Here is a 144,179-nt window from a genome sequence, read left to right as displayed (position 1 = left end):
GTTAATTATCTCGGTTTGCTGTAAATGAACAAGTGATTCAGCCTGTAAATAAAACCTGTGTTTTATTCCAGCAAGGGGAACTTTATCAGTCTACAAGACATCAATAGACACATCCTTAACCAAAGCAACTAAATCACCAAATATGAAGTACTTGTTTGAAAGGCTGGGCACACTACAGCTTCAAAGAAATATTTGGAAAATGCTTAACAGAGTAAAGTCTACAATTTTTCCTTCTTGAGCAATTGATTGTTGCTATTTTATCCATACGGACACACACACAAAAATACCTTAGGGCAGAGACCCAGCATGAAAATTTACAGTCCAAATAATCTGCTGGCAAACTAATAAGCAACAGAAAACCAGATTTTATCTTTGGAAATGTAAAGTGGGCATGGTTATCTACACCACTTGGATGTATAGTGTACATTATGTGCCATGTTCTCAGACAGCTTTAAAATCTAGCTTACTGCCTTTATATGCTTCACGTAACTCCATTTATTATTCTGTACTTTTTCTTTTGGTTGTATGTAGCCATAAATGTTTCACAGAAGTCAGCTAAGTTTTTGTTAACAGAGTTGTCTAATACAACCCAGGTGTCTCCACATGCATTTTCACTACGGTCAGCAGCAAGTGCTGGCCAGACTGGCACTGAGAACGCTTTAAGTGAGTGCACAGACTGCAGTGTGCTATCAAAAGTCTTTTGTTATTGGATGGTCATAGAAACGTTAGTAATTCAAGATCTGCAGCACTCAGTAATGTTCATTGACCTCTACGCTAACCCTGCCGCCTTTACCTGTTCCTGTATTTTAGGCCCACATAGCCAGTATACCGGAGTTGGGACTAGCCCTCCGAAGATCCAGGTCACAACTCACTTTTGCTGCTTTCTGAAGTCATTAACTAAAGTAGCAGCAGAGTTCGTTTTGTACGGTGTCGTTTATTTTTTGCCTTATTTTAAAGAATGATTGCTGGAGCAAGTTGAGTGTGTTGCATCTTGAGTATTATTGAGGCTGGAAAGCAGCCAGAACAACCAAGGAGCAAAACTTCTAGGCAGTTTTCCATATCTACAGCAAAACTCAAGTCTCTAGCAAAGTTATCTAAGGAATCCAGGCTGAGAACAACAAATGAAAAAGGAATGACACAGACAGGGCTGTGCTATAAGGAAAAAAAAAAAAAGTTAAACATTTTATGATTTTGGACAAAGTTTCCTGCACAGTTGTATCATTGCTTTTTATTGCTTTTATTCCTCAGAAAAATCTGAGTCAACATATTGCCACTTCAGCAGCTACGTTCAGATTCTCATTCTCCAGCAACATGGGTCAATATAAATGACCTTGGAGACACAGATCAAAAGTTATTACCCATCCCTGCCCATGCATATGTGAAATAAACCATGTCCTCTAGCCAAGGCCCAAAATGGTGTGTATACTTCCACACAGCATTTTAATTATTTGGTGCCTCAGCTATGGTACAATTTGTCAAGTATGGTTCCATGCTTCTTTAAGAACAAGAAGACTGTGCTTATTGTGTTTTGAATGTTAGAGCACATTGCAAGAAAAAACCCAACATTGCTCTATGAGCAACACAACCAAAGCAGCTTCACTACAGATTTATATGGTCTCATCCGTAAAGCACCTTTGCTCCCTACTATAATAAATAAGGATACGTTAACTGTGTTTTTCATTTCAGTGTCACTCCCATAGGGCAAAAACCTCACATACTGTGGCCAATTCAGCTTTAGGTAAATTGTGACTGCCTGCTATAGTAAACAGTACGATGTACAATGCTTGGTTTCTGAGTTCTTTTGTTCCTTCAGCTGGGGAATGAATATGGTTCCTTTTTCTGTCTTCAGTTGCTGATTTCCAAGAAACTTGTAGAAATTTAATTATTTTTGAGACCTTGGCTCATCTGTCAAATATGTTTGAAATTTGGAGCAAGAGATAGACTGAACCATTACATAAGCTTCCTCTCCTTAGGAAAGCAAGCTAATCAAGATTGTTCCATGAAAAGCCCCACACCCAAATGACTGGAAGTGCATTTTTGTTACAAACACAGACCTATGCCAAACAATAGCCATCAGAACCTCTTTGCCCAGTGTCCTTTTTCTTGGCAGTGACACATGCTTGTGTTTGACAATGAAGCACATATTGTTTGTCATCTGCTTTGAAGAAGGAGTTTACAAGTTAATAGTAATGTCTAGTTATATTCCTAACTCCAATTCAGTTGAATCCAAATCATTAATCAATTACCATTAATCAGGCTGTAGGAGAAAGAATAACAAAATGAAAATGTAGTAAGATTTTTTTCCCCAGAATGTTAGGTTACCGTACTTTTCCCCTCTAAGCTCCAAAGCTATACTGTATTTCATTTCATTGGCAGATATCCCATACTTCTTCAAAATCCAAAGCAAAAAGATTGGGATGAGTATTCTGGGCATTCACAGTATGTTAGATTAATACTGTTGGCTATCTACTCTGCATACCATGATTAAGTCAGCACTCCCTCAGCTGCTAGCTAGTCTGGATTCTGTTGTTGTAGTTGATGCGGTTGCTACCTACTGCATTTCTGAAACCTGAACGCTATCTTTTTTCTGGTTTTTGCATGTTCCTGTAGTAGTGCCATGTGCTGGGGTGCTCTGTTCTCCTTCCAGTACCTCTCTCTAGGTGGGGGAACATGAGAATATTGACTTTACTTTTCCTCCTAAGCACAAAGATACTCTATCACTCCTACTGGGAAAGCCAAATGAGGGTAGTGGTGCCATACCTATAAATAAGAGCAGTAGCTGCATGCAAAGCCAAAGGATGGACCAGCATTTGCAAGAAAACGAACTCTGTTCCCTTTGCCACTGAACTGATCCTTGCAAGTCTCTTGTATTTGTACAGCTCTCCCACAAAAGATGGGCTTGGTTTTATTTCATTTTTAATCATACTGCACTGGAAGTTTAATTGAATACCTGTTCATTTTGATACTCAGAACTACATTAACCTTTACAGTCAACTGAATACAAGTAGATTCACTTTGATACTCAAATTTAGTATTTGCCTATTTTGATTCCAGCAGGTGTGCAGAAATCCCCGCTTCAAGAACCTCATGTCTGAGGATCCTTAGCTTGTTCCCTCCTTTGAATATTTCCAACCAGAGATCGCTCTTTCCCCCTGCCTCACATTTGGTGAGAATCAGCTTTTGTGACCCTGGAAGGTATCAGGTAGCAGTAAGTGTCAGGGGGTTAAGACAGAAACCTTTTTACTTTGGAGGCAGCAGAGGGAGATTCCAGAATTTTGTCACAAGGTTTTATTCCATTCTATCTTGTGCCTTTATTCATTTGCAGCACAAGAAGAAAGCATAAGTAGTTCCATGAGGAATGTGGGCTACTATTGAAATGGAAGAACACATCCCTCTGGTGCCCAAACACTCTGGTATGTGAAATGATTGTTTGGTTAAGAAAAAAGGAAAAAAAAAAAAAAAAAAAAATCAAAGTTTTGGCAAGCCCTGGTTTTGCATGCCCCAAACACCTGATAGACACCTGGACAAATACTGTTTGCATACAAATAAAACTGTGTACACAGAAGTCTGGGAAAAAAATCTAAAAGCTGAACCACACTATAAAAGCCAAGCCCCAAATCTCCATCTTTTACAGTATGTCATTATTGACATAGCGATAGTTTAAAGTAATTGTATTAAAGGAAAAAACAGAATAAATAGTTTTGCTAAATGATGACAGATTCACACCCTCTGACACTGCGACTTTACTAGCATTTGTAACTAACTGACTGAATGTTACACAGAGGTACTTTTAGCTGCACCTGTAGGTTGTTTTTGCTTTTGTAAAATGTCTACACACATAGCTACAATCTTTTACTTTCCCGCTGCATCCACGTGCCGATCAAAGCAGCACCACACACATAAAGAATCATCTCATAGAGACCCTTGCCAACAAGCTGTCTAAAAACAGATGATTCTGGATCGACAATGTCCTTTGTTCTTTCTAAAAACAGGGAACCTGCAGGTGGACAATGCAGGACTTAAAACTGTTCCTAAGCAGAGGTCCCAAACATGTCAACTCGTGTTGAAAGCTCTTCCAAGCCGGGCATGTTATGTCAGAGGCTGTTCCTGAATCACAGCCTGCTTCCCACTGTTCACGTGTGGTGTATCATTTATAATCCAAGTGTGAACTCCCAATAGAGAAAAATTGCTTGAACTAAAACCATGAATTTAAGGATACCAGGACAGTATTTTCTTAAGCTGAACCAAAATTAAGTTTTCCCAACCACCAGCTTATTTTTTCTCACTTTTACTTGAGTTACTTCTTATCACATACATGGGAATAAATTTACAATTTTTACTAGGAAACTAGAATTTAATCTGTTTGTCTACCAATTCAGTGGTACCTAAAATGCTGGCTAAAACTGAGCATCTTTCCCCAACTTTCATATGGAAAATTACTCGACCTTTTTTGTTAGGAAATCTGTAGTGGATTTGAAACAAACCTTGTAGTTATCAGAACTAAATGACATGAAAGAGTTTTGGATACCAAAGCTTGAAACTTCAGGCAGAGAAAGCAGTGCTGCTATCTAGAGTAAAGGCTATCCCAGACTTTCTATTATAAATCCTGTACTCTCTGTGCCTTCCAAAAGCCAAAATTCCTGTCCTTGGGACTGATTTTTCTGGTGTCTAGTTCAGACTTTTTCTTTAAAAAATACACTTGAAGATATAAGTAAAAGTCGTTGATCTCTTGATGAGAAGCATAGTTTAGGAAGGTGAACGTTTTACCAGAAATATGAAAGAAGAATTTCATTAAGTTTACCTGTGTGCTGAAATGGCTTCATGCTTTAGAGAAAGGCAATTTCTGAATCTAGTTTCTCCACTACAGGATTTTACATTTGGCTTACATGCAACGTGTAATTTTTAATTTGAATCTGCATGGATAAACGCCTGCATTGGTAAGTGGAGGCTTGCTAGCAGTACAAAAAAAGGATTGTCCAGAAGCCAAACAACACTACACCAGGGCCTAATGACTGACTACAAATAAAAGGAAACGGTTTACTGGGGGAGGGCTGTGTATTTCTAGTGCAATATTAACTTGCCCAGTACACCAGATGAGTAACATTTTAGGGAAACAGTTCATCTCCCCACAAGAGAATTGACTGACTTTCTACTCAAAGCTCACGGGTATTGAGTGAAAAGCCTGGTCTGTCTTTATCCTATACTCTTCTCAGGATTCTTGTCTACTTTTCCACACGTGGAACAAGGCAGAGGCCACAATGAAAGAATGGGCATGATAAAAAATAAAAAGAAAGACAGCAACCTCTCTGCCTCCCTTTTGCTTTTGCAGAAAGGAGAAGTCCATGAGATTTCTGCACTGCAGAACATAGATTTTCGAGAGAGAAAACAGCTGAAGAAAGAATACGATAGCAGTTCCACTCTCTCATGTTTACCCTCTAATGTGAGGGCAGACTTTTGTCCACTGACAGACAAGTAGGCCACCCAGCAACCACTATCTTAAGCTGGAGAAAAGAGACAGCTGGTAAGGACAGTAAGTCTCTTATCTGCTATTCAGGATGCCAAGCAGGAGGAAGACACTACAGGAACAGCTGAAGGAACATGAGGCAGGGCAAAATTCAGTATTTCTCAAAATGAGGAAAGGGAAGAGGAGCCAGTGTTTTAGTTTAAGCCCTTTTTTTTTTCTGCTGTAGACCCATTATCACTGCATGCTAATTTGCATTTAATTCTGCAGCCTCACTTTTACATATGCATTGACTATTAACAGCTAAACCTATTAATAGCAGAATCTCTTCAAAGTGTGACAGTGGGAGATGCTTTATTGTAATGCATTTCCCTAAGCGCAAAGTGCCAAATGCAAAATAACAAGAATAACCCAGATTTTTCAAAATGGGGAAGAAAAAGTGGGTCAAGCTTTAGCGTACTCACTGCTGATCTGCTGAATTGCTAAGAACCTGAAGCTAGTGTGTAGCAGCAGCAATTGCAATTGCTTGTTGAGGTTCTTCTTGCCTTATTAAATCAAGTCAATACTTGCTCAATGATTGGAATCTCTCTCAGCTTCAACCTTGTGTTGGAGCTCAGGGGAGGAGACTTGCATGCAGGCTTCACTGTTCTTCTTATAAGAACTAACAAATGGTATAAAAATGGAAGCATGAGCGATCTGTCTTGCCTGGGGATATTACTGAAACCTGGTTACATGTAGATGCATTCTTATTTGGTGATGGCAACTCCCAATCTGAAGTCACCTGTAGCAGATGAGGAATTCCTTGGGTGTATCAGATACCTCATTTAGCTTTGGGCAGACACCAAGAAAAATTACAGGTTAGTTAGCTAGTTCAAAAGGGAAAAAAATGCATTGCAATTAGAAAGCCTATTATAAGGAGGAGACTATTACCTGCCAAGCTGCATTCTGGGATGTTGGGATCTGTTCCCAATGCCATCAGATGACATGCAGAAGAAGATGCAGTATATACAAGGCTTTGATTTTGAAATTATATACATAAATATATACACACACATATATTATTTTTTTATCTGAGGGAAGATTGTAATCACTATTTAATCAAAGATAATGTTTTCAAGGTGCAGAAGCAGCTCTGGTCTTCTTCAGATTATATATTAAAGTTGGCCATACCTTTACAAATCTTGTTTTGTCATGAGCAAGGGTTTCAAATTGTGGATATGGTTTTACTTTGAACAGTATATGATGTATTGCTCACTAAGTACAAAAATATATGGTCACTATCCTGAGAGAGCTAAGCATTTAATGTATGATAAATTGGTACTACGTTAGTTGTGAAAAGTGTTTAAATACCACAACTAATTTTACACATGGGCTGGAGACAGCTCTAATTCTTTGCTTCCACGAGGTATGTCAGAGACCCTTGTGACAGTTTGTGCCCCATTCTAATGTCTTCAGCTAATACATAAAATAAATACTGTTTAGAAATACTTTATAAGGATGCAGATCTTGAAGCCTGTGTGGCTGACTCCAGCAACCAGAACTCAGGAATTTACACAATGTCTGCAGTTAGTTTGCAGACTAGTGGAGGTGCAGCCTAACTGGCTATTTTATCTTCCTCTGCTCAGATTAAGTCTTTCCCATTAAAGTTTCCACCCCTATACTGTGAATGGTGGGTGATGGTTTGAGAGCGTACGGGCATGTACAGGAGGGGATTCATGTAGCAATCTTATTCCTGAGAAAATACTACTAGATTTCATTACAGAAGTTGATGATCCTATGTGCTGAGATTAAAAAAAAATACAGATTTGATAATCATTCCTTCCTCCTAACGTAATTGAAGGAACCCGTATCTGAAAGACTGGTAAGAATGCTCAAATTAATGATACACTACTTCATTATTATTAAATTATTATGTTTAGATTTACACAAGATTAAATTCTTTAAGAGGTGTTCAAATCTGTCTAGAATACACAAAACTACACACATCTGGGTATGTGAGTGAATGCAAGGGAAATCGCTTCTCCAGTCTATCAATAGAAAAATCTTTCTCTGAGCACTTTCTAGTACACAGGTCTCTCAGATCGCATTAGGATAGTTAAAAGTGTCCTGCTCCTATGCTGTTTTTCCACATTGTTGCTACTTTCTACTGCACAGAAGGAAATAGTAGCCAAGGGATATAAGAGAGTAACTGAACCAGATGCAGCTTGAGCATCTATTGTAGAAAGTGGCTGCCGTGCAAAGGAACCGTCTCCTCTGGCTACAAAAGTGAGGGATGATAATAGCCACCTTTTTGCAGATAGGCAGCCCTCAATTTCAAAATGAAGTTTATAGTATCCTGTCTTGCTGATTAATGACATATCCATTCACCAGAATGAAGCTGTAAGAACTAGCTCTGTGTAGCGCTGTGAAAAACCCCACCAAAACCGGATTCAGTTCCACCTAACCCACCCACCCCAGTCTCCCTGCCAGCTTCCTGGATTTAATTGCTCTCTCCGATCTTGCGAGTGAATGCCTCCCACAAAGTGTTATCCAGCACCTTTCTGAATCTGGTTTCTTTCACAGGCTTTGCATTTGGATTCCTTCACATATCTGCCAAAAGCTCCCAGGCCTTTCCTCAAAGTCTCAAAACCCAAAATACATGCTTTGCCTACCTTTTTCTGGTTCTTTCTTTGACCCAGTTCTCCCTACAGACACAAAGCTGAAAGAATACCACGACAGCCTGTTTCCTTCAGGAGAATGCAAGCAACTGATATTGTTTAAAGAGCTGATGAATCTGAATTTCTAACTCACATGAGCGTATGCTACTTCTATTCAAAGTTCATTTGCTAACAAGGGCTTGTGGAAAATTTATTATTTCACCAAAGAATTACTCAAATTCTTGCTTAACAGAAGAACTGTTACATAAACCAGAGCCAAGTTTTACACATTTAGGTCTTAATCAGAAACTTGTGCAATATTGTTTATATAATTGTCTGGATTTAAATTTGGTCGTTACACCACTTTTATTAAGTCTAAATAGATGCCATGGCACATAATAAGCACTCATTCTGATCAGGATCACTGTAAAGGAAACAGATTACTGGCTATAGTGTTTTTCTATGGACAAAGATACTAGAGATGAACCGTGGAGTCAGTAGGACCATCATTCTTTGACACAGAGTTTGGTGAAATGAATGCTTTGTGCTTGAAGTACCAGTGTAGCCTTCACACTAATACTTCTCATCTAGTGTTCATCTCTCGTCCTATTTTCCACACCCACCACGCCTTTATATTATTAACTACCAATTTATATGAAAAATGTCACTTATGCTGCTGCATCCTACCCCTTTGATTATGACAAACTGCACTAAGTCCCACCTTTCTGTATCCTGTATCTCCAAATGGGAGTTGAAGCGTACTCAAAAGAGACATTTTGTCTTCAAAGACAGTTGGGTTTTTTTGTTCTCCTGGTTTGAATTACACACTAAATTCTGAGATTATAAAAAGATATGATCTCATTGCTTAAGTGTGTCCAACTATTAGCGGATTAAAATTATTTTTCTTATTCAACACGCAAAATGCAGTATTTCACAGCTCTCTTCAACACAGTTGTGGAAATTTTAATGCAGTACTGGTAGCTTTTACATCCATGTTGTGCTGTTGTTTAAAAAAGGCCAGATGGGAAACAAAAAAGTACTGGCCATGGTAACGGAGCTTTGGTGGTCCCTCTTCTATACTGTAGCAATAAGATATAGAATATTCAAGTCAGTCTTCCACTAGAGGAGGTAAAAATTATTGAGAAACTGGGTATTTACAGTGATGCTTATCTTGTTTACAGTAACTTCTGTGCAAATGGTGACCAGAGACTATCCACGAAAAATGTATTTCAGAAATCTTAGTGCCAGTAACTATGCCCAGAGATTGAAATAGCCAGTAAAATCTATTAGCAGTAGCTTCTCGAACAGTTCCTACACCATAAACATCAAACCTCTTCAAATGTTGTACTTGAGTGACGTACAGAGGGTATATCAACACTCTCAGTGAAGGTTGTGTTAGAGGACCGGTAGACGTAGCTTTCTTTGACATTGTTACATGCCTAAAGGTCAATAAAACTGACTGGAGTCATCTTAAGCATAAACACTTACAGTAGCCCCCAGGGAATATGTATATATTAAAGTTGCTTTCTAGGTTGACACCCATAATAACTTACTTCCGCTGTTATTTTCACTTGTTCTACCTATACTAAAGCTGGCATGGATATATCGTGATCACATCTTCTCTTGCAATGTAGCATGTATTGTAAGTACTTGAATGAAAAAAAACTTATGTATCTGGTTTGAAGTAAGCACAAAGATAATTCAAAACATTCAGATTCTCTTGTGTTCATATAATTTAACTGCTTAGGGTACCATAAATTATCACTTGATGCGCCTTAAGATTCTGCTGTAATGGAATTTCTTGGGTAGTATCAAAAGCAACGGAACAAGTTAAGAATGAAATACAGCTTCCAATCTGTAGTGTTCAATATTGACAAATGCAGTATTTTCTTCAAGCGGGGGAAAAAAAGAAGACAATTGCCCAAACAAATTGTAATTGCTTTCTAACAGGAAGCAAAAAATGTTTAATCTGTTTCAGGAGAAGTAGAAATTAGTCATACACAGATCAAAATCTATTCATATGCAAAGATTACTCATCTATAAATTGCAGCTGCTTTCAGATGCAGTGTTAGATTACTCGCTATCCCCTGAAAATAACTGCAAACCAGTAGAGAACGCTTATGTGTATTTCTTTCAAGTTAATTACTTATGCAAAAATGCATCTGTTGGATGACACTGATGAAGCTCATGATTTTCAAGTATTTCCTTGTCCTCCACAGTGATTACTCAAAATGTATCTGTTCAGAAAAAGAACTCATCAAGAATCTTTCAACAAAATCCTTTTTCATTGGAAAATTAGATTCGAAGCCAAAAATTTTGCACGGAAACAGAATTTATTTTGGTGCAGCTTTTGTCAGGAAAGGTTTCAGTGTTCCAAGACAAAGTTTCTGGTTTAGAGGAGAGACATCCCTTCATTCCAAATTATCAAATAATGCAGGCCAACTGCTTGGAACAAAATAAGTTCCAGGATTTTGCTCCTATTCATGTGTATTTATACAAAGTAAACCAGTTCCATCAGGAGAGACTGAAAGACCTATTGTAAACCAGCCACCAGAGCTGGGTTTGGGTGTCCAACTTGGTTATGGCAGAACTTGAGGACCTGTAGATAAGAGACTTTACCCGTAATGTTTGTTCTGTTTTATTGACAAGCTGCAAAAATGGTCTTGGCTTTACCCTCTAAAGCCTCCTTAGGGGGGTCTTCTCAAAACACGTCCACCCCATGATTGAGTAACTTCTAATCTAGAAAGAATTGTTTTGCAGTTTCCAAATACAGTTGCACTGTTACGGGACCCAAGCTAGGAAACAGGAGATGAGCAATCATTACAGCTTAAGTAAGCCTGGATTCCTCCCTTGAGATAAAAGTAGTAAAAAAAGTAAAACCTGAAGAAAGCTAATATACATGTATGTCGAACTTGCGGCTCGCTCTGTGAATAGGTTTATGTAGTTGAATTATTCAGTAAGCTTTAGTAGCAGAGGACTAACTTTCTTTAAAGCAGAAGCATCCAACTTAAGCCTTTTGTATACAGCAGCACAGCAACCCTCACTTTTTCAAGGGTTTTCAGTGAACTTTCTCCCCTAGCACCATCCACTTTCATACGAAGTAGAATCTAAAAGACCAGATTCCTCCCTCTCCAGTATGCTTTGTGATGGGAAAACGAACGGATCATAATTCATTCTCTCTTTTCCCCTCATGGTCTTGTCTTGGAGGCATCACTACAAAGGAGAGATGAAACCTTTCTTTTTTGGGGGGAGGAGGGAAAGAAAAAAACCCAAACCAAATATGTATATTGTTTCCTGAATTATTTTCCTATATCTTAGCGACTGAATTTTATGTCTATGACTTCATGCCACTTTCTGTATTTCAATTACTTAACCTTCAGCTAGCACTCTTTATACTAGCTATGCATAGGCTCCCAGTGTTGAACAGCTGGAGAGTATCTTTGACTATAAATTTGATGCTGGTATTGCAGAATTAACCTCAAAAAGCACAGGTTGGATCCCAAAATACCTGAGGAAGAAAACTCCCACAACAGCAACAACAAAACCAAGAAAAGCATATGGAGTTGTGTGTATGTATTGATTGATTTGATTATCCCGAGCACTCTGAACTTCAGTCTGTAACGTTGCCAGTTCTCCTGAATGTATAGAAGGTGATTTGCCTTCGGGGTACAGGAACTTTTGAAACTGCCTGATAATAAAGGCTTCCAGTAACGCCCGACATTCTGTTCCACCACCCTACCTGCTTACATCAGTTAGTGATCCACCTGATGACAACGACCTTCATCAATACTTATGGTAGCCAGCTTTCATTTAATCATAGTTTTGATGCCCTTATTTTACATTTCTGTTCCTCGTGGGTAGCAGTGTGCATCTGCTTGTACCACAGGCTTGTGACAGCTTCTAGACTCGAGTCCTCCAGTCAAAGAGAGGAAATCCCAAGCATTCTTCAGCCCACCTCCACACTGAGAGAGAGAGCAAAGCCCAGGCGACCCACCATTTGCAGGAAGGGTAGGGAGAAGGAATGAGGGCTGGCCTGGACTTCTGGACACTTTCTGCTTCTTCTCTCCCTACAAGGGCTGCATTAATGATTCTGCTTCCCATTTAACCTCAGCTGAAAAAAATCATATTGGGTACTGAAGGAGAGAAAGAAAGGTCCATCTGCCTTGTGAAGCGATGACCTAGATGCTGCACCCTGGGAGATGGGAGTAGCTGATAGTCAAAGGATCAGTCAGGTCTGAAAATGATGTGAGAGCTGGAGCTGCTGGATTTCCAAAAGACTGGCTAGGTTACAGGAGAGAATCATTCTACTCTTGGTAGAATCATGAGAATTAATAACACTGTACTGTCAAAGTTCAAAGGAGTTGGTCAGGGACTATAGTCTGTTCCTCAAGCCAGCCCAAGATTATATCGTGGATGAACCATACCACTAATGACATGTGGAAGAATTTCCCTTTGCAGGATTAAACACTGAGTAGTTGCTATACGACTGGCTTCAGGAGATCGGAGATTAATGCAAACAAAAACTTGTATGTGGCCAGAGAACTCAAGATCAGTTTTTGTCACGTAACTTTTTATTTTAAACCTCCCACTGGAAGTCTGCACACGTTTTCAAAACAGATTTGTAAGGAATACTACTTGCTATTCTCCAGAACTCCTGGAATGTTATATCTTGAGAGTGTTTAATTGTCCTCCTCATTAAAGATTAGATGAGTCAAAATAAGAGAAAACTGCATGTCAGAGGACGGCTTGGAAAGAAAGTGGTCATCAGCTTTATGCTTTAGGGAACTTGCTGATTTGTGACGGCATTTGCATTTGATACTTCTCAGGCACAATTTTGGACCAAATAGCCTCTATAAAGTAATGTCAGAGGGGTGATTGAGGATCTCTGCAACTACTGCAACATGAGCTGAGTGTTAATTTTTTTCCTTCTTTTACAGGCCATGGGGAAAAGGGGGTTGCTAGCTAGAAAAGTGCAATATTCATCATATTATAATGTCATCTCAGTATGCTGAGAAATGAGTAACTCTTAATTTTGATTCTGTTTATTTTGGACAGCAAAAGCAGGCTGTTTATGCTGCAAGCATGCTAGCAAAAGTCTTCCTAGGTAGACATGTGAGATTTTACAGATGCCTAGAACAAACATAAAAATGCTATGAGTGGTAAGAATGCAAAAAAAAAAAAAAAAAAAAATTAAACTTAAATCAGAACCAGTTTTTCCTAGTGGGAAAGGATATGCATGTATATGCTTTTGGAGAGCATGCCCTTCTATGATGAGTTTCTCCACTGGTTACTGAGAGTCTTTTTTCCTCTTCGTTCTCCATGCCCCATAGCAAAGGGAGGCAGATGCCTCAGATGAAGCAGCAGCATGTTATTTGCAGGTGGGACTTTCTCTTACAGGTGTGAAGTTTACTGTGCATGGACACCTACATCTGCTTGGCCCAGGAATGTCAGCAAGGCTTACTCCTGCCTGACTTCCATGGTACACTTTGCCTCTCATCCACCAGAAGTGGAATCGCACTTACAGAGCTGATTCGTGGCTGAAGTGGGAACTTTATGTAGTAAATAGTGCTGTTATGTACTAAATAGCTCTGTTTTCTATTCTAGTATGCTCTTTAATCCTTCTTCCTCTTCAAAGTGTTAGAGGGGCTTTTTGTTGTTTTTTTCCAGTTTCTCACTCTTCATCAATACAGTTTGGTTCGGGTTTTTTGGGGTTTTTGTACCTTTCCAGTGTTAGTAGGCATTAGAGATATTTTTCTTGTCAGTACTCCATTTATGTCCAAGGCTAACAGGAATTCTGGCTTATGAATGAATATGTCCCTCATATAACCAACGTTGATGCCTCATAAACAGTTGAAAGCGTTGAAAGAAGAAGGAGGGAAGTATGCCTGTTTCCATTTCAAGGATAGAAAATTGAGGCATCAGGAGACTACAGACCTTTACTGAACAAAAGAATTTCTAAATATGTTCCAAAATATTAGAACCGAGTCCTCACTACACTTATACACAGGAGTCTTGTGATGTTTAGCTTGTTTTGCTCCATCTTTCCTCACTGAGGTTTGGAAGTGTAAAGTTAGAACAAAGTGGAGGACTGAAAATTGAAGACTAAAGTGGTCTCTAATGTCTTGCACAGACAACCTCTGAGATTGCCCTTGCAGCATGACCTATCTTCCAGAGGCTTCGAACCTCTTTGTACTGCTTCAGGCACAGCTGGAACATATCCTGGTAAACATGCTGTGAGCTAGCAGCCTGCACAAGGGCAGAAGTGCTCAGGTGCTTATAGCTGCTCTGGAGCTGGCTCTTTCGGAGCCCTTTAGACATAGCCCAAGTACACGGACACATGCAAAACTCACAGCAGAGCTGACTATTTCACCTCAGTCTTTCTCGTTCAGTGTCTCCAAGCCCTGTGACTTCCTTGAATCATGTGAGTCTGGTGAGGACTGGTATCAATCTTGTGAGGATATGAGAAGTTCCAGCCTCAGTCTGGATTTCAGCCCTCCACAGGACAGAACTCTTCTGAAAAGCTGCTTTCCTTCTTTCTGTACTGCTAGAAGCAGCGGACAGAAGCAGAACTAACCCCCATTAGAGGACAGAGTGAAACGTGGGGTGTGAAAGACCTCTTGAATTCGAGGTCAAGCAAACTTGAGAATGGTGGTAATAATATGGCATATGCTATCCCCTTACCTTTTGGGGATAGCTGAGTAGGGAGAAACAACCTTCCTCAAGGGACACATCTAATCCTTAAACAGTGTTGGTTTTTTTTTGGTGTAATACCACAGTTTTGATTCAATGATTTTGAAGCTACAAGAGTGGCTGTCAATGGATATTCCCTGTTACTGCCTTGCTACTTCACAATTTTTTCGAACTGAGGCACTTTCACTAACAAAGTAATTTTGGCATTCTTGAAAATCTCTCTCTTGTGTTTACTTCGTCTCAGAGCCAGTAAAGCATTTAACGTCTGCTTAAGCGTATTTCAGTTACTCACCTAAGTGACTTGACTAAGTAGTTTCTGGTAGAGGCACAATTTGAGCCCTTCACTGCTTTAAATCCAATGCCTTTGTAGTTGTTGCTCATTATAATCTAGATTTGCTATAACATTGTTGTATATATTTTTGTTGTGCATTTTATCTTAAAACCACATTATTTCCTTATTAACACCTAGTTCTATGAAGAGAATTAAATGGCATACAGCATCACATTTGAATATTCAAGTACTCTAGGAGAAAAGAAAACTGGAATTAATGGAGCTGGGTAATAAGAGTAACTTCAACAACCAGAAGCTATGACAGGCTCCAAGGCCAAATGAGTCTGTTGCTGACCTCCTCAATGGTGTCATGATGTGGTAGAAAGGGAAGATAACACACAATCTATTTATGGGCTAACTTAAACTTGAGACCAGTTCTAAAAGACAGACCTGGCAAGTCACATGCAGCTCATAGCAGGGCCACTTTTTTGTTTTGTTTTTTCTTAGAGGAGATTCTAACACTTTTTTTTTTTTTTTTTTCTGGCCGTATTCCATGCTGGAAGGAGCAATGCTCCTCTCATGTGGTTTGAAATATCCAGCCACTTGGCCAATGATCTCATGCACCAGGGCATATGGAATGACGCTCTCTGCTTGCATTAGTGTATTAGCACACTGCATACAGCTATTAATTTTCTTTAACCATTCACAGCTCAGCACTGTGGTGTGTGTTTTCTAATAGATTCTAATGAAAATCTTGAAACTTGTTCTATTTTCTCTTTCTGGCTTCCCTAGAAATGTTTTAGGATTACATTTTTAAGAAGGTCTTTTTGCTCAGACTTCAAACTTTGGTAAACCTTTTCCTGGAGCATATTACTATAGGAGTGGGAGTGCAGGCTAGCAAAACTGCAATGCAATCCACTGCCCTCTGCTGCATCTCAGATTTCCTGGATACCTTTATTTATGAGAACATATGGTAGAAGAGCAACAGACCAAAAATCCTTCATATTGGAGAAGTTATGAACCTCCTCCATAAGGACAGAATCTCATAATGGGGTTGCTCAACACTCCCATATCTATTTCTGTCCTTGAACGGAAGAAATTAAGTGGCTATATGGTGATGCATTTAATGCAGAGTAACTTTTCCAGAAATGTTATCCATTATGGTCTTATCCATTACTTCTGTGCCGTGCTTTGCACTGTTATGCCAAGGTTCTCTAAGCTTTTTCTACCATGGGATAACGATGCAAGCATCAAATGCATACAGATGAATCCTGCCCTTGACCTGACTCAGTGCACTAGGGCTAACCTTTTTGTCGGTTTGTGTTTTTCCTAGACTTCCACTGAATATAAATTTTTCAGTTTAAAAAAAGCAAGGATTTATTCCATGTTCACATTACATCACTCCATGTGACTCCTTCTGTGGCTATTTTTGTAGCCTGTGGTCATATCACTTAGTTCCTAGAATCAGGATGATAAATTTTAACACTGAACATTTATTTAGTTAGTGAACTTCTGTATTTTTTGACTGCAGAGTTCCTCATGTTACTTCTCTTTTTAGCTGGCTTTTCTGTAAACTGTCTGTTTACTATGTTGGGTGGAGTCTGCTATACCTTCCAGAATACCTGCATGGGAAAATGTTATTTCTCTTTCTTCTCCCTGCCCCCAGCTATTGTCTTTTTTTTTCTTTTTTCTTTTTTTTTTTTGGTGAGCAATCTGGGATGACAATCCTGTATGCTTTAATCTTGCTTTTTTAAAACATGCCGCACACTTTAATGCTGCTTTGTGTTGCCAAGAAAAGTGCTACGTATGAACAAAAACTCTGAGACCACCATCTTTTTATATACTCTATGTATCTTTACTGCAGAAGCTAACACCACAGATGTTTCTTTAGGATACACCTGTCAAGGATTTTCAGAGTATTTGCAAAATTTTTGTAAATACAGAACCATTTTTTAACCCTTCAAATTAAACCAGATGGTATTTCTGCTTCACTGTAGAAACTTTTCTAAATATTTTTATGTCGTATTGTTATTTTTTTCCTCCAGTTTCTGGGTGTTGGAGAAACAATCATGTGTTTATCCAACTTAATTAAGCAAGGCTCAAGCAAGGCAAAACATGCACTCTCCAGACTTTTGTGAGGATTTTGTGAAGGAACAAGAGCATCACTAAATGTGAACCATAATTTTTCTAAAAAGCCTAGGCAGTCCTGGATTAGTAGATCAAGATTTTGACAACTATGGAGGATTCAGAGAATAGAGCTGGATCTAAATCTTGTGTCCTAAATCCTTTCCAAATTAGGAGATGTGCATGATTTAAACTGTAAGTAATGTGTATCAACAGACAGATTACTTATTCCTGTTGGTCAAACTGGAATTAGTCAGGACCCTGCATTTTAGGCACATTTTTGGGACAAAGAAAATCTGCCCATTTGGTATTTCAGTAACTGGACTAAGAGGAAGGTAACTGAACAGCCATTCAGGATAGAAATCGAGCAAAATCAGATCAGCACAGATCAGAAATAGGAAAGGAATGAAAATGTCTTGAAATTCCTTAACTGAGATGCTGTCACTTAAAAGGGACAAACTGTGATAAATATCATTGTAATATTGGCTGTATTTTGTAAAAGTAGAATTAATTTCAAAGCAACTGTATATACACCTTTTTGGTGGGAATTTGTTGTGTAACTCTACCATACTTCATCTACTTGCTCCATACAGTGAAACATTAAGATTTGTATTTCAAGACTCCAGAGATGCATGTTAAGTTGAAATCTGGTAATTTGGTTCACAGATGTCTCTGAATATGGTAGTCAAATTGTGAGAAGTCCCATTACACAAACGGAAGGCACCTGCTTTGTAAATTAGTTCTAGAACTGTCCAGTTGTACCCTGTCGATAGGGTACGCATTCTGCTTTAAATGTGGTCTGTACTGAGATAATACAAAACCAAAATCTTGATGTGTAAGAATATTTCAATGTTCAACTCTAGCATATCTCATGTAGCTGTAAATGTTTGGCAGTATAGTGAAACTGCAGGATAACCGTTGCCAAGAAGTGAAGATTATTTTTTTAATACAATAAGAATTACAGGGGGAAGTTGTATAGTTGGATATTGAAACAACAGATTGCCAGCCTTTGGTTCTCAGTTTTGTTCTACCCCCCTCATTAATTCACCATGTGCTCTTAGGCACATCAAGCTCTGTTTTTATTTTGAAGTAACAGCTAAAAGAATAAAATGCTTGCAGGTGGTTTAGAGTTTAAAGATGCTATTCTAGAGACTCAACATAATCTACCAACTAATTAAAAAAAAAGAAGAGATGAAAGTATCTTTCTCTCCAAACCAAAGAAGGATAAACTGCAGAACAGAAGAGCACTATTAGCTGCAAGAAATCAATTTGTTGAAAACGTGTAAGTTGTTTCTAAATGAGAATTTAAAAACCCTTGGCTCTGGTATCTTAAATATAAAATCGTAGTAAGGTAAGCACAAAACCCAAAAGGCAACTTGCGGAAAGCATGAAACTATAAAAGACTTTCAAATGCACAGAAATAAAAAATCAGCCTCTAATTCAGGAAAACCTCATACTGATTACTATAACATGGGAGGACAGAGCAGGGGAAAAATACTTTTTTTGTTTGATTAGGAAAAGTGCTGTAAACATCTATCACTGGATTCATTGTGGTTTGTGAAGTGCTGTGAGAACCTAGGATAGGAAATGCCTACAAATACATACCAGAGTACCTACTTTCTGAGTTTGCCTAATTCTTATTCAAATCTATCTTTTAGTCCCTATGAGATGACTACATAGGCATGTGAGAGGTACTTGTCATGTAAAAATAACTTGATTTTTCTCTGTCATCCTTTTATTTTCTCAGATGAAGAGTCTTAATCTAATTAGTTGCTTATCATGGAGAAGCTGTTTTATATCTCTAAAAATCCCTGCTGCCCTTTTCTGTTCCTCATTTAATTTTATTAAACATATATTCTGGCACAGGAACAGATCTCCATGCTGTATTCAAAATGTGGGTACATCCTTGATTTATACAATGCAGTAAGTACTCTCTTCTGTTTTGTTCCCAGCTATCATCCCAAATTCCTAACATTGTTTCTTGTCTTAACCATTGCTGAGCACTGAGCTGGCATTTTTAGGGAGCTATTCACAGTAAATCCCACATCTCTTTATCTGGTTGATGAGAGCTAAACCAGAACCCCTTACTGTTTACATATGATGTAGGCTGTCTTTTCCTAGACTGTGACTTTGCATTCATTTGCATAAGATTTAATCTACTATTTCATAACGTAATATTGTGCTCTTTCAGTGTATGTGTTTTAGTCTCAACTACCTTGAAAAACAGTGTTTATCAGCAAACTTTCTTGCCTTCCTATTGTTGGTTATTTTTTTAGTATTTTGAAGAAATCATATGGGCTTTTTACAAACCAGACAATACCTATAGCGTAAGAGGTAAATTAATTGTAACATATGGAATTCATGAACAATAGGCAAAAAACCTAATTTAGCAACTTCAGCTCTGATTGTATATAATAATATGGCTGCTTATGTCAGTGTGATAAACAGATGAATAAGAAAGTATAGCCTTTGAGATACACTTTGCATATGCAAAAAGACACTCTTTCTGGGATCACAGAGTTTCTAACTACTTAGGCTGCAGTTTCACAAGCCAAATAATTGGATCTGTAGGCTGTTGCCAAATGGGGAGATTCCAGTCTCTGCACACCTCAGCCACTAGTTGGGCCTTCCTGCTCCTTCCCTTGCATTGATCAAGAAGTGCTGGGATTGTGAGATCAGTCATGAAAACACAGAAATCTGACTCACCATGCAGTGTCGTGACTGCTAGATCTAGTGTGAGAGAAGGGGCAGAAACATGCAGCTGGGGCTGGGAGGGGGGAAAAAGGGACTGTCCCTTTGGTAGAAGTGTGTAATTAGACTGTGTTACATGTTTTGTGAAATTGTACCTAAGCCTTATTAAAGCATAGCAGTGCTCCTGCTTTTTCTTTACAGAGAAGAAACCTGAGGTACAGAGAGCTTAACCAAATCCAGTTTTTCTCCATGTCAGGAATGTAGCCCAAATGTTCTGACACAGTGTGAAGCTTTAATCCTAGACAAAAACCATGAACCGCTGTCCACATTATCAGACCTGTGACTTGCTTTGAGCACATCATCTGTGATTGTTATGCAGGTTAGTACTCATACTGCTTATGCTAGAAGGCAAAGCTTGTGTTGGGAAACTATGCCAAAAAATGAAAAGTTCTCTAACGAAATATAAACACTGACTCAGTTAAATCTGTCTGATAGTGTCTAATTCTAGTAAGAATAACTTGCAAAACTTTTTCAGCCTAATTCTGTAATTCCTACGAATCGAAAAGCCCCCTGTAGTCTTTTAATTATAAATAGATAAATGCAGTTGGCATTCTCAGTGGGAAAGCATACGGGGTGGCATACCTCTAATGCAGTGTAGGTGATGCAACAACTTTGGATCTGATGGCAGTAGTGAGGGCGGGGGAAGAGAGAAATGTGTGAAGGCAGATAGGGATTAAGGCTGCCTGATAACAGTAGCCTTTTTGCTGTTTGTTTACTCTTGTAATATCAGTGGGAAATCAGAATAACAAGTTCAGGTTAAGCTTAAAAATAAAGCAGTTTAGACTGCTTTCAGTTATATTAGCATCTATCTTCAAACAACTGTATAGCAGATCAACAGCTGCTTCAGTATGACATACGGATATTCATAATGACATTCGTTTATTCTAAAATGCTAATGAAGACCAAGGGTGTTATGCCTTGTAGTAAATAACTTGTGGTAAGAACAGTGTTTATATGGCTTATTGCTTTAAATGTTTTCTACTGCATTAAGTTATCATGAAAGAATAATCCTATATGCTTTCCTTCTATGATAAAAGTTTTCTTGAAACTGCTCTTCTTTCTTTTCCTTGAATGAGGACTGCAGTACTCAATGTGAAAACTACCTAGGTTCATAGAAAATATTTGTTATTTTTCATTACCTACTTAAATGATTATTTTTAATACTGCTCAACTTTGTCTACCTAGCATTTTATATCTTTGTCTTCTTTTACAAAATACTATTTTCAGTATGTTCTTGTGTGTGGTTTTGGGTTGTTTTTTTTTTAAAGACTGCTTGGGTTTCTGGCCCAGCAGAACAATTGAATTTACTCAGGATTATCAAATTCTACAGCACTAGCTACTTCCAAGTAGTGCTTTCTTACCAAGAACTTGAACTGCAAAGTAAAGGCAATTAGAATATACTGGCTTTTTGCCAAATTCCAAGGTAGGCTTCCTTGGCAAGCATCATCTCAAAATGTTTCATGTAAGTTTTTCTACAGCAGTTCACTTTCCTCTAGGAAAAGCTATTTTATAGAAAGGGAGCCTTAGTGATCCTTACTTCTTGACTATTTTATTATTTATTGTGATATATATATCACTACGCAGCGATACCATATTTTGTTGTAAATTTTTTCCATTACTCACAAAGCCACACAAACATCTTGGAGCTTTCCTTAGAGAATTCTTGACTTCCTACAAAAACAAGCAACAAAAAGCTACCAGGAAAAGTAACCAGAAGATTTTTAATCACTTGAGTTTATTGCCTATCCCTAAGAGAAATTAGGATTTTCCACATGTTTAAGTTCAATACTCAAGTGAATTACATGGCCTGTATTAAACTAAATAAATCTATGACCTGTTATTCTATATGAACTATATTGTGTCAAATATGAGAACAGATCCTATTTCATAGCCATACCCAGAGATTTCCTAAGATTGCTACAGAAATGGAAATTCTTCTTGAATAGGCCTGTTTTATCTTTTGGCCACTTAGATGTGAGATTTCATTGTGTTTTTCAAACGTATAAACTAGCTGCCATCTCCCACTCCTTTTGATAAATGGAAGCTGCTTAAATCTCATGTTTTGAATATAAAATACTGGCTAACACATGTGTACAATAACTCAACATCTTTAACTTAGAGGTTACTGTGGTAACACTGCTCTCTTCCAGATACCAGAGGAATTGGGATATATTGTAATATCAGATTTCACCACTTTGAATATTGCAAGGACAAATTGTTACACTTATGCTAGTGCATGATGCTAAAGTTTTGCATTGATAATGTTTAAATACTCTAGACTGCTCTAAGGTGTGTTCAAATAAAAACATAATTGCACTAACGCTTAGCACATATTGTTAGATATTTGTGCATTTAAAAGTAATAGCCCACCTTGAAGAGAATCTGGAAGCAAAGTGCAATGCCAGGTGCATCTGGAAGAGATGATTTTCCTTTCTTATAGTCAATTTACTAATAGAGCATTTACTAAATTTAGTAAATCCTGTCCTCTGATGCTCACAGGTAAGGACTTTTTTTTTTTTAATCCTTATGTGTTCTAAGGTTGTATTTGGTTTGCTTTTGTTTGTATGTTTTATGCCCCATCTCAAAATTCTATGCTAAATCTTGGCTTCTCACATCTCTGAGCTATATGAAGATGGGTAGAAAAGTACAATTGTAGAAGTTAAAGGGCGAAGTGTTGTGATGATACCGAAAGTTATAAAAGTAAATAATCTCAGTAATATGCTTTAGTATGGCAGCACTAAAAATCTGAGGTTAGACCTTTGGTTTCAATGCAAATCTCCTGAACTGTCCTAGATACAAACAAAGCAGGTGTGAAATATTAATTTATAATAATACATATACATTATCCTATATTTCAAATATTGTGGAAACTCGCTTATAAAAATATGCACCCTTTAATTTGAATAAAACTGTGTCTATAATCACCAATACATATTTAAGAATAAGCATAGTTGATTGTATGTCAATAAATGCTAAATGAAGCCAGGGAGGGGGGGAAAAGGCAAATCGTTCTGCTTGCATTCTTGTCAGCTAAGAGCGTGATCCCACTTGAAAACTTGATAAATCAAAATCTATCACTTGGGGAAATAACTCTGTTGCTTTGTACTGAAGGTTTCACCCAAATACTTAGTTAAAATAGCTAATTTTGAAGTCTGTGATCCTGAAAGCTACAGAAAGTCAGAGAATTTACCCAGAGAGTGTTGGGTCAAGTGTAAGCATATGAAGCATATAAGCATATGAAGACTGCATGCACCCGTGTAAGGTATCTTTGGTCATACTGTTTCTTATTCACTGTATGGCCTTCACAAGAGAAGGAAAAAAATCCACCTTAGTTTATTTTCAAAAGACAGTCTTAAAAGAGGTGTATCTGTCAAGTATGTCCTGGGGAGATGTCTCAGCAATTGATGCTCCTCAGATAACAATAATGCTTCTGGGTTTCACCCTACTTGCCTCAGGAAAGGTTTAACTTTAATTACAGTACCATCATAAAGCACCACTGACCCTTATAATACTCCAAGTAATATTCTGTTTAGAATTAAGGTAATAGCACGGCATATATAAAAGAATTAAAATGGTGGTACATTGAAGTCCTCAAACCCCAGGTTGGAACTATAAATGAATATATATTATATACTGGCAACAAGAATTTGCTATTCCTTTCCCTCCATTCAACTTTATATGTTAGGGAAAAAACCACCCTTTTAAAATTTCCTGTCTGAAACTTAGTGTGTGAACATGGAATCAGCTTACTCTAACCCACAAAGATGTTAGCAACGCTTACTTTATGAAAAACAAGGATTTAATCCCCAAAGATTTTGCCTTTTTTTTTTAATTCAGTCTTACTATTGAATAAAAATGGTGTCTCAGCAATAACGTTTTAGCAGTTACCTAAGTTCTTATGTCACGCTTCCATTAAGGTGAGATGCAGAAGAAAGGCTTACATAATTTGTTGCTAATAGAGAGCTTCTGTCTCCACCAGAAATAAGTTTGAAGTTAAGGAATGTCTGAATATATTAATCTGAATACATCTGAGTCTTAGATACACATCTTGAAAGTATTAAAAATACTCAGGTACAACCAGACATGTCAATACTCATTTCTCTGCAATTGCTGAAAGATTTAACAAATCTACTAACACAGCATACTAGAGTTTTGCAGTGAGGCATAGCAATAGACTTGTATGTTTGCATTCCTTTGACCTGATGTCTTTGCTAATTACTGTTCAGGTAATTTAGTTGTTTTGCTCATAGCATTGTTTTGGGTTTTTATTATCTCTCAAAAAGAAATTTAAAAAAAGTGCTTACAAAAATAAGACCAAAATGAACATCATCTTGTATTCAAAGCTTTAAAGATGATTAAATTGACTTTTTCCCACTGGAGGAAAAGCATATCCTGATGCATATAATCGATGCAATTACCACCGTCCACTAAGAGAAACGAATTTGTGACAACAACAAAGCCTTAACAGATGACTTGAAACATCTGACAAAAACATCCTCCACCTTTATAATCAGAGACTAAATTAGTCGTATACATATGCTCCTTTTTTTTTAAAATAGCATACCTACACTGGTGTATCATCTTACAGAGCTTCACATGGTGAAATCTTCTGATGCGTTCTGTTGCTGACAAGAATAATGCTGATACCTGTAACAGAGATGTGGTCCCTTAGCATATACAGAAATTTTCACCAATGCACCTTAGTCCAGCTCTGAAATACCACGTACCAGCATGCTTTATACAGATATGTTATGAACTTACACTTGTACAGCTACCAAGCTTTATCAGCTTAACAGTAAAAACCCTTCAGTGTCGTCCCAATTTCATTAGTATACTGATTCTGAAGTTATGTGCTTACAACATAATTTTTAATTGTTGTACCCTTCTAAGCACAATTTGCTATATATGACATCGAGGTACAAAGTATCAAAGGCTAGCTAAAACATGGGTATATCTGCCAAAGGTAATGTATGCCTTTGATCACCTATCTTTGTTTATCTGAATGTTTGAGATGAACTTGAAAGACGATGGATAAATAGGCTTCTGCTGAAAGCCAGATACTTTTTTTCTTTTTCTTACTTTGCGTAGCTTTTTATAACAGAATCCAGTAAATGAGAGTTCCATTTCTCTTAGCACACGAATGTCTGCGCATGGCTAAAATGGACTTTTGTCTTCTTGCCAGACACATTGAACCTTTCAGTGATGCCAGGTATTTATAACCTTATACCTATATTCTAATTAGTCTGGCTTTATCTGGGAATAGCAGTGCTGGAGAGCAGCTTGGATAGATACGCCGGCTAGACTGCTTTTGATTCCCTTGTCTCTTAGAATCTACCTTTGATAAAAGCTGAGTGTGATGTCAAAAAGAACGTAAGTGAGTGTTTCTGTACACAATACAAACACAGGACAAGAAGAATAGGTTCCTCATCACAACTATCAAAAAAAAGTTTGGCTCTTTTACGGAGAATCACAATAAATAGGATTTATGAAAAGATAGTGGGAAGCTTATAACTTTTTCTTTTGTTGCCTATCATTCCTCCATATATTTTGAACACGTACACACACAGTCAGATATAGTCACATACATATGTGCACGAACACACATCTTCCTATTTTACCCTACCGCTACTGATTCAATACTCATGATTCTTCATAGAAAACTGAAATTTTGCTGTCATCCTAATGTACGTTATTACAATGAATAACTTCCAGAGAAACGAAGTGTTGAATGCAGTTCAGTTACCACACACTAGAAATTGTCCATGCATAGGAAAAATAATGTATAGCTTGAGGTCATGCCAAATCAGACGATCAGTCTCTTTATGTACCTCAGTATCAGGTATAATAAGAAGTCTTCTGCAGCTGAGCAATCATATATTCAGGCTAGGTTCTAAAAATGTTTGTCAGGAAAGAGCTATTTATGCTTTGTTATTTTTAAACTGTAGTACCTAGCTCTGAATAGATTGTATTGTGGTTAGTTTCTCAGAAAGTCAAAATAAACCAAATAAACCAGTTTGGTTAGGTTTCAAAAATAGAATACATGTATAAATCAAAGTGCTGTATTTATTGTCTATGAAGTAGGAATGACTGTTCAAATAGCAACAAATTAAAGCCTAGATTTCGCCCCCCCCCCCCCCGCCCCGTGTTGGAGCTCCAGACTGAGTTTATTCAGACTGAGTATTTATTCACTGTGCAGGTGGCACCCATCCGTTCAGCATCTCCATGTTAAATTTATAAAACATTACTCTCAAATGATTTTCATGCTTTGATATTCTCAGAATACAGTGGTATAGTACGTTTGTCTTATGCTCCTCTTCGAAGCTTCCTAAATTCTGTCTGTGACAAAAGGAATGTTACCCAGATTCTCGACCCTTCTACTGGGAATCTAACTGCTATCCCTCCAATACATTTCCAACTACAGGGAAAAACCACAGCTATGGTTACCTAATAAAATACAACTATGCCTGTCAGACACAACTAAACAGAGATGACTTTGTAACCATGTGGCTTTAGTGATATTTTTATTTTTTTTATTTTATTTTTTTTAGCCAGCTTGTACTGCATTTGCAAACAAACAGGTAGCCAAGGTCCGTAAGAGCAAATGAGTCAATGGACATGGGCTGAGTCATGCAGCAGGGACAATTGTCTGTAAGCAGGACCTGTGCTTTAAATCTCAGGTTTCAAAGTTATGACCGGCATTCTTATGTGTCACAACTTCTTTTCACACTAGAAGAAAATTAAACCTTGGTAATAAGTACTGTAAATGAGCATCTAAAATTCAGGAAAGGAACTTAACTCCTCCTGTCTGGAGAAGAGTCTGAGAGAACTGGATGGGGTAGTGCAGTGCCTCCGAATTTTCCTAGAAGCAAATTGCATTGCACTGAAATTGGAGAAGCAGAAATGCTCTGCTGGACTGCACAGAGCAAGCCCAGAGACACTGGATGTCTATAATACCATAAATTACAGTAGGAGCATATGGAGGACTGAAAACTGGTAGAGAGTTTGTTGAAAATTTTAAGAATGTTTCATTTAAGACTTATCAGTGAAGAAAGGTTAATATAACTTTTTTTTAAATAAGGTATTATTGTTTACTGCTTATAGAGCTGCTCTCTCAGAATAATGTATTTATTACTGCAAGACTTAATGAAAATCTGTTTCAATTTTACTCCAAAGTGATCCCACACAAACTTTTATTGAAAATCTATCGCAATTGACGTTTTAATCAAACATTTTTATTGTTAAGTTTATATAAGGACAACCCAAGAACCATATAAGTATGAATACATAATAAATGGATTATAGGTTTAGAGATGGAATTGATTCTGGAAGAATATACTGTAGATAACAGTACCATATAAGTATGAATACATAATAAATGGATTATAGGTTTAGAGATGGAATTGATTCTGGAAGAATATACTGTAGATAACAGTCCTTGATATTACAAGGAATCATGCATGCTTTTTAGATAAATATGTTTCTTAAATGAAAGTGTTAATGCAGTAAAAAAGAAAAAAGAAAGGAAAAAATCAAGATGCTAACTTAAATTTATATACAGAATGAATTGGTCAACAGATAAGGCAAAACTTGTTTGCAGTATTATGGAGGCAACTATGGCACAACGTATTTACCTCAGGCAGTGTGTCTCACGAGCTGTACAAGTGTGTAAAACGTAACAAAAGAAACTCTGCATTACAGCTTTTGGTAACTATCTTAAAGCACTTAAAATGACTTGACACTGGAAGTAAATTAAAGTTAACTTAAAGACAGATACTGAAGCATGAATTACTAACAGCATATACGAGGTTTGTATCAGACAGTCCGTTCTGTATCATCAAGTCCGTGACTTGACTTTACGCTGAGACGAAGATTTACCAAAGGAAATCCTTGGGGTTTAGAACCTGCAGATACACAAGCCTACGCAACCCCATCTCATAGCCTGACTGATTAGAGTTCTGAGTTCCTGAGTGCAGGAATTGCTCAAATGGATCTGCTTCCAGAATCCAGCCTTTCCAGGGAAGTAATGAAGTCACTACATGCTTAATCTATGACTGATGATAAAGACTGAAGTTTCTGGAAGGAGGTGTCTTTTGTGTTATGCTTGTGGGAAGTCAGGTGTTATTTTAACAAGGAAAAGAAAAACTCCCAAGATTTAGCTTCACTATTTAGCTGAAGAGACGCTGAACAGAGCAGAGAAAGGTATGCACCATAGCCAGCCCAACAGCAACGACATTTAGCTGGATATGGATAAAATAAAATGTTAAGAGTTTGTTCAGGATAAACCAACAAAAATAATTAATGTGAACAGACTGTGCTACGATTTCCATTCCAGCAAAACAAGTTTATTGCTTTGTTAACAGCTTCATATATAAGATGTCCTATTGTTGTAAATAATGTATGCAATTTAAATTCCACAATGCATGAAAAAACCTAACCAAACTATAAATTACACTCCCACCCCTCTTCTTTGATCACTTCAGTGACACTGGGAAATAATAAAGTCTTCCAGCTGAACTATAAAATATAAATAGTTTATGCACCATCATACAAATCAGATATTCCATAGTCGGAGCCCTTCTCTTTTAGGTTGCTATTGCGTGATTTGTTCAAGGCCACTTTCTTCATGGCCTCTGTATGTTGGACTTCTTTTGTATCTAACTTGACTTAAATTTTTCCTAAGCAATATTCTCTTACTCAAAAAAGAATAAAAATTGTATGGGGGAATAAGAGAATAATTTATACCATATATCAAAATAACATGCAGAAGTTCAATGCTTTGAATGTGTCTCAGATTGAATAACCCTAGATAAAATGGCAAAGTTCGTCTATAGTAATCCTTGGCTTGACGAGTAAGGGAGTAAGGTTTGATACCCAACTTTCCACAATAAAGCATGTACATACATTTCTTCTTTTTCCCAGTCAGCATTACACTCCTAATTCTTGCTACTCGTTCTTCTAAGACTTACAGGTATTTTATGTACTAAAGATGCCACTTTAAAACATTTTATACTTTTTGAGACTTCCCCAAGTGATCTCAGTTAAGTAGACTGGGACTACATAAGTACTCCACATAGCAAACTGAACCACAACAAATAAAAATAATAGGCTTAACTTCTACATGCTTCTTTTCAGCAGTCATTAAAACTCTTCTCAACGATGGTCAGATTAAACCATCCCATTTTTAACTATGAGGAAACTGAAGTCTGGGAAGCTGAGATGGCTTTGCCTGTGTGACATACCCACCAGATGAAAGGGAGTTCCCAAGTCTACAAACACTAGACAGATTTGCCTAATATCTCAAGATAATAGTTACTGTCACTACCCGCTCTAAACCCTAGTGGCACTGGTTCTCATTCTCTTTTGAATCACTCCTCAGGCTGCTTTTTATAGAGGTAGAAAACACTTCAGATGGTGAAAATGTAAGATTTGATTATATGCCTGCACAAATGAAAGTCTAATACCTGGACATTCACATGTTAAACATATTGTAAACCCAACCACTAAACACAAACATAAAACAGATCAACCTGAGGAAGAATGCTAATAATTTTCAGTTTATTTTGGAAAGTTTGTTCAAATTCTGCTTCCCTTCTCCTTTAGTGCTGTAATGTTTGAGTTTCTTTGCTTGGTTTCCTTGTTTGCTTTTCTTTTTCTTTCTTGTAGTTGCTGTATTTCTTTGCATGTGCTACATTGTTTCACTATCTGAAATTTGGCTTGCTTTCCTCCTCTGTTCATTTGTTCTAGGACTACAATCCTTGATCCTTGTACTCTTTTAAAAAAGTTTAAAACTTTATGAATGGTTTTCTGTCCAAAAGACCTCTTCTTGAGGTGGTTATCCTTCTTTTCTTTCCCTTTTTCTTTTTAAGCTTCTCATGGCATGTTATTATTCATATTTTACATTACAATCTTTTATGCTCCTTTTGCATATTTTGCCAAAATTTGTATTACTGTCTACCATATTACATGGATATGCTTGGATATTCACATGGATAAGCCATGCGAATATTTATTGTACACACTGCTTTGAGTTTCTTTCTTTCTCCTGGGCCAACTCTCACAGATACATGGCTATGACTCCTGTTAGTCATGCAAACTGTGTATGTGCATCAGAGGAGTTCATGTTAAATGTGGCACTTAAATGAAAAGCTATTCTATAAGAATTTGAAAAGAATGATTCGCATTCATAAATTTTGCCCTTGGTGTATATACCATCTTGGTCTGGATTTGTTTTTCTGGAGGTTTTTGGTAGGTCTGAGCCCATAGCAATGGGAAGAGAAAAAGAAGAGAATAAGCACTCTTCCCAACAGAAGAGTTGAAATCTCCATGTGGTTTGTCTTATAAAAGAGTGCTACAAAAGTTTAGTTAAATCTTTCTTTTAGCAATATCCTCCAAATTGAAGGCATTATTACACTGGAATAAGTGGATAAGTTCTAGAAGATACATGAATAAAGTACTGAATCACAGTATTCTAGAGACATGGAAATTTCTGTTTCGGCCTTTCAGAGCTCCTGGTTGCCATCCCCATTTCAATTGCCTATTACTTGGCGACCACACCTCTTCCTGGAGGGCACCAGTAGCTGAAGACTTTGTATGTTTGGTTTTTTTTCTTATTTGGTGCTTAGGAGAGGCAAGCCCAACAGTGCTGCTTTTTTCTTGCCCTTGCTATGCCTCTATGAGGTTAATGTGACTTTAGCTGAACTCAAGTCTTGGTTTGTATCAGAATAAACCTTCTTCTGTTGAGAAATCCCAAATAAGGCTGAGAGGATTTTGCTGGAGGCTCTTTTGAAGTGCTTATTTAATTAACAACTAATGTAACTTATATGACTGTAAATGCAGACGTGTATGCTCTTTAAATAAAAACAGTTCTAGGAGAAATGTTTTACTTTGCAATGGCTACCCTTAGAAGTTTTGTTTTGAGATGATAAATTAACTGTTTACCGTTTAATGTGCACTGCTGTACATTTTCAAAGCCTGACCTAAAACAGGTTAGTTTGTGGTGCACTGGCAGTACCTTAACAGTAGAGTCCTTCAGTGTCTCTACTCTTCCATGGAGGCTGTGCCGAGTTACACACAGGGGCTTGCTGCCTGACAGCTGTTCCCTGCCTCCTCCAGGAAAAGAGGTTGCACGCTTTTTTTTTTTTTCCTTCTCCCCAGATACCTTTCCTAGCACTTCACACCCCACCCCTCTCAGCCCGTACCGCCCCTGGGGAATTTCTGCCTGTTTCCTTCAGAAACAGGGGTTGAACAGGTAAGACTTACGGGCTGTATCTGGCAGCGCGGCTGGGGCAGGTGCTGGCCCGGGGAGGTTTGGTCAGCCAGCTCACTGCCGGTGCGCCCCACTGAGTTAACTGTCAAACCACCCGGAGATTTAGCTTCGACGGGGCCGAGCGGCGGCCGCCTCTGGAGGACTATGGGGAGGCGGCCCGGTCGCCCCGTCAGGGCCAGCTCCAGCCTCCGCGGCGCAGCGGCAGCGCTCGTTCCCCACCCCCAGACCGGTTCCCCAGAAGAGGTGCGGAAGAGAGCAGCAGCGGGGGCACCCCATCGCCCACCGCCCTCCGCAGCGCCTCAGCCACTGCTGCCGCTCCCAAATGGCGGCCCCCAGAGGGGGCGGAGGCGCGGGCTCTATCGATAGCTCGGCGCTCCGCGGCCAGGCCGAGAGGCGGGGAGGAGGAGGACGGGAAAAGAAGGAGAGACAGGCGAAAGGGAAGGAGCCGAGTGCCGGCAGGTCGATGGGCGGAGGATAAATGTCTCGCTGAGTGTGAGGCCGCCATTTTAGATGAGGAACGAAACGAGCGGCGCCGAGTGGGGCAAGAGCCTAGAGGGAGCCGCCGGGAGGGAGTGACATAGGTAGGAGCGGCGTTGGGCTGGTGAGCGGCAGACGACAAGGCAGGGAACGGGGAGGAGAAGGGCTTCCCCCTCCTCCCCGTTCTCTTCGGCTCTCCCTTCCTCGGTGCTGGCGCCTGGAGCGGCGCCGGCTGCTCGCAGCGGCGGCTCAGCCCCGGGCGCACTGACCCGGCCGCCGCCTCGGCTGTAAGGGGAAACCAGCGCGGGAGAGGGCGGCCGCTCGCCCCCTGATAGGGACCGGAGGAGGAAGGAGGGGGAATTGGCCGTCTCCGTACCTGCGGGTCGCGGCTCATCGCGGAGCCCTTTGCGGTCGGATCGTCCGGTGCGCACCACCTCCCCTTTGCCGCCGGGGCCGGCGTCCCTGCCGCGGGGCCGCCCTGTCCGCCGCCGGGCCCAGGCGGGGGCTCCCGCCTGCAGGGTTGCGCGGCGGCGGCCTGGACCCGGCAACGGGGAAGGTGCCAAAAAGCCCGGGAGGAGTGGGGGGTGCCCGAGGCCCGCGGCGGGTCAGGTGGGAGGGGAGGTGTGTCGTGGCCGCCGCCTGTCAGTGCCAGCGCGGAGCCCCGGGGCCGGAGCCGCCCCCCGGGGTGCTGCGCGGCCGAGGCGGCTGTGCCCCGCGGCTGGGGCCCCGCACCGCCCGGCCCGGCGCTGGGAGCAGCGGGCATCCAGCAGCAAGCGCCTGGAATGGTGCCCTGGCCGGGGGGGCATGCCCAGCGGTGGCTCCGCTTGCCCAGCCTCCTCGGATCTCCGCGTCGCGGCTGGCAGCTTTGTCCCTCCTGTGCTTCCAGCGGGGACTCCCTAACCTTTCTGTTACTTTGATCTACTCTTTTCTGAACCGAGAGTGGAAAATGCGTTTGAGTTGTATTAGCGTAACTGCATGTATTTTGCTTAGGCGTTCTTCGGCTTCAGCTGCTTGCTTGACTTTGTGTCCGTCCCTCCCCCTCCCCCCCCGCCCCGACTTGGACTCAATTTGAAAAAAAGACATTTGAAAACCAGATTAAGGTTCTTTAGTTTTCCAGTTTCTTCTAAACTGTTGTAACTTTGGCATGGTGTTACCCTAGAGCCAGGGTTCGAAGATTGTGCTGTTTCTGGACTCCTTTTATCTACAGTCTAAATGTATATGCAAATAACCTGCCCGTGCTAACAGCAGCACGTCTCTTGTCCATTGTTAGTCTTGCCTGCGTCAGGCTAAATAGTGTGGAATTTTTTTTTCCTGCTTAGCCTTTAAGTGACATCCATAAATACAGAGACCTTACTTGGGACAATGAGACCTCAATACCAGTTGTAGTGGAATTGCTACAGCACAGTGTGCATTCCATATGCAATTGTAGGTTGTTGTAGGTGTGCAAAACAAGAAGAGTCTGTAATAGAGTAAAACTAAGATTCTTCAAAAGCCGAAGCCAACTTAAAATATCTGAAAACAGTTTTGCACAAAAGACTTTTAAAATGTCCTTTATTTTAATGCTTCTGAAAAACTCAGCTCTAAATGTTGCCTAAAGGATCACTGCATTGGATAAAACTAGGATATAATTTGAATGGACATGCTTATCCTTTAGGACATGTCTACAGTGTTGGTGCAGAAGAAAAGATTGAGTTGGTGAACGTGAGAGTTAATTTCAGGCAGTTCAGTTAAATCTGTTCTGTGGACACCCATTCAGAATGGAAGTGTCTTTAATTTGGTTTGTGTTAGTAGTTTCTGTAGGTAAACCCTAGCGCTACAATTAATCATAAAAAAGGTATGGATCTGTATATATATTCATGAAATGGGTGACTGATTAATAGGGTAAGCAATTTAATCTTAGATTATTAAATCAGATGTGAACTAGTTTACTTGGGTTGGAACAGTGGTGCTTTCAGAAATCTGGAATGTGTTTTTCATATGGTTTGTTGCCATACTTAATATCTTCAGGACTGGACAACTTATTGTGCAACACTGCTGACTAACCTGCTTTGAAGGAAAATCTGGAAGTAGCAGAGAAAATATCTGTTTTTTTTCCAAAGAAGATATAAAACTTTATTTTTTTCAGTGGGATGCCTTTGGTGTGTACATGAAATTTAGCATTTTTTATTCTTTGACAATAACAAAGTCTGTTCAAATTGCACATGAAGTTACTGCTGTCTTAGGGCCCGAACTTACTACAACTTATTAAAATAACTCATATTTTATAAGCCACAAACATGACCCACGGAAATCATTGGTCAGCACTTCTCGGCATGCTAAATCAGCACTAATTTCTTCTGGGATATATACTCCCCTCCTCCCCCCCAGTTCGTTTATTTGGCTCCTTCACTGTGGGGAAACCAGGAGTTGAGGAAAAAACAAGTTTTCCTTGTTTTCTGTCTTTGAAAATAAATTAAATTGAGATGATGAGAGCTGTTGGTTCTAAAACTTTTGTAGGAGATGGGAACCAAAGCTGTTAGTTCAAAGTATTATGTATAAGTCTAAAAGTCAATTAGTTTCAAATGCAGTTGTACTGATAAATTCACTTTTGTGTTATGGATACAGAATGTTTAAATTATTGTGATATTTCTATTAAAGTTATGAGAGCAAATGAACTAAGAAAGTCTAGTTCAGTACAGATTTGTATTTGGGTCTCTGATCATTGCTGCTGCAAACATAGTCTTTCTCTTCCATGACACCTTCGGCCATTCCCTTTTTCACACCTCTGTGATGCCTCTAGCACCCCTTGCTTCCCCATCTTTGATATTGCCTTACTTAAACCCCCTCCAGATTTTTTTCCCCTCCTCCTCTTCCTCTATTCTTATCTTGCTTGTCTACCACCTTGGCCTGCCAGCTAGGCAGGAGGGAGGATTTTTTCTTGGTTCGGTTTTGTCACGTGCTGCTGCAGCTGGTACGCCAAAGGTTTGTGCTGTGGCGCCCCAGCTGATGAAGAGGCCGTGAGAGTGAAGGATTCTTCTGTACTCTTGACTTCCTATTTCCATAGCCTGTGGGAATTTTGTATTCTTGATGCCTCTACCTACCTGTTTAGTTGAAGTAAGCTAATATGTCCAAGAGTTCCTGGAGGAGATGCAGGAGGACAGCTGGGTGGCATGACCACAGAAGACCAGTTGCCTAGGAAACAAGGGTAACATGGTTTTGTGCAGTTGCATTTCCAAAACTTCCATGCAAATTCAGCTTGAAACAAATGAATAATTGAAAAGGATGATTGTTTTGTAAGAAATAAGTTCCTGGGCCATCTTCTAACTTAAAAATGCAGAAATCTAAAGACTGCGTAATTGTGTGAAGGGAAATAGCAGTGAGAGTTCCATTTCTTCTAAAAAACATCAAATTGCCTAAGTCAAAATTATCTTTATTTGGGGAAGTAACAAAAATAGTCAGAGCAAGATTAAAGCTTGTGATTTAACTAAAATTTCAAGCACAGTAATTTAAGCACAATTTCAGAAAGTTTCACCTAAGTTTAATTTGTGAATGAGCAGATGTGTTTACCTCTGCATTGTACCTATCGATTTAGACTGATTTTGTGTAATTGCTTATGCAAAAGCCTTTAGTATTTTCTGGTATGAAATACACCCATTGTGTATTGAATAAGGTTGTGGAAACATTTTGTCAGCTCTAGAAATTAGTGGAAAGAGGAGTTGATGTAACACTAGGAAATCAGGTAAAAATGCTAGCTTTATAACAAAATAACAAGGTATTTTAGCAATGAGTGTGCATTAGCTTATGAGTTCAGAGACAGCATGAAGTAGATACAGCTTATTCTGTGTGGGTAATCTAGATACGTATTTAGTGATGTTCCTAGTTTTTCTGAAAAGACAGGCTGTTTTGGACAGAGTTCTGTGAATAATTCTTAGTGCTCTGTTGGCTCTTGCTGCGTACGCTATTTTTTGTAAACAACAATTTTGCTTTGAAAAGCAGCTGGTGCACGTTTATTCTTTTAGTGACTTGAATATTGTGTTTGTACTATAAATGTCATCTGTTTCACACAAAGTTGATTTTATTGCAGCAGTGTGTACTGACCTTTTACAGTTTAATAGAATATGGTCATCTTGTGTACTGAAATGCTGCAATGCATACGGTAGATGAGGATAAACAAAGCGCTGTTCTCAAGTAATTTGTAAACGAGTAAAGCATTTTCTTGGTAGACTTCAGAGCTAAGAATTATGACTGATGATTAATAAATAGAATGTTTAGGTAAATGAGTATCCTTTTTTCAGGGTTTTAAGTGACATAATCGATGAGATTGAGTTACATACTTTCCAGAGGTTTTTGCTTGCTTATGGGGAATGACAAGCTTTTTAGAGCTAAGGATTTTAACGCAGAAAACCTCTGGATTCGTATAGGACAATACGGTGGCAAATGCAGGTCATTGGATTTGTTTGCAGTTGCAGGTGTGTCTTGTGTTCTGCCATTTCTCCTATGCATGTTCCAAACGTATCCCGCACGTTTGCATAAATGAAGCAGAGCAGTAGCACAGTTAAATCAAAGCTGATTGGCTTTCACTTCAGGCAAAAGAGTTTTAGAATTGCCTTGCAAATAATTTGTGCATGTGGTAAGTGACTCTGCCTTGTTTTCTTTGCACTATCTGAAAATCTGCAAATGGGACCTGTATCTCCAGCTCTTCTGATATAAACCCCTTTTAATGTTGTTGTTCTGAGTTTCATTGCTCTGTGGAATCATTTCACTTGCTGTGTTGTGGCTCTCTGCAGATGCTGAGTTGATTATGGTAGTGCTGCCTGTTTTCTCTTGCTGCTGCATTACATTGCTTCATTTGAGATTTCAGCTTGCGTTGCATACTTGCTATTGGTTTGACCCCAGAATATTTGATTTCTGACAAACAGCTGACAAAAGGGTGTTAATTAATATTGCATTCCAATTGAAATACGTAGTATCGGTTAAAAGCAGTTGAGACAACTTGTATATTTTTAGTTCACAAGCTAGAGGGAGGTTGCTTCACTAACTTGCAGCTGGGTGTGGCATGGGGTTAACCATATTAATTAAAGCTGGCTCAGAGGTTCAGGCTTTAAAAAATGGCTCAGAGCCCCCATTGTAGTCTTCTGTTACATAAATTTTTTCACTATAGAACAAGCTAGAGTTTTGAAAAGGAGCATTTTGGGAACACCTAGCTGGAGAGACTAGCAAGAGGGAGACGCAAGGTAGTGCGCAAATAGAAGAAAGATATCTTTAATGCCTTTGTACCTTTGTAGGGCTAACATTTAGGTATATATTGAGAAACTTTAATATATGGCTAATCTTCCTTTTTCTGTAATGTCTTTTGCTTCCAATATGCGTCCCTGTCCACTCTATCAGTAATTTGAGCTAGTTTTTGCGTATTCCACTTTCTTGTTCTATTCTCAGACATTTAACAGTGTTTGCTCAAAGTCTGGTCATGCTTTCAATATTTTTTAGAGTGGTCTTCTTAGTCTAATAGCATACCACAAAAGGCACTGCTCTCTCTTTAGTCTCTTACTATCTGTGGAAGAGATGAAGCGTGTCTCCCCTCCTGTGACGACTTGTTGGACGAACAAGTAAATTATCATCCTTTTTGCTTTATTCTGTAATTTTCCTTGTGTAGATGAAGCGACAGGTGAGATTTTACCTAAGAGTTTTGTGCTGAAACTGAAGGAAGCATAGTGAAACAGGTGAAGATACGTGTACTCCCTTTCGTTTGCACGGAATTGTTACAGAAGTGTAGGAATGCAGAAGGATAGTCCTGCAAAGTAATAGAGCAGATGTAGGGAGGACCATTTGACCGGAAGCTTCAGTGGTGGCAGTGTTGCTGGGAAGAAAAAATACTAGCTACCCATATTTTAAGAATTTTTTTAAATTCCTAGTTTATTGTTACCCCCTAAAAAATTCTAGTTGCATTATTCCCAAGTGATTATCATAGAAAATAAAATATTTTTTACATTTCTTGTAAAAGAAAAAGCAAGGTGGATTTTAACTCCACTTAATGTGGAGATGAACAAGTGTGTAATTACTTCTCAAACTTCCAGTTGAAAAGGTGTATTTGACATGTAGTAACAACTTGATTTTTTTTTTAAATTTTGTTTTAAAAAAATTGTAAGTTTCACTGAAAGTTGATCCTATTAATGATGTAGGATATAACTCCAACTTCAAAGCCTATAAAACCTTTTTTTAGAATTCCAGAAGTTCAGAATTTTGGTTTAATGGGCAAGGTAAATATTAGGTAAATACTTTCCTTATTTTGACAGTTTCTGGTAGAATTTGAATTCCTTCAGGTCTAACCTATTTCATAAGCCCATGAAAATACCATTTATTTTTAATCAGTTCTTTATTTGGACACATCTTTGTCATTTTTTTTTTAAACCTGTATTGTAAAACTCATGCATTAAGCATGGCAAATGTGTCTAAACACTGTCTGCTTTTGAACTTGCATGAGACCTATGTATATGTCTTCATATAGAGACATAGTACCGGGGCCACTGTGTGCAAATAAGAAACATATTTTTGATTATGGCAGCACTTTCAAACTTAAGGAGAGTTAAGTATTTTGATGATCATTCAGTTTTTCTTAGACCGGGGGGGGGGAATGTAATAGTAACCGCAAGCTAAGTGATGCCCTGCTTTTTTATAGCTTGCTTTTCCCTCCCGGTCTGCCCCTCCAATAACTTTTGAAAGCCGTGTCCAATCAATACCAATCTGTAGGCATGAGCAGGCAGAAACCTGTTTGTGGTGTTGGAGATGGGAGGATACTGGTTTCTCTCGTACCTAATTAGAAAGCTAAGCAATTTCAGTCATCTGTAAGTCAAGTTGCTGGCTAAGGAGCATGAATTTCTGCTAGTAAAAACATTTCTGTCTCCGTTTGATCACTGGTCTGATGTTCATATTGTGACAGTGATCACTGGTCTTAAATGTTCATATTGTGAAGGTTGTTATCTTTATGGGGAAACATGGAAAAAAAAAAAAACATCTAGAGTTCAGGTGCTAAGGAGTGGTTGTTCCAGGGTGGTTGGAGTTGAGGGGGTGCATTTGCAGCCAAAACGGGTTCATTGGAGGATGGCACATGCGTGGCTGCGAGAGAATGTAGTAAGTTAAGTAGCTTCCAGAGTGTGTTGCAGCCAAAAGAAACAACAAAGTGTGCAAGTCTCTAATTTTATGCTGACATTTAACAAAAAATAAACCATATTCTGAATTACATCATTCATCTGTGTTAAATGCCTTAGAAGCAAGCATAAAGCTTACACAGGCAATAATAGCATGCTGAAACAAAGTGTTCGTGTCAGAGTGATACAGTGGATTGATTTCAGCTGAAAGTGAGTTCCAGAGCTTACTCTTAGATTTCTCAAACCTTTTAAGTTGACTGTGTAACTTGTTCACTGGCAATCAAGAGGTTATAAAAAGAGAGCCAGCTGATGTTGCAATCTAAGCACTGGCCATATAGTGGAAAGACTCTCCTTTGGCATGTTCACTAGTGCTATTTTTACCTATTCCAGTAAGATCTGCCCTTGTGATGTTAAATTACAGGACAGTACCTGGAGTTACTTTGTTTTACAGAAGTGCTGCATGCTCTGAAGAAGATTTTCAATAAAATTATCAGGCAGATTGAGGCTAAAATTATCTTACATTTGAAAATATTTCTTTCTTCTGTCCCCACAAATAATACTGCTGCTGTAACTGTAAGGTATTCTTTCACTTTTGTTTGCATATTTTATGTCTGGCAGAGTTGGGTTTTTTAACATTTTTGTTTCCTTTGTATATTCAGTGTTTTGTCTTTCTGAGTTTCTCATGTGGAGCCGCTAAATAGGTAATGTGATTTTTTTAAAAACAGGGAATTAAGAGTGTAGCCCAAGAACAAGTGTAGTAGGAGGTTTTTGTCATAACTTCTAAAAAGCCTGGTTGGTTTTGATTAAATCTTAAGTTGATGGTTCCTTCACACAATAGAAAATGAATGTAATAATTTTTCTGGGAATAGATTTTCAGCACTGCCAGTGACAGAGTGCTGTACCTACCAAACTGATTGTAGTGAAAACTGGAGGAAACGGCAAGAATGCTGTAACAGTATAACACTGGGGTTGTAGAAATATAGGATATCACATATGCAGATGCATGACTGAGTCACAGTGCTGAAATGTCTAACGTTAGTGTTTACCTATTCTTAAATACAATATTGTCCAGGTGTATTTTCTAAAACCATCAGCATCTAGTTCAAAAGTGACTTGACAACACTGAAACACAAACCTACCATTTTAAAACTCTGTCTCAAACTCTTGTTCTGGCTATTTGTGCAATTAGGTGCATCTTAGTAGCAGAACTTTCAATTTTTCAAAAGCAATGGTTTGACACTGAAGTATGATCAGTGACTGACTCGCACGAGTTCAGCATTCCCTGTACAGAACACCTGCTTCCCTTGCTCCTGCTCTTGCACTGTGGAGTGTCTCAGGTGGAAATCCTGCAAGTAGGCAAACTTCCTCCAGCATAGAGTCGTTTTCTTCTCCCTTGCCTTTGCCATTGTCTTAGGTGAACAATTCTACTTCTCAGGTTTAATTGAATCTCACATCTGCAATAACACCTGGTATTTTTGTCAACTCACTTGCTTTTGAAACCCTCCTTGTTGCCAGTCCTGTTGGCAAATGTTCTCTCTGATTTTTGTTTTTCATGTATCTCTTACCTGTCAAGAAAAAATACATGATTTTTACTCCCTTACAGCTATTACTTTGATTGCAGGTAGAAATATTGTACCTGCTGCTTCTTTAACCTCTCCCACTTGTTTTATGTTATACCTTCTCTTCTTGACTTGTATATGAGATTCCTTTTTCTTCTGGATGATTTTACAATAAAAAAGCTTTAGGTTTTCAGTCTATAAAACCTCTACCCCTCCCCATCAGTTTTCTCTCCTCTTTTTCATGTAACGTTATCCATGATACTGACTGGATTAATTTTCTCAAGGTTTGTTCCAGACTCTCTTCATCTCAGTTTTAGCTCTTGTTTTCCTCAGTAACCGGTCTTTACAAATCTCTTGACCTCTTAGGTAAATGCGAGGATCATAACTGTATCCTTGTTTTTATGAGCTTGCTGGTTGTCAACCTAGCTACTTTTTAAAGACAAAAACCAACACGTCCTTCTTATGACCCCATGCCTATATTGGTTCCTATGAGGATGTCTTTCTCTGGTCTTCTGCTTATTCTTAGGGTGTTTTTGATCTTCCTTGTTTTTCTCTGCTTCTGGCCCCCAAGTGCTTTCTGGTCACATCACTTTCCACACTGTATTCCTCAGTAATGTAATCTCTTAAAAATAAACACCTCCTCCACATTGATTCAGTGTGGATTATTTCCTAAATATGTCATTGCTGACTGGTTGTCTTCTGTTAGAACTTAAAGATCTCAGCTTTTCCTCTGGTGTGCAAAAGGCAGCATTCCTTCCTCCCTTCTCTCCAGCCTCCCTGCTTATATTTTTCCATGATGGAAACCATATTCACGATATTTTGTATGTCACATTCCTAAATGTTTGCTGTAGAGAGGTAATGCAAGTTGGTAAGCAGGGTAAATGTACAGTTCAGACTGTAAGTAGGTTTTAGTTTTCAAATTACTAGTGGCTCAAGGTGGAGATCCCAAAGTATTCTTCTGGTTTCTGGTTAGACTTCAGTAGTTTGCTGTCTTGGGTAAAATCATTGTAGCTTTTTTTTTTTCTTCCTACCTGCTCTATCCATGAGAGAGGACACTTCTAACCAAAAGCGAGCTAGGAATATAAGGTCTCCTCTGGAATTTTTTTTGTACTTTCTTGTGTTTTGTATAAAGACAGACTTGAGGAAGCTGGGACTCTTCAGCCTGGAGAAGAGAAAGCTTTGCAGGGGATCTTACCGGTGTCTATAAATACACTGATGGGAGGGAATGAAGAGGGGGACACCAGACTTCTCACTAGTGCCCAGTGACAGCACAAGGGGCAATGAGCATAAATTAAAGCCCATCAATCTCCATCTGAACAGGAAAACATTTTCTTTCTTTTTTTTTGTTTTCTTACTGTGAGGGTGGCCAAACATTGGAACAGGCTGCACAGAGAGGCTGTGGATTGTGTATTTGTGGAGATGCTCAAAACCTGACTGATGTGGTTCTGGGCAGCCTGCTGTAGCTGACCCTGCTTGAACAGGGCTTCGAACTAAATGATCTCAAGAGGTCCCTTCCAGCCTCAGTGACTCTGTGACTGTGTTGCATCTCTGCCTTCTGTAATCATCTCTGCATGGGATTGTTTTAGGAATTGCTAATTAGGATGGGAACTCTGGGTAAGAAAGCATTTTACCATTTACTATCTAGTGAATATTTTTGTGTATTTGACTTACACTTCTTTCTTTAACTGGTCTGAGCTTTCAATCTTTTAATCAAGAATTCTTCAGTTTCCCTAGGAATTCTTGCTCTCACGGGTAAAGCTTACATACAAGATACAGATAGCCTTCAGAGGCTTAGCTTCTTGTTGCCTTTTTTTTTGTCTTGGATCTAAGATTTGCCATAACATTTGTGAGTCAGCAGAGTGTTTCTTTTCAGACATCAATCACACAGAAAGTATTCAACTGGTACTTAATTTTTACTTTAGTGAGTTTTTAACTGTAAGAGATTTTTGTGATGTTCTTGAATAAGAATGAGATTATATTGAGCTGGGGTGGTATTTGGTTGTCATGCAGTCTGGCCTTACACAGTGTATCTCATTATACTGAGATGTTGCATAAAATAATGAAAGGCTAGAAGGCCCTGAAAACCTTTAACAGTAGAAGGATGGTAAGTTAATTCAACTATTGATGTAACTCACAAAATCACTTTGTTTATTAATTTGCTATGTTGTGCCTATGTATAAGTTGTCTTTTAAAATAGTAACTATCTTCTGTTTTTGTGTTAACTTCCACAGATGATGTACTTCGTCCTTTTGTCATAGGACTTCATTTGCTTAGAGGAAAACTAAAGGTATAAATAACTTTCTGCGGTTATCTTTCCCTTCCTCCTTACCCTGCCTGCTCCCTTCTTTCTTCCAAGATCCCTGGGCCTTTCCGGGGGGAAGGGAAACTTATCACAGCTGAGCTCTGTGTTTGTATTTCTTCATTGCTACTAAAATTTGCCTTTTTTTTTTTTTTTGAGAAATTCCACAAAATTGATATGATGCCTAGAGTTGTTTCAGTGTTTGCTTTATCAGAAGTGTATGTTTAACTTAAGCTCCTACTTTAGTCAGTCTGCATGGATATTTACTTTGCAGGGGGAAAGCCCTTCCTAGTTTAGAACTTTAGATCTTGATATTTGCCTGTCTTTTCCAAATAGTATTTGTCTTTCCACAGAACTACAGATCTGTTGTGAGTAATCCAGACCTAATGTAAATCGTGTCTGTGACATCATTATCTTACAACTAGTATGGTGGGGTTTTTTTGTTTTCTGAGATTGTACCTCTGAAACAGAAAGTCTTGTTATGGCACTTTGTTAAATAAGTAAAAACCCACCCAAACCAGAACTTAGTTTCATAGATGTAGTTAAAAGGATAATGTGAGATAGTTAAAATGGAGCATAATTTATTTTGGAGGCACTCAAAACAGTAAATGTAAGTAATTTTGCTTGTATACAATCTGTAATTTCTAATTACATTCAGTTTTTATTTGCCATTTTATGCAGGCTTCTCTGCAAATACCAGTGCATAGGAGGCAATAAAATGAAGTTAGTAGTGTTGTCCAGGCAGTTAGTAACTAAAATAGTCAAGTAGTATGTTAGTTTTAGTTTGTATTGCAGAAACATGGGTTCAACTGTTCCCAGGTGCCCTTTATTATAATATATAAGGGAGAATCATTTGTTCTATCTTAAGGCCCCTTCCAAAGCTTTCTTGGTGCTATTGCCCCTATTCCCTGCTGCAACACCCCACCCCACCCTAATCTGTACACTGCTTCCATGCCCAGGCTCTTAGAATTGCAGCATTGACCTCCCAGTGGCACTGCTGGTCCTGGCACAGAGCCCACATTTAATAAACTAAGTTTATTAAAGCTGCCCTGAGTGAATGCAGAGAACACCTAATTCTTGAATTAGCTGGATCACTGCATCCTATTCTGTGTAACTGTACAGATAACCTAGCGTTGTCTGGTATTTTGCAACGGTGTTTTAACAGTAACTGTGATATGTCTGAACTGTACAGTTAGCCGGCATAACTAGCAGCTCCCAGCAGTTACAGCCTGAGATTAGGTTATTCAAGTGTTCCTTCTCAGCAAAACTGAGGTCCGTTTAAAGACTGGTATGTTCTTAGCGATGGTGTCCTCAGTGTTACTTCATTTACTACGTGCAACCGAGGGAGGACAGAGCCAGTAATTATTTGTGCTGAGGTTCTCAGTCACTTTTGTTTAATCCTTGAAAACTTGTGTGGGCATTTGGTGGATTGCTGACATTTGAGTAACTTTTTTATCCTTGCTGTAAAGTGGATGAGTTCCAGGCAACTGTAAACACAGTTTGGGACTTTCATCTGTAGTCGAAACAATTCAAGCATGAGCAAGTTCAGAATGCAAATAGGCACATGTCTGAGAATGTATGTACAGTTGATGGAAAGACTTGGGGGAAAAAATGCTTGTCCAAAATGTCTTGCCTGTGTAATTCCAGTACACACGCAAACTCATAGCCCCACTTCTGCAATGCAGGGTCTGCTTTAAAGATCTATATTTCTCAATCTTCCTTTGGAGTATTCTGCTGTGAAGAATTTAACATTATGGTGAAGAACCAAGAAGTCTAAGCATGACAAGAGTGTCATATCATGTGATTCTGATACAATCAGATACAAGAAAGCAGCGTTCAGTATGCTTTTTATTTCTAGTAGTGCATTTGAATTTACCACATGAAAAACTGACGATGTCTTAAATACCACTTCAGCTTTAATAGTCCTCAAAACGTTATGAGAACACATTTAAAACGTTGAGTTACCACCACTCAATATTTATCAATTTTCATTATAAGATAAAAACTATAAATGATTATACTAAAAAAAGTGGAGGTTTTACTCCATGACATGGAGTTCTGGTGCTTTGGTAGCAAAACTCATGCAAAATTTGTGTACTTTCCTTGCTTACCTGTTCCTTTCATAGCTGTTTCAACAGGAATTTTATAAACTTTTTTGTGAATCTATATAAATTCAGCAGCAGTAATTAACTAAAATTTTAAAAAATTCTGATTGAGTGCTTGGAAACACCTGCTGCATTTTTCTTTATACCTGGGATTGTTTTTTGCTTTGGGAAAGGGAAGGATTTGCATTCTGCATCTCTTTGTGTTCTTTTAGATACAAGCAGAGTGTTCAGTGTTTCTGTTTCTCTAATGAAAGAATTCAGGTTTTGTAGGGAAACTTATAGAGCTCAGTGTTTGAACTTCATAGAAATTCCATGTGGAGAGAAATGGGTGACTGCATGGGAACGATCTGTGTGGAAAGGACAAAACAAACAGATCTTCCTAAAAATTGGAGCCATTCTAATCAACAGAGGTGAGCAGGTGCAGAGCAGCCAAAGGTGCCGATGGTTTTAGTGACAAAGAGCTACTAACCAGAGCCCAAACTACAGCCGAGTAGTATGACTTGGTTTATGCTTACTAGCCAAAGTCTTACTCTGAAAGTTACTCTTGAATACAGAAATGTATTAATCTTGCAAAGGATTAATCAGTCTGAAAGTGTGTCAGACTGAGGCTTGTATTCCTTGTACCCTCCTTACTGTACAGCCCAATTGTTGGAAAACCAATGTTACCTTTTTCCTTAAATACTTTAAAGTTACAGTAGCAGCATAACAGCTGAAGTAGTAACTCAGAAATTAATGGTTCAGAGAAATAGAGAAAAATGTGAAAAAAGATACTTCCAAGATCAGAACAACTGAGGCAGAAATTATATGTAATCTTTCAGTGTTGGTTTTTGTGGTTTGGGTTTTTTTTATTTTCCCCCCCCAAACAATAACATTCCCTCCTGTTAATTTTTTTTTTTCTCAGTTCTATTAAGGGGGAGCTTGCTTTTCGGCATCGATCTCTTCAAATGAAGGACATTTGAAGGAAAAACCCCAACTTTGTAGATGGATGAGAAATCTGCTTGAGTTGTTAGACTGATGCTAACTTATGCCCTGCATTTATGTTTACACGGATTACAGCTTTATTAATATAGGAATGGGTCAGTAATTACCTTCTACTGCTGTGAAAAGATACTTTAAAAAAATACTGCTGTATATCACAATAGATAATTATTTGGTGTGGGTTTCTCCTGGCCCCCCCCCCCCCCCCCCCGACAATCACCCATGCAATATTAAATCAATTGAGAATTACTATATGGGAGGGGAACTGAGAAAAAACCACAGTTAAATGTGCTATTGATCTGTTTGTGTCAGAGAGGAAAACTTTTCTTATAAGCGGCTTTTAAAGCTTCTATTTTCTAACAAAGTGTTAACTTTGAAATGGATTCGGGGTTTTGTTCTGTGGTGTTTTGCCTTTGTATATGTATTTCATTAAACATGAGTGAATATTAGTTGTTCGTGTGGATAAAAATGGTAGCATGTATGTGTGTTAGGAGTGGGAACCGTATTTATATTTTCTTTCAAAGGTTTTGGTGTTTGTTTCAGAACTAAAGGAAAGGGCAAGGCACCTCAACTCTATACTGAAAGGAGTTTAGCTTTGTATGCTGCGAGCTTTCAGGCTTTGTCTTTACCAGTTTCAGCATTCCTTAGGGAGGCAGACTGAAATTTTTAACAGTTCAGACTAAACACTTTTTGCTAGTCATGGAAAAAGTTAAAGTAACTTAAAGTATCTTTCGGATATGAATGAATGATATGAGTGTATGGTCTGAGTGGATATGAGTGAGTGATGTCTAGGAATTTGTTACTGTCAGGTGTGCGCTTTGCATAGATGTTTTAATGCTTGTTCAAATGACTAATTATCAAAATCTGTAATCTATTTAAAAAGTACTAGTTAAAAAGTGCAATCTTGGTCACAGTGTGCAGTATACCTGTGGAAGATGGAGGAATAATACGAGATTTTTTTTTTTTTCTGCTCAAGTTAAATGTTTAGTATGAAACAAATCAGTATCAGTTTCCTAGCAGTACTGGATTTACAAGGGGACTGATATGCTCGTACTTTAATATCTTAAAATATTCTTTGAATGCTGCTGTTGCAGTTTTTCAGTTGTAGACAGGCTGTTTGAAGTAATTTCTATGAAAGTGAAGAGTTGCGGGAAGAAAAATTTCAGAAACGTGCATGAAAACATTCAGTTGGCAATGGATTATTTGAGAATGGCATAAACATAAATCTAGTATCTGGTAATGATTGTGTTTCAGAAACACGCTTGTAAATCATTTAAAGGAAGAAAAACTAAAAATTATGTATTTATGAAGGCATCATTGTAAAATCTTTCCTCCTTTATTCTAAATTAAATTTCTCTTCAGAACATAGCAGACATCTTTTCACTGGAGTGAATTGGTGTGGATCTTGGGAGATTGGAGAAAATGAATTTAGTTTCAGTAAAAATGGCTTTCACCAATTACTGGCTGGAGCAAAAGGCATTAATAATGAATAAACAAATCAATGTTAGGGCACAGGTTTCAGGACGCTGAAAGGTAAGCTATGCTGTGCACATGTCCTATCTGTTAAGCTGGCCAGAAGGTGGACACACTAACCTGTCTCCTGTGAAATAGTATGTCTGTTGTCTTCTGCTGTTGTGCTTGGTTCTGCGTTCAATGTACCAATTGGAAATCGTGTGTGTATGTGCAATATTATGTTGTGTGGTTATGTATTTGGTTTTTCTTGTCAGTTCAAAACTGGTCAAGTAGCTGCCATGCTAATTCTCTTACCTTGTACCTATGTATGCAGTGAGCTGTTTGAGTTCAAAGTGGATGTTTTTATATATGTTCATATAATTTTTTAAGCTAGATTTCTTTACACTGGAGGGCAAGGGAAAGGTGCAATTAATTTGTAAATTACTTCTTAAGCAGCAGCTTTTATGACTGTCTATTCTTCCATGATAAGAATTCGGAATAAGAACAGTGACATGGTTTAGGGGACATGGTGGTGCTGGATTAATGGTTGGACTTGATGATCTTGAAGGTCCTTTCCAACCTAGTGATTCTGTGATTCTGTGACTTGGTTTGAGAAAGGAACGTGTACAGTGGCTGCCCATGCGGTATCAGAATTGAAGCCCTCTTGGTTAGACTCTTTTTGGCCTGAGCGAAGAGGTATTTCTGAGGAGCTGGAGCCTCCTATCATCCCACATGAGGGTTGCCTCTGAATAGTTGTAAAAGTCAGCAGCAGGACAATTGATTACTGCTGTTTCTTCAACAAGCCCCACCTTACCAACTGCATGCCCTTGTACTATGGATGCCAAGAGCATGTTTAGCAATTTTTCGTCATGGATTCCTTGTCTCTCCCCAGGAGACTTCGATATCTTTTAAACTTCCCTTTCTTCTCCCCTACCCCTCTGCCCTCAGGCCACTTGCAGTCATTGTCCACTCCAGATCTGAGCCAAGTTCTCATCTTCTCCCTTCAGTGGTGGCTCCTTCTTGAAGTGTGTAAGTACAACCCATAGCCTCTAGTTTAGGCAGGAAAGTGAGATAAGGATGGCATGTTTTAAATTTGCCTGCTGAGGTGAGGAGGTACTTCCATTTTCTAGAAAAAGAACTCTTAACATCTGTGAGTGAACCCAAGCTGCCAGGGACACAATCACGAGCTGCAGCCAAAAAGATGGCAAAAATGCAGCGATGAAGCATGGTGGCAAGAGAGAGCAGGGCATCTCTGGAAGAGAGGATTATGCCAAACACACACACAATCCTAGAAACATCCAGCACTTACTTGAGGCAAAGATCCTAGGAAAGAGAAGGATGCAAATGCATAATCAAAGATACCGCTGACATTTGTATTGTACAGAAGGCTGTGAGCAGTTGCTGACTTTATGTTTTTCTGACTATGTTTACAACCTCAAAATGTTGTACGTGTGATCTCTGCACTATGCAGTAGGCCTTTCATCTTTGGACAAGAGAGCGCTGTTAAAGAAGGGAAGTACCTTTTGATACGAAATTTAGCTGTTGTCAGGGTGCATGTTTGAATTTTTTGTCATTTCCTGTTTTCTCTTGAATTTTTCAGGAAATGTTGGGAGCACATCAAAGTTTTAAATATAAAGGCTGTAACATTAGGTTGTTCTCAACTTAACCTCAGCAGTGACAAGAAGAAGGTTTTGATGGTTGCCCTGCTATTCCTTACCTCGACTTACTCGGGGAAATCCACTTGAGCTCCTCTTCTTGTTTGACTCATGTATTACTTCGAAGGGTGAAATAATGTAGGGTTCCCTATAGCGGGTAAGAGGAGGAAAGAGAACGAGCTGTCTGGGTTTCATCTTTTCCCTCTTATCTAAGAGTTTATCGCCACTGTTTTTATCGTTACTATCTGACTAGTTACTCTTTTAGCTGTCCATATGCATAATATGGTTGTTGCACCTGTACATGAGTGCTTTTTCACCTTTCTGATTCCTGGCAGTAGGGCGTTGCATATGAATTGCGAGATCGTTGTACTTGTTGCTTGTAGAGGCTGAACTCAGTTGTATTCGTCAATTTTATCTCCCCTCTTCCCTCCTTTTTTCAGAAAGCCTCTGTGTCTTCCCATTCCTTGTTCCCTTTTTACATCAAATGTAAGACTGTTGTCATTTATGTGCCAGAGATTAAAAAAAAAAAAAAAAAAATTGCAAGTCTCTAAATCCAGTTAGGTTTCGATTGGGTATTGAGTTTTAAATCTTACTGTTATTTAAATATTTTGAACTTTTGAACAACTGCACCTGCACAATCGATGGCATTGATGCAGAATGACAATGATTGGCAGGAGGGAAGGAGAGGATATGTATGTTGTCATTGCACATGTTGTCATTGCACATGTTGTCATTGCACATGTTGTCATTGCACATGTTGTCAGTGAAAGACATGTTCATGAACTGACCAAAAGACCCTTTTGTAGTAGAGTGTAAGAGGCCTAGAGTTCTGCTGCTGCAGAGTTTGCACACCATGGTATGTGCTTCATAGGAACCAAACCTTTTTCTTGAAGTTTGTTGTTACGTGTTTCCTTTCTAGCTACTAGTCAGATCTGGGTTTAGGTCTGTAGCAATGTTCAGTGTTTACAAATCTAGCTGGCTTTTTGGAGTTGTGCTGTGAGTGAAAACACTCTGAAATTCAAATTTTATCATTCTGGGCATCTGAAAATGGACACTTAATACTAGTGGAGTTTTTTTTTTTCCCCCATGAATTCCACTACTTTAGCTCTTCAACTGTAACACACACAGACATCTTTTCTCTGACATAAGCATGTGAATGTTTGGGATAAGAGGAGCTCTTTTTTTACTTTTTTGGGTTTTTTTTTTTTGCATGGGTGCTACACAAAACAGCATGAATTAATTGGAGGGTTCAAATAATTTGCAACAAGGAGATACAGGACCACACATGAAATGAGACTTTAGTAGGTACTGATGTAGGTGTTCAGTAAAGGAGCGCTTGGTATTATGTAGGGAATGAAGTTGTTAGTGATTTCAGGGGAACAATGCAGGTCTTTCAATGCAAGTCTTCCCTGTACCTTAAGGGGACGGAATTAGGATTGCTTGGAAGACCTTCATTTTGGCATTTGCTGACTGATTTGCTTTTTGACTGTAGCTTTAATGTGACTTTCTTTACCTTTCCTAAGGAGTATAGGTGGCGTGCACAACCACTGAAGATTAATTTGGAAACAACCTACTAACTTGGCAAAAGATGTGCACTTGCACTGTGTGGTTCTGAACATCAGTTTCTCAAATACTTATAGAAGGATGCAATTTTATGGAGGAAATAAACTACTGTGCTTCTTTTCATTATTCCTTTTTTATTATCTTTTTTTGTTTTGAAAGCTTGGTAATGAATCTGGCTACTTGGAAATTTAGCAAGGATTTTTTCACTGTTCAAAACTGTTTCACACTTTGTTTTTGCTTAGTTTTGAATAAGATGTATTTAGACTATAATTTGGAGTTCAGGCTGCATTGAAGTTGTGAAAGCTGGGGAAAAAAATACACTGTCCCCGAGTGTGCAAAAATAGTCCTGTGTGCTGATTTGGAAGCATGCAGGGAGTTGTTCATGTCCCTGCTCCGGGAGAGGTTTATGCTGAAATGTAACTAAGCGTGGTGTGTGGGGGGGTTTAGAATTTTTTTTGGCTGTTTCATACTACGTAAATTGTGATACTATTAAAATGTTATGTATTTCATTGTATACTAACAGTATTAAACTTGCTGTCCTTTTTTAAAAAAACAACAAACCAGCAACCAACCCACCCACCCCACCCCCCAGAAAAGCCCAGAATCACTGATAAAAATAGAATTTCTTCAATGAATGCTTTTTATTACAATTCCTGCTGGGCCTCTTTTTCTTAACAGTACAGTCTGTGCTAATGGTCAAATATTGGAAGAGGCTGCCCAGGGAGGTGGTTGGAGTCACCATTACTGGAAGTGTTCAAAAAACGTGTGGACATGGCACTTCAGGACATGGTTTAGTGGGCATGGTGGTGTTGGGTTGATGGTTGCACTTGATGATCTTAAAGGTCTTTTCCAGCCTTAATGATTCTGTAATGTTTGCATGCTACCTCTGGCTTCCAAGACTATACTTTTGGCTTGCAGCTTTCTGAAGGCCCCTCAGACGTGACGGTCAACTGCTCCTGTGACAGCAGAGATGCAATGAGAGGAATTACGCATGTATTACTGATGATCTGTTTATGTGCAGAAAGTGAAATGCTTTTGAGATTCAAGCTAGTTTTGCAAATGTGGGTGAACTGTACCATGTATGTGTAGGTTGATCGTGTCACAAGGGAGAAGGCCCTGCAGTTTTCAGACGCTTTTGAGATCTGTTGTCTTGGGAAGAGAGAGTACAACTTCATAGCAAAGGATATTGTAATCTTCCCTAACTCTCTCAATTTTTCTTTCTTAGACCGTATCAATGGAGCACATTCAGGGAGCTTGGAAGACTATCAGTAATGGTTTTGGACTCAAGGATTCTGTCTTTGATGGCCCAAACTGTATTTCACCTACTATCGTCCAGCAGTTTGGTTATCAACGCCGAGCATCCGATGATGGCAAAATATCAGATACTTCTAAAACTAGTAATACTATTCGTGTTTTCTTGCCCAACAAGCAGCGCACGGTGGTAAGTCTACATTAACTTTATGTAAGAAATGTACTGTTCCCATTGCTAACACTGACGTGTACCTGGCAAGAGAAATGCCAAGCTTCATAAAAGATCTTAACTGTGATTAAGTGTGTTGCCATCAGTTTGCTAATATTAGAGGACACATTTTGAAAGCAGTGTATCTGTATTTTGAGAACCTGTATTTCTCTACCTCAGTGCTGTATTTTTCCAGCATACTTGAGCAAGATGCTTTGCTTACATATTTAACATCAGTAGTTGGCTGACCAAAACAGTGATGCCTGTATGAAGTAAAACATGTAATAATTTCTGTCACCATTTCCTTCACTTGGATGCCCACAGTGAAGTATGGTAGTTGCTGAAGTGAAACTTCTTGAGGGAACACTTCTTTTAAATTTCTTGTAGCTGAATATACTAATAATAGTCTTACACAAAGTTCCCTGAAATCTGAATTAAGCATTTTTCTATGCTTAAGGTAACTCCATTTGCCTACATTTCTATTACTTTTATAGGCTACCGACTTGTATGAGTGCTGTATAAAATCCTGTTTCAGAGAAACATAGTAATTGTAAGAAATTGAAACATGATAAAATGGCTTCAGAATTTCCTTTGCATAAGTACACAGTAGTTATGTATATCCAGAAAATGTGCCTGCCTGACAGGTTGGCTTAATGTGCAGCAAGTTAAATTGGAAGGCACAGCAGTTTGTTGTTCCATCATACAAGTAATTTTTATTTATCTATTTATTAACTTCAAAAGTGAACAGTTGTGCAGTTTTACTGTAACCTCTAAAGAAAAGGAAGAAAAAAATTACTTCTCCTCTCCACTCCCCGCAAAGAAAAAACCAAGCTTAAAGAAATTCTGCAATCACTGACTAAAATTTTTGTTCCTTTGGTCACAGGTAAATGTGCGAAATGGGATGACCTTACATGACTGTCTTATGAAGGCACTTAAAGTAAGAGGTCTGCAGCCAGAATGCTGTGCGGTTTTTCGACTTCTTACTGAACCAAAAGGGTAAGAGTCTGGAATGTTATATGTGAAACTTTCAACTAGAGAATGTAAAAATCTTGTTTTTAGAATAGCACCAATAATGCTTTCTTCCTCTCTCTTGCTAGTTTCTTTTAAATGCACGATTGGGTTGTGAACACTTCCATGTTGCTTTCTTAACCCTCCTCTAGGGCAACTCCTTCAGCTTCCTGGGTATTAAAAATTTTATTTTTGTGTTAAAGCTGAATATTAAAATGCTTAAAATTGAAGCACAAAAGCACTCAAGTGCTTGTAGTGTCTTACAGAGGCTTTTGTCATACTCTAGATAAAATGATGTGGTATGCCTTCATATTTGAGGTGCATTTCTCCTCTGCATTTGTAGTTGGTAAACTCCGGTGCTAGTGATTCTTAGGCAACGTAAATGAACATCTCCTCTGTGTGCTCAGTTTTAAGGCTCTACGTTCCTCTACAACTTTTCAATGTTTGATTTAAATCTCACTTCAGATATTCCTTATTTTTTGTAGGACCGGGGATGCTGCTATTAAATACCAAATGATTCTTTTACAAGCTGAGGGAGTGAAGGTATCTCATGGAGTTAATACATTTAACTTCACACCTCGTAAGGCTTGGGCTTAAAGCTCTTTTAAGCCTCAATCATGAGGCAGTCATTTGTGGGTTTACATCTCTATGTAACTGAGTCCATTCTGGGGTCACCAGTAACTTTAGTCCTGAAGCACGCACGTAATACGGTTTTCATGTCACTAAGTCTGCCATTCATAATTTCTTATGTTTTGTTTATAAGGGTATTTCTGTGACTCCATTACAGCTTCTAGGTGCCTTATTGCAAATAATCTATATATCTAAATGACTTAAATGTTAAAAAATAAACGGAAAAAGAGGTGAATTGCTATGTTTTTAAAGTTGCTTCTGAATTTTTAAGTGCAAGACACTGAAATATCGCTCACTGTAAGAGGTTAGCAATGCTTTTTTGTATTTGTTTTCAGTTTACTCGAGAAAGCTCACAAAACTTAGATCATTGATTAGGCGAGACTTCTAATCTCCTATATAACTTTCTTGTTCCTATTTTCTTTTTCTTTCAGAAAAAAAGTGCGTTTGGATTGGAATACAGATGCTGCCTCCTTGATTGGAGAGGAACTGCAAGTGGACTTTCTTGATCATGTTCCACTCACAACACACAATTTTGTAAGCTTTTCCTCTTCTGTATTTTGATGTAAATTGTACATATTCAGTCAAAGAATGTTTTATGTATTAGGGGCCTTTTGGCTTTCTAAACACATGGGGGGGCATTTCAGAAGTGATGACTGGATTCCTTCACCCCTATTTCCCACAAATTAGACTGGCTAAATATCAATTTGCAATGAAACAAGTGCCAGAATTCTGTTTACGTTTAGTGATTCCTAGGTGTCAGAGACTTTAAAAACTCACATTACACATATTCTTCAAAGGTCTGATGATTGCCATTTTTATTTTATATAAATACGTATTTCTGTAACCGTCATATCATGTCTTTAAAACCCAGAACTGGCAGATAACTTGCATTTTCAGTCTCTGTCTCATCAGTCAAAAAAGGCTAGATTCAGTTCAGCAGCTTTATTGGACTGTTGATAATTGTGCTGAATGTACAGTGGTGCTGTTAATTTTGCAAGGTCATGACATTGTTTTGTGAGCCTTGTAATTTTTCAGAGTGTTTTTTGGGGGCATGAAAGACTTCAGATTTGTAGTTGCTTCTCAAAAATTGATTATTTGCTCAGCATAGAGCAAATAGAGTTGGGTTTTGTTTGTTGGTGTTTTTTGTTGTTTGGCTTTGGCTTTTTGGTTTTTTTTGTTTGTTTGTTTTGTTTTTACAAAGTGATAATGCCTAACTATCAGATTTACCTTGTATTATTTCATTCTCCCTGGGAAGGAACTCTATTCCTGTATTCTAGCCTTTTTATTGTTTTGTCCCAGAAATATATTGTGCCGAGTGGCAAAACTAAAAGGAAATTGGAAAGGTTAGGATTGATTTACAAAACCTGAAAGTAGCTTTTTTACTACTTTACATTTTCAGAAAACTACAAATAAAATTGTCTGCTGTTGGTCACCAGAAAACTAGTATTTTTCTCCAGATCTGGAAAAAGGTTGAACTTCGAGCCTTCTTCCACAGTATGTTCTGGAGGAAGAAACACTTTGGTTCATTTTTTTGTATTTCAGAAGCTTTGAAAAAATTCTAGATGCCATTTATAAAAATAGAATTTCCTTAAACAATTTTATTTACTAAGGAATTTATTTCTTATGCAAGCCGTATTGGTTAGTCATAAACACAAAACAAGCATTTTGACTAATAAAAAAAAAGAGGTGGTTCTTACAATTTGATCCTCCTTCACCTCCTTGGTGATATCAAAAACAAACAAAAAACCCTAATTCTTGGCCCACCCAACTCTGTCACCTTACGGAGCAAAAATAGTGCTTTTGAATTTGACAGAACACTTTTCCTTTCTTTTTTTTTTTTTTTAAAATGATCAGGTAAACAAAGCCCTAAATGTTTGTAAGCTTTCCAGGTTTCCAACCAAACAGGAAATGTGTGCAAGAATACTCAAGTGTGGTTTTAAGTTCAGTAGCACTTTGGGGGCACCGATAACGTTTTAACGTGGTATTTATTTATGTTGAGCTCTGAAGATGTTCATCTCTGCTAATGAAGAGAAGATAGTAGCTTGGATTAATAATTTAATGTTCTTTCTAGGCTCGGAAGACATTTCTAAAGCTTGCTTTCTGTGACATCTGCCAGAAGTTCCTGCTAAATGGGTTTCGGTGTCAGACATGTGGTTATAAATTCCATGAACACTGCAGCACTAAAGTTCCAACTATGTGTGTCGACTGGAGCAATATCAGGCAACTCTTGTAAGGACCGTTCCTTTTTAATAGCAGCAGTAGTTTTCTGTGACAGACAAGCATTGTTGTGTTTTGTGGGGTTTTTTTTAAATCTCTTCTAGAGATAAATTTGGATTGCTGGGAAGTGTAGCCACTTTCATCAATACACAGAACTTGGGTATTGATTTCATAAAACAGCCAGCAATGATTGTCTATTCCCAGGTGAAGAAGGCCGTTTACATTAAATGCATTTTATTCTTGCTGTAAATTTTAATATTCTGGGCCAAGCAAACGAAGATCTTGAATGACCAGACAGTTGCTATCATGCCCTCTGTTTCAGCAGAGTAATAGTAATTCCTCTCACATAATGCTTTTGTTAGAAGAAAAGAAGGTCGTGATTCAGTTTTTTTTTTTGCTGTTGGAAGCGTGAGTGTTCAGAACTACCACAACTTTTGACACCTTGTTGAAAGTGCATGGAATGGTGAGAAAACTAATGAAGCACAATACTTTCCTAATATTGATTAGAAGTTGAAAATCATTGCCTTAGAAGTTCTTTTATGCAAAAGTGTCAGAACCTATAATTGATTTTATGTGTTGTACTTAGTGATTGTATTTTTTTTGGTGTCGAATACCCTTCCAGGAACATCTGAAGTCTGATGTAAAAAGATTTGTATCTTAAGTTTAGGAAGAAAACATGGACATTTTCTCTGGGAGTCTGAAGACATAGTTTTTAGTCATACCATACACAGAGGAAAAATACGGTGTAAAGATAGGAATGTGTTCGTGAAGTTAATTGTGCTGGAAAGAAACAGCCCTTTAAATTTTCAGCTTTAAAGAGCATTGTACAGGAGGTAGTGTAGCAGTTGAAATTGTAATTGTTTTTGTTGATATTTCAGATTGTTCCCAAATTCAAATATCAGTGACAGTGGTGTCCCTGCACTACCTCCCTTGACAATGAGACGGATGCGGGAGTCTGTCTCCCGGATACCTGTTAGGTAAGCTAGTATTTCCTGTCATTTCTGTTTTGGGAAATACAGTTGTTTAAAAACAAAACAAAAACAACAAAACCAAAACACCCCCAACTCCTCAAAAATAGAACAATCATATGGAAGGTTGGGATAAATGGGCAAGAAGGCAACGCCACTTCATCATAGATAATCTATAGTGTCCTTTCTTGTCCTTAGATTCAAGCAAAACATTGATTTGGGATTTTATATTTTTAATTTTTAGTCATAAGATTTTAAGGGAGGGTATTAAAGGTTTTCTGGAGACCTTTGTTTTCCTGCCTAAGAAAATTCAAGGCTCCCTTTAGTATTTTTGTGAATTAATTTTATTTCATCTGATCAGGTAGTATACATGTAAGGGTTCATGCCTCGTTGTGCATGACTTGCATACATAAGCTAAAATAATGTTCTAACGTTATGATGACAGATAAGAGTTTAAAGAGAGAACAGTGGAAACTGAAAATGTGCTCCTCTTAAAGAAAACTCTGAGACCTAAAGAGAATGTTCCTGTAGTTTTAAATGCTAGAATAAAATTGCTTTCCTTTCAGAAAGGCCTTCTTCTGATCCTAATTTGTGCCTGTATTCTTTTCCTTGAAATTCTAGAGGCTGAAGAGGGCAGGCCATCTTTTGTTTTTTCTACATCCCTTTGAAAAATCTTGGCCTGCTCAGGAGTGAGGCACAGAGCACGTAGCTGACTTGCAAATGGTTCTATGTATTTATTTATTTATTTTAGTGGGAACTGCATCAGGAATTGATCTTAATGTTCTCTTTGCCATCTCATTCTACTTCCAGTGTTGTTGAACAATGACTCATTAACTTGATAGTTTTTGTGAAGGCTGGCTGATTTCAGTTAAGATACTTGTGTGATTTGGGATAAATAGGGTTTGAGTGACCTTAGCTGTGATGTATAGCTCTTTGTTGAACTGGATTTTAGTGTTGGCCTCCTTGTAACTGGTATTGGGTTTCATGACTTCCTTGCTGGCTGTTCTGTGTGAACCATTGAACAGTCTTGCAAACCTTTACAAATTCAGGGCTTAGCAGTAAAAGTAGCTCTTAAGCTATGCATTACAGGCTTGAAGTGAGCGGTTTGTTTAAATTTCACAGACCCAAATTAATCCCAGAGAGACAGTATTTTATCAGTATATTATGTGATTTGATGGGGACTCAGGTGAATTTTATCACAGTAGAAACAGACTTATGTTAAGCACACTAGATGAGTATGTGAACTGACAAGATCCTGCTTCAAGTTTTTTCAATGTATTTCCTAAGATAAACTGGTAATGATTCAGCTGACCAAACAGTGTAGTTAGCATGTAAGTCCCAGCTTTTTCTCTTTGGAATTCTGCCTACCTTGCATTTGAACAAGTTACATTGAAGAGTATTTTTCAACTGCTAGAGGAGAAAAAATATCCATAACTTTCCCTTTTTCTCTCTTTCCTTCTCAGTTCCCAGCACAGGTATTCTACGCCTCATGCCTTCACGTTCAACACATCAAATCCTTCCTCTGAGGGCTCCCTTTCCCAAAGACAGCGATCTACGTCCACACCAAATGTCCATATGGTTAGCACTACAATGCCTGTAGACAGCCGGATAATTGAGGTAATGTTGGTAGATAGGGAATAGCATAAAGTTAAACTAAAATTGTGACTGGATATCTAATAGTCACTGGTTTGTTTTTCTTTGCTTTCTGTCATTTGCTTACTGTTTGCCTTAGTTGGGGGAGTGATGAAGAATATAGGTGACACATTTGCTTAGAAAGTTAATAGTTCATTCTTGCAGTCTTTTATCAACTTTGCTGAAGTTCTAAGTAGATTTTTGGTGTCTGTAAAGATGTGGGGGAGCTTAACAGTCCAGTTTCACAGGTCTGAAAAGAAGATAAGCTCAGTTTTGCTGAAGAAGTACTTATTAGGCATGTCTAAAAATGTTCTTTTAAATGTATAAATCTTGATTTGTTGTGGAGGGCTGGTGTTTGTTTTAAATCAGACTTCAGGTACTGTAAGTCTGGATGTACTTCTTGGAGTTGGAGTACTCAAGTCAAAGCTTACTGGCAATATCTTTTGTTACACCTGTACAGAATTAACAGCGGTTCTGGGCTTGTGTGTTAAAGCCATCTGTATCTGAGAGTATTTCTGCTTTCAGTATGCAAGTATGCTTTCAAGCACCTTCCCCCCCCCCCCCCTTTAGACTGGCAGTAGTGAGAGACAATTCTTTGAAGTCAGGCCTAAAGTTGGGTTGGTTTTTTTTGTTTGTTTCGTGATAACCTTAACAAAATAAGGGAGTGGTGTGCAGGAAAGACTTGAAGAAAGTGCTGCAGGACTTCAGAGAGAGCACTGTTGGTTTTCTGCTCTGGAATAGTTTAAAAACTCTTTAGGCCAAGCAAAAACCTTTGACTGTCAAGTTTATTTGCATGTTCAGCTGGTAGTTTATAGGCTTCTATGAAATGTGAGAACTCTCTGAAATGTGCTAGAGAAGTCCTCTGGACCTTTGCTGGAACTGAAGAAGAGTGCACTGCAGCCCCGTGAAGCTTTTTTGCTTAGAAGCTGTGTGTCAGCTGGGTTTTCTGGGGAAAAGTACCGTCCCTTTCTCTTCGATTTTCTTAGGCTTACAGCCTTTTTTACTGTTTCAGAAGCCTGGCTGACCATCTTCTATGTCATGAAAAATAACAAAGCACTCAAAGAGAATATTAATTACTTTGTAGTGTGATGAGCCTTTAAGGAGACATTGCTTAATAATATCATAATATAGGGACTGAATAAAAATAGCTGTCATGTCTCAAAGGCAATAGCTGCTTTTCCAGAAGTCTTAAAAAAAAAAGAAGTTTAAACCCCCCCCACACCACTAAAAAAGGTAGTAGAGACCTTCTAGTATGACATGAGAAATGAAGTGGTTTACCAAAGGATAGGTACTAGTGAACTTTTGTGTTTTAATAGGAATACTTACTTAGAAGTCCTACTGCACTTAATTATCATATATCAAACAGGTTACTTTTTCTTTCATTTATCCTAACATTCAATTTAAAAAAAAATTTTTTTTTTATACTTCCTCTGTTCTTTTCTTTTATCTCTTACCGTGTTGGCCTAGAATAACAGCCTGAATGCTTCTCCCAGTTCCTGGTGCAGACGATTTTGTTTGAGGGGAAGAGTAGGTATTTTCTTGGTGCCTTTTGTTTTCTTGTGATTAACAGGATTGCTATAACTTGTAAGCCATGGCAGTGTCCACATGAAATGTTTAATCTGGAGTTGATTTGATGGAAATCTTTATAGCATGTTTATACTTAAATAATGAAGACACTAATTGGAAGAGGCAAGTTAATAGAAGAGCTTCGTTTTTAGTTTAGCTGGATGAATCCATACTACTATGAAATGTGGTGTGAATTTGAATAGGCTTGGATTAGAAATGCATTGGTCACACAGTTTTTAAAGCATAACCTTCTCAAATACATCTGTTGTGTGGCTTTTTTCCCCTGGAAATGATTTTGTTGAATACAACTGTACGAAACCCTTAGATTAAGAACATGATGTACTATTTTTATTTCATATCAAAGCCAAGGTGACAGACTACAGCACTGTGTATGGTATTGTTTGTGTTCTAAGAACAACTCTAACGAATACTGGTTTTGGTTCATTTGCTGTAAGATTCATAAGTAAAAAAGAAAATATTCACATGAGGATTGAAGTTCAAAAATAGTTTTTCCTGAAATAAGAATTATGTATACATAAGTGTGAGAACAATTTTCAATTATTTAGTTATTCTTTGCTGGTTTACTTGGAAGCAGTTACGTTCTCAGGCTGATATCCAAAAAACATCACTTGTTATAAATTCAGGTTCATAAAGGTTTTTATGGTCCTCGAAATGGACAAAAATAGTAACTTGCAAGAGTTCTTCATTGGTAGTTTATGCAGATTTTAATCCACTCAGCCGTAGAGTAGAGGTACTCTGCAAGAATACTCTATATAGAGTCAAGCCTGGGAGAATGCAGCTAACCAGCTAAAATTATGTATTTCATAAATGAATCTTTACTAAGAATAATCTCAGCTAATTTGAAAACTGTATGGTGGAATGTAGGTTTGTTCTGTCCTCCAATGAAATCCTACATTTGTTATTCTACTAATTAGTTAGAAAGTTTGAATTGACTTCTATTAACTTTGACAGTATTTAACATTTCTGTAGTGCATGTTCTTGCTTTGTACTTATACAGTACCTGGATATTTTACCTTTCCTGTATGTACTATGGGATAATACATAGCAGGTGAGAAAAGTTGTAAAGTCATGTTTGTGAGAGCTTAGTTTATCTTGTGCATGGCTGTAGAATTGTGTTGTAAAGTGCCTGTGGCATGAGGTGAGAGTTGTCGCACCATACCAACTAGTGAACTGTGTAAGAACATGCTTTTCAAATATCATCAAACTTTAATCTGTGGAAAAATGTTTTGAAAAGTAGATGGTTTTTTATTGGGGCACAAGACATAGCCTTTCTTGGGTTGAAATAGTACAGTAGAGATGTTTCAAAATGTATATTGACTTGGAATATTTTAGGGACTTGTATTTTCCTACTTGTAACCCCAAAATTTTTGAGAGCTTGTCCCCTAGAGGTACGGGACTATCACAGGAGCTGTGTTCAGTTCTGAAATACAAGCATGTACAAAAATCCAGTGGTGGCAATGCAGACAGTATTTCTGGTGTTTCTTCTTGTTTCGTGTCTTTTTTTTTTCCCTCTTTTTTTTTTTTTTGGTAGTAATACCTTTTAATATGCTGTGAATACTTTTAATGTTTTGTAAGAATTCACAAATTGCATGTTTTTAGTATATACGATTCTTGTAACTAGAAAATAACCAAGCTGTCATCGTTTGGAGGGTGTTGGTCTACTGTATCACGCTTGACCAAAACTGTCAGAAACAATTTCAACACTATTCCTGCTTGTTCCTTCATATGTTCTCATATATTTATTAACTTTATTATCTATTTCCTCTGTTTTAGGATGCAATTCGAAGCCATAGTGAATCAGGTATGATTTCCAAAAATAAAATAATATATAATATTATTTTGTGTTTATTTTCTGGTTCATAAAATTTTTTATGTGTTTATTTTTATATTTAAGCTTCACCTTCTGCTCTGTCTGGAAGTCCTAACAATATGAGCCCCACTGGCTGGTCTCAGCCCAAAACCCCAGTCCCAGCCCAAAGAGAGCGAGCCCCTGGATCCAATACACAAGAAAAAAACAAAATTGTAAGTATGGTAATACTTTTTTAAAAAATATATTAAACTAGGCTGGGAGTAGTGATGTGTTGGGATAAATTTATGTACTTAAAAGGCAATACAAGCTGATGGTCATCTTGGATTGCTCTGCACTGTGTGTATATAATAGCGATATAATTTTGACTAACTTGGGAAAGATAGCAGTATTGCCTTGCATTATAAATACCCAGAACAAAATGTTTTGGATTGAGCATTAATTTCAGACAGTAGTGTGAAATTCTCTTTCAGTATGGATTTGAGGATTACTTTTTTAAATTATTAGGGCTGTGTCTATTTTATTCTGGTTTAATGTGTTTATGGTTAGCCTTGTTATTGCTATTTGAACTGTATTGCCATAGCTTCCATTGAAAATGGATATTGATACTGCCATCATTCTCATACTAAAGTTTAGTCAAAATGTCTCAGGGAAAAACAGATTTAAGAAAAGGCAACTTTTTCCTCAAAGGCTTGACTTAAACTTGGGAGGGGGGAGAAAAGTTAGAATAATATCTGGAATTTTTTGAAGGCTTGTAAGATTTAAAAATGAAAGTGTGGTTGCTTAGTGGGACTCACAGTTGTTAATCAGTTAGACATTTGAGAATTCTGCTCTTATCTTTTTGGTTTATTCCTTTTAAATATGTAAATTAGTTCCTAAATTTCAGTATTGTAATTTTGAGAAAGTCAGTAAGTTTCTTAAGTATTTCAGATGTCTTTAAGTAGTTGATTATAAAATATTTGTTCCTCTTAAGACGTAAGATCGGGGTTTAAGTTTCTAGTGCAGAACGTAATGATTAAGCAATTAAAGCCATCCAAGAAAATGTTTTGTCTTTTTTTAAAAAAACAAACCACCACCACCACTACCCCTCACAAATTGAGGAGGAAAACAGAAGTCCAAACTGTAGGACAAAAACCCTCAAGGTTTCAGTGCATTTGAAACTTGTGTGAAGGAAGTTATTTCATTCGTGGTGTGTAAATATAATACATTTGATTAAAAACTTAGAGTAAAGTCATGTCAATTTTTGTTCCAGAGGCCTCGTGGACAGAGAGATTCCAGTTATTACTGGGAAATAGAAGCAAGTGAAGTCATGCTTTCTACCAGAATAGGGTCAGGTTCTTTTGGAACAGTTTACAAAGGCAAATGGCATGGTAAGTTCTTGACAAGCGTTACTGTCTTCTCGACACGTTGATTCTGTAGAACAGCAATCCAGAAGAAGGTAAAGTCGTTTTAATGGTGCTGCGTGCTCTACCACCGAAGGTACTAGGTGAGAAATATTAATTCCCTAATATTAGCAGTGGGAAAATTAAGGCAAGGAACAGACATCAAAATCTGAATCTCAATCTCACAGCTGTCATCTGCCATGGTTCATTATATTGCAGCCAACATTGTTTTCTTTGTTACCATGTTCCTACAACAGCTTGTTTTCTGAAAAGATTTTGCTTTCAATTAGCAGAATTGAATTAGCAGAATTGGCCAGGAAACTTCACGGCCTGATGTTAAATTACATCTACCTTTTTTTTTTCTTTTTGGTACCTCTGCGGTTTAATTAGCATACTTGTATTCAGGATGGCAGGGAGAGGAAATAAGCATAAATTGCTTTTACTGTGATGTTTTTGTAAAGAAAAAATGGTTGATGTGAGAGTTTATGATATAAAGTTAGCTGGAATTCTTTGAAAAGAGGCACACTGCAGAACTACAGAATTCGTTTCTGAATTCAGGCCTTGTGATTTAAAAAGAAATACACACAAACCCTTCCAGGCCCTAATTCAAATAGTGTTATTGTCATAAAATAAGCTGACACAAAACATCTGGAAACTTATCTTCCACCCTCTATTTTTAAAGAATAAATACTTGCATGTCTTAAAGCCCAAATGTTGTTGGCATCAATGGAAGGACTATTCTTATGCTAAATCTAATATTCATGAACAGTTAAACTGATTTTCATTATATAACTGAAATGGAACACAGAAATCAAGAGGAAAAATATGTTAAGTAAGATTTCACTAAACAAGGTAATAAATGTGAATTTCTTGTTAATATATTTGAATTTAACATTGATAAATACACTTCATGTATCGAAATTTGGTTCTTCCTGTGTTAAACAGCAAATACATTGAGCTACATATTTATGAAGAACCTTCAGTTGTGTGCACAAGATGACTGTATTAACTGTCACCTAACTCAATATCAATCAAATAAGATTGAATTTTTTTTTTGGTAACCATCATTTGTGGAGTGGTCTTAAAGGATTTAAAGGGTTTATATTTCTTGCAAGTCTTTTGTGTTTAGAATTGATGGAAGTGGGAGTTCACAGTGCAGAAATTAGTGTAACTGCAGAGTTTTTTCATAGTAACCTATTCTAATAGTAGAAACGCAGCAATAAAAATGTCTTGGAGAAGCTAAATGAAATCAATTGAATTGGGCAGATTGCTGTGAACGTAAATAGAAATTCTCAAGTTAGAGGTGTCGGGTTTCCTAACATGCCCAACAATGAAGGGCTGTTTGCAGTGAACTTTTGGAGGGCACCCGTGGAAGATGGTGTGCAACTATATGCCAACTGTATTAGGTGTCCAATAAGCTTCCCTGATCTAGTCTTCCAAAATGAAAATGAAGTGTCAAGGACAGTCTTGCTCTGAGGAGTGCGTGTCTTGTTGAACAGGTATCTTGCGCTTCCATATTTTTCCCGATTGTTCTGATGGTTAAGTACTAATTTTCGTATTTGCACCACTTCTGTTACAGACCCCATTTGGATCCTGTAGTGTCCTGTAGCATGCTTCTAAATTTAAAAGGCGGAAAGAGAACCAAGGCAGTTTAAATGGGTTGGAAGACTACCTATCATAAACACTCACATTTCCCCTTTGACCCTGGTAATCAGTTCTAGGGTTTTGGTGGTTGGGGGGTGGCGGAAGCTGATTTGTCTTCAGATTGCTGCTAAACAAAACAAGTGCTGTTGTGTATTTGTTTCTGTAGAGAAAACTGCTTGGGAAATGCCATCAAGCCTAAAAAAAGTGTGGCACCTGATTCAGTAAGAACAGTGTAAAGTTAAAAACATCTTTCTGTGGAGCAAGGATCATAACTGAGAATATATTGAAAAATAATCTGAAAACGTTTGGCCTGTCATCAGTGGATGCTGCATCCTTGCCTTGTCTTGGCATAGCTCATAGCAATGTACTTCAAGTATATCTGTTGGTCTTGTGTGGTACGTCAAAAGGAGTTGCTGTAGGAACGAGCTGCTTCAAAGCTGGTGATTTTGGTAGCCGTATGAAAGTGTAGTCTTTCTACCAGTTATCTTCTGTCCTGGTCCGTAAGCAGAGAGCTCTGTAAGTTATAGAACATCATGCATACTGCAAATGTGAGATGGTTCTCTTCATGAAGATACTGGTGGATGAAATAGGAAGTATATTGCATTTACTGAAGTTAAAGGAAGAAGATATAAAGGTATAATACTGTGTTCAATATTTGTGTGTCTCTGTGACTCCACATTGTATACAGCAAATTAAGCAACTGGTAATGGTAGTGGAAGATACTGCAGTTCACTTGGGGTACTCTGAAACTTTCAAGTACCAGTGTGCATATCCTTCTCGTGCTGTGTTGGCAACTTTTTTTTTTTAATTGAGCAGTTAGTATTCCTAAAGTATTCAGGTGATCATTTTATTCTAGACGTGCTAACGTACTTTTCAAACATATCTTGGAAAAGAGACCACATTAAGAGGATGATAATTGGTGATTGTGGTAGCAGAGAAATCTGTCACTCTAGGGATTTTATTTTTTTTTTAAATGTAGGTGAGTTCTGTAATGCTCAGTGGCAGCAGCCTTTAAACTATGGGATAAGGCTATGGTGGAGTATAGCATCTCTCAAATCTTTGTACTGCGTGTGGACTAAGACTGAAATTTCAGTTTTCCTAAGCTGCGTTTACCTTCTTGTGACAGTGTCAAGGAAGTTCACCCCCCTCTTGAATTCTAAAATGCTGTCCATTTGTAGTTGAAATGAATGTGATGGTTTCTTCTTTCACTGAGGAATCGGTGGGTCTTGCTGTTAGTGCTTTTGCTTTTGTTACAACAGTTGGCTTCATTCCACTGTTGCACCTTTTTTGAATCAGTTCAGTTGTACTGTTTTCTGGATGTACACCGTAAAGGTTTTTAGAGCTCTAATCTCTGGAAATGGTCTCTAAACACCATGCTAAAGGTAGCACTGGATAATCATATATTCCTCTCTGTGTTACCTTTGAACAGATACTGAAATTTAAAGCAAGCACTGACACTGAAAGCAATTCAAATGAAGCTTTTAAGTAAAATTTTATAATGTATCAGCATAAAGAACAGTAAGATATTCTGCTTTCCATAGTCCCCAAATTTGTTATTGAAATATTAAAATCAGCTATTTCGTTCACAATTTTTTTGCTATTCCTGGATAGAAGAATTTCCCTCTCCCATTCTTGAAATTTAGCAATATTTGAATCTATAAAGTTTGGTTTTTAAATACAGCTTGTATTAAAAAGGGGTGTGTGTATATGTATATATAAAAATTATATATATATAAAAAAACACTTTAATATATAAACTGAATTATATAAAAATACAAAAGAGTGTGTGTATATATATGCATTTTATATATATATGCATGCTATATATATATATGCATACGTATATGCTAAAGCTGGATAGAAAAGAGAAAGTGGTGAAACTTTGCATACTGTTTGGAAGCCGAGAGACTCTGATGTGACTGTGCTTGAAATAATGTGCTGAGAATGCAGCTAGAGTAGAATACCTTCCTTTTCAAGAACTATTTGAGATTTTAGTATCTTCATATCCTGCAAAAAGCATATGTGTAATTCTAGCCAGCCGTAGCTGTTAAAAAATAGAAGGGAAGCATGTGAACCATTAATTAATTTTTTAATTAGACTGAAATTCAGGTAAATTAATTGCTTGATACTGTGGAAGATTATATGTCTGCAGGAAAATCTTGACCTATGTACAAATTAGCAGAGGTGTACTGTGCACAAATTAAGAATTTTAAGTGTGCTGTATATTAATGTTATTTTTGGGGGGAAAAAAAAAAGCTGCATTTTTAGTAACTTTTATGGTAAATCTATTTTCAGGGGATGTAGCAGTGAAGATACTAAAGGTTGTAGATCCAACCCCAGAACAGTTCCAGGCTTTCAGAAATGAAGTGGCTGTATTGAGGTGAGTTGGTAGTTATGTTGTGAAATTCTGTTTCTCCAAGGCACTGTAATGTCACTACTATCCCCCTTTAAGCCGTCTTGCCCAATATTCTATGTTTGATAGACACAAAAAGCAGGTCTCCAGAGAACAAGAATAAAAAAGATAGCAGATACTTCAGGATACTGCTGCGGAGCTGAGACTGCAATCATCCTTCAGAGTATTTCAGTGGTTCCTCAGTATTTCTAAAAGTTGTCTTTTCAGATAAATAATACTAACATCCATAATTGTTCAGGTCACATTTGGCATGCAGTGAAAGGTGAGGATTAATAAATTCTGCCATAATTCTCATCACTGGACAGTATACTTGAACTGTACCTTTTAAAATTGTTGCATAATTCCTTTTTTTTTTTTTTAAAAGAAGTATGCTCTGATCTACATAACTGTTTTCTGTTTTCAAATACTGTTTTGTAGTGTCCAATTAACTATCTGTAATGTTAATCCTGAAACTGAACCAGTTAGAGTACGTAAGAACTATCTTCTCATCTGGTAATTCCTTCACAGTTTATGATGACCACTTAGTTTCCTATTGGCATTCAGTCTTCTATCTAAAGCTGTTCTTTTTCACAGCTCTCAGGGTGATTTCTGTTATTCCGATAATTTTTTCTAATACTACTCACAAGCCTGAATGTTCCTTACTAATTTTAAAACCGTTGAATTTTCATGACATCTTTTCTTAAAGATTGATTTTTAAATAACTTCCTTGGAACTAGAATTATTTTGACTAAAAGGCAGAAAATCAGCTGATTTTATTAAAGAACTATAAATTGGCACCTGTAGAATATTTTTATTATTTTTAAAAACAAACTTTACACACACATCCACCTAGTAAAAATTTTGCAGGAAACTCGTGGTTTTGCATTCAAAAGCTGAAATATGTTCCTTTAGCCAGGAGTGCATTTTTAGAAGAACTTGAAAACATTTTTTGTGAAGATAACTAATTTCTCTTTCTGCTACTTTCTGTTAGGAAGACTCGGCACGTTAATATTTTGCTCTTTATGGGCTACATGACTAAAGATAATCTGGCCATTGTTACACAGTGGTGTGAAGGAAGCAGTCTGTATAAACACCTGCACGTTCAAGAGACCAAGTTCCAAATGTTCCAGCTCATTGATATCGCTCGGCAGACAGCACAGGGAATGGAGTGAGTAGGATGAACAATGCTGGCTGTTTTCGTTTGTGGAGTGGTGTTTCCCTTCTTCCCCAAACCCTAATTTGTGGAGTTACTGCACTAGAACAGTAATGGGTGGTCAAAATGGTATATACCAAGCAAAGATTTTGTGCAGCCTTAACTCGGTGCTGTTGTACGCATTCTTACTTTCATTTAGTTGGTTTTTTTCCCCCGTGGATCCTTGCCTGAGTTCATGTTAGACCACTAGTTACTTAGCAGACAGCTTTTCTACATTTTATCTTTTGTAGCTTGAGGTCTTGTAATGCACTAGATGAGTTCCTATTCTAAACATAGAGCGAACTTCTTTTTTAATTCCCTGTGTTACTCACTATAATACTGCAGTGTTTGGCAAACACTAATTTATACTTAAGGTACTTCTGTGACGCGAGAAGATTGTTCTACAGCTACCGGACTCAACGCATGCCGATTATCTTTTGGAAGCATTCTCCAGATGTCCGAGTTGATACAGGAACCACCTCACTTCTCTTTCAGAACACGTTATAACGTTCGTAGCGTAGAATATGCTGACATTGCCTGACGCTGTCAGTGCTCGTCCATTTTGTAGATGAGGACCCAGGTTTCCAATCAGACACCCGGAAAAGTGGAACATACATTGTGACTGCAGAGTAAAGCAGTTTGTAAAAAGTAAACCTTAGCATAGCGTTCAAATTCCATGCATATGAGGACAGAATCCAGTTTTCTAGGGCATTATACAGTTACAAAACAATCATGCCATTCTTTCTCTTCCTGAGTTTTATTTACTGCATTGTGTCCGCTTTCTGTAACGCGTAAGGCAGTTGTCATCAGCCAGTGCTTGCTACGTTTCTCTTTTCCCAAAGCAGACGCATCCTGTAAATCGACTGAAGCAAGAGGTCTGTGAAAGGGTTGAGTGTGTAATAAACTGGCAGAGTGTCTGTCAGTAAACTGAAAAAGGCCAAGTTTATGTCAGCAGCCTTCGTAATGGCACTTTTCTGCTTTTTCTTTCACAGCTATTTGCATGCAAAGAACATCATCCACAGAGACATGAAATCCAATAGTATCCTTTCCTAACCTAATCCTCTTTCCTTTAATGCGAGAGTGATTTGTTGTTAATATGTGGCTTTTTGGGGGGTTGAAATAGCTGCATCAAACCTATATAACTACTGAGGAGTACTTCCTATTGATGAGCAAGAAGTTACTTTTTAGCAAGGACTTTCACAGAACATAGGCGCTTGCTTACCAAACTGGTGAGATAAAGGTGAAAAAAGATGTGCCATGGTTGTACTCTAAAAGTGTCTTACTTTACTTAAATCGTGTTTAGGCCATTTTCTGTTATCCAAATGTTGCATTGGAGAGAAGCTGCGCTCTTTACTTGACGGGAGTTACACGTGCGTGTGCATGCTGACGTGTATGTGCATATGTGGGTTTTGTTACCGTTTCCCATATATTTTTAATAAATTTAAAACACCTTCACATGACTGGCAGAAAGCAAGCCAAAAATCTTACTTTAAACTCAAAAGGCAATCTTTTACCGCTATATTTCTTGCAAAAATAGAAATTTAGTAATGCATATGATATAAAAATGTTGTGAACTGATGTCTTTCGCCTTTTGAAAACGCCTGCTTTTGAAATTGCCAAGAAGGGCATCCATTGAGCTAGCAGCATAAATTGTAACTTCCATTCATAAACTGTGAACGGAATGTTTTGCAAATGTCATCATAAAAAAATATGCCAAATTCAGTAGTTCCATAATGTAAGGGGATTCCTATTTTCAGTTAAACTAGAAAAGTAATCATTTTAGTATATAAGAGGTCAGGAGTTTGTGATTCCTGATAACGATAACCATTTTTGTGAAATAAATTAACTCTGACATGGAAATGAGAACTAGGAGTCTGTCTGGTTTATATTTCTGAATCATCTTTTTGAACTTAAAATAATCTTAAATTAAATTGTAAAATGTTATCTTCTTAAAATAACCCAACAAAAAAAAAGTGCTAGATATCAATCTTAACAGACAAACGTATTAAGTAGCTAGATTACAAACAGTAAAGACGTGCGTATTTCCAGTTGAAATAGTTAAATCACAGTTAAATCCCAGGAGAACTGCCAGAGAGCTTTATGAAACAGATTTTATTTTGATATCTGTTTCTATTTGTAATTGTTTCTTCTTAGTTTTCTGAGTTGTGATGACTTCTATGTTGTTTCTGTATGTGTCTCTTGACACCAGTTATTTAAGTGCTTGTGGACATTGATGTTAATTAACACAGTTGATTTCCGTCCTAACTCACTGTACAGATAAATGTACAAATAATGCTGAAGTGTCTGGTCTTGTTTAGTTGTAAATGTTTACTCTGTAAATATGGGTGCCATAAAATTACTGTTCCTCTGTTTAAGATGCAACTTGTAGCATGTTTTAAAAAAAAAGAAAAAAGAAAAATCAGCAAAACTTTGGATAGTTGGCTTGTGTTTCTGATAACCTAACCAGACACTTTGTAATCATGTCCAAAAAATCAGAATTGTTTACTCAAGTTTTCTGCAGAATTTCTTTGACAAACGTTTAGATATATTTCTTCATGAAGGCCTCACCGTGAAAATCGGAGACTTTGGTCTGGCAACTGTAAAATCCAGGTGGAGTGGATCTCAACAGGTGGAACAGCCCACTGGCTCAATCTTGTGGATGGTGAGCAAAACATTTTGGTGCTTTTAAATAGCTTCCTTTCATTCCCTTAATATATGTTTTGTCAGTTGAACACTGTCAGAGCTTTAAATTGCAACGAATCAACATATGCTGTTAGTGCTGCGTAGACTGCTACAGCTGAGCACGTCTGTTTAGGTACTGAAGTTCTCAAGTTCTACCGGAAAGTTTATGGAGCTTCTCTTGGAAGCGGTACTGCAAAGCCCTGGTCTGAGGGGACGTTCCCAGCAATTCCCTTTATGTTTAACTTCTGCCAGAACTTAAAAGGCAGATCCACAATTTTCCTTCCAAAAATCACCTGGAGAAAATCTATTTAGTAACTTTTCAAATGTGCGACTTCAGTAAAGTAAATGGAGAAAGTGGAACAGTGCCTGTTACCAGGTTAAAAAGCATCATTAAAATTACACAAGAATGTCTCATTTAGCAGTCAGATACGAAGTTTCACTTGGCCTGTTTTTGTTAATACTGTGCAGTTCACTTACATTCAGCATGTAGACTGATGAGCAATATTTTCCAGCTCCCAGGATAGGGCAGGCAGCAACATTTGTGGCAGGTACTTCAGGGAAGTGTAACCAAATAAAAACTTGCTGAACATACATATTAGTACATTTTAAATCTTTCAATATTTAGCACTGAATGAGCTGCAGGCATTACTCAAAACAGGTTTTCCTTTTTAAAAATTATTCTTTATTACTAGGCTTGCAGCCTGCATTGTTCCTCAAGTATTTGTGTTTTGAGAAGTCAGGAAGTGTTCATTAAGAATATCGGGATGCTTGGCCAAGATTTGTTTGTGACCTATAAAATACACAAATCACATGAAACAAAGTTACAAAAGCAGAAACAGTTTTTGCTTAAAAAAAAAAGGCAAGCCAAAGCTTTTTACAGCTTTCCATAAAAGGATTTAAAACTAACTTACCTAATGGTATGCCTATGCACATAAAACAGATCTTGGAAAAAAAACCCAACCAGCTGCATTTTTGCTCTTTGCAGGTTTTTTTCATTTAAACAGTTTATAGACCATCTTTGCTGAGTTGTCATTACCTAGAAGGGAAGGTTGATTGTTTCCTTGAAAGTTGATGTAATCTCTTGCTGGGTTTTTTGTTGTTGTCCTTTAACTAGTACTTTGCTCAGCAATTCTGAGGGATGACTTTGGAGGGGGGGGAATCTTAGTCAACAGGAAAAATATTTTATAGTTTATATCTTGTTTTATTAAATCGTTCAACATTGTTTCTTTTCAGCTTCATATTTTTGCTTTGTTTTGAAAAGATGCAAGAATGCTTTTGCCAGTCTTCTCTGATCTTCAATATATGCTATTTCATATTTGGTTTTCAGATTTCATGCAAATGTTTTGGTATCAATTTTACAAGAGATGAAGTCTGTATTAGAACTTTATATTTTTCCATTTTAACACTGATACTTACGAACTGATAGTGAGAGACTCAGCTGTATGTAAGATGTAACAAAAATGAATATATATTGCAAAAAAGAATAATAGTTATTTTTCTAATGGTGAAATACTTGTTAATTTGGTTACTCTCAATTGTATCATTTTTGTAAAATAAGATGTAGAGTAGCAGTGACTGAACTTCTCTAGAGCCGTAGGTAAAACTCATCAGAAGTCTTGAGGTATCGTTTGTTCACTAATTCTGGGTTGAGCTCGCTCTCTGCTTTCCGTTTCCATTTCAATGATTGCTCTTAATGTGTTTTCTCCTTCTACAGGCACCAGAAGTGATACGGATGCAGGATAGTAACCCGTTTAGTTTCCAGTCAGATGTCTACTCCTATGGAATAGTATTATATGAACTAATGACAGGAGAGTTACCATACTCCCACATCAACAACCGAGATCAGGTAAGAAACATTCTTTAGAACACTGCATTTTATTTCTGGGCAGAGTACATTTTGTTGTCCTCAAGAAGACAAATGCGAAACAAGTACAGAAATGTTGTTTACAACATGATTTGTTTCAGCAGCAAATCTGTGTAATTTAATATTTACTTAAATACTCACAGTGAGAGTTACTCAAGAAAAAAAATAATCTTTTTAATAAACATTTTAAGTGTCCTGTTTATTTAGGGGTTAAAGTTTTTGCTGTATCAGTATAATCTTGGTTTATGTATTTGCGGTTATGTCAGATTTCCCTTTTGATGTTAAATATGCTGTTCTTATATCAGCAAGATTGGATTCTGCGCTTTTTACTAAGCGGAAAAAAAAATAATAGTGGCTATTGTCAAATGTTTTAGTATTGACTCTCAGCTTCTGTGATTTAGTCGTTACTAAGCCGTAATCTTACCAAGTCCGTTAAGCAGTACTTACAAAGCAGCACATTAAGGCCAGAAACCTCAACTGTTTTCCTGACATGAGTGTTTTTTCTGGCTTAGCAAGTGTAGAGCTAACTCATTCTGCAGGGCATGAACTTAAGGCTCTTTGATCTCCGTTTTGCTGACCCTCAGTTGCGGTTTGTGTCTGTTGTTGTTTTGGTTTGTTTTTTTTTTTAATTAAGATCTAATAATGAGCAGTGTTTGTGTATGGGGACAAACTACCAGATTTTAGCCCCTATTATGCTACATGGTCTGTATTCCAAGTCAGAGAGGCCATTTCAAGTTAAGTGAAGGAAGTTTTTCCCTATTTTTAAGGTTGTCTACAAACTGGGATATGGGAATGTGTTTTAACTCATAATATTGAAATTATATGCAAGCTTTAATAATCATTACTGTTGCAAAACATGCAACACTTGCCCCTCAAGTAAGTTTTCTGGGGAGGGATGGAACATTCCCTGGAGAACACCACTGACACCTTATTTTAGCAACATTATATTGACCTTTCCTTAATGATGGCTCCTTCAGCGTGCTAGCTGTACCTCTCCTTTTGAAAGTGTTTTACAGTGATACCTGAAAATACAGTTCTACTGATGGATTAAGCTGTTGTGCCAAATGGGCTGGCTGCTTAGAACTGTTCAAACTGACGCTCGTTTGTCATCGTAGCCTTCAGTTGAAGGACAATTGCCATGTCATGTCTGTATCGTGTAGTATCTCCTGTTCCATTCCAAACGCATTAGTGCCTTCGCTTCTTGAGCATTACAGACCACAGTGTCGCTCTGATTTAATCACATCCTACCTTACACAAAAGCAGCACCATTGTTTGGGTTAACTAATTTGGACAAATCTAGAAGGTTCTTGCTGGTGTGTGTGCCTTTGGTTCTCATGTTTAACCATTTTGGGACACTAAAGCTATCAACCAGTGAAACAACTTTTACAAATTTAGTTTTTTGCTACGTGCTTGTTCTCCTTTTTCAGATTATTTTCATGGTTGGCCGAGGGTATGCTTCTCCAGACCTCAGTAAATTGTACAAGAACTGCCCCAAAGCAATGAAGAGGCTTGTAGCAGATTGTTTGAAGAAAGTTAGGGAAGAACGACCTCTGTTTCCACAAGTAAGTGTGTTTTCTGCATATAAGTTTCAAAGTATTTTGTAAATAGCCATTAGACCAAAACTGCTTCCATGTAGAATGTTCTGTGTGCTATCTAAGGTGTAGCCTGCTTCATGTTCTGCGTTTACTCATACATGCATCTTGCGTAACCCTTAGGCAGTTTGCAATTCTCATTGTACATAGTTCTTGTAAAGGTCATTAAAAAATATTAGGCATGCAGATTGAAGCAGTGTTAGACTAACACTAGAGCAATTTGCTTTCAACAGCTGACCCATTTTAGAGATAAGCAAAAACCCCAACCTACTAACACAATAAAAATCAATTTTGGGTAATTTTACAAAGGATACTTTCCCTCTTCCTGTCACCATGAGGATGATGAAGGTACTTTCTTATACTCATTAAATAGCTGGAATTAAATACCAGCAGATTTTGGAAAAATAACCCCTTGCTGTTCCAATCCAGTATAACTTTTGTTGTTCAGAAAGTTCTTTCTAAGTGTTGTGCAGACTGTTAGGCAGAAGATGCAATTCTTTCCCTGTTACTCTGTTGGAGAATTGCATGGACACTTGTTAATTGATGGTAATGTCTGTGAACTAATGAAAAGTATCCTCCTGTCCTCTGAAACTCAGACTCCTCATAGCAAGGAAGCTGTATGGCGTAGTCCTAGTGTGTTGCTTTCAGTGCCTCCACACAGCATAGCGTTGCTCTTAAAGATATGCCTAAAGCCGTAATAAATGAAGGTTTAAGACTTAAAAAGACAAGCAGCTCTAATGAGCCTTCTTTTCATTTTGTGTGTTTCCCTCAGATACTGTCGTCCATTGAATTGTTGCAACATTCTTTACCCAAAATCAACCGGAGTGCTTCTGAACCGTCCCTGCATCGCGCCGCCCACACAGAGGACATAAATTCATGCACATTAACATCTACGAGACTACCCGTCTTTTAGGATTCTGCTCCCCTTCCCTTGTTCTCTCCAGGGACAGGAAAGGAACAGAAGTAACAGAAGTTGTGCTTTTAATGCCTCAGTGTACAGGATCAGTGCCAGCAGGATTATCCGCGTCCCAGTTTTAAGAACAAGCTGCTAAGGATTTCTGCAGTTTTTATCCTGCAGGGACACAGCTCCACATTGCCTTTTTCTACAGTTTCTTTTACTGGGATAGTTAACAGACTATAAATCAAGAGGTCTATTACTATTTTTTTAATAGATGCACTTGAGCCTTATTTTTCCCATACACAGAAGCGATGGATGTTTCTTTGGCGGTGTTTCTGGATTGATTTGAATCTGTTGATAAATTGGTGTATTTTACAGCAAGGATGGTGTGCCTCGGCGCTGGAGGGAAGATGATGCGTTATGGTGCTCCTCGATTGCCCCGTGCCATATGCCACTTCAAGCTGGGGGCGTTCTGCCTGAAATGGGTATCTGCAGACAAGACTGAGGGAAGAGGAAAAGACTTTCCGGAAATCAGCTCCTGCCTAAGAGCTTTCATCAAGCCAATGAAATAAGTTAAAATGCTAATTCAACACAAAATAGTTTTGCAATAGTTTTGCACATAGAAGAAAAACTCTTGCAAAAGAATGGAATATATTCTGAATTGTACTGCTCAGAGAAGGAAGCTAGCCAGTCTTGCTACGGTCATCTTCAGTAACTTAAGCAGCTTATTTTGGTACTATTGACTTGTTTCTTGCAGCCCAATGAGGTGGTAAGTGCAGAAAGACAGGCTTTTGTGGCTGAGAAAAGGCTAATTAACATTATCCGTATACTTCTGCAAAATGAGCATAGTCTTTGTCCCATCTGAAGCTGTCCAAGAGATGCACTATCAAGAGGAAACTGAGCATATACAGTTTTTCTTGCTGATTTGGGTTTTAATTTTGTTTTTATTGCTCCTGAGAAAATGCATTTATTGTAAGCCAAGGTTCCTCTGATTATCTTATTTTAATAAAATAAATTAAATTTTAGGTTTAAGGTTCAATGTCGTCATTTAATGTAGTAATCCACAGTTCTGACATGTACGTCTAGATTTCAAAAAACTCCAGAAAATGACCTTCTGAAGAATTTTTTTAAAGTTACTAGGATAGGTAATAGCAGTTCAAGTAAAAACACACTGGATATGACAACCTGTAGGTTTCCAACCACATTCTTTACAAGATGTTTTTTATTCTACTGTAATAATCTTTCAGCAGCATCTACTTATTAAGCTACCTACGCTGATGTACTACCAAGCCATTTAACTGCACCATTTTATTTTGGGTGAACCTGTTTCTACTTGGATAGAAGCGAGTGTTTTGTTGTCTTGGCTGAACTTCACAGATGACAAAAAACAGGTGGTTTAGTCTAAGAATTTATTTTTTAAATAGCATTCTGTTTAAATGTGTTCGTAAGGGAAAGAACGGAAGCAAAGTTTCCATTCTTGGAGATGCACGCAGATAGGTGCCGGGCTCAGGTCTAGCGAGCAAAGAGACAAGATGGCTACAGCCACTATTCCCTCAGTCTAGACTGCTGCCTAAAATTTGTTAGGCAAAATACTTTTGCTGTGAATTCTGGCAGCTTACACGTGCAACTCCCAACTGCCTGCGATGCCCAAATAGCCGCTTCTTTTTTGCAGCAAGCAAAAAAGCCACAAAGTGCTTGTGAAAGGGGAGAGAGGAACTTGAAGCACATAAGCCAGACGCATGCTTAAAAGATAGTATCTAGGCTGTTTGTCTTCAGAATATCGTATAACATTATAAGAAGGGTGGAATATTGATCCTTAGGTGATAACTGAGCATGACCTTTGCTTGCTAAAAAGTAAATTGAGAGTTGAAGGAAACTGTTCCATATAGTTCTGCATGATTTTTAAGAATATTCTTGGTATTTTAACTGCATCCCTCTCTAAACATCATTTACTGCTTATTCATTATAATAAGAAAAAGTTTAAGAAGAAAAAAAGGGGAAATGGTAAGCTGCTTTTACTTTAGCTCTGATTTCCAAAAAGAAACAATTAACTCCTAATTTTTAAAACTGGTTATGTATCTCTTGAAAAATTCAAATATTTTTGATAAAGAGGCTTAGTTTGACCAGCACTTGATGTAAATTAGATGAAAGCTGCCAAGTGAAGAATTTGAAAGGTCTGAGTTTCTAAGTCTTACTGCTCTTAAATGAAAACTTCTGTTTATGTTGTGCCTAGGTAACTTTGAAAAACAAGTTCTCTCTTTAATTGCAGACTGCTGTTACCTGGTTTATGTCTTCTTGGGGCAAAGTAAATCAAGAATGTCTTGTTTAAGGTAAAGAAGTTGCATTTCCTCAGTCAGAGCAGAGAGCAGAATTTACATGTTCAATGTGAGGGAACTGTTGGCCCGCAGAGATGGGGGGGGAGTTCTCCCTCATCTGTTGGAACACGTATAGAAATGTAGTATTTTCATCCAGGATGTGTCTCAGCTTCAGTTTTGACCCAGAAATGCCAGCAGTGGAAGCAGATAAGCCTGGCGTCACTAATTTGGTTCCCTTTAAAAACGTTTCAATCCCAGATTAAGGTTCCTGCTGTTTGCCTTATGACAGTGACCCGGATCCTAGTTTTTAACCCCCAAAGCAGCACCCTGTTTGCTGTGCTGACATAAGGTTTTTTTGCACAAGTGTCTCTAAATAATCACACTTTCTGGCATGCTTGAGTCTTTAAGCAGACAAGCAACCTTTCAAGGGTGTCCTCAAGCCCAGGGTTGGAATTGGCCCTCTGCTTACTTGAAGATCATGTGCTGAATGTGCTTGAGAAAACTCTGCTTGTACTCGAGTGTTTTAATGTGTTACTTTTTGTAATAATTGTAATTACATTACAATTTGGTGCATTACCCAGTAGCCACTTCAGTTGTGTCCAGACTGAATTTGTAGTTAATTCTGCTAAGTCATTTGTACTAACTTTGCAGTTAAACTTCTTGTACCAAATTTCAAAATCAAATTGCTTTTGCAAGGCTAGCATGAATTAAATTTTTAACTCGGATGCACCTTAATACCCAACAGCTCCTGGGCCTTTAGCATTGCTGTCCTGCCTGTCTGTGTTACAGCTTCAGCAAGGTGTCTCTCGCTGTGTTTGAGGCACATGGAGAGAGAACAGCAGCAGATAAAACCAATTGTTTCTTTGGTAACTGAAATGATTTATGTTGTAGAGTTGCAAACTATAAGGTCACTGACCTTATGGAGATCAAAAAAACTATTTAGTTGTTACTTCATTTAATTTTGGCTATTTCATTTAACCTGAATCGAGGTTTCCCAGTTAGTTACACACATTCGAACTAGTTAAATTGAAGTAACAGTTGACTGTTACTGTTGCGATGACTACTTGAAAGTACCTTCCTTACTCTCACAATGCCATTTCCAAAATCCAATTTGTGCTCTAAGGGTAATTTAGCTGTAGGTTGCATTGCTCTGCCTGGATATATTAATGGATGGGTACAATTGTATTTATTTGCTTTACAGCGGGTGCTCTGAGAGACACTTCCTGCTGCTGCCCACTTCAATTATTTTAAAACAAGGGCACAGTCTTTGACAGAGCCCTGCTACCGAAACACTTGCTGCAAGAATACAGTAGCTCGATTCTGAACTCTAGGTACTACGTTGAGGTATAAGTGTGTATTAGTTCTTAAATAGTCTTTTTAAGGAAGAAAAAGCTACACTGGCCATTATTCCCAGTGAGTTTTTGTAGATACATGTTTAGTTGGGAGGGAGGAGCCCCCAAAATATTTAGCAAGAGTTTTTAACAGCTTAAGCTTTAAACGGTAAGAGAGGAGCTGTATTTACACTACCACTCAACTCACAAGACAGCATATGCTAGGCCAAAGAGGGAGAAAGCCCTCATGGGATTAAGGTATTTGTTTTTCCATGCAATCAATTTAACCTTTTAAATATATTTTAGTATCTTTGTTGCCATACAAAAACGATCTGAAAACTTTACCAGGACTGCACAAGTAAGCCACAGGGCACGTTCATTCTAACTGTGCTGTAGAAAGTAAAAGCATCGCTAAGTAAATAGCTAGATTGCTACAGAAGACAGCACCTGTAGTCCTCCTCTTCACTGAGAAGTAGCAGAATCCTCATCAGCCCCAGAAAGGGGCATGAAAAGTTCTCCAAGCTCTGTTACTTCATCGTCTGTGCTGGTGACAGTCCTACTTTCTCTGTCTTCAATGAAGTCCCACAGCCGAACGGAATTGAAGAACTGGAAAAGAAGAAAATCGACTGAGCATGAACCACTACGTGTCACGGTTCCATCAGCCTATTTTCCATTATCGGTCTTATTTCTTCATTAAAAAAAAAGCTGAAGTTGAGATTCAAAAGCTGGGTTTGTGCCAGGATTCATAAACATTCTTGGCAACACTTGCTGTTAAGTTCAAAGTGACAGCTGCTCTCTGTAGCGTTGCACTGTGAATATAGTGAGGTCAAACTAGCCCCGTTAACAAGCTGCTTCTAAATTGGGCAAGGCAGGCCTACTGGTTTATTCAGGGTGGCCCTAATGAGTTTTAGAGAAGGCTTTAACCATTTTAAGCCAGTCTTATTGCCAGCTCTACGCCAGCAAGCGAGGTGAGTTTTTCATACTGTGGGTGAAAACCTTAACAGCAGAATTCCTGTGAAGAAAGGTGCCTTCTCCTTTCCTCAACAGCAAACCTTTGCCTCAAGGAAAGTTTGAGGGATGCTTTCTTCACTTCTCCAAGGCCAGGTGTGGTATGAAACCTAGTTAAGAAAAGTAAAGTAGTACACTTTACATTCAAAACGTGGTTTTAATTACACTTGACTGGAGTGTTCCCTTACCCGCACAGTCCCCTCAGAGCTGAGCTGTTTCCGTGGTTTTTCAGGTTCAGCTCGTGTCCCATCTGGATAAGCATGAAGGTAAAGACACTTTCCTCCAAAGGGGCAAGTTCCTTTCCCTTGTTCAAAGTACTTGCAGGGCTTTTTCCTGATTTAATTAGAAGAGAGAGAAAGTTAACAGTTACTGCCTTCAGCTAGTGGGAAATTGATACAGCTGACTCTCTGTGGCTGCTTATCTCCTCCTTAGCCAGTGACACAAAGTACTGCTCCTGTTAGCACCTCAAGAGCCTTGGTTACCCGTTCCCTGATAGCAGTCAAAACAGGTGGCAAAGATTATTAAAAGCAAACAAAGAAACATATAAGAGAACAGCATCATAAGTCAAAAAAATTAAACTATCTATCTTAAGATAGGGAAAGTGAGGGATGTTCAAAGAATGTGATCAGTCCTACACATGGATTTTCATCATCACAAGCAAATCCGTTGCAATTTCTCTAGCAACACTCCGCGCCCGTATTTTCCACCACTACATTTTTATGAACATGTTCCTCTCATCATCTCCTTTGGAAGTTCTATGACAATACTTTGTTAATTTATGTTTCTGGCAGCTTTGTTGTTCGAATAAGCTGTTCCAGCTCTGTAGCAAAGTTTCAGGAAGGTGTTCCTACAAAGGCCACGCAGCAGTACTCGGGGCAGTGGGGACAGGGCTCATGGATTGTTCTACAATGAAAAACAGCTGAAGAGGAAACGATAGAGAAAATGCAATAGACCTTGTAGACTTAATATGCAAGGAGTGATGAAACTGTTTCTAAAGGCATAGATACAATCCATCAAATAGCAACTAAAGGGAGAAGAAAGCACAACAATAATAAAAAAAACCCAAACCAAACCACTAAACCCACCCCCAACCAGAGCAGGGCATTAAAAGCAGAATGAATTTGTCTTGGTTTGGAACTCAAGTCATCTGTGACTTCCAGGTTTCTAGGGATGACTTCTTCCCTCTGGCACTGGCGTATAAATTGGAATGGATTTGTGCTGGCATGACCCCTCCTCTTAGCTTGGATGCCCCTTCAATTAGCATTTTTTTATTCCATGCAAGACTAAATCCTCAAGTTAAACTGACTCCCAAGAGATCTAGCCATAAAAACCTCTTTGGTACAGAAATTCTACCTGCCACACAATGTATTAGTCTTAGCTGAGCACGTAAGCAGAAACCCTTTTTGTATTCTCTTCTATACGACCAGCTGACAAGAGCCAAAACCCAACTTCTGACACCGTCTGACACCACCTGACACCTCTATTCCAGCAACACACACGCTTCCCTGGCTGGGGACGTGCACTAAGCCGAGGCTTCTGAGCGCAGCTTACCACCCTCAATTCAAAGTCCTTATGAATCAAAATGAAAAACCACGACAGCAATAGGGTTTTGAAAACAAACCCTATTCTGAAGAACCTCAAGTTTAAAGTGATTAATTTTATTCAAGTATTTTGCCCGACACTAAAATAAAATGAGACAAGATGCTGGATTCATTTAACGGAGCTTTCAACAAACCCTCTGCTGTGTTAGAAGAGGACTTGAGAGACTTAAAGCTTCCCGAGCGGCTGAAAACCAAGTAGCAACAGCTACACGCAGATTTAAGTTCAGCCGATTTTTTCCTGTACTCCAAAGGGCACATTTAAAAGGTTGGTGCAGAGAAAAGCTGCACAACCTTCAGCAACATCGTCATCGCTCACTCGGGTCAAGCACAGCTAGACGACAGAAGGAATGCAGGCACTAGTAGTTTCCGCTTCCAGCAGACATTACAAAAGCCCTGCGAATTCTTATCCCATACATCAAGAGACTCTTACGTTTTCCTTCCCTACTCATTCTCCTCAGTAACTGACAAACCTTCCAGGGAATGCATGAATCCCATTTTGGCAAGTGAACTGAGATAGCCTTAACATTTCAGAGCACACTGTTTGAATAATTTCTGATCTATAATCATGCAACAGACCCCTTTGTAGCAGTCACAGAGTGAAATAAAAGTGTTAACAGAGATTAAGAGTTCTCTGTAGAATGGTTTGTAATTACATAAGGTTTAAAACTGCAGGCACTGTGATTGACAAACTCTTAGTGTATCTATCTTAAAGGACAATGTAAATAGTATTTATGGTTACTGAACTTACCCCACTCCCTGCTTAAATGCTTCAATCAGCTCATTTTTCTTCTCCTGATCTTCCACCCAATACGCACTGGGAATGACAAACTCGGATATCACACGGCACTCCGGGCAAGACCTTAATGGATCGAGACAAAACAGCAATGCGCTATTACTTCCCAAGAGCGATACTCCTCAATAAATTAGCCAGAAAGAGCAGTCCCCCAGGTGAAAAGGAGATGGTTTGTCACACTGAAGCATCAGCCAACACCTCACAGATCAGTACAGCACACGCGCACTTTTGATATTGGTTTCAATTGAAATAATAACCCAGTTCGGTGCAGTCCAGGTTTGCGCTACCTTGCGTTCGTTTCTAGAATAGAACAAAAGTAACAGGTATTTCCTCGACGCGCAGAAATAAACCATGACTATTCCACGAGTACTGCAGTTCCCATGCAGCAGAAAGCCAAACCAGCTGGGGGCAAAAAGAAAAAAAAAAAAAAAGGCAAAGGAAGGTCTCTAAGCCTTCTGAAACGTGATCTGACTTCTACCAGCAGCGATGAGTTGTTCGCTTAGCGGTTTTACAAGATGGATTTCTACATGAGGGACTAAGATCAAACGTGAAATATGCAACTTCAAATACCACAACAAGCCTAGGAAAGGCTTTATCACCTCCTCCCCGTAAGTCCCATAAAACACCTTGTCTCTCAGCAGGCAATGCTTTTACAACTAAGCCAAGTCCCTCCTTTAGATTAACTCTGCAACGACTGGTATGTTCGCCATTATGGAGAAATGTAAAAAATATGTTTGAAGAATTTGTGTTAGTATTTAATCCATACTCAAACTGGTTTCCAGTGTGCTGTTTCTGAAAAAAACCCCTCACAGTCCCTTCCTACTGTCGGCAGAATCTCTCAGCACCTGGCCACCAGAAGCTCGACTCCAATACAGGTTATGTTCTAATGAGCCAACGTTCGCTTCAATGAGAGTTGTGTGGAAAAGCCTGTTTTGGCAGAAAAGTTGAAATATTTCCCACTTTTTCCTCAGCATGCTTGTGACTTGGGAAAGTTTTCAAAGAGATATTTAAAACCAGAAATTTCCCTAATTGGATGTTTTAAATTCTCTCATCTAAGGAAGAGCATGTTTGGAATGCATTTTTTATAGAGCTAGAGGATGAAGGCATTTACTCAGATAAAGATAAATGTGTGATTAATGGGACACTTAGCTTGAGTAAGCTATCATTAGAAGAAAAATCCAGTAATTAAGCACATATATAGGAAAAAAGGAGCTACTATTCTTGGACAGGGGGTGCTGTGAAGGGCATGGGTTAACAAGGTCTCAGCGGTTCCAGAGTCCACATGCATGCACTCTGCCCCACCATCCACGCGGTGAGAGAGGGCCAAGTTACAAAGGGCCACGCTCTGCCCATTCGGGACCGCAGGATGTAAGTTGGCAAAGGACACCCGATGCCTCCTACGTGCCTTGAAGGTAGTTCTTCTCGTAGTCACACTCCAGCGTCCTGGAATTTGCCAGTGCTTGGACTAGGATTTTCTGAGCTCAGATCTTATTCATGGCTATGTTAATATTTACAGCTATAGAATCCCTCGTCACCAGTTTTATTTCTGTCTCAAGTCAAAGCACACTGGAGAGCCCATCTCACCCACACAGGCCGCAGAGGAGAGACTCTGGTTAACACCAACTTACTTTATGATTGGATTCTCGAACTGCTTGGCACATCTCCACTGCCGGATGCAAGACAAGCAGTAGGTGTGATTGCAGTTGGAAAGGATCCCAAACCTCCTCTCGGAGGCCGATGGTTTCTCATACACCACTTCCATGCAGATACTGCACACTTTGTCCTGACTTGCCTGAAAGGCAAAGGCCTTCTCCATGTCATGCTCGAATGTCGCCATGCACATCTGTCACAAGAGAGGTCACTGGTTATTGCAGGCCATGGATCAGCCATCTCCTTGTAAAACAAAAGTGTCTCTGAAAGAGACCAATTACAAGAAAAACGAGGTAGGCTGATTAACAGCATCATTCCTACCCTTCATCATAATTTCATTTTAAGAACATTAAATTCAATCACATATTTCAGCCCTTCAATGTTCTCTGCAGCTTCAGCAGTATCAGAAGTAAGGCTGCCTGAACGCTCTTAGTTTACACCTTTCTATCTCTCTGTCATGGAACAGGTAGTGCACAAGGAGATGCTTCAAATAACCCCTAAAAGCCACCTAATTCAGGGTCCAGAACAGGTGCCACACTCGAGCTGTTACTCTGCTTATCATTAAGGCCACATTCGTTCACCGGATATCAAGCTTCACCCTAGCTAAGGAATTAGTTCTCTTACTACAGGCTTTCCTACAGCACCTCTCATCACAGTATCCCAGGAGTGACAACCAATAACCAATTTACACTCTCACAGCACTACAAAGTGAGCTGGTCATTATATCTGTATAATTTTACCTCTTACTTTTCAAAATTCTCAGGCCTTGACCAGTAAAATAAATTTAAAAGACTTCAAATAATAATAATAACAATAATAATAATAGACACAAAATAATTCCACATCAGTAGCAGCATTTTGACTACTGCACCTTCTCATCCAACACACACCTCTGCTTCCGGAGTGGAGCACCTGACAGCAGCGGTGACGGGACACCGTGCCAGATACCAACAAGCTCCCAGGAGAAGCCAACCCCTACAGCAGCACATTTTGCCAGGTATATGCTGACTGCACAAAAACTGAGGTTTTTAACTCCTTGGATTCTACTCCAGACTCTGGAGAGATTTATGATTCAGTAACCACTAGCATTGCTGGTCTTTCTCCTCCTCAGCCTTGAGAACTCCTGGCCAGCCCTGACCTAAATCTGGTAGCCAGGCAGAGAAAAGAGCAGGCCCATAAGCCCATCTTTACCCAGCCAATTCGTCACCCGGTACCTCCAGCTCTCCTACTTCAGGTTCCGCTCTAAAACCTTTGTACTCTGTTCAGTCTGTCCCTACTTGGCCCTGCCCTGAAATCAGCCACGACCAAGAAGAGACGTCTGAAGGGGTGACTCGGCAGACTGGCAGGGCGATCTCTCGGAATGCACCAGCAGCCCACAATTCCTCTCCCCCGCCGTACACAACGTACCATTGAGATGGCGTGTAAGCTACAAAAGACATTTTCCTGGTAGAGTTTTTAGGGAGTTCTGGGAGAAGGCTACAGGCAAGTTTCCCATAAGGATGAAATGGGAAAAAAAAAAAAGAAGTTGCTGTTAAAGGCTATCTGCATCATCGTTACCAATTAAGTCCCCGATGCTTGCACAGACCACTCTTAGAATCATTTTAAAACTAGACAAACAATAAAACAAAAGCTCCTCAGAAAAACAGGCTCTTCTACAAAACACATCCTTGGATTTTAGAGCAAACAAACCAAATCTCGCACTGAGCAAACCAAATCTCACTCCGATTTCATGATAATATTACCATCTCGTGAGCCTTCCTCTGCTCTTGGTCGAAAGGGTGAAGTACTTGCAATCCGCATATCTCACACACGTCTCCATGGAGGTAAAGGCAGCGATCTCCGAAGTGGCATGCTCCCGCTGCAGCGTAAGGGCACAGCTGCTCTCCATCAGCACAGGAGCTTCCAGCTACCGGATCTTCCAGTCCGCTGCAAATAGCTTCCAAATATGAATGGGGCTTCATTTCCAGATTATCATTTTGGTCGCTGCAACAGACCACGTCGCTTGTAGCACTGGGCTTCTGCTTTTCTTCATTCAAGCCACACAGATCTTAGGAAAAAGAAACGTAGTATGAGCCATACAAGACACTGCACAAAACCCACACAAGAAGCTCCATATACTTTCTTTCCAATGATTACTGTTTTGTTTTTTGTTTTAAAAAAAGTTTTCTTCTCCATGAAATCTCATCTCTAAGCCCCTAATTTAATCAGCAAGTATTTTTACAAATTACCTACTGAAAAGTCCAATTTCAATGTCTCTGCAGCTGTTTTCTGGTTACAAATAGGATAAAAAAAATCCTCTCATTTCACATGAGGATAACTGGCCCATGCGGTGCGACAGTGAGGACCTGTGGGAACAGCGTGCAGGTGGCGGGGCGCTCGGCGCCCCGGCTGTCAGGCTGTCTCTGTGCTTCTGCTCCAAGGGCTGGTACAATCCTCCAGACAGCACGTGCCAGGTACCCTGGCACAAGCAGCCAGGTTTCTCACCATTTCAGATGCCCTCAGGTTGAGAATAAAATGCATAAAAAGATCCGAGAAGCAGAGAGATTTTAACCAAAAACCCCAAACCAAACCAAAACACACCCCCAAAAAATCCCCCAAAACAAAAAACATCCTTCAGGGAACATCAGGCTAGAAACCAGTCAGCTAGACACGGTCATTGAAAGGTACTGACAGGCACAAGCATTTCCAGGAAAGAGGCCTCAAGCAATAAAAGGAGGAAAATGATCAAACTTCTATGGAGCATCAAGGAGGATGAGCACGGCACCACTTCCACTCACTTCTGTCCCTGAGCACGAGCGTTTTCTTCTCCCGTTTGCCCGTCTCATGCAGTTTGCTCCTGATTATCGGCGCGCTGTGCTCGGGAGGATGGCGAGGGTTGTGCAGCACTGTCGATGAGAGGGGAGGTGGCGCAGGGGCTGCTGCAGCCCCTGACGCAGGAAGTCTGGTGTGATCATACCTGCGAAAGGAAAAACACAGCGCAAGCGTTACAAAGGCACAGCGGAGGGACAGCTCCCCTGATGAATATCTAAACAAAACAAAACTGAATAGCTACTTTTTTTTTTAAAGGATTGTTTTGACAAGTTGGCTGAACTGCTCAGTCTCTCTCAAAGCCAGACTAAAAGGTTTCTCAGTCTCAGAAAATGGAGGCCTCTGAAAGCACACCTCTATTTTCTTCTCCAGAGACACCCGTCACAGCTGAAAGAACATTATTCATGTGCATATTAAATTAGATCTTCGTCATCCCCTCACACAAACAGGTTTGCTGACATTTCTCAGAGAAGCAACATCAAAACGCTGTGCAGGAAGGAGTGACATTTTGTGATCTTGGTTTGCCCTTACTAGCAGCTGCACTTAAGGCTTTATGCTCCCACACCACGGGAGAAGATGCAGTATTTGCATACAGGATAGGAAAGGACTCGAAACATCACTAAAGCTCTTTACCAGCCGCAGTGCAGAAGCAATCAGTGCAGTAAGGAGGCTGGTCCATTAAAGCCATGGACACACCTGAACACTAGAATTTTTTTGATGGGAACAAAAGTATTCTCTGTATCTGTTTCTGGTGCTGTACTTCGTGCCCACAGACGTGCCATAAGCACAAATGGCTTACGTGCATCGAGTGCCCTGAACTCCAGCAAAACAGCTGGAGTAGAACACCAACACTCTTTGCAGCCATCACTACGGTCCAGTCAGCATATGACGTGGTCCCTGTGAATAACGCGGCCGTCAGCAACATTATACGTTACTAATTCAGCGTGAGCAGCTAATAGAAGCTACAGGAATCGCCAATGCTCAGTCTCCTGATCCAAGTTTGGTACCATGAACTAAGCAAAGGAAAGGAAATAATAACTAAGCCGCTGCAACCACAGCAATGCCGTGAGCTCCCCTGCTGGTGTCAGGGGAAGGTACGAACACAGGTGTCTCACCTGTGACCAGAATTTTGCCACAAAGGAGCCACGGGCTTGCCCTGGAGCACATCCCTGATGGAACTTAACAACATTAACTAACGCATAGTTAGTTCACTGGAGCATTTGTCAAGGAGTTTTAACCAGAAGACTTCAGGAAAAGGTGTGGTACTGTTCAGCTTTCCCACCAAACCCAAGGGAGCACGAGAATAACACTTTAAGACAGAACTGAAAGTCCTTGAATTTGTGCATTAGAATCTGCGCGAAGGCGGCTACAAGCTACATCACAAGAACCGTGCGAAGCGCTGCCAAAACACTGCCCGCTTCCAGCCACTTCAGAAACATGGAAAGCAAACCATACCACCAAATGCTATTTCCTGTGAAGTTGCACACCTGAGGCTGTTTTTAGCATTTAATGGGTCTTACTATAGCCAGAACCAGATGAAAAACATATGTGAAAACTAAAGTTTAATTTCTACAGAGTAAAATAATTGTTGGAGCTAAAACAGATTAAAACTGTAAAACTGCATCCAAAAGCTGGTTTTGTTACTGGGAGAAAAAGCTCATATTTAACCCATTATTTCATTCCCTTTGTCTTATCTTCTCTTAAACTCTGATTCCCTGAGGTTTAAAGGCGACTGCACATGATTATTATGCCCAGTTCTTCTGAACTCAGTATTCCAGAGTCGGATCTTTACCTGCACCGGGCTCCATAGGCACACTGTCCCTTCTGGTAATACTTGCAGATGGTGGAGGATTTGCTTGTAGATAAATCATGTGAGAACAGACACTTATTTCCCTCCCGACACACTCCTTGCATATAGTACCTGGGGGAGAAGTAGTTGTGGTCAGAAGAGTCTGTTTTGTACAGATGAGCCTAAGAACGGTTTATACTTCCCAGAGGAAGCTCTGAAAAGCGTTTCCCGTCCAGACCCGGCCTCGCTTCTTTCTCAGAACACAGGTCCCCCATCAGGGGCTGCACGCAAAGGGAGGAACAGCCCCTTGCACCCGCAGCCCCGCCCCCGGCAGCGGCCGGCCCCGGGCAGCATCTGCCGTCGCCTCCCGAGAGACGCACCCGGGCAATTGCCGACTCAGCGGCTGCCGCCGCCGAGCTCTGGCTTCCCCGGGCGGACGAAAACGCTCTCCCGCGGCATGCACCGGGCCGGGCCCAGGGGCGGCACGGAGGCCCCGGCGGGGGAGGCCTCCGCCACCTTGCCCGCGCCACGAGCAGGCCTCAAGCGGCTCCGCGGGACCAGGGCCGCCCCGAGAGGCGAAGCCGGGCCGGGGGAGCGGAGGGGAGGGCTGGCCCGGGGCCGGGGCGGCGGCGCTCACCTGCAGGTCACCTGCTTGGTGCTCATCCTCGCCCCGCGCCGGCCCGGCCGGCGCCCCGCGCCGCGCGCCGGGGTTCCGCTCAGCCGCGGGGAGGAAGGGCGGAGCCAGGCGGGGCCGCAGCACCGCCCCCCGCCGGCGGCCCGCACGGACACTATTCACCGATGCGCCGCGCCACGGAGGCGCGGCGGGGCGGGCTAGAGCGCCGCTCAGGCAGAACATAGAGAGGCGGGCGGCGGAGCGGAGCGCCGCCATGGCGGAGACCGCCATCCTGCGGGTGCGGCACTGCGGCGCCGACATCTTCTGCCGCCAACCGCCGCCGCGCTGCCCCGCCTGCGGCCGCCCCCTGCGCGGCGCCGGGCTGCCCGCCGCCCCCGTCCGCCTCCCCTGCCCCTTCCGGCAGGGCCACCGCCAGCCCCGCGCCTTCCTCCTCCGGCCCACCGCCGGCTCCTTCCTCGGGTAGGGGCCCGCGGCGGGCGGGCAGGGGGAGGCCGCTGAGGGGGAGGCCCGGGGAGAAGGCAGCTCTCGCCCTGTCGTCACAGGTTTTCAGGTTGCGGGACTGGTGGTTGTAGGCCCCGCAGCACCGCTCTGCCGCGGGCCTTTACCCCGCCCTGCCCCGGGCAAGCCGTGACTGGCTGAGCTTTGGGTAAGCCCTGATCAACCCCCCTTCTGGAATTGAAAATGCCTTTTCCAGGTTTTCAGTCGAGTTATGCTTCCAGCTCCACATCTTGGGTCCAAGTAGTGTGACAAGTGGCACCTGCTCTGAGAAAGAGACAGTGCCAGGACGTTTCTAAGGGGGACAAGCCATGCTCACAGCCATCGCCAACACGGCTCTTTTTCTTTCAGAGGCTACGATGGGAAATCTGACCTTCACGTTGGAATAACCAACAGTAATGGTAAAAAGTATTTTGCAGTTGCCTTAGAAACTTCTGCCCGTCTCCCAGACCTTGTATTTAGACTGCACACCCAGTTCAGCTTTGGCCCCTCCACCAAAGGTGACCCAAATTGTGTGACACTTCAGAGCCACCTCTACTGTTGCAGCAAGATCTGGTACCTGTTAAAAATGTGGGCTGCAACGTCCAGATAGCCAGTGCTTTGCTGTTGAAGATTGCATGCTTCCGCTGAGGAAGGTATCCGAAACAGGAACTTAGTTGTTCACCTACAAAAGAGTATCACATAAAGGTCAAAAAAACTTGAGTCCAAGAATTTCTCTCGCCTTGCAGCAGCGAGCACACAGAGCTTGAAATCAAAGCCATAGATCTCTCCTCTCGTGCTGAGGAGCTGCACAGAATGGAATCGACAGGTGAATTCTATTTCCTGACACAGGGAAATGAAAAGCTAGGCAGCCTACTTTTTTAAAGAAGTTTCCAGAAGTTTTGACATAAACAGATTTTTTTTTCTAATTCTAAAAAAAACCCTAATAAAATAATAACATTTTTAAAAGCCACATTAAAAATCATGTCAGGTTCTCCTAGAGTAGGCCCAACCCTGCAAAATCTCACTTGAGATATTTATTTAATATAAAATTGTCTAATTTGTGGGTTTAAAAAAAGAAGCCTGGTTGTCCTTAAGTTGCTTTCATGATCAAGAGACATCTGAAAATTACTTTCTAATATGAGAATAGGTTTTTGATAAAAGCAAGGACTGCATTTTCTACTCTGTAGCCGCAGAAGGCCACTGATGTGAAGCTAGGGTATAGCCTAAGAAGGAATGGCAGTATGGAAAACTAGTAGTAACCTTCATCACTTAAAAAAAAAAAATCAAACACAAAAGCAAAGCTATGAATATGAATCTGATTCTCCAGTGCCACCTGATAATCCGTTACTCTCTATTTTCAGGCGTGGTGTATAATTACAATGAAGAGGGCATTCACAGAGCTGAAACTGGATGGGAACAGTGCGTTAGTATCCCACTAGTACAGCCAGACATGTTTGGGCTTCTTCAGCAGTGGGATACGCTCCTAGAGGAATTTTCTGGGGGAGAGGCCTGGCTTCCTCACAGGTATGTAGTTGAAAAGCTGGGTGCGATAGGAGTTTTTAGTCTGGGGTGATAAATTGGGCTATTCCGGTTTGGATCCTGCGAGGCTTCTGGTTCATTCAGAGCCTTGCTCCTTCAGAACACACATTTCTAACAAGCCAGTCTAAACAATGCTGTCAGGCGGTCTTGAAACTTACGGGCCTTGCTAAACAGAGAGTATTTTAAAGTTGTAAGTAACAAACTCATCCGCTGGAATGTAAAAGCTCTAACATAAGAGATCATTTTGGGAAGTTTTCTTCAGCAACAAAAGAATTCTGCGTGAAACAAAGCAGTTGAATGAAATATTACCTTTAGGAGTGTGCTGCTGAGACCAACAGTACAAAAGTCCAGGCGCAATTCTATAATTATTTCTTCTAGGTTTCAGCGGTTTTAGGTGTATTTGCACTTACAGGCTGAGGACATTGATGGGATTCTTGCCCAGATCTTACATCCAGATGGACGACTTTGTTGTCGGTGATCAGAAACGGGAAACATGGTCAGGCTCATTTCCAGCTCTTCCAGCTGGTTCATAACATTGCTTTGGATAGTGAAATACAGAAAGACTTCCCTATATTTTGAATTAAACCAGTATGTTCCAATGAGAACATTCAGTTCTTTGTAGCTTCCCTTGAAGTTAATGCCTGATGACAGTGTTACAAGTTACACAGCCCAGCTAAAACATGCACTGCCACATCACCAAGCCGGCTGATGACAAAGGAGCCTGCTCTCCAAGAAACACCAGTTCTTGAACTGTTCCTCACTAACAGTACATGTAACAAACAGCTTGTCTGAGCATAGTTCTGTGAAGCGTTTAAGTTAGTGAACGTCAATGTCATTTTATATGAAAGAAAAAAAATCAAAAGCATTTTTTAGCAATTCTGTATGTGCTTCACTATAAAATTTCAGAGATAATATATTATGTCCCTAGCACCAGATGAAAGAATTTGACCTACAATAGAATTTTTAAATGTTTACAGAACTTGTAAAGCCAACAGGATTTCGGTCTCTCTATGATACTTTCACAGCTCCCAGTGCCTTAATGTTATTACTAACATTAACTTGGTGTCAAAAAAGCACGGGTAGAAGGTGGGTAGATGTGTGCATCGCTTCTACGAGCTTTTCTTTGGTTTTCCTCCGTCTGCCACCTCCTGACAAAGCGACCCGCTTTTTCCACAGACAGACCAGTGACCACTAGACTGCTGAAAACATCTTTAAAAAAAGTTCAGTTAACTCCTCTATTTTTCCAATGGACAGGAACTGTGCTAAACTAATCCTGTAACTCCCTTCGGTTCAGGCCAAGCCTAATTCTGATGTTCTTGATTGCTTTTCATTTACTGGAAGGATGGTATATACCAGCAGCAAAGAAGAGCGGCTACAGCCATGACCAACAATACCTTAAATTACTGAGGGATACTGGGTGTGCTTGTTAAATTATAAAGACACGCTTCCCAAAAAGGAGAAACTAACTGGAAGACACAGATGGTAATGAGAAGTGTATTCCAGTCTTTTGCATTATAAGTACAAAGATAGTCTGCAAACAAAATTGAAAAGGGGAATTGATTTAGAAAAGCACTTGTGTACACAGAAGTGGTCCAGACATGCTGTGGCACTCCGCAGACGCAGCCCTGAGCTGGTGAACCCAACATTTTTTCAGTGTAATTTCCAGATGTTTTGCACTGCACAGTGATGATGACAGTCTTGAAGTTACTCATAATTATTTTTCTTTAACAATTATTTTGGTAAAGTAAGTACACTGTAGCAAATAGCTTTCTTATTAAATGGGAGCTCACAGGTCACTTCAGATACCCTTAACAAATCAGAAGAGCTTTGAAGAAAAATGGGAGCCCTCCTGAACTGGGCTCAGGGTCACAGGGTTGCTTTTGATACCCATAGTCCTTGGATCTTGCAAAAACACCTTGTAAGCTCCCAGGGCTGAGAGGCAAAGCTCACAGAAGATTCCCTGTGGAATCTTGTGCTTGGCCATGGAGCCACTGACAGTACAAGGCAAGGAATGAGTCACAGGGCTAGGGAGAACATGGGGAAAATGACACAGGATGAGGGAATTACAGAAGAAGCTCAAGGATTAGGCAGGTGGCAAATGGGATTCTGAGCAGGTCTATATCAAATTCAGTTACACAGGGCCAGTGGAAAAAGCAGCACTATCTGGTGAGGGAATGGAATAAATTACTGAAGTTGTTAGTGGCCAACATGAAACGTTTGGGAGAATCTGAGAAACATTCTGACAGTGAGAAGAACAGGTAAGTGCCCTATGCTCCTACGTTAGGGTAGTGGGGAGGAAAAAAAAAAAGAAAAAAGGCAAGAACAGTTTAAATGTCTACTCCTGTTCGGTTAGTATTTCTGTCCTTGCACGGTTGGCACAAATTATTGCCAAAGCGAGTTTGACTGGCACACCATATACCAACTGTATCAACATACTAGTGATAGAGTTTACTTGATTTTAAGTAAGCTTCCAAGTTAATGCCACACTGAAAGAAAGGCACATGGTGACACACAATTAACGTTACTGCTGCAGGAAGAAGTTTTCAAGATAACAGAGTAACAATACATGGAAGACCAAAGGTTAACAAGGTAAAAGCCAAATTAGTATTAAAAAAATAACTCATTATTGTAAAGTCTGCAGCCCTCCTTTTTTTGATGCTCACAGTTTCTAATACCCCTGGATGGAAAGTACAACCTGTGGTGAACAGAATGTATTTAAGCACTGGCATTAAAAGGGAAGTGGCGATAGTTCCTGCAGAGCATGCGCTTCCTTATTTCACTCAGTAAAATATTCCTCCATGCGCAGTAATTAATGGATTAGTGCTAACTCTTACTAACGAGATACTTTTCCTAGGTATGAAGAATGTGACCACAACTGCTACACATACGCACTGGCCTTCATTAACAGTGTACTGAACGCACAAGGAAAACCGCAAATGAGTAAAAGTGAATTTACAGAGAAATTTGTGATCCCACAGACAAAGATAGCTTCCAAATACATTACCCTGCATCAGGAGCTAACAGCTAATGATTTCTACATTGTACCCCTTCCCAATCAAGAAAAACAGTGCTGAAAACGTCAAGTTGCTATACTAAAACATCTACAACATGCAACAGGAAAAGGAAGTCTTAAGACTCCAAATCTCAGGGTTTAAGATGCGTGATCTACTTAATGTATTTAAAAAACACAATTAACTGTACACATTAACCTACACATCATGGAAGGATTGGGAAACTGAACTTGTGCATTTGAATGAAATAACATACATACAATGTACACACTACAGTAAATTTCTCTGGGAACTATTGATATGGAAAAGATTTTTCCTATTAACGTTCACTGTATGCTCTGTTCTGCCAAGACACTTAATACCAGAAATCGTAACTGCTGTGTAATTAAGGGTTTTAACAAATGAACTGTGGTAACTGAAGCAGTAGCAAACCAAAATGTTTTGGGTTTTTTTTTCCTGTCACATTTGTTTACTGATGAGTGAAAAAAAGGGAGTCTGTGCTTGTGCGCTGCTGAAATCCAAAGTGGATGATGTAATGCAGACTCACTACATGCAAAGTTATTTTCCTTTAATTACTAATAAATATAATGACAAGTAAATCCGGCCTCTTTGCCAGATATATTTCTTTTCCAATTCTTCTTTACATTTTACACATTTATTCCTCAAATCAAGACAGATGCTTAGTATTAAAAGATAATAATTTAGTATCTCTGTCTGTTAGTATGTGTAATAAGCAACAGACTCCTTAGGATTTATCTCAGAGTTAAAACTTTAGAACTTAACAAAAAGAAATTCATGTTAAAAAAATCAGAAAGATCCTCTGACAGCACTTTTACCTATTGTACATTACACAGAATTGTATGCTGAGGTCAGAATTGTGCAGTCCATAATTTTGTGCAATTTCACTTTATTTACTTAGAACTAGAATTAGTTTAAGAACATAATTTCAGCTTTTTTTCCTTCTACTAATTTCTGCAAAGTAAGGTGGTTTTAGTCTAGATGCAAGTTGTATTTTCTCAAAGATGGAGAAGTAATCATAAATGATTGGGGTTTTGTCCACATGTAGTTTATACTTTTGGATACACAAACTGCATTAATCCTGCCCACCTCGTACGCTCCAGCTGCATACACCACACTTCACACACTTCCTTCCTCCACCTTCTTCCACTTCTTGCCAAATTCTGAATTAATATTAAAAAAAACACGACACAGTAGAGACAACAGCTTGAAATGCGCAATTCAGCTGCTGTTAGAGACCTATCCACTCATTCCTAGTGCAAGTCAGAATTCTTCAACTAGGATTTGGCTTACAAAAAGAAATTGTGGTATGCTATTTCCGAGTGAATCAGAATCCATACTTCATTTAAGTACTGTATTTTAATTGGTAAAACATAAATACAATGGCAAGTATCAGTGCTATGGTACAACTATCTAATGTAAGTTATTTGATACAACAGTACTGACATCTGCAGCTAGAAATAAAACATCTGGCCACGTACGGCCAACACATACATAGCTGTTTGGCTTGCAAAAGCTATTATGCAATTAACATTTTCATTTTACAGCTTTTAGTAGAAGTTGCATTAAATTAAAGCAAAGACTAGAAGATCTTCCACTTTTGAGTTTTATGTACTTTCCTGCATTCATGACGGGAATTTATGACAGGCTTTACAATCTGAACTGCCTAAGTAAACAACATTGGGGTTTCGTGTTTCGTGGGAACAGTTCGAATTGACAGAATTTTTACCGGCCCCAGAAAATTTCCTGCGACCAGGAGGCAACCCCCTGTTTATAGTGAATGAAAACAGCACAAGGAAAATCCAAACCAGTGTTGTTGTCACCAGCTATAGCTGTATGTATCCTTACTGCTGCAGCAAAGGTGTTCTCTCACAACACAGGGGGAGGGAAAAAACCCCCAACCTTAACAGCATGGTGAAGCAAGGAAGCCTGTTGTTCAAAGACTAAGATGGAATTCAAATGCCTGAATCTAAAGCAGCAATACTTAAAATGCAGCGTCGTTGGTACTTAAACCTCCTGGCTCTACTTGAAAGACAGCCGAATACCTGCTGGGTTGGTTGGTTTGTTTCTCAAGCGTGGCTTCGCAATAGCAAACATCGTATTTAGGAACCTGCAATCTAGATGATTAAATCTTACAAAAAGGTTAGAAGATAGCAGGCATGTAGCGTAACAAGGCAGAACTGCTCAGCACTGCCCTATGCCTCACTCTATACAAAACGCAGCAGTGTCTCCCAGTCTGTTTTACAACGCAAGATAGGCCAGGACAAAGAGCTACGAGTCCGCTATGAAAAAAAATACATAGACTGTTGCAGTTGCTGGATAAAAAAGACAAAAGCTGCGATGAAACTGAGACTTACACTTGCCAAGCTAGAAAGAGTGACTGCCTCTCCCTGGCTCAGCAAATCTTCATTATTTTCTACACACTAACCCATTTTCAACAAAAGTAAAAGGCATCAACTTGTGCTCAGGGCATCTTGTGGTCATGGGGCAAGATTAGGCCCTTACTTTCAAGGAGGAATCTTACTTCACTTGGGATTTGCAGCATAAGGCATCTCACCAAAATGGGGAAAGCTGCCCCGGCATTCCCTACTGCCTAACACCTAACATTGCTGTGAGGTGCTTAGACCCCAGAACTAATTTAAATCTCTGCACATCCTGGGAAGAGTTCCTCAATTCTGAGCAGCGCTTATGAAAATAAGCACTTTTAGTTAGGACCACTGAATTCCAGAGTCTAGGCACCTAACAGCAACGTGTTACAATGCTCAATATTGCAACAACCACATCTCTCCCCAAATCTAAGTTTGTACAACTTTATTAAGGCTACGAAGTCAGGTTTTAGTTGAAGAAGAATGGTACCACAGGTATCCCAAAAGGCTATTTGATTCACTATAATTACTGCTGGCTTTTAACTAGTTTTAACTAGGTAGTTTAACTAGTTTTAGTGACTCAATGGTTCTGCAGGCCATAATGCCTATTTAGGACTAATGCCTGGATCTGTCATAATACTAAAGATGCCATTACTAATCACTGCAGTCTAGCCACCACTCAATGACCGACGTTTAAGTTTAAAGGAAACAAACAAGTATTTTGAGCTGGGACACAGCTTTATTTTTTCCCCTTCATATGCATTATTATAGTTATGTTTTTCAACACAACATTCTCTCCAGTAAACAGGATATACCTCATTTTAGATAGCATTTATACATACCAACTGAGTATGTTGATAGAAACTGTTCTGAGGCACTGGTTCATCATGAGAAGATCAAGTGAAAAACAACAAGACGTGGCTTTAAAAAAAGTAAGTTTTTCCTATACGGTCAAAGTTCATCTTGCTCACTACGCTCACGGGAAGAAACCCAACGAGTTACAATCAGTTCCTGAAATAAAAAACAGCAACTATTATGGAAGAGGCAGGCAGCTACAGGTAATCAGTGAGGGCTGGGGATTAAGCCTTCAGCAAATTGATGTGTATTATGGGACCACTGAGAAATTCTAGAAGACTACATTCGTTCCTGAAGCGAGCTGGTATCTTAACACATTTTTCTCCCTTCATTTTTAAATATACATTAACCTTACAGTCGTCATAGGTACCCCTGTTTGCCCATGCAAATGCTTACATTCACAATGGCAGCAACATTAAAATTTAGAAGATGTTAGGTCTTTAAACAGCCTGTAACGCACTTCTCATGCCTTAAGGCACAAAGGAATCTAGTTTATTTTATTGCAGCTATGTGTGCAAAAAACCAAAGCATGCTAAAGAGCAAGGGACAGTTCAAGGGGGCCTCTTAGAGTCAGCTGTCCAGCTGCCCCAAAGTAAAGCTACACAGGCAAAGGAGAGAAGTAATTCCTCACCTGAACCTTAATTCGTTTCATGCATTCTGGTGTCGACATCTCTTTTTCAGTCATATCAGATGGTCTAATCAAATAGCATAGCATAAGTTCCTGTTGATAAACAGAAAACGTGAACTTCAACTGATTCTTTCTATACAAGTTTTAGATTAATTAGGAATGCAGATACCAAGTTTCCTACAAGATGTCTTCTGCACACCAAGTTAGGGGAGAGCTGTATAATACACATATCTCATTTTCTTACCAAAGCATAGTCCTGCTATAAGATAACTAGAGTTATAACATAGCACCTGCTATGTATAAGGCTCTATCACAGAGAAAATATTTTGGGAAATTTCTGTTTAAAAGAAAATGCTGGTAGATGTAGAGGGCTTTAAAAACAGAAGCAGCAAGCAGGAAAGATGTGTCCCTCAGGTCGGTCTTCTGTTCCTCACACAACTTCCAGTGTTTCTACAGGTGACAGAACTTTAATAAGCTTCTTCCAGAAATCCTCTGGATATTGACAAAGGAAACTCTTGTTTGCCTACTGGCAGCTCAACATGCTCTTCAGCAGACTAGGAAGAGAAGGATTCACTTTCCAGCCTCACTCTGACTCCCTGTTCTTTGGAACTAAACTGTACATTTATCATTTTAGAGCTATTTTAAAACTAGCACCTCACTCTTACCTTCGAAGCATTAACAGTTGTCCTGTTCAACCCAGCCAAGGATTTCCAGCTGAGTGGTCTGCGAAGAGAACCTTCAAAATTATCATCAACTAATTCAGCAATGACAGAGTAACTGGAAAACAAGGCAGATAGATAGGACAATTCACAGAAAGAAAACTACCACTTTAGGAAGATCGTGAAACTTAAGAATTAGAGCTTAAAAATCAGTGTTAAACAGTATGCCAACATGCAGTAAAGAAGTTGTAAAACTTAAGTCTCTTTCTACTAGGAAAAGAGGAGAAAAGATGAAATTTGGAATATGCTTACTGGCACGTACCCTCCCCACCCTTCTGCTGATGTCTAGCATTCTGTTATGAATCCCAATCTGACATTTATAATTAATTCATTATCTAGGAGTCCAACCTGACTAGCTAATGAATAAAGACAATTATCTTCCCTTAAAATATTTTTCTCCCAAATTACCTGTTACCCATGTTTTTTTAAAAGTCAGTATTACTAAATCAAATTACTTTCCTGAGTGCATTCATCATATCAGTGCTAAATATGCTCATTGCAACTTTTAATTTTTAATGTCTCACTACTGTTATATGAATTCAGTGAAATTGTGTTACTTAGTACCTCTGCTAAACGGACTTTTGCATTCCCAGTATGAATGCATCTGGCAAAGTGTGTTGAGTGAAGAACGTATGCTTAACCAGTAAAGATACTAAATTTGTGTGACAGACATTTACTAATATGAAAATAAGAAATTAGACAGAAACATGAGCTTCAAACCTTGCATGATAGAAGGGGGGGCCTTTTCGATACAGCACTGAAACGAGAAACACCTTAATTAGATAATCACAGAGTTTAATACCAGGGTGCATAAATATTTTCAAATGTTTTGTAAAGTTTAATTACACAAGACAGAACTTCAACACTTCCGAATTCTGCTCAGGATTAAGTTGTCTCAGCAAGTGGAGAGAGAGGGAAGAGACAGAAAAGTCACGGGAGCAGCAGAGTGACTCAGGGCAAGGGTGTGGCAGGTAAAAGATAAAGTAGAAGAGCCAAAGGACAGTTAGCAATTGCTATGGGAAAAAGCTTAAGATGGAATTTTTCTGCAGCAGACTCATGCTTTTAATGCTGTATTCGCAACAGAAGTTGAGCCACTGGAGTACAAGGAGAAGATCACAATAAGCCATCGAGTTTTTGTTCCAAGCCAGCATGTTTCACAAGTTTTAGGACAGGCAAAGGGCACAAGTTGTGATGTACTGCCTTCCAGTCCCACTAAAAGTTCCTTTGCTACTCAAGGGTACACAAGACTCATTGCAGCTGGACTGCTGTAACTGAGCTAAATGGTTACATTTCCTCTCTTCCTTTTGTCGTGAGTTTGTAAGAGGGGACTTTAACTAGCACAGGTTTTCTTATACAGCTGGCTAGCATAGACCCTGTCAGGAAAAGGACAAGCCACGCTTTGCAAATTACCTACTATAAGCAATTGTAGTAATACCAATTCTAAGAAGGTACTGCCAAAGAACAAGAAGCTAGAGGAGCTCAGGAGTGAGGCACAACTCCTACTAGCCTTAAACTAATCCACTTCCTTTGTCTGGCACAAATCCAAAGGCAGCGATATGCTCAACACCACATTCGGGCCAGAACACAAATGAACGGTGAACAAACTAATACCAGTTTCACATATACATCAGGTGATCAGAATCAAGGCCCCATCTACAGCCCAGAATACTAAGAACAGTGATACTGAATTCAGCCAAACCTACATGCTGATCTAAAGGACTAGCTCGGCACAACCTCACCAGAGTCATATACGCAAAGCTGCTACATGAATTCAGCAGCTTATAAAACTGCTTCAGCACTTGCTGGTTTGCATGCATATGGTAAAAATATCTCCCTTCATGCACGTTTCCTGTAACGACGGGCATTACTGTACTGTTTATGTTGACAAGAGCTAAATGCAGTTCTTGAATTATTTAGCAAGGGATTACGGACATTACCCATTTTTTTCTGTAAAGATTAAAAACGCTACCACTAACAAAACCAAGTCCCTTCTCCCTCCTCCCCCACAAAAAAACCACCCCATTCAGCGGAACAGCCTTAGCAGTAAGCTCAGCAGAAGTCCAGCTTCCATTAAATGGGATGAATGGACTTTGGTGTGAATTAGGATCTAGATGCAAACCTGCTATTCCAGAGACTGTCACGTTAATACTGCAGAAGATGGGTTTCAAAGGGGATAGAGAAACTTGGGAAGGGAATTTCAGTGCAATCCTGTATTAATTATTAACCTCATGAAGCAAAACAACAGGCCTTTCAAGCTATCCCCTTAGCTATTGGATATATGATGTTATAGTCCACTCACCCTAACTTTATTGCTAACCCATACTCTAGCCAAAAATGTCTTTTGCCAACTGCAAGTAGCAAAGCCTGCTCCAGTCATGCAGCTCCTCATTATGAAATTCATCTTTGGCACTGGAGTCCCGCAGTGCCTGAAAAGAACTCAGTTATAAATGATTCCATTTTTTTAAGGAAGCTACTCACAGAGATCAGTTCCATACTTCAGGCCAACTTTGGGGACCCAACCCTTACTGCGGAAGTAGTGATACGCCATGTAAGTAGTTTTAAAGTTGGGCTTCACTTCACTGAAAACTTCCCATAGCTTCAAAATAGTTAGAGGCTCCTAAAAATCACAACCAAAGGCATAAACATGACTGTATTAATATTCCATCAGATACAGAATCCTGTGTGTAGTAGAGCGTAAACAGCCAAATATCAAATATCACAGTCTCCTGCAAAGACCATGGACTTCAGGCAACAAACTACAGAATCCCTAAATATAAAACAGAAACCTGTTGCTCCATTTAGTGGGTTTTCTTAGCATTTCATAATCAGTCCCATAATGCCCTTGTTTAAAGGAAAATCTGATAAATCTTAAACTAGAAGCATAGGTTTCAATTATTTTGTCATTACATTAACAGTAGCTTGATGTACTTCTAGATTAATGCTTAAAACTCCAAGGAATTTTCCTGTTTCAGGAAAGAGAATTCACCATGTTATTGCTGCCATACTTGCTTTCCCCATGCTTCCTGCCCAAGTTACAACAAAAACCTTTCTCTGTGCTTAGCTGTATTTGCCTTGGTAAACATAAAGCTTTCAGACCATTATTTCATAAACAGAAATATCATTACTTATAGGAAATACTTCCTAATTACTCTGTTTGGTGTTTCCTCCTTCAGAATTAGCAGCAAAAATTACTGCCATAGCAGCTAAAAATTTCCAGACGTAATGTATCCAAATTAATGGCATTCCCAGCAATCCAAAATTAATCCAATCTCTTACCTCACCATAATAAATACTTAAACATCCCAGAGCATACACCAAGAAAAAAGCCTGAAATAAACAAACAGAGTAAGTTTAACTGAGAGCTGGCTCTTCCTGTAGTTTATATTCCATGCAAGAACAAAGTCTCAAATTAATTTTATACACAAATTCTAATGTCATGAAGACAAACAAGCTGCCTGAAAGTTTCCTTTGAAACTTCATGACCTTTACATTTCAACAGATGCAGCACTAAAAAAAAAAAAAAATCTATGCATGTGCTGTAGACTCCTGAAGGCACCGTGTTAAAACTAACGTGAACATATTTAGAAGCATCACAATCGAAGCAGGATTTATACAAATGTTATATTCTTGGTATTTCTATACTTAAGTCCTACCACTGGTCTCTCTGAGTGGGATTATTCATCTAAAGCAAATGGGATTCAATCCTACTTCTTTTTTTTTTACCCTGTCACGTAATTATCACAGGTTATTAAGAGTAAGTTTAATGACTAAGACAATCCAACTACTTACAAGACACAGGAGAACCCTGTACTTCAGAAACAGGTATTAAATTATGTTGTAACATAAATTAATGTTTACTTTTCAGATTAATCACAGAATCATGGAATAGTTTGGGTTGGAATGGACTTTTCAAGGCGATCTAGTCCAACCCCCCTGCACTGGTTGACATCTTCAACTAGACCAGGTTGCTCAGAGCCCCGTCCAGCCTGACCTGGGATGCTTCCAGGGATGGGGCATCGACCACCTCTCTGGGCAACCTGGGCCAGCGCTTCACCACCCTCATTATGAAAAATTTCTTCCTTATGTCTAGTCCAAATCCACCCTCTTTGAATTTAAAACCATTGCCGCTTGTCCTATCGCTACAGGTCCTGCTAAAAAGTCTTTCCTCATCTCTCCTATAAGCCCCCTTTCAGCCCTGGCAGGCTGCAATAAGGTCTCCCTGGAGCCTTCTCTTCTCCAGGCTGAACCCCCCAGCTCTCCCAGCCTGTCCTCCCAGCAGAGCTGTTCCAGCCCTCAGAACATTGCTGGGGCCTCCTCTGGCCCCGCTCCAACAGGTCCGTGTCTCTCCTGTGCTGAGGGCTCCAGAGCTGGACACAGCACTGCAGGGGGGTCTCCCCAGAGGGGCAGAATCCCCTCCCTCGCCCTGCTGGCCACGATGCGAGCCCAGGACATGGTTGGCCTTCTGGGCTACGAGTGCACACTGCTGGCTCCTGTCCAGCTTTTCATCCCCCAGTACCTCCCAAGTCCTTCTCAGCAGGGCTGCTCTCCATCCCTTCACCCCCTTCACCCTGTACTGATACCAGGGGTTGCCCCGACCCAGGTGCAGGACCTTGAACTTAGCCTTGTTGTACCTCATGAGGTTCACATGGGCCCATGCCTCGAGCTTGTGAAAAGTAAAACAACTTGTATTGCACTTGAAACTTACCTCTTCCAAGCTGAGTTGTAAATATTCAAAAATCCTAAATGGATTTCTTCTGCATACTAGTTTTTCGTTCTTGACAAGCTACAAGAAAAAATTACTATATTACTATAAGTTTAAACTGGAAAAAATACTGAATCCTGAAAATAGGACTGATGATATTTTTCTAAAGTATTAGGATACTCTTTATCCTTACATTTTCTTGCACGTGAGCAGAATCATCTTCAGGACATAAGCTACCATCTTCTTCCTCTTGCACCAATACGTATTCTGGAGTACATTCTTTCGACTTGATCATCTCACAAGATCTTTGCTCATTGCCCTCCTTCTCCTTGCAGCCACAGTGCACAAGACGACCATGCTTCTGGCAAGACACTTCAGCTACGTCTTTCAAGAGACCTAGTTCGTGTTCTTCAGAGCCACATACAGCCGCAGAATCAAACGCTGGATCTCCTTCCAAACAAGCTTTCTTGTAGCCTTCATTCTGATTCTCAGGACTTGGGGCTGCTACATTTCCAGTATCTGCAGAAGATTGTCTGGAAAGTTCTGTATTTGGGCCCATTCTGTTACAACTACTTGGAGTTTGTTCAGCTCCATCCTCTTCCAAGAATGGCAGCTCAAGAGGCTTAGTGTAATTTTCAAGAATTTTGGTAACTGAGCAGTCATCAAATCCTTGCTCTTGCAAAATACTTTTCGCCCACTGAACATGACACTGGTACCTAGTAAACAAGTAAAACAAATGAGAAGTTCTAATGTAATTACATCCATTATTTAAGACCTTAAAAATAAGCATCTTGAAAAAAGAAGATTCAACACAGGTCACAAAACAAATCTGAACACACACTCCAATTCACTGCTATGCAAAATACAACATGCAGCATGTAACAGGACTCCAGTCTTCAGGAAGCTGCAGACAACATTACTGAACATCAAGATTCTGCTACCTTCTTTGGCTTTGTTTTGCCTTTCAAATTTCTGAGGCAACAAACACCATTACCAAATGTTGCACAAGAACCATGCATTGAGGAATACTGCTATACAGTTTCAAGAAGCAGGCAAAAATTTCCTTCTCTCACCGAAGCCTTAAGCCTGAATTCACTGCAAAAACATCTTGGTAGCAGAGCTTGCATGACTAAAATATGCAACAAGACTTTGCATATAGAGCTCTCACACGCTTCATCTATTACACAGCCACCTACTGAGAACAGTATCTTCAAAACTCTGTTTTAACTAGCTTTGAAACAGCAATGGGATAGCAAAAACACCAGCTTAAAAATCTTCAGCAGAAACAACCTTCAGTTTTAACCAAAACCCACACATCCTTGAGAAAGAACAACAACCCTATCAGTGAGATATTAGCTGAAAGCTGTAAAAATTTCTAATGTTTTTCAATTATGATAAGAGTTTTTAGTGCCCCTTCAATTATTTCTCCTTGGAAGATAACATTAATATGCAATTGCAGACATTAATATTCCTTCTCTGAAAGTTACAGGTAGCTGAGTGCAGCCACCCTTATTCAAACCCGGACTACAATATCCTCTACTTCCCAAAACAAAATCCTAACACAGCAATTACAGACCAGGTAATGAAGAACTACAAAGACAATTAAACACAGATTTCATCTGTCAACACAAATACGAGTCCCTCTGAAGTCTCATAATAAAACTATGTAATTCAGTGCTGTAGTTTTTGTCACAAAAAATGGACTCCTCTTTGTCCTATGACTTGATTACCATGTAATTTGCACTTACAGATCGTGATGCACCTTCCTGCACCAATGTAACGACACTTTCATTGATGCTCAGCTGTACTTCCCGGCACATAAAGCAGTCACAAAGGAGACTAATAATGACAAGTGTTTCTGCAAGTAGTAACAACTGTAGTAGCAGCAGTAGTAATATTGCTACTGTTTGCCTTACCTAAAGTTGAGCACTAAAGAAACATAACTTTTAAATTTAAATAAAGTAACATTTTTAGAGTTACCGTAAGATTCAAGCAAACAGAGCAACTAACTTGCACACTCTTACAGTTAGCTTGTATACTATTTAAGTGGAACAAAATAATTATGTGGTCCATACTCTATTTTTCTAAATGTACAAACAAATGTTAATAAAGACTATGAAAAAAAAAAAAGTAAAACATTTATGTATTATACAAGCTCAAGAGCTGCTTCAGCCCACGTGATAATAATTCGATAAGGAAATGGAAGAGTTATTTTAAATTGCCCGCCCCAGAAACTTCTCTTTCTCCTCCTCAGCAGAGAAACAAGTTTATTATGCTTGATATTATTATGAATTAATTACCCATACTACTATGCATGCACTCAATCTTGGCTTCTATTCAGCAATTAATACCTGCAAGCTTACATGAAAAACCATGCTGAGTATCACCTGTTTATAGTTTTCCCAATGTGATTTATAAGGTAAATACAAAGAGAAGAAATAGAAGCAAATCATCAGCATTTATACAGCCAAAAATCTGAAAACCAGTAAAATAAAATATAAAATAGAAGAATCTGTTTCATAAAAAAAACCAAGAACAAATTAATGTAAACTAACTTACTTTTTCGACGTAATTATAGGCATGTTTACATTAGCACCTGCATAAAGAAAAACCATACATTGTTTCATCAATATAAAAATGCATTCACGTGTTTTTGATCACTGAGGTAATCTGCAGCTGAGTAACCACCCCCATTTTCAATATTCTGTGCCACTTTGGTCCCACTTGTATTCACGAAGGACAAAGCAGAACTAGAAATAGTACAGAGGTAACAGCCTGCACAAGAAGAACAATTAAATACGCTATTTTTCGCCAGCCCATAAAAAGACAATTACGGAGGAATATGAGACTTAACTGTCACGGAAAAGATGACTAAAGAATGACAGTCTTTCTATAAACAGCCAAGAGCAGACCAGATGTAATTGGCAATAAGCAGATTAAAAATTTCACATATCCTTGCCTTATGATTTCATGGACACTAAAATCTACAGCTTATAACCAAGACAGTTATATGAAGAAAAGCCCAAGGATGATAACTTTACTTACAGACCTCCTAAGCAACAAATCGGTGAAGGCTAGGGGAACGCACTAAGGAGCTTTCTGCATATGTTTCCTGTTCTTGTATTTATCCCAGGCAGATGGTACTGGCCATCACCAGAGACAAGGTATGGGAGGAGTGAGACCCTTGATCTGACCCAGTAGAGATTTTTTTTTTCCTCTGTGTAATTTACAAACATGTATCTTCAATGAGTGAAGTGAAAAGGACTATTAGAATACTGATGGAAGTACAAACAGGCACAATTTACCTTGCCACTTAGTAACCAGTGAAGGATCTGAAATACTGTACACTGGTCGACTTCTTGAAAGGATACCTTTTCCAAAATAGCCCTTCAAAGAAAAGGAAAAATCCTTATTATATCATCAAAAAAAAACCAAACAAACTTCTTTCCAAATATAAAATCTTTACTGCCAAGACCAGCTGAAAAAAAATGACTGAAATTCTGCAACATTTAAGCTTTGCCTAAAGCTTGTTGCTTAGCTTCTGATAACTAGTTCAATATTAAACACCTGCACTCAAAGATTTAACCAGTGAAGGGTGTTGGGTCTTTTTCCTCAATTCTAAATATTTGTCAGTCAACATCTCCAAGCAGATGCATAAGAAAACACCTGTGTATTAATGCTGTGACAAAGCACAATAGAAAACAAAGAAATGGATAAAGCTACTGCATAAGAATGGTGGTGAAGAGGTACTCGGACATAAGAGGCTTAATGTAGCTTACTTAGGAAGAAATCACTGTAAAGTTAAAAGAATTCTACAAACATTTACAAAACATTAATCTCCCAACCTCCTGAGCTTTAAAAACATGAAAATGCTTTTGCAAGGCTGCATAAAATGTTGAAAGGAGAAATAAACGTAACAAACATGAAGCCTTTGCAGCTGTTTTTTAGCTCACAACGTCACTTCATTCCAAAATTTATCGGCTGGGATAAGAATGAAATACTTTTCACGTTTGATACAGAATATATGTTTTGTACTGATTTCAGGAGAGGAGGGAGATGCGGAGAAGTACTGGAGGCTAAAAGGGAAGGAAAGCACAAAGGCAGGCAGACTTTAAGAAGTATTATTCTTTACCTACATTTAAAACACTAAAAATACTGTGCAAACAGGGTACAGCACCTTGTTATAAAGCTGTTCGATATCTTCAGGGTTCCTCACAATAACATTGTTGTTAATGATTTCAGCCTGGCATATTCTGAAATCCTTCCCACCTACATCCACAGGAAAGGGAGACTCGTATGACTCAAAAACTCTTCTTTTCCTTCTTGGGGGGTGAAAAACTGCTTCTGCCATTTCCCAATATTGTTTCCTCCTAGAAAGGGGAAACAAAACATTTCACGTTCAGGAGTTGAAGTTCACCCCTTTTTGCACGCTTCAGCAATATCCCCTTCCCAATAGCAAATTAGCAGTAAAATCCTACAGTACAATCCAAGACTAATTCCGTAACTATTATGCCAGACAAACATAAGCAGTGATTTGCTGGTGTTATCTGTTCATCTTTTTCTCTTGGGCATTGCAGTATCCCCTGAAGACCAGGTAGGGATGGCCCTTAGCCAGGAGTTCATAAAGTAAACTTAAGATGAAAGGCGAGTACATAAACTGCTGAAAAGGTTTCAAGAATAAAACAGACAAATTAGTAGAACGGCAGAAACCACAGCACACAGATGCCTATATATAAACTGTTTTGAATAATTACGGGAGTAAATTTTGAAGAAAGAGCCGTGGCTTGGCAGGTTTCTCTGCCTTAAACAATGAATCCCTTTCACGAGGGAAATCGGACAGAGCCCGAGGCTCCCTGGAAACGGGACAGGGAACCCTCACCGCCGGGCTGAACCACCGAGGAGGGGTCCTCGTGCCCGCCGGCTGCAGCCCTGAGCGCCATCGCGGGCCGGCGACAGCAGAGACGGGGTAGGGCCTGCTCACGCCCGGCCGCAGGGACCGCCTTTGCACAGGCCCGGGCCTGGCCCCGGCAGGACGATCGAAACCCACAACTCCGCCCGCCCGCCCGCCGGGACCCCGGCGCGGCGCTGCGGCCGCCGAAGTAGGCCCGCCGAGGGAGGCCCAGGCCCGGCAGCGCGGCGCCTCACGCCCGGGCGGCCACCCACGCTGCGCCCAACCCGCCCCGGCGCCGGCAGCCCCGCCTGGGGAGGGGTGCGGGGCAGCGGGCGGGGAGCGGGGCACCCCGGCCCGGCACCGCGGCTACCGGGCGGCCGCAGGTCGGACACCGCCGCTCGGCCGTCGCCGTAGCAACCGCACGCCCCCCACGCACCCGTCACCGCCGCACGAGGAAGCCGCGCGCCAGCAGGCAGTGCCGCGAGACCCCGCCCCGCGGCCGGCCGCGCGTGCGCCCGTCACCGCGGGTGGCCCCGCCCCGCCCCGCCCCGCCGGGGAGCGGCCTGCGGAGGCGCGCGGCGGCGGTGGGAGCTCAGCGAGCTCCGCCGCGTCCCCTCATGGCCGTCAGGGGCTCGTCCCGCGGGCGGCGGCGGGAGCCCCGCACCACAGCTCTGCCTTCGTAGCTGCTGCCGGCCGCGGCGCTGCAGTAACGGCCCCAGACCGCAAAGCAGGTGCTGCTGGCGGTTCAGTAACGTGAGAGGAAAAGTGACATTTAGTGTGGAACGCCCATCCTGAAATGAACGGTGGGCTTCTTAACGAGGGGCATTTGCCGTAGGGGGGTGGATGAAGTATGGCGGCTGCGGGAGGTGAGGCAGAGGGGTAATTTTCAGCCTGAAGCATTTGTGTGTTGGCGGCGTAACGAAGCCTTGGCAGGGCCGTGCCTGCGGTAGCTGCCTGGGTTCCTGCGGTGCGGCTTGCACGGCTCGTTAAGAGAGGTAGTTGTGATCGTGCGGCTTATTACCAGCGCTGAACTCGCGAGGACACGGAGCTGCGATTTAAAAAAAAAAAAAAAAAAAGCCACCTGAATAAAATACAAAGCGTTTTCACTAGCTGGTAAGGAGCAAACATCCCTTCTTCTGTTCCGCTACACAGTGAGCTCGTTCCCAGTTTGAGCCTTGCTCATCACATTCATGATCGTACGTGCAGCTGTGATGCAACCACTTTTTTTTCTTATTTTGAGGTTATATTGTGAGGTGCCACTGTCAAAGGAAGAGGATCGAGACCTTTTGGCTCCAGGGAGACAGGATCTCAGTAGAGGATTATCCTGGCTGATTTTCAACAGAGAGATCAGTGAATTCACCAATGAAAAGTTGTAAAAATATCTAATTCTTACGAGGTATTTTATCTCTTACTCCCATTTTACAAGGAGGCTGGTGAGGCACAAGTGGGGGGCAGTGGTTATAAGGCCACAAAGGAAATGTAGCGCAAAACGTGAGAACACTAAGCTAGTGCTGTTATAGTTATTTCCTACAGAGGTCCACTAATGAGTGTTAATTTCTTTTGAATGTTGATTTACATACAAAGTGTTGAAGCTAAGCCGCAGAGGACCCTGTTGTATTCTTGTCACAAAAGTACACAGCAGTGCTCTGGTGAACTTCAGGTTCGCTCGTAGACCTCTACCATTAAAATATCCACGAGTTAAAGTATTCTAGGTAACAACGTGAAAGTAAACCAGTATCAAAGATGTCACTCTGTTTCAAAATTCCTTCCAAATTTGTCAAGTCTCATTTAAATGGAAGTGGAGTTTATCTATGCTAGATATATCTCTATTTTCTCATTGTGCAGACACATTACTATGAGACGTACATTACTAGACAAAACATAAAAAAGCTTCAGGTCAGATGCTTTCCTTCACATCTCGTTATCTTCATACAGCCTTGAGAGGGAAACCGCAGCATACGCCATTCAGTTGATTAGCTGAATCACACTCTCATGTCTTTAACCAAATATCTGCTCCCATTTCTTTTCTGATTATAAGCCCAGACTGTGCTTCAGCCAGAAATTTCGCTATCTGAAGGACAAGCTTTCTTTAGAGATGAGTCATGGCTTTTTTTTTTTTTTTTTTTTTTAGAATATCAATAATTGTACAGCCACTTTCACAAATATCTGGATCTCCCTTTATATGATGAGACAGCAAGTGGCAGGGCGGCAGCTAAATGACTAGGCCGTAGCTCTGAAAAGCTGAAGGCTATAGTGAATTGCAAACGAGGAATGAGTCAGAAATGCCCTACTGCTGTGGAAAAAAAGGTATCGTACTGGAGTTTATATACAGGGGTGCCGTGCCTAAGACACGTGGAGTCGCTCACCAGTTCTGTGCATGACTGATGGGACTTCAACTGAAGTGTGTCCGGGGATAAGAGCAGTTCATGATAAATGTAAAACGATTGGAAAGAGTCAAGAAGAGAGCGACAGAGGGTGACCTGTGAGGAAAGGCTGACATAACTCGGTCTAGAAAAGGTAAAATGGGCAAAATAGACGGTTGCAAAGAGGGAGACACACGTTGTTCTGCGTGGCCACTGGAAAATAACAGAAGGAGCAAGGAGATTATATTGCAAAATAATAGTGTACCTGTGAGGTGAGGACAACACTGTCATTAGCCAGGAGGATTGTATTATGCCCGTTACTGGAAATTTTAAGAACAGGTTAGACAAACATCTTTCAGGAGCAGTTCAAATAAAGTTGATGCTGCCTGGAGACAAGGAACTGCACTAAAAGCACTGAAGATCCTTTGCATGGGAGCTTTCAGGATTTATCCTTCCAGGAGCTTTTCTGATCTCTGCAGTGCGGCAGAAAACACAATACTCTATACTGCCCTATGTGACTGCATACGTGGTAATATCCTTTAAAGTCTGCATAAGCATTTGCAATCATGTGCTCTCAACCTTTCTGCGGTTTATTGTGTCCTTCCACAATAACTCTTATATTACAAAGTTCGTCTGGAATCATTTAGATGAAACATTCCATTTATAAAACAAGAGGTCATTTAATATTATGTTAACTAGTATTTAACATCTAATATTAACTAATTTTCATGCTATGAAGATTCTACTGCCAGTAAAATTAAGTTGCCATATGCAGGAAAGTGCTAGGGAGTTTTGTTATCCAAGGTGGGTGTTTTCTGCATGTTTGGGGACTTTTATAGGGAGTTGGGAAGTTAATTCCCGGTCCTATCTCAGCCAAGACATACAGGCCAGGTACTATTTAAATACATATTTTATATTCTTAGGCTTATTAAAAGGAACAGAAATGTCAGCCTGTAAAACTATTTGCCTATGTAGCACTCTCAAGGAAGTAAGTCATAAAATCATAAAAGAATGACCTACTCTTGTAGTGTCGTTAGGTAATTTTGCATTGCACACCAAAAAAAAAAAATTCTGCATAGAAACCCGTGAAATTCAAGTCATGATTTGTCACTAGATTCATTTCGGTCTCTGTTTTCCACAGAATGTTCTGTAAAGTTTTCTTATCCCATACTAGTTGTAGTCCGCAAAAGAAACATTATGACCCTTTCTTTTAAATAAAACCCATTCCCTTCTCACAAGGTGATTTGAACAGTCGTTGGAGGATGGGCTGTAGTTATTTACATTAGCCAGTTCCAGTTTCCCCAGACTGACAGAAATTCCCAGGGAAATTCTTGGTTACATTAACTTTGACAGAGATACGGGACTGTTTTTGGAAACTTTAAAAAAAACCAACTAGGGAATACTTTTCATTTTTATTAATATGCAGTATCTTCATTTTGTTTATTAAAGAAATAAATCAAGGTTAGTTTCTGCTTAGTTTCAGATGGTTTTCACAGGAGACAAAAAAAGAGAAGTCAGACAAATATTGGCCAAGCATCAACCCAGTAAGAAATCCCATAATAGCAGAAATCCCGAGGTGGATGGCAATAAAGTGAATAGCATGAGAAAAGAGAACATTAAAAATGAGCATGTAGTTAGCATACTTACTTCAGACATGGAAAATGATTTTGTGTTCTTGGAGATTAAACACACTTTGATGAGGAATTCTTACAGAACCATCAGATCCCGCCGACATCGCGTCACATCAGTGTCTCTCTGCAGAGATCGCAGCGCACAGTGACACTTTTTTTGTCCTCATAGCTAGCTCTCACTTTGTATTAGAAACTATATGCGTTTGAAAATCTAAACTCTAATTTTCACTGCATCGAGGCTTTTCAACATCCCCGAAATTATCGCTTTCCTTCTCCCCATGGAAACTAATGCGAAAGGTCTGAACTTGCAATTTCAGGGGAAATTAAGGGCACTTACAACCTCTGATTTTTGCCCATCCCTTGAGCTCCCGTATCAGATTTATTTACCTTTTGTTGAAGAAACATTTGTTCCTTCATGGGTCATTAGTTTTTCTGCTTCATCAATCACCTAGGTAAGTTGTTAAATGACGCACAGCTACTGTTTTGCCAAATTCTGACTCTTGTCACCTTCACCTCATGCAACTAAGCAATGGGCCAGGCATTGAAAAGCAAGGACAAAACTCCAGGCTCCAGCAAGATAATCAGTAAAAGTTCATGTCATTGTTTTGTATTTGTAATAATTAGATGTCTCCACTAGATGTCCATATTTCAGCAATTTTCAATTACAAATTCAATGAAGGTAGCTGCCCTGTGCAAAATGCATAAAAATGCTATGCTCCATGGAAAGATGTAAATACAAGATAGATTTCCATATTAGTGACGTTGTGGACCTGGCTCTTTGTCTAAAAGGGCACTGTATCTAGTGCAAAACACTCAGAAAATACCTTTCACTTTGTACATCTTCTACTTGCAGAGAAAGGTCCTTTAAGGCTGTTGGACTTCTCAGATATTGAATATTACCTCTCTGGTTGTTGACAATCTTGCCTTTCTTATTATTTTTCAAGTTATTATGTGCTTTGTATTAACTTGTAGGAATAAATTTTTGGAAAAAGCTTTCAAGATCTTCAGTTTTGTTTTGTTTTTTTTTTTAAGTTTGGCTTCTAGTTTTTCTGTGCACAGTTCTTTTTTTTTGCATTCATATGCGTGCAGATTCCAAAACCATTGGGTCAGATTTTTACATACGCCTGCATAATTGTTAAATAATTGCTTTGCTCGTTACATTTCTCTTCAAGTATTGATGTCTAATATTTACCTACTTTTTCTGGGTATCTAATGGGTGTTGGAAAGCACAGTTATGCTCGCATGCACCTAAGTACGGTAACTGAGCGCACGTTCTTTTTTACGCTCGCAGGTTTAAGCAAACCGTATGTAGGCAGCAGTTTGGTCTTGGTGTTCATTTACGGAAGATGCTTTTCCCTGCAAGGGAACCTCATGGCAACTGCGAAGAGCAAGGCTTGCGCTCCATTGTAAGCGCGTGCTCAACTTCTGCCGAAGTGGCGCGTGTCGTGGCATGGCAAGTGCCCGGCTATGACTCCAGACGTCTGTATCGACTGGCAGAAGAGGACCTCTGTCAGCACTCCGCTCTTTTGCCTCAGCAGCTCTAGAGTCCTCTTCAGCTTGCCCCACTGGCAGCATTCTTACTCACTTCCTTGATGACCTGTAGCACTGCAAACAGAGCGAGCAGTTCATGTTTGTGTGATTTGCATACCCATTAATTAATAATGGGTCAGAGACCTGCCATTTAGATCAAATACTAGGGAATTCCGAGGTGCTGAAATGAAGGACTTACTGAAGATTACCGAATTCCCTTCTAGCAATAACCCAGAAGGGAGACTTTTTTCACTGTTCTGTGGTTTCCCAGGCATTTTCAGTTTTGTTAAATGTAAGGATAGGAGAGGTTTTAGAGAATGCTTTGTATCGGGCCGTTTTAAGGCAGCTTCCAGGACCAGATGCAAACTAGGCACTAGTGATTTATAACTCCCATAGGTGTGAGTACAAGAGCTAAAACTGAATTTGTCTCCAACACTTTTACCTCATTAAATTCTGTAATATCATCATATTAAGGAAACAGGTTATTTTTATTATATAACAAAATGAAAATTTGGTGTCACTCCATTTAATCTAGACCATGCCTGATCCAGGAATGTGCTTTAACATGGCCGTCTGCCTTTAGGCACATAAACAATCCTACTGGATTCAGATATTATCTGAAATCTGTCGCAAAGCTCATCCTAAATGCTCTCTAGGTTCATGTGTCATAACTGACAAAAGGACAAAATAACAAGCAAATCAGGATAAATCCCTAAATCATCACATTCTAAGAACTGAAATAAACCAAATAAGTCAGTCTGTTGCCAAAAGCATATACATTTTTAAGTTAAAAAAAAGAAAAACAAAAAACCCAGAACATCCTCATGGAATATATCCCAATCTTGAATATTTACTTTCCGTTTTTTTAATAACAGGAAAAGGTTTGTAGCTCTTTTGTTGAGTTTTACTTGTCAGCATCTTAATATTCCTATGGTATTCTTAAAGCATTTACCAGGAAAAAAAAAAAAAACAGTGCCATGGCCTATACTAGGAAATGTTCTGTTTATTTTAAATGTATTTATGAGCACACAAAGGCAAACAATTACCTATGATAATCCAAGGGAGCAACTTGTAATGGCTTGGTGTCTCATTTGTACTTCTTTATATAGTTCCTTGGCTCATTTGTCCCTGCCCTTCCTGTGTTCTGTTCATTACCTCTCTCTGTACCTTTTGAACTGAAGTGTAAATGAAATCCTTTTTTTCATTTCCCCATTACCTGCTGGGCTCTGCTCACCTCAGCCATGGTGAACGTGGGGCTAAAGGTTTATCATATATCTGTTAGGGGATCCATCACTAGCACGAAAAAGGGAATCCTAAAGCTGAGGGGCTGCTTTTTAAGTACCCACCTCTTAGAGTAGACTCTGAAAGAAAGCAAGGCATATAGCCCTCAAAGATCGTTAGACTTCTTAGAGAAATATTTTAACCTATTTTGGCCTTGCCCCTTCTGTTGAGGCAACTGCAGTACCTACAGCAAATTTTGGCCTCATCGTGTTAAAAAAGTAGGATAGTTCTGCCACTGTAGGAGAGACCTAACTATATCGACTAGGCTAGTTCTCTTCACATAGTTATAACACGATGTGGGCTTGTTTAAACAATGCGTAAGGTACAAACAGCTAGCAACTGGGTTCCCTCGGATTATAACTGTGGGCACAGTAGTGTCTGAAATCCAGGCTTCAGATAAAAAAAAAAAGCAAATAACTCATAAAAGGGAGTGCAAACAGAAGGGAAATCTTGTTTCCGTCTGTCAAGCTGTGTGAAGGACAGTCATGCTGGAAAGAATGGTTAGCTTTACGGAGGATACTGGGGCTTGAGCTTTGAGGATACCATATGTACTTGAAGGGAGGATGTGTGATCTTCACCCAGTTGTTCTACATCTTCACGAACTTAGCTGTGCAACAGATCTCTGGCACAGACACCAAAGTTTCAGAGGTAAACATCAGGCTCAGAGACCCAGGCTTTGTTGATCATATCTATCTCCTGGTAATTGTCATTAAAATGGGATTCAGCAGAAAAAAAAGGATTCAATCCAATCCAATTACCGCTCCTTTAAAAATAACTAGTCTCACAGCCATTGAATAAAAAAGCAATGCTGTTGATCTGAGATAGTTTACCAATAGTTAGTTTAGCTGGGAAACACCTTTCATAACTCAGATGACTGTGACCAGTTATTGCTAGAGCGGGTAGGTCAAGCACCACCTTTTAAAACTGCATGCTAATATGGGCATGCTACTTCTGCTAAGTTAGTCTTTGTAGGAAGATAGTAAGTTTATCAAACGGAATTTAAGCATTATTTAGTAGTGAGGGCTCTGTAAGCAAGACATGATTCGGAAATCTGGGGGCAAAAAAGAAGGACATGGTCCAGAAGGACTTTCTACATTACGTTAAGAATTGAAAATCGTAAGCATATTAATCCTGAGGCATGGTCACTGAAAGAATTGCCTGTGTTAGTATGAACATATGAATAAGATCATATTAACAATGTGAGCGAATTAAAGAGGTTGGCACAGGACAGAACTGGCTGGTCAGGACTTTTCTGAACAGTACAACCAGTCAACAGTGCTTCACATCTCGGAGGGTGAATTGTAGGTTGAAAATTGTCTCTGCTAACCTATTGAAAGAGCGGAATTTTGTGTTGAGCTTGACTTGGAGATGGATGAACTAATACGGAAGCTATCATATTCCAGAAGGCTTTGTTTTCATTGCTCAAAATGCAGGCTTTCACACCTTGGAATAAATAACTGTTGGAACTGTTCTGAGGTAAAGAGAGAAGACGAAGCACTTCATTTTTACCATGGTGTAACTGTGCTGTTATCCAAGCCCACACTTGGAGCTGGCCTTGGTGTGTTTAACTCAAGGCTAAACTGAAGTGCTTGCTCTTCACTGTGCTTTTACCTCAGGATTGCTGCTGCACGTTAGTTGCCACAAAGTAAAAATCGTAGCTTTTTTAGCAGCCAAGTCAAGCCCTTACTGTATGTTTCTGCAAGGTTATTTTCACACACGATAAAATTTACAACAAGCTACAATTCTTTTGCCTCTTACATAAATCCCAGAACAGAGGCATGTGGCCAAGCAATATGGGTGGCTGTATTGAACATGAACAATCCTGTCATCGTGTTGCGGCATGTTGTGGAACCTACTGTGCAATTTATGACATGATTGGATTTCATATCACAAGGGAAGAAGCTGATTAACAGAAGTGACTACTAGATACTGGTATTCAGATTTGTAAAACAATAGATACAAACATGCAGATCTTACATATACAATTGAACGTCCCAGCAAAACTATACATAAACGCCCCTTTTCTCATATCCTTTCCCTGACAATAGCAGATAGAAATTACACACGTAATTTACTGATATAAAAATGTATTGTCTTTCAACATTGATCGTATTTCCTCTAAGTGATTTCCACTCTGTTGTGTCCTGAAACTTTAGAGAAGAATGAGGGCTATTTGAATTGTTTAACACCTTCCACCTGTCACAGATGGAAAACTCCCATCTATAGATGAATACGTTCCATTCATTGTATTATATCCACAAAGTCTCGTAGGAGAATCACAATTCTGCAAAATGCCTTTAGGGCACTGGATTGTGTATTTGGATCTTGGATTAGGAAAATCACTCGTAACCAGAGAGCACTCTGATGAATACACCTCTGAGAAGGCTCACATGGATGCTTTTTAAAGTGTTTAATGTCTGGAACAACTTACACATACTCAACCTGTTCTAGATATAATTGGTTGAGTTTAATGTATAGGCTGCCTAGAACAGTGGGATGAGGCTTCCTGGTTTGTCACACCATTGTCCAGCCGGGGTGAACAGAGAATCGTCGTGTGCTGACACATAGAACCTAATCATTTGGGGACTGATAATAGAATAATATTGCGAATGGACGGTCTCCAAGACACGTGTATTTCATATTTGCGTTTTGCATATGCTCGTATCACATGCAAGTTGCGGTCAGGGGGTAGCTGCAATTTTGGAGCCTGATTCTGCAGTCATATAAAGACACATTCATTACATTTAACAGTCCACAGTCATGTAATGACATCTGAACTTCACTACCTCTATTACTGATGGCTGAAAACATAATTCTCTTTAGACTTCAGATACAAATTTCTGTGCTTACGTCTAAAGAATGTCACCGTTTGAACCATACATGCTTTTGTTTTCTCTTTTACCAGACCCTAGAGGTCTGTGATACCTTTTGCCCGAAAACTGCTTCTTCAGCTTTCTTTTCCCCTTGAGGTCGAAGTTTTCCAATTGGTATTGCCTACTGATAGAAGCATTTTAGATATATCTACCTTTGTAAGAAATGTTTTTCTATAACTTTTGAATTGTGGTATAAATAGCTATATATTTCTGTCTCAATAATCTCAGTATTCTCGTTCTTAATGTTCTTCACTCACTTAGCTTATAATAGCTACTTGTGTCTTGCTTTAACCGTTTCTAGGACAGGGACTGCTTTCCAATGCAGCTGTACAGCAGCAAAATAAAATCTTGAATCCTTAACGCTGCTTTAATGCAAATATTGTGGCAGTGTGTACAATTTTTTAAAGCTAAAATTACTCAATGGAAAGTCTCACAGGTCCCAAATTAGCAAAACTTTTTAAAAGTTCGTATTACTAATCTACGGAATTTATAACAAAGGCGTTGAAATCACTCACGCTTTTGCTGACTCATTTCCCCCGTGGGATGGCTGATGACCTCAGAAATACCCTCACAGAAGTTCAGGGCACAGAGTTGCCATCTGTACCATCAAGAACATACTGAACTCTCAACTCTAGTTCATCCTAAAACTTTTGCTTAATATACTTTACTGCGCTGCAAACCCAAGTCTGTTCCAAATGCCATTTTCTTTTATAATCTGTTCTCAGATGCTAAGTTAGTATGGTATTTACAAAATATCTGTATCACCATGAATTTATCTTGCCAAGAGAAGTTAAATGGTTACATATTAAAAAGATTTTATAAGCGTGATATGCCACAGTAAACCTTAGTAAAAGCTGTTCTAAAACTATTTCTGTCTTTTGTTGGGAAACAAGTTATTGAGGCTTGAAGGGGAAGACTGCTTAGTAAAAGGAAGGAGAATTAAACATACTGAGGTTTTAAAGGAACTCTGGTTTGCTGATTAAGTGCTTTTTACAGAAATGCAACTAGTGTTTCCTTCTTTTTTGATTCTTAAATCAGGCCCAACTGCCAGTAAATGACTTTTTACTGTGAGTGGAGGTGTATTTTTAGTTACAAGAACGGTATAGACTAAGACAGCAGGCTGAAAAATGAAGGCATCTGCATGCTAAATAAACTACCACACACTCGAACTCTTGGTGTCAAGTCATTCATCTCACTGTGGCTCAGCTTAACTTTCTGTTAGAAACAACTTTTCAGTAGCCATCTGCCAAGGCTATAAAGCCACCTTACGTCTGAGTCCCTTTCCTTATCTTTCTGAAAGCATCTTTCAGTTTTTACGCTTCACGCCCTTGATTTTACTGGGGTTGAATTTTGCAGTGCTTTGAGACGCCGAGTGGAGCTGGAATTTCATCTTCTTGTCTATAAACTTGCCTGTCAATCTAACAGCAGAACTGCTTGGCAAACTGGTATGATTCCCTTTGCAAATCGGATGAGTGGTGGGCACTCTAACCACACTGCCCTTTTAAAACAAAAATATCAGTCTCAGTGTGCGATAGATAAAATCGTTCAAAACCAGTCTCTCATCACGTGTTTAAGATCACCGGATGACCACCTGCTGACCAGCTGGTAAAAGACAGAATTAGATTTTTTAGATGCCTGCTGGACTGTTCGTGCAGTTTTTCTGAGCAGGTTATCACCTTACTCTAAACTGAGAGACCTAAGGGATGCAGCTTTTAAATGGGTGATTTTCCTTTGCTCTTGAAGGTATTTGTGTCCACCAATGCTATTTACCAAACGATAATTTGTGCTGAGCTACACTACTTTTCCCTCCTGTTCCCATCCTGTTGAATCAACACATCAAGAGAGAAAGTAAGTCTGATATAGTCAGCATAAAGTGTTTGTTACCTTATTAAAGAACAGAACATTCTCTATCATGTCATCTAGCTTTCAGAAATGTTGAAAGAGTAAATTGGTTAATGCTTGAGAAGTTCCCTGAGATCCGTACGTCGCCTCTGGTAAGTATGCCGTTTGGTTTAAGTTAGGTACAAGTCTACTCTGAAAACTCAAGTGCACACAGTGCTGCTTCTTCCGTGGAGTTGTACTTTGTTCGTATCATCTGACCAGCTAAAAAACTTGTTTTTTTCACTCCTCCTCATACTGTAGAGTTAACACAACGCCAAGTGAGTGAACTGCTGATTACAGTTCATCTCCTGAAACTTCAAACAGAATTGTTTACTGAGTTTCAATCAATTAGGCCTATACAAAGTCATTCTAAGTGAGAGGTGGGTCAGTGAGGGCAGAGTTTGCTGATATGGGGCATAGCATGGATGAATTTGAGGGCCTAAGCTGACCTCTAGAACTTTATACTTTTGGACACATGCAAGGAACCTGAAAGACTCTTATCTTGTGCCCTGGAACCCAAGCTAAATTCGCCAGGCTTGTAGTTGGCAAAGAAATGTTTCTGCAATGTCTGTAGTCAGTGTAACTTCTAATACACGTAATTCTCCGTGCCTGTTGTCCTCAAACACAGGATAAGGTCATGTGCATGTGTCAGTCCTTCTTGCTTGCTATGGAAATCGTACATAGTAAATACGCATGGATTTCCTTGCAAAAATCTTAGAATTTGAGAGTGCTGGATACTGTGTCTATTAATTGCGCGCTTATCCAATGACAGCCCGATGTCAGTAATGTATATTAATGGAAAGTCTCGGGACTACGAACTATTAACACAACTCATTGCAAGACTGTAGCGCGATTGCATGAATTCTTGCAATGGGTGTATGAATCCCTTGAGTCAACACTGTCTGATTAAAAAATGACTCGTGGTTGGATTTGAATACTTGGAATAAATAAAACAGCAACTGACTATTATGCAAGGTCTATATACTTTCCCCATAGACTTTCACAAAAATGCCACATTTCTGACACCTTTCCAGCAGGCTATTTAGAGGCACCATGGTCTAGGCAGACAGGATGCTAGACTACAAATATGAACACTGGGTCCTATTCCCCGTTCCGACACGCACTTGGCAAATAACGCCTCAGTTACTCGGTATCCCTATTTGCAAAGCAGAATGAAGCCACTTACATACCACTTCCTTTGATATTAACAGAGAATGGTACTGCTATTGAAGACTTATTATTTGCTATAATTCCTTTTAAAAATCCTTAAAAAGTAATTCTTTTACAAAAATTCGTTTTAAAATCATTATGTATTCATAGGAATAGCAGCATCTATCTAAATGCAAATTTACTCCTTCATCCTATGAAGTATCTATAATGCATATTTAAAATCTCCATAAACCTCCTTACTCCATAAGGAATACTCTGGTCTCATAGGTAAGCGGCAGGAATTTGAAAAGGCTTTCTGATGCACACTCATGGTCTATATGCAGGCTGCAGCAAATTGGAAAGACCCAGAAAATGTGGATTAAAGTAAAACTGCTCTTAAGGACAGAATTTAACCTCTACAACTCCGAACCAGCAGTAATGGCAGAATTTCAAGTTCTGAACCACGGAAAAGCCCACTCCATGACATTTGATAGAATGGGAGTCTGGTTTTGTCTATTTGTCTAATATTTATTTGTCTAATAGTCTATTTGCTCCTGTAACATCAGTTCTAGAGGGTCTGAGGACCATCATTTGTTTACATCACCGACGAATTATTATATCAATTAAAACCTGGCAGGTATTCACACAAAATTAATTCCTCGCTTCTGCCTGCTGCTGTTTCTGATGTTACATAGTCAAGTGACGCTGAGTCAGAACAGAGAGATGAAATAAACCCATGCTCTGTTAATCAAAATCTCCCCGTGTAAGTCCATACCTATTTTTATGGATGGCAAATTGAAGTATCCCCTCGTGTGCCAGAAAAAGCTAGGAACTGCAAAACTGTATCAGACCCCAGGCCTTTCTAACCTGGTAGTCTGTACTGCTGTGTCACCTTTCCTCCCGCTTTAAAGGAGGGTGTAAAAAAAGAACGTAAAATGTGTTTCTGCAAAAGCTGCTGTCTTGGCTGGAACGATAAGCACGCTCGTGGAAAAAGTACGTGTGGCATGCTGAGTAAAGACCTAAACTTCATGGGTTTGAACTCTTCCTCAAGAGGAAACCCCTTTCTCAACGCAGGACTAAAATAGCCAGGTTACATTAGGCTTCAGAGGAAAGAAACCCTCCCCGTGATACCAGCTCTGAAGCCACGGACGCAGCAGTACGATGGCTCCCATTCACTCTGCGTCGCACAGGGTGAGGCGGGTTTTGGATCTGTGGTCTGAGACCCCCGGTGCCAGCCCGGCTTCTCTGCCCCTTACACACGTGCCATCGTTCCGGAGGGGTGCGGAATAGCCCCATGCACGGCAACTTGCTGAAAGGCTAAATGCTATTCAGGTGGTTTCTACTTCTCGTTTTTTAAAATAAGAGGTTTAGGATTAGGAAAGATCTGGAGCTCAGCATTGTAGTTTAGACTTCTGCATAGAATATCCGTGCTGATAATCTCGCCAGTGTTTCTTCCACATATCACAATTTCAAGGCAAACTCGACTGTTTAGTCTCTGCCACGTTGCCGCAAAGTTAAATAAGGTCAGTGTGCGTAAATAACTTAAATATACGTACTTCAGTACCTGTGATATAATAGCTTCTATTTGCGCCACAGGATGACTAGGTTCAGGCTGCTGACTGCTGTTTGAAGAGAACAGTTAAGAGGTGTGATCTATGTTACATTCCTGTATGTATTCGGCATTAGCAGATTCTAACTATCAGTGAAGAAAGGAGATAGCGGATATCAACTTATTTAATAAGAGAAACAGGAGCCTGCTATATCTTATCGTCGTATAGCCAAAACAAAAAGGAGGTGCCAAAGTACTAGCTCCCTTCAGAGATACTCCACTGCTATCTGTCTAGTGCCATTGAACAAAAGGATCCAATGTCATTTGGGTCTGACTGCGATGTACGATATTTTGGTGACATTATCAGGAGATGTGACTCTGTGGAAGCCAAGGGGGGGGCATAACTGACTACCTGTTTGCAGCCGCTTTCGGGAGGAGAATTTTCAGCAGCCGTCACTTTGTGTTGGCAATAAAAGAAAGCAAGTCTTCTAGGAAGAAGGGAAGCTTCGCTTCATCAACTGTAATGGAAAACAAAGGCAGACACTGTAGCATGAATATTTTAACACTGATTAGGAACGATGTTAGTATCATTAGTTCCAGGAGGTTTTTTTCACACAAGTGGCCAGAATCTTCATTTTGTGAAACCCGTACTGCAATGTTCATAACCATAAAAAGGAGGGGAAGGGGGAAAGGGGGCTGTTAGCCCCCACAGAATTGTTTTCTACAGTAAAATGGCTAGTATTTTATTTAATCTTCTCTTTAGCTCTGTACTGATCATTAATATTAAGTATGTCCTCAACCTAAACTTTCTGATGATCCTAAAGTAAATTCCTCCAGTTTCTGATGTCTATTAAAACCGAGAAAACTTTGAGTTTGAGAGCAAATGCCATCCAAGTCATCTCCCAGTCTGCCTTTGTGCAGCGTGTTTTAAACTTCTTTCAAGCCTAGAAAATCCACAGCAGCAACTGCCTATTTCTTTGATCCGAATTGCTGAACTTCCCATAAAGTGAGAACGACAACCTGTAAAATAAATCCTAGAAGAGCTCCTCGTCATGAAGAGACAAGCAACAATTCAGTGTTTCTCAAGCTTATTGGAATTTGTTCCCTCCTTTCCTGTAATAATGTGACCCAGGCAGACAGCCACGGCTATGCTGCGTATTGTCTACGCTTGCAGCCTTTGGTCTCCTTTACCCTTCCTGGCTCAGAGACGTCGATTCACCCTTCACGTGGCTGCCAGGAAGGAGAGAATTTTCAGAGGGAAGAGAAATGGGTGGAGAAAAAAGGGGGAAAGAAGAGGGACAAAAGCCAGGACTTCCCTGCAATTTGCCACATTCTTACAGGATATACTCCATACTCCACTAGGGTCTTCCCTGGTTTTGAGAAACTCTAATATCAGTGAGAAAGAGGCATCTCGGGAAGATTAAGGTGACTTTAAAGTTGACCCTAAAGACTAGGGTAAATTCGCTCTTAAGAGCACAAGAAATGGAACTTACCATGGAGAAAATATTCTTCCATTATGGTCTTTCAGTTTTCCGTAATTTTTTAACCAAAGTTCTTAATCGTGTTCCATTATTTCCGGTTGCATTTGCAAACACACTACCTTGTATCCCTCCCCACGTGACTGCTCCCCTTCCATTTAAATGAAGAGTGAGGAACAAACACCTTAACGCAGAACGCTCGGTCATCGTACTTCGTTCCCATCCCTTTGAAGGCGTGTGAAGGGTACCGAGGGCAAGTACACGCCAAGCAGGTCTTCCCGTTTTGGAGTTGCACCAAACGTCTGCTATTCGTGAACTTGATGTGGCTTTGGTCCTGAGACGAGGTGAAACTTCTGTCGCCTTTTTCAAACACAGGCCTATTGCAACACTACGAGGTCCTGTTGCATCAACGTGAGGTTTCAAAATATAGTTAAAACCAACTTGGCCCTAGATTATTTATTTATTTGTTTGTTTGTTTGTTTATTTATTTATTTATTTGGTACTAACGTCTCGGGGAGCAGCAGCATTACTGACAGCGAGAAGATTCCAAGCATCTGCCCTTAGCTTTCCAGTGACCCCAGGGAAGCAACCCATAATCCACATATTTGAATCGCCACAGGGGTTTGTGGGCTGTGGAGGAGTGGGAATGTGGGCAAGCATATTTCTGGAGCTATAATTAATCCTGCTCGTTGTACGTCTGTGATTTATGTGACAGCCTCATCGTGGCAGGAATAAAGAAGTTGTTATAAAGAGATGTGGAGGTATATTAGTTGAGGGAAGAGGAATATATAGCGATTTTGCTGTCTTTAACAAGCTGTGCGTATTGGAAAGGCTCTCTTAAAATACAGTAACACGCTGCCAAGAATTATCCTTCAGTTTCCTACAGCCTGAGGATTATTCCAAGAGTGTCCCTAGAGTTTTTTGGCTACTGAGATCAGGATGCACCAAGAGTTTGAATTAAAGGCTGCAGCAGAAGTCAGAGCTCGCTAAAGGACACAAACTGGGGCTTCCAGATCTTCTGACAACAGATGTAGCAGAAGCACACGATGCCCTGCTCAGCTCTGCTCCTTCCCGGAGCACCCTGCTGTCGGTATTTGCCCCATTCTCCCAAAGGAGCACAGAAAGAAAGGAATGAAATGCTCCGCCACAACTTTTTTCCCCACTTTGGCATAGGCAGATAAGGCATAACTGGGGTATTGTTTAATGCACAATCTCTTCTGAAACCTAGTCGTCCTTTAAAACAGTATTGGGTATTTTAAAATTTTCCTGTGCGAACACCTTAGCTTCATCCAGGATGATTCTACTACATTACTGTAGTAATGCAAAGTCTGCATTACTACAGACTCTCTATCACATTTCAGAATAAGTTACGGCACTGAAAAAAATCAGTATACCAGAAGCCTACTTTTTCCATAAATGTTTACGCACACATTTTGTGTGACCGAAAGCATGAGTTTCTACAGAAGTATGTCACCTGACATCTCTATCTTTCTTGCCCCCATCGCTTCCTCTTTTTACGTACTGACGCTGCGAGGGGATGCCGTGCTGAGTCACCCATGCGGTGACCCGACACAGCATATTGTTAGTAAACACGTTTGGCTGACTTACATAAGCGCTTGCAAAAGATTAATTCTAATTTCTAGGTACGCTACTGCACATGGACCAGATGCAAAGGATAATCCCTTTTTGTGGCTAGTCAGAATAGAGCAATTTCTTTGCCGGTATTGTTTATCAGAGTAAGACGACTTACGTTCTCTTTATTTAAGCTGCTGGGTAAAATGTAAAGGAAAGAGACGTGTCATTTTGTTCCCTCAGCTAGCATCCTACAATCCCCACACATTGCCTCGTAGTTCAGCCTGTATTCAAGTTACTCATCTGGATGCAAAGCTACCCTTAACACAGTTGCATAGAAGTGGGTATCGTTTGCTCAGACGAGAAAGTATTCCATTTCTTCTCCTGTGAAAGCTTAAAAATAGCTATAGAAGTTATCTGGCCAGTATATAATTATCTATAATCATCAGCAGCTCAGCCATGGTATTGTCTGCAGCTTCTAGCATACAAAATTTCAGGGTCCAAATTCAGTGCTAGTGCAATGTCTTCGGTTCCCACGAGAGTCTGGTAAGCTGGTAAATGCAATACTGGCTGTGTTCACTTACAAAAAGATTTCAGAAACGTTAAATGACAATAATTCCAGAACTTTTAATCCTAATGTTAGAAAATACGCTACTGCTACCACCGCTGAGCCTTGCATTATGAAGCGGGCATTATTTTTGCTTTTATACAAATGTTACGTTCCTCGAAAAACATTTTTTATTAAGCACAAACCAAAAGAACTTCTGCATACGTCAGCAGAACTATTGAATAGCGTAAAGGTAACGAAATACGGGTAGAAGCTATATGTATTGCGGACACGTGCAGCCGTGGCCGGGACTGGGCTGAAAATACACCCCGTGCCTCCCGTGTCGTTTCGGGAAGCTTGCTCAGACCCGGGGCCGAAAGACGAATTCTTTGACACGAAGGACCCTGCACACTCCAAGCTTTGCGCAGCGATCGTAGGAACGGGTGCTGGCTCAGCGGCGGGCTGGGCGACGCAAGAAGTCCGAGGTGATCCATCATTCTGTCGAATTAGAAAAAGTTGCAAATGCTTCGTGACGTAAATGGTGCCGCCGCTCTCATCTTCACGAGCAGACCAGTGACGCGCGGCCGTAACTTCAGCGGTACTCACTTTTCAGTAACTTTCCGTGTTCGGAGGCAGTCGTCAAACAAAGCCAGACCTCAACGATCAGCCACCAGAAATTCACAGGCCTCCGAGACGAGGGAGCAGGGTCGGGGAGCAGAGCAGCCCATCTAAGATGCTTAGGTATCACCCAGCCGCTTGCTGAAACGACTGAGCGGAGACGAACGGCCAAAAGTCAAGACGGGCAGCTGCGGAGAGATGGCCGCTGGCTCACAGAGAGAACGCGCAGTAGCCTCCCTTCCTGAGGAAATGGCCCAGCGTGGCTTCTGCTCGCGTCCGACGATGCCCAGGCGGAGAAAATGGCACGTCACCCGAGGCCAACGGCAGCTGGGAATTTGGATTAAAAATAAAAGAGGAATGAGGACGTTCGTCACAAAACACTCCAGTCCTTCAAGGAGCCGAAGATTTTCTGAAGGGGAATAAAAGCAGCATTTATTTTTATTAGAAGTGCTTCTGTTTCGCCAGTTTTTTTCTGACCCTAAGGCCACTCATATTTTGATGGAGAGCAGTTCTCCCTCACGAGCAATCTGCGAAACGGTACGGCATACGTTCCTTTCTCAGACGGGGAAGAGAGCGCGTTGTTGCCTGCGAAAAGCTGCCTGCGCCTTGCACTTCCGAGCAAAGCCAAAAAAAAAAAAAGCAATCGGACCGAGATGCCTTGTAGCGGATATGCCTGGGGTTGGCCTCCCAAAGGGGGTCAGAACAAGGAGAAGAGTTTACACATCCGTCATCTGGAGCGTCCCAGCTAGGTTTTAGGAGGGGATTACCTACTTTGAGCTAATTGTCGGCCCGTTAGGCAGAGATGAAACGCTCACGTGGGGATACACGGTCCGGGCAGTGTTTTGCTCTGAGCGACCACCTCATTTTCTGTGGACCGACCGACGAAGCGCGTTGCCGCGTGGCTGACAGGAGGGTGCGAGTGTGCACGCAGTGGATCCTGCTGGAAACAACCGCCGGGTGGGGGGTTTGGTGGGGTTGTTTGTTGTCCTTGCTTGCTGGTTCCTGCCTCGCTTCTTTGAGAGCAGGCACGGGACCGTGACCGGCCTCGGTTAAACACGGAGCTGCGCAGAGCAGTCGAAAGCGTCGAGGGAGGCCGTTCGATTCACCCGGCACGATCCGCTGTAGCTCAGCGTTTGCTCCTCGGTTAATCAGTCACCGCCTGCTCCCAGACGGCCACCTTCTCCAGGCCAGCGCCGAGGGGTTTGGTTTGATTCTGCTGTAGTTACACATTTACCCAATTCCGTACTCCCCAGCTGGAGTAATCGTCAGGCATCGGTACAGGCCGTAAGTCACAAAGTTCTCTTGCTGATAATTTCGTCATTTCTTTATCATCTGGCAGTGAACCGCTGCTATCAATCTGGCAGAAATCGAAGCAGTGGTATTCCGCTTACAGATTGTCACTCCAGTATTTTGTCTATATGCCCAATCCTACACAAGCAAGCCAAGGAATTTTGCTAACTCAGCTACAGCACTTACGCTTTGCAAAGCTCTGTAAACGCAAGTTTCCCAGAGAAGAAATCCAAGAGCACGTTGTGGCGGGGAAAACGGTGTTTTAAACACATTTAGCGAGAATTACTTAAACAGTTCATCCATCAAGTGACAAACAAAAAGTCAGATCTTCTTTATAATCCTTCTTTGCTTTGGGTGTAGTAAAAGGTTAGTATACGGCAGGAAATTAAAATGATGTTTTATTTTTCCACCTGCGTCTTTCTATTATACCTTGGCCGGCGGTGTGTAGTCGTAGGACATTCCGTAACAGACCTCAGGGCAATGTGGGAGCAATAATGAGACATCATTAGATTTTCTGGGAGCAACTGCAAAAGCTGATGGTGAGATTGGAGGCTCGCTTCAGCTATAGTTTATTGCACACATTTTTCGGACAGCTGATAACGGGGAAAAGAGCCGTGCTGAAAAATAGAGAAACAACTGATTTCTTTGATTTGCTTCAGGAACAGATTTCCAAGAGCAGCGAGTCAGAAGAATGGTTTCTTTCTTACAGCTGTATTTTCTTTCTTCTCTCACGTGTTGAAATCTATCCTCCAAATCAAAGAAAATCTATGGAGATGAGTAGGCTGAAACCTTCAGCCTCTGCTGAGCTGGTCCAGTGTGCGCGTTTGTCATATTTTCGGTTGCTTTAAAATGGAAATGACATAGAATACTCAGTAAAATGAAGGATTCGGGGCAAGACTGTGCTTTACATGGTGTCCGCTTTTACTGCAGATAAAAAGAACGATCGCGTTCTCAGCTCTGAAGAACAGGAATTCAAGGCAGCAGTAAAGAGCACTTGGGATATCAGGGTTAGATGTTGCCACTGAAGGGGAGTGGGGTGGAGGGCTTGGAGACGGAGCTGATTATCACCGTTTGGAAGAGAGAAACAGAAGAACAGTGCTAACGGGGCCGAGAGACCTTCTAATCTCCTGTTGCAAGGCAGGAGCTTGAGAGTCTTGACCTGAGAGAGTGAAGGGAAAAACCAGAAGCTGGTGGCAGAGGTGTCTGAAAGAGTGACTGCTGTAGAGTTTCCCTGTTTCTGAATTAGGTTTACTCCAGGTCAAACGTACAAAACCTTGTGTAACACGATGCTGCGGTACAATAGCAGGTGTAGCCTGTGCTCCTGCAAGATTTCTTGCTTTTTATGAGCCAATCTGTGAACTGCACATTCAGACAGGCAGTTAAACATACAGTTAGTCTATTTGTTGTCTCAAAGGTGGGGTTTTGCAGGCTTCGTTGGCAGCTCCAGACCTGAAAATGCTGTTAACCAGTGAAAGGGAAAAAAACCCCAAACATTTTCGCTAAATAAAGGAAACACTTCGATGAAACGCAATGAACTTGCAGCTCCTGTTACCACAGGACATTGGTGAGGACATTTACGTAGTAAGCTGTTTTGTTCAGTGGATAAGCCTTTGCTAAATGAGAACAGCACGGGTATATGCGTAGAATAAGCATATCTCTCTCCGAAAGCAATAAATAACTGGCTCATTTATAGGGATAGGCGTAGTAGCACTATTTACATCAGCAGCAGCTGATCATGTGATATCCGTCGCTCAATTCAACCTGTCAAAGGCATTTTGTGTTTTCTGCTAAAGGAGCCATTTCCCACATCTGAGTACTTGGTACCAGACTTTAATGATCGGTCTGTCTCATAGACCCTTCTCCTTCTGTTCTTGGATGCACCTACTAAAAATTTTTGCCTCACCCATCCACAGTTTGCAAACATCGCTGCGTCTTCCAGCCCTGATTGCGTATTATCCCCACGGCAAATACAATTGCCTAGTAGAAGCAAACATTAAGCAAGCATTTAATGTATTGTTGCTTGTCCTCTAATAATAAAGGCAACGGCTGAAAGCAGAGAGGAGAACTGTCACCCGCAACAGCCAGCTCTAAGCACCCAGCGTTTTGGGAGAGGCTCCAGTAACATGCACGGTGCCTTCTGAAACGAGCTCCCAGGCAAGGCGGGATCACGTTTTTGGAAAGGCAACTCTGAACCCCTTTTCTTGAATATGAAGAGAAATATTACCATCAGGTCACACCTGTATTGCAAACTCAATCTGATCCTCTTACAATGATTTCCAGATGGATGGATCCATACCGAGAGCTCTAAATTCCAACGTAGGATGGTCTTTGAGAACTTGATCCCTCAATCAATTATTTTCTTTTCTGAAAATGCTGGGTGCCCTGTAACGTCTTCCTGTTCATGTCGTGCAAACGAACGACACAGATGCCCCTCGAAGAAGCTCAGGACTGAGCGTATATTCTGCAAGGCAAATCCCTCAACCCTTCCAGCAAGGCTGTGTCAAGGTCCCTAGGACAAGCCCCCAACAACTGTCTTCAGTGACGCGAAACCGTCGCAGCACTTGGGCACGCTGAAGGCTTGGAAACAACCTTGGCAATCACATCCTAGTATGGGGAGAAGTATATACTGTCACGTCAAGGGGAGGGGCTGTATAATAGAGGGAAATTTTAGATTTTTTTCAGACAGACCCCAGATTTCTCGTGCGTCAGGTTTCCTTTGCCTGACACAAAATAATTGTGTCCTGGTTACTTTACAAGTCTCACGAAGGTGAAGGTGAGAAGGAAAAGAGGAGACCAGAGGAAAAGAAAGAGAAGAATGAACGAATGACATCAGCTTTGCTAGGTTCCATGGATATATGATATTATTTAGTTATAGTAGCAGACTCCTTTAAAATTTCATATATTATGTGAGAGAAAGAAGCCTTCTGTATATGACTGGAAAGAAAACATTGTGGAGGGTGTGATAGACTGGGATTTATCTCATTTTTATTTAGTCATCTAAAATTTACATCCATAGCCTGTAGAAGGAGCAGCGTCTCCAGAGTGCGAGCCATATCACAGCCTGAAACATCGATCTGTGCAGGAGATGAATGCCGCGCTGAACTCCCCTCTTCGTAGAACGAGACTACTCGGATACTTGGCTTTTAAGGCAGTCTTAAATTAAGCGATACGAAATCAAAGCCATAATATACATGCACGTTTGTGCCTTGTAAACAGTAAAATAGCTAGAAGAGAGAACATAGAGGGAACCAAGAAATCCATTCAGAGACGGATGCTGACAAAAAACCCCAACAATCTGAGACTCTTTGGTGTAACTTAAACATCCTTTTTTCCTGCATAAACGAAGCCCTGATAATTAGCCAAGCTATCCTTCTGGTGTCTTGTGCCACAGTTTTTTCTGCAGTTTTTAGATCATTACTGTCCATTAACTCCTGAAATATCAGAGGGAATGTTAAAAAAAAAAATCTATTACTTCTCTAAAAGGAAAAGAATGTTATGAAAACAAACTGCGGCTTTTTAGGACTTTTTGCAATTTCCTGAGGCTTTTTCTTGAACTGGGGAACATCAAGTCCTCACTCTCCAGCAATTCGTGGGAACAGTAGACTATGCACGAGAGACTGGTTAGTGTGAGTCTATTAGAGAGGGAGAGACAGATTAATACAATCGTCTGGTTTCAAAATGTCTTTCGAAAGAGTGCTGCTGTCTCGGAAGTAGACCCCGGATCTGTAGCGTGCATTGTCAGCCAGTGTTGGCACAGATATATTTGAAATGCCATCAGGAAAAGGCTATAGTGAATGTACTAAGGGCTGGCTTACTACTGCCTTGGGAGGATGGCTTTCCTCACCAAGAAACAGCCTTCCTAGGGACAGAAGCTCACATCCTACATGAGAAATGAAATAAGGTGCTTTTTTGTGTGTTTCTCAGTTCTCCCTCCCTCTCTCCTTTTCAGGCATCTCAGGACTGTGCCATCAAACTCAAAGCAAGGACGTAACGATCATGGATCGTGGTGGTAAGAGGCAGTTGTCAGCCAAACAGATGTTTTGGCTACCAAGCAGCGCCTGCCTTTTTTTAGCAACGGCAACATGTTGTGTACTGGGATCATGATTTGCTTTATCCAGATACTCGTGTCGTGCAGCAATGTTGCATTGCCAGTCATTCCACGGTTTGTCATGGCACCTTAGAGTTTTTTCTTGTACGGGTAAAGCTTCACACCTATGCTTGCTGAACCTTACTGTATCGATTCCAGACACGTATTCCAATATCTCAGGATCAGGTTGAATTGAAATCTCCAGAATGCTTAAGTCTCTGGGATGTGATTTCGAAAGCTTCTAAGTGCACTGTATATTTCGTTATCCTAGTCATTAAGCAAAACTTCAAAGCAGATGGTACCCAGAAAAATTCTTGTGCATCCCTGCTGGTATGATTTCTCAGTTTGACAGCAACTTATTGAGCAACACTTTTTCACCCATTTTTGCACCCGTAAGAGCATCACCTTTCAACGCTTCACTAGCTTGTTTATACATTCAATTGTGCAAAGTCATGTCGTGGCACATCTACTGCTTCCCCCTTAGTCACAAGGCCAATTATTCTGTCAAAAAAGGAAATTAAATTAACAGGGCGTGATTTTAGTCTTGACAAAAATATGCGGATTGTTTATTATCTTGCTATTGGCTGGATATTCCGAGATGGATAGTTACTTGAACAAATCAGTAACCAATGGTTATTTGAAGCTAGACTAATCTGTAATTCTCCTGGTCCTTTCTTTTTCCTTTGAGAAGGGAAAAAAGAAAAAAAAAAAAAAAAAAAAGAAGAAAGAAATTTGTCCTTCTTAAGCCCTTTGAGACCTTACTTCTCCATGAGTTCTTAGAGATAATCATTTAATGGTTCAGATTGTTTCAGCTATTTCCTTAAATACTCCAGGGTAAATTTCCTTACAGCTTGCTAATTTGACTATATCTAACCCAGCTGAACATATTTAACCTATTCTTTTCCTACTCTCTACAGTTCAGTTTGTTGCTAATTTTAATTATTCTAAGCATCTGGTAGGAATTAACCTTTTACTGTGAAGACTTAAGCAAAGACGACGTTGCACAATTAATCTTCACTTTGTCTTCTGTTATTTCCTCATCTGCCCTTGCTAGTACTGCACCCCTGTGATTTCCATATCTCTGTTATTTTTATTTTAATGTAGAGAGTCTTTCCTCATCTCCTTTAATGACTCTTGCAAACCGTGGTTTTCTACGTTAGTATTTTAACACCACTGGATATTTCCTATCATGGGTGGCTTTAGTAAGTCTGCACCAACAGAAAAGAAAGACTTGATTTTAGAGCCAGCGTATAGTAGGGAAAAAGCTGTCAGCTCCAGCGGTGTGCTCTAGCCCATTAACTGGATGCATTACATTGATTAGAGAATATATCCTTAGATAATTTCATTGTGGTTTACTGTTTATTAAACAGCTACACTGACCTGAGGTGATCTAGAGTAGCGCTTCTTCACGTGTTATCCAGGAACCACAGCTCTTCTACGAGACGTGAGAAAGTAGCACACAAAGCCACTGCGAGGGGAGAGGGGAAGAAAAAAAAAAAGAAAAGAAAAAAAAAAAAAGAGTTGCTCACTTGCAAGCAAAGAAATCAGATTTTAAAGGAACAGTCCTTGCTTAGCTTTCTTGTTCTTAAATTAAAATCTTTCTTGTGGTGTTTTATGAGACGGACGGTGAATTTTTCCTCTGAAATAGAAGCGTTTTTAGGAATACTGCAGGAGACACGGTAGCAGGGGGACTAAGAATGAGGCTTAGCATGCAGCTAAGCTAAGCTAAGGCTTTCTGGATGATCTCAGGCTAATCACTTACCTGCAAGCCCAGCGCTCCAGCTTGCCCCCTCAGTAAAATGAATCTAGCCGACGCCGATCGCTGTAAAGCGTTTTGAGCCATTTGCCGAAAGACAACTCCTGAACTAACCTTCTCCACTGGATTGGTCATGCGTAGCGTTGTAAAACCAGGGAGCTGAGAATGGTCTGAGTAGAGCAACATGTTTTCCTCGGTAAAGGTGCAATTTGGAGGCTGAGATCTTATCTTTGAAACCACATTTGAAAGACATACTGAAACGCCCAATAAAACATGTTGGATTCTTAATCCATCGAGCAATTACTCATTTCAAATTATAGCAGCAGCATTAAAACGCAGCTGGGGTAATTTCTAAGAAAATCTGAAGATATAATCATATGACAACATTCTTGTGCCCTGCAGGCTTAACATATGCGAAATGCCTGCTGAGCTTGAGGAGGTCGTCTGTGCCTAAGCGTGGTGGAATAGGCTTTATTTTGAATAAGAAGTTCTTTACCGTGCAGCTATCAAAGTGAAATTTTGTTCCTCTGGACGTCAAGTGGAATGTACCCACTGTCTGTGATTTAAGGCTTACCAGGCATGCCAAGAATATATTAGCTTACTCTTGGCAGTGGGAATTGCGTTTGTGTAACAACAAGCTTTAATACCCTGTTAAGAAACATTGTCTGATCTGTAGCATGGGACTCATTCATTTTGTTGTTGTTGTCATTTTACTGAAAAGAAATAAAATGTGCGCAAGACATTTTTCCAAAAATCTGTAGGGTACCTTGGAATGTCCTTTTTTTTAAAAAAAAAACAAACACCACAACAGATTGGGCAACAGCTCCCTCCACTACTTATTTAAGGCTTGTTTATAATGTAAAGGAGAATGTTTGTTGTAAGTGTCTCCTAGACACACAACTGTCCCTACACTATCTCACAACGTGAATTGCACAAGAATTTCAAAACCCCTGCCTAAAGTTAGGCTCTTAAAACTATATTTAAGTATTCAGAGCCCAATTGCTTGTGGCTCGGCACTTCTGAATACCAGCCCTCGTATTAATTTGAGTAAATGCAGACCAGAGACAGATCAAACAAGGGACAAGGAAAGGCCGATGGGTTAAAGCACTCACCTGTAATGTGAGGGACAAAGGTTTCAAGCCCCTGCACAGCCCTCCAGATGAGCACTGAAACTTTCCGTGCCTATTTATTTATGCCAAGTAGAAGTCCATCTGAAAAAAAACCAAACCAAAACGGGAAGAGAGACTGCCTGCAATGGCTAAGATACCTGCCAGAGCTGAGGAGAACTAGACTGCAGCGCTCTGGCTCAAGAAGAGTAAGTCTGAACCTGGGCTTTCACAAGGGCTTTTCTTGATACAGGCATGGAAGGTTTGAACTGTCTGGGGTTTCTCCCAGAGCAGACTAGGAGCTCATTTTGTGGACCACGTTCGCCTTCGCTCGTGCAGAGCGTGCGCTCCGGTTTTCAGCCCCGCTGCAATAATTGGGGGAAAAATCTTGATCGTGCGTTCACGCTCGGCCGGAAAACCGCCTGCAAGTTCTCGCTTCGTTCTCACAAGCAGAGCTGTTGGGGAGGAGGTTTTGCTGCCTTACGGAGCCGGCAAGATGCTCCTTCCCGAGATGCCTCAAGGTTGCCGTTGACCTCAGGATAGCTGCAGAAGGCAGGAACAGCTGGGTCTGCGTAGCTCCCATCCCCTGGCACGGTGGTTTCTGGGGAAGGAAATGCTATTATAATTTGTATCCTCAGCCCTTTGGCTGCTAACCAAGCTATCATAACTCTGAGCAAGACAGACGCTCACACCCAGCGAGGGCACAGGCCGGATGCTGGGAACAGGAACTGGGGACAATGGGAAGAACCTGGGGTGCAGCAGCAGCCACAAGCTGCCCTCCAGCTTGCGCCGAGCGTCAGCTCCTCGCCCGGCCACGTCTTTATGGAAAGATACGAGCTAGGAAAACCAGTCAGACACACTTTGTGCAAGAGAGTCTCCTCTTTCCCTCCTGCTTGAGTAATGCCCACAACCGACTGTTAATATTCCCGCAGATGGAAGGTAGAGGAGTCCTGCTGGCACAGAAGGAAATTTCTCAGGCACTGAAAATCAGCCAGGCTTCAGCCTGGCCCGGAGGTGGCAAGAGATTCACGTCGTGCCTGTTTCTGAGCGTGGATGTATTGCTTCCAAGTGGGCGGTAGCGGCACTGACAATCCATTTTCACTGTTTTTGTGTCAAACTTCTTTTCAAAAAATTCTTTGCATTTACTGTTCTTGGCAAACGTCTTTTCTGCATATTTGGGGCAGGTATTCCCCAGTCTTCCGTTTAGGATTGAATCCTGTTCACTTTGGGTACCAACAGTACCCAGAGGGTACCCGAACTCCTCACTAACAGCACAGTGGGGAGGCATCGCACACAATGCCAAAAAGTAACCTGGATATTAAGGAATGCTTCTGACACAACTCGAGCTGAGATTTGCTCTCCAAACCTGCTCTGTCCCGCCTGCACAGCAAGTACTTCTTTATGCATCACCAAAGAGCCTAATGAAGAGTCAAGGGCCCGAAACTGGTTATTACGTGTCATTCTCTGCAGGCCGAGAATCGAACATTTACACTGTAGAATACAAGTGGCCCTGGTTCGAAGGCGATTCCGCTGGGACGGCGCACTGGCAGAAGCACTTTTGTGAACAGAAACATAGAACCGAGTAGAGACAGGAATATTTTAACACGTGTTCTACCTGGGGTTCTTGTGTATTGTCTCTTCTCCTTTGCTGTCGGACCCTTTCCAAATACTCAGGAGAGCTGATCTGGATGGAAACTCAAAACGGGATGGGAGATAAGGCGACGTCCCAATGAGACTGAAGACGTGATCATACCAGTGAACTGAACGTGCCCAGCACTGACGCCAGCTGGCATAGACCAGCCCATGTCCACTCCCTAAGCTCAAAATCTGGTCTGATTGAGGGCTGCCAGAATCCAAACCATGAGCACGTAGCTCATGGTGTATATAACACAAATGTGATTTTTCTCTAAACATGAACAGCTACTAGGTTGTAGGCTTGACTCCGATTTGGAGACTTTTCCTGAGGTTCAGGAGGTTTTCAGTCAAACTCTATATAGCTTGGTTTATTACATTCCAGGCTGGGTATTAGTTAGCGTATACAGATTTACTGTGTACAAATGGAAGCACTGTGAAGAGCAAACATCTGCGAAAGATTGCCTGTAGGCACCGTAAGTAGACGCTTTACAGCCCATTGTGTCCTCCCTCATAATACATGTATTAAGCTGTAAAATCTCCAGTATTGACAATTTATTATGGTAGCACAAGGTAGGAACACGCTGCACTTACAGTGTACCTTGCAGGTAAGCACCTCACAGTCTTCTACAAAGAGCAAATTAAAGGTTATGCTTATGGGGATCCAAGAACAGCTTACACCAGGAAATACCCCCTTCATGAGTACAGGATTCTTACTGCTGGGTGCCAAAAGTACCCTCTTCAGAACTCGGACTATCCAAATAACTCCAACACATCACCTTCGCAACTGTGTCGCGTTTTCACAATCCATTTTTTAGTGTGATTTCATCCACTATGGTTTCATTTTGGTATAATGCCATTGCCTTTAACAACATTATACCAGATTTGAATTATAGTTGCAAGCAGACTGGACCTTTGCGTTACAATGGTGAAGGCAATGATCACTTCTTGTGGAGTTCACCCAGAAATGAAGGTAAAGAACTTCCAGTGACTTAATTTTTCCCTTATCTTTGTACACTCGAATTTTTCTCCATAGCAGCTGCAAAATAAAACAGATACTAATTTTCTAGGCATTTAATATGTTTTATTTTCAATAATTTAAAAAAAACCCAACCTGTTTCTGACTGTCGTTTGCAGTGTCTCTTTCCACCGGACTACAAGTGCAAGCCTAATGATAAGACTGAAGGAAACTTATTCCATAAATTGATCTTGCAGAGGAAAAGCACCTTGAAAGTCCAATCTTCCTTGAAGCTGGCTGTATTACCCTTGTCTACACTTCATTGTGAAAATGCATAGACTACAAATACCTAACGTTTGTACTTCAAACTGTGTGTGCAGAGTCTGGATGCAGAAGAGCCTGCATAGCATTGTATCTCGCCTGTAAAGAGCACAGCTATTATGTGTTTGATTGCCTAGTGGTCTAGAATTAATCTGGCAAAAAAAACCCCTCTTGTAAAATGCAGAAAAATGTGAAAATGAAAGAAAAAAGAAGTATAAAGGATGTGTAGAAATGGCCAGCTAAATAGCTACTAGATCCTTTGATTAAAGTTCAGCTAAAAGACAGCAAATATAATCTCGATTCGGACAGACCGTAACAAATCTCTTCTTCGCGCGTTAGGGTGGACTATTGGGTTGGGCACACCAAAATCCACTTCCGATTGCACAACTCTAATCATTCCTCTCCTTGCGATTTATTCTGTTCTGAGGCTGAACTGTGAAGGAATTTTGTGAGAAAATGTTCTTTCTAAAAGGACCCCCCCATACAAACGGACCAAAATTGGAATTTTGAATTCGAACAGCTTTGAATTCCTGTCTGTGTCTGCACAAATGTTTGGAACTCTAGACGTAGGTTAGCCCCCACGGTTTTGTTCTGGGTCATACACATAAAAAGAAGGAAACCGAGCCACCAAAGTTTCAGAAGAACAGCCGATCTGGAGAGATTTCATCGAACAGTCTGTGATACTATCCCGTTATCAAATACAGACCTCAATCCTTTGTTTTGGTCTAGAACCCAAACCTTGGCCTTGCTAGGAGAGCCACCCCCTTCGCTCTGCTGTAGTTTTTTATTTAATATAACAGGAAGAAGACAGATCTCCTTCGCCAGCAAGCAGACGTCCACCAAAAAGATCGGACTAACCGATCAATTGCAAAATCCCGCGCTGCAATCCGTGTAAAACAAGATGCCCTCTGTCCTTCCTCCCACCCCAAGCTTAGTTGCCAAAACTTACATACAAAATTATTACTGTAATGTTTTATAGGCACTGGGAAAAAAAATACCCATTTGGTCTTGCAGAATGATGTGAAATGAATCTCTGGCCTCAAAAGAAAAGAAAAAAATGTCTATTAAAAGTAGCTCGTTTTCCTCCCTCCTCCCTCTCCCAGGCCCCTTTTGCTCCCCTCCCCCAACAATAAAGGATGTTTTGGAACAGCCTTTTCAGGAAACATTTCCACAGCAAAATGCAGCATCATTTATAATATTTAAAGCTACATTTTTGTTGAGATGGCTTGGCAGGCTTTGCTTGCAAATCTGGCAGGATATGGCCAGCTGAGAGTTAGCACTAACAAACTGAGGATATGCTGACACAACAGAATGCTTTAATCATCATTGCAGCAAGCAGGACAAGATCTTCTCCTGCACTGCCAGCTCTTCCCAGTGTGAGAACCAATGGTGCTGCGTGTTCCTCCTTCCCTCCCCTGCCTCTGGAGAGTACAGTTTTCCCTTGTTGTTTCCACTGAACTAAAAAAACCTTGTTGGGTAACAGCGTATAATATAATGAGCCATGGATATTCCTCTTGGCCAACGCTGTTATGAAAACGCTGCCCGTTTCCAGCACAATAAGGAAGCTCAATAATTAAAAAGAAAGTCCTTAAACAGTATGTGTCCCAATGGAAGGGCTATTTTCATTTCCAGATAAAGCTCTTTTTCTGCCTTACCATGCGTGCCCTTCTCTACAGCGAAGCGGAAAGCTACATCCAGTTAGCAAAATGGCAATTAGAAACTTGTCCCATTTGAGAGTGGACAACCGATTTTAGCCATCTGCAAAAATCTCCCGGAGCCAGTCAAATTCACATTGAAAAGAAGCGGGCTGGGTACTAAGCCGAGCGTTGTTTCTTGTCCGTGGACCCTATATAGGGCAGCGTACGATTCCCTTTACTGCTCCCTCCCTTTGTCTGCCTTGTCTTGGTGTGCAAGTTACTTGGAACTTAGCGCTGGTGTCTATAAGGCCAAGTATAGCAGGACTCTCTAATCTCCTGGGGGAACTTCAGGTGCCTGGCGTGCAGATACGTACGGTGAGGATACGTTTCCAAGATTACATACTGTACATGTCGGGAAGGAGAGTCGGTATCTTTGCGAGTGTGCAGCTTTTATACAGAACACTGAGGTCCTGGGCCGAGGGTACCGTGAGCAGGGATGCTCTGCGTAGTCCTTGGGACAGAGGATGTATCTGCCGGGTCTGATGAACGAGCGGACGCAGCGAAACCACACTGCCTCCGGGTCCCGAGTGGTCGTCGCTCAGACCCGTCTCCAACTCAACGCCGAAACCCGCGGCAACGTACGTCAAACAGCAGCTGGCGTAGCGAGGAGAAATCCTGCTGGATTTATACGGCTTGAAAATGGGGGTGTGGCAAAAGAGGAGCGATGAAATAGAGGGCCGGACGGCAACGCAGGTTGATCAGAAGCAAAAACACTTATATCTAAATATTCCTTTTATACTGGAAAATGAGTGGTATATATTTTGAGGCAACTCTCAGAACGCACGAGCACAAAGGTAACAAGCAGCAGTTATGTTTTACCGTCTAGAGTTCTTCCACCCACAGATTACTAGTAACGGTTTCTCGTTAGGAGCTATACTGTAAATGAATGTTACGTACGTCCTTGCTTATATGCGTGCGCACACACACACACATAAAGTAATATATTGCATCTGAAAGCTTGGAATCTTTTCCCTGCTTCATTTTGTTGTTGGGTCAGCCCTTGGCTACTGGTTGTTTTCGTAAAGGCAGTAAGCGGTATTTACGGTGTGCTGCTTCGCCACTCTAACTTCCCATCTCTACCCTGCATACCAAATGAAAAATCAGAAATTCAGAAATAGTTTTTCCTACAATTATCAAGAGTTTCAGGGCTAGTTAGCGCTCGTAAGTGTGAAAGGACATTGCTGTGTTCGTGTAGTTGGAGACACACCTATGCAACTGATTTTTAACCACCGTAGGCAAGGCAGTTGGAATAGGATGAGGTACATAATTTTTTCCAACGCCTGAATGAAAATCTGAAGCATTTGACGGGCGTATGATTGAGCTGCTGATCCAGGAGGCTGGTTCCCCTAATTTTTGTTTTCCTCCTTCTACAAATCTCTAGCTGCAGCTTCGTATTGCTTATGTTTACAAAGTTGACGTTACCTCCGTTTAAGGACGAGCTAATTGCCTCCTACGTAAAAGGAAAAAGTCCCATTAAAAAGCACTCAACTTCGAGACAGAGTTTACAACGGCAACTCAAATATGAAATCCTGATCCCCCTGGGGCTTAACCGTACCAGTGGTGAACTGGAACCAGGAGCGCGTACGCTACGGTAAAAAAGGACAGGGCAGGCCTGTGGCACCTCTAGAGCTTTGTAACGCAAGTCATGACAGCGGTTACCCGAAGTCCATTTTCCAGGCTTCAGTATTTCAGACTACCGAGGGGCTGCCTGTGCTAGGAAAAGATGGTGTTAGGAACACACAGCTCAACCGCCTCCTTTCACGCAGCGCTGAAAGGCGCTTGGTTACCTGCATCAGTAGGATGAACGGTTTTTCTTTGCTGTGACGGAAACAGTGATTAAAATGGTCTCAGCTGCCTTTGCTATAATAATGGTGGTGCTGGAAGTGACTTTCCTCTCATTTAGATTTTCATTCTAGGCCGCTCACAGCAGTATTTTCTATAGAAATGGCCACCAATGGACTTTGTCAGAAGAAGGCCATTTTTCCTGTTCCATAGGGAACTTTGAGCTTCTACAAGAAACGTTTCGATGACCACGGCGAGGGAAATAGGCAGATAGCTGCTGGATACGCAGAGGTATCCATCCAGAAAATGACTTCCCCTGGACGTGATTTACCCCCAGCGTTTTTCTACTGAAAAAAGCAGATCAGTGTAAAATGCCAGAAAGAATAACAGCTCAGAGGCTTTAAAACCTGTGGGAATGTACCAGCATCCCGCTCGGCACATCACCTCTGAAGATGTTACGATGTAGTGAACGGATGAGTAAGGAAGGACAGTAAAACACAGGCAAAATGAAGTTCTTCAAAGGCAGGCATATACCAGCTGACTGCTGCTATTTTTGAGTTGTTAAATGTTTTTAGAGGCACTGAAGACCAAAAACCCAAATCGTTCATTTAAGGCATGGCCCGTTCTAACCAAAACGCTAGAGAGTCTGAAAAGATTACAACCTGCTTATAAACTCCCATTAGCAAGTTTTTTTGTTTTTAATAAATAAAGTCCCATAGAAACAGAAAGTATTTACAATTAGATCAATATTCTGAATGTAATTCACAAGAGAAAATGCTATTTTTTGAGAAAATGTTTTCATATCCTCATAACAGTCATTTGTTCTAAATTAGTACATAGCAATTGTCCATTAAATGAACATTTTTCCCTTAAGACCTATTCTTGTAGAAAAGTATTTTAGGCAAAACTTCCTAACCATGATGTAACCGTTTAGAATCAGAACATTTCTGTGATTAGTAATTCACATAAAAATTAACATTTTCCATGGCTTGAGGAAAACATGATGAATAACTATTAAAATGTAAGAGAAGAGAGGATGTAGGGAGAACAATATATTTTATTAGAGCAGCTTATACAGTTGAAAGAAAAGGATAGGCTTTTGGGCATTCAGTCCCTTCATCCTAATAAAGGATAACACCTGTTCCTGCAAAACTGTTTTCTCTTTTGTCTTAAAACCATTACAGCTACAGTTAAGCTACCACTCTCAAAATGTATGGATTGTATACATCCATACTGGATGGAATGCGTTAAACACTGTCACTGCTAAGCTGCTCCTTTCAAAAACATTACCACTTGCAATAAAGTAGAATTAAGGTCTTTGAGTTAATGTGGTGCTTGGTTACAGAGAATCTTTTCCTGTAACGAAGTAATGAACTTAATTTCATTGTCAGTGCATCTCTTCCACTGTCCTCTTCAAATAATTTTTAATATTACTTACCTAAGAACATGCCCTAGAATTCTTTTTTATTTAAAAGCTAATTCTGAACCCTCATTTCTAGTGAAGCCAACGTGAAATTGGATCGTATAAGAAATGCAGGCTCACATTAATAGTTTTTGCTGTGTTACTATTATAGGAATTCAGTGTTGGAGCTGTGGTCCATCTCGGTGCCAGTTAATCTTTGATATGTCCTCCTACAGGAGGGGATGAACTCTGCAATTAGAGAGGTTCTCCCACTAAGCGATAGATGGCAAAATTTCAGATGGACAGTGTCCAGTGGAAAACAACTTAAAAGAAGAAGAGAGAGGATATTTTCTTTTGAATTGTAACAACCACAGATGAGTGTGCATGTAATTCCTGTCAGAATCCGATGCTCAGCTAGCACAACGTGTCTATCCTGAAATGAGCAGGAAACATGAAACTTGAGCATTAACACACAAAATGCCATTTGCTTTAGGGCAGTCATTGCTAAGTTACCCAAAATGATCTCATTGCGAACGCAGTGGAGATCACAGCTCTTCACTTTAGCCTACACTGACTTCATCTCAGTGCAATTCCACCTGTGGGTTTTAAACCTTGAGGCCGAATGACCCAATTCTCCAAACTTCCTGGTGGGCATAATGCTTACTACTGACCAGAGGCCCAGAGGTTACCCGAAATAAGTAGCTGGAGACGTTTTCAGGTATAGAAAGCATGAGCTTAAGGGTTTATTTTAATATTTGCCTCTGTAAGCCTCTTTATGGCATAATTTGCACCACCTTAGTTTTTCAAGGTCTACATTGGGAGGAAGGCCAATTTATACTGCCTGAAAATCCGGTCTACTCACGTATACGCTTACATTACCTCTTGGTCCACTCACGTAGCACCACTGGACTTGTTTAAGGCACACTTTTTGCTACAAAAATAAAACGTGGACATGGTGAGGAAACTAAGGATATTCAATTGCTCCTTACTTCAATATATACGTTACAACTAGTGGCTTTTTTTCTCAACATTCCCTCTTCTGGTCCGCCAGTGCGGATCCCACCTGCTTGGCTTTGTCCGTGGTCGCATTCACGAACAGTAAGTGTGGGCAGGCTAAAGGTGAATCTAAGGGAATCGCACGTCAGTAATGAGAACACCGAACGAAGAGAGTGTAAG

The 144,179-nt window shown here is 40.2% G+C and overlaps 4 protein-coding genes across 6 annotated transcripts; 2 read left to right on the top strand and 2 right to left on the bottom strand.

Annotated features, from left to right (window-relative positions):
• Nucleotides 1–51,645: 51,645 nt before the first annotated feature.
• On the top strand, nucleotides 51,646–75,380 carry RAF1 (Raf-1 proto-oncogene, serine/threonine kinase; the record flags this gene model as incomplete). Of its 3 annotated transcripts, XM_082004746.1 has the most annotated exons (17): nucleotides 51,646–51,852; nucleotides 52,754–52,866; nucleotides 53,940–54,042; nucleotides 55,580–55,737; nucleotides 56,604–56,702; nucleotides 58,157–58,310; nucleotides 59,793–59,852; nucleotides 61,686–61,713; nucleotides 61,807–61,934; nucleotides 62,972–63,089; nucleotides 67,041–67,125; nucleotides 68,129–68,305; nucleotides 69,322–69,368; nucleotides 70,873–70,991; nucleotides 72,726–72,857; nucleotides 74,303–74,437; nucleotides 75,240–75,380. In XM_082004746.1, the coding sequence occupies 17 exons, from the start codon at nucleotides 51,646–51,648 to the stop codon at nucleotides 75,378–75,380; spliced, it is 2,004 nt and encodes a 667-aa protein (XP_081860872.1). The 3 variants fall into 3 exon arrangements, with proteins under 3 accessions (XP_081860872.1, XP_081860873.1, XP_081860874.1); XM_082004747.1 differs by lacking the exon at nucleotides 59,793–59,852; XM_082004748.1 differs by lacking the exons at nucleotides 56,604–56,702; nucleotides 59,793–59,852.
• A 4,093-nt stretch (nucleotides 75,381–79,473) lies between these two features.
• Nucleotides 79,474–89,323, bottom strand: MKRN2 (makorin ring finger protein 2; the record flags this gene model as incomplete). Its single annotated transcript, XM_082004514.1, has 8 exons — nucleotides 79,474–79,617; nucleotides 80,208–80,352; nucleotides 82,369–82,479; nucleotides 84,042–84,256; nucleotides 85,806–86,110; nucleotides 86,841–87,019; nucleotides 88,664–88,792; nucleotides 89,298–89,323. The coding sequence occupies 8 exons, from the start codon at nucleotides 89,321–89,323 to the stop codon at nucleotides 79,474–79,476; spliced, it is 1,254 nt and encodes a 417-aa protein (XP_081860640.1).
• Nucleotides 89,324–89,547: 224 nt separating this feature from the next.
• On the top strand, nucleotides 89,548–94,384 carry MKRN2OS (MKRN2 opposite strand; the record flags this gene model as incomplete). Its single annotated transcript, XM_082004454.1, has 4 exons — nucleotides 89,548–89,753; nucleotides 90,141–90,190; nucleotides 91,133–91,295; nucleotides 94,165–94,384. The coding sequence occupies 4 exons, from the start codon at nucleotides 89,548–89,550 to the stop codon at nucleotides 94,382–94,384; spliced, it is 639 nt and encodes a 212-aa protein (XP_081860580.1).
• A 3,272-nt stretch (nucleotides 94,385–97,656) lies between these two features.
• TSEN2 (tRNA splicing endonuclease subunit 2) lies at nucleotides 97,657–107,963 on the bottom strand (the record flags this gene model as incomplete). Its single annotated transcript, XM_082004420.1, has 11 exons — nucleotides 107,787–107,963; nucleotides 106,915–106,996; nucleotides 106,169–106,205; nucleotides 103,803–104,325; nucleotides 103,613–103,690; nucleotides 102,184–102,234; nucleotides 101,386–101,524; nucleotides 99,628–99,664; nucleotides 98,854–98,965; nucleotides 98,192–98,281; nucleotides 97,657–97,716 (listed from the first exon to the last, which is right to left on the bottom strand). Exons 1-11 carry the CDS (start codon nucleotides 107,958–107,960, stop codon nucleotides 97,657–97,659), a joined length of 1,383 nt encoding a protein of 460 aa, XP_081860546.1. The 5' UTR covers nucleotides 107,961–107,963.
• Between the last annotated feature and the right edge of the window lie 36,216 nt (nucleotides 107,964–144,179).

The sequence above is a fragment of the Phaethon aethereus genome, assembly GCF_964289735.1.
Source record: "Phaethon aethereus genome assembly, chromosome: 11".
Classification (NCBI taxonomy): Eukaryota; Metazoa; Chordata; class Aves; order Phaethontiformes; family Phaethontidae; genus Phaethon; species Phaethon aethereus.
The sequence above is the reverse complement of the archived record's forward strand: the minus strand, read 5'-3'. Positions and strand labels throughout refer to the sequence as shown.